The sequence below is a fragment of the Varroa destructor genome, unplaced genomic scaffold (assembly GCF_002443255.2).
Source record: "Varroa destructor unplaced genomic scaffold, Vdes_3.0 BEIS01000005.1, whole genome shotgun sequence".
NCBI lineage: Eukaryota > Metazoa > Arthropoda > Arachnida > Mesostigmata > Varroidae > Varroa > Varroa destructor.
In genome coordinates, this window is record NW_019211458.1 from 34,570,173 (window position 1) to 34,705,628 (window position 135,456).

At 40.4% G+C, this 135,456-nt stretch overlaps 8 protein-coding genes and 3 long non-coding RNA genes across 49 annotated transcripts in view; 6 read left to right on the forward strand and 5 right to left on the reverse strand.

Annotated features, from left to right (window-relative positions):
- Positions 1 to 4,950: 4,950 nt before the first annotated feature.
- LOC111251538 (uncharacterized) lies at positions 4,951 to 28,959 on the reverse strand. 8 transcript variants are annotated; one of them, XM_086990840.1, is made up of 6 exons: positions 25,623 to 28,959; positions 23,447 to 24,093; positions 22,913 to 23,081; positions 20,335 to 21,678; positions 15,027 to 15,078; positions 4,951 to 10,824 (listed from the first exon to the last, which is right to left on the reverse strand). In XM_086990840.1, exons 2-5 carry the CDS (start codon positions 24,074 to 24,076, stop codon positions 15,059 to 15,061), a joined length of 2,163 nt encoding a protein of 720 aa, XP_086846966.1. In that variant the 5' UTR covers positions 24,077 to 24,093; positions 25,623 to 28,959; the 3' UTR covers positions 4,951 to 10,824; positions 15,027 to 15,058. The 8 variants fall into 8 exon arrangements, with proteins under 8 accessions (XP_086846966.1, XP_086846965.1, XP_086846968.1 ...); XM_086990842.1 differs by lacking the exon at positions 4,951 to 10,824 and adding an exon at positions 13,366 to 14,243; XM_086990841.1 differs by lacking the exon at positions 4,951 to 10,824 and adding an exon at positions 13,366 to 14,321.
- Positions 28,960 to 29,111: 152 nt separating this feature from the next.
- LOC111251537 (uncharacterized) lies at positions 29,112 to 48,906 on the reverse strand. Of its 7 annotated transcripts, XM_086990834.1 has the most exons (14): positions 48,274 to 48,906; positions 47,330 to 47,418; positions 45,154 to 45,230; positions 44,410 to 44,467; positions 40,338 to 40,728; positions 39,895 to 40,015; positions 36,265 to 36,390; positions 35,517 to 35,595; positions 34,887 to 35,349; positions 34,523 to 34,634; positions 34,204 to 34,300; positions 33,725 to 33,982; positions 32,980 to 33,178; positions 29,112 to 30,597 (listed from the first exon to the last, which is right to left on the reverse strand). In XM_086990834.1, the coding sequence occupies exons 2-14, from the start codon at positions 47,389 to 47,391 to the stop codon at positions 30,166 to 30,168; spliced, it is 2,475 nt and encodes an 824-aa protein (XP_086846960.1). In that variant the 5' UTR covers positions 47,392 to 47,418; positions 48,274 to 48,906; the 3' UTR covers positions 29,112 to 30,165. The 7 variants fall into 7 exon arrangements, with proteins under 7 accessions (XP_086846960.1, XP_022663930.1, XP_086846959.1 ...); XM_022808195.2 differs by lacking the exon at positions 47,330 to 47,418 and having other exon boundaries at positions 48,274 to 48,905; XM_086990833.1 differs by lacking the exon at positions 48,274 to 48,906 and having other exon boundaries at positions 34,523 to 34,625; positions 47,330 to 47,408.
- Positions 48,907 to 53,440: 4,534 nt separating this feature from the next.
- LOC111251536 (uncharacterized) lies at positions 53,441 to 68,303 on the forward strand. Of its 8 annotated transcripts, none has more exons than XM_022808189.2 (21): positions 53,441 to 53,585; positions 54,467 to 54,644; positions 57,425 to 57,558; positions 57,719 to 57,829; positions 58,117 to 58,260; positions 59,449 to 59,553; positions 60,024 to 60,128; positions 60,314 to 60,498; positions 60,638 to 60,760; positions 61,926 to 62,161; positions 62,431 to 62,703; positions 62,969 to 63,218; positions 64,275 to 64,418; positions 64,678 to 64,740; positions 64,996 to 65,125; positions 65,564 to 65,657; positions 66,078 to 66,338; positions 66,509 to 66,612; positions 66,737 to 66,856; positions 67,149 to 67,271; positions 67,689 to 68,303. In XM_022808189.2, exons 2-21 carry the CDS (start codon positions 54,593 to 54,595, stop codon positions 67,800 to 67,802), a joined length of 2,871 nt encoding a protein of 956 aa, XP_022663924.1. In that variant the 5' UTR covers positions 53,441 to 53,585; positions 54,467 to 54,592; the 3' UTR covers positions 67,803 to 68,303. The 8 variants fall into 8 exon arrangements, with proteins under 8 accessions (XP_022663924.1, XP_022663927.1, XP_022663928.1 ...); XM_022808188.2 differs by having other exon boundaries at positions 53,578 to 53,889; XM_022808192.2 differs by having other exon boundaries at positions 53,576 to 54,644; positions 62,990 to 63,218.
- LOC147755599 (uncharacterized) lies at positions 63,368 to 69,546 on the reverse strand. Its single transcript, XR_015328976.1, has 3 exons — positions 68,433 to 69,546; positions 67,193 to 67,295; positions 63,368 to 65,161 (listed from the first exon to the last, which is right to left on the reverse strand). It is a non-coding gene; the product is annotated as an uncharacterized LOC147755599 (long non-coding RNA).
- Positions 69,547 to 69,564: 18 nt separating this feature from the next.
- On the forward strand, positions 69,565 to 76,336 carry LOC111251539 (F-box only protein 42-like). 2 transcript variants are annotated; one of them, XM_022808203.2, is made up of 12 exons: positions 69,567 to 70,040; positions 70,700 to 70,976; positions 71,074 to 71,203; positions 71,357 to 71,462; positions 71,773 to 71,926; positions 72,357 to 72,438; positions 72,850 to 72,961; positions 73,383 to 73,513; positions 73,647 to 73,696; positions 74,004 to 74,089; positions 74,295 to 74,692; positions 74,926 to 76,336. In XM_022808203.2, exons 2-12 carry the CDS (start codon positions 70,848 to 70,850, stop codon positions 75,048 to 75,050), a joined length of 1,503 nt encoding a protein of 500 aa, XP_022663938.1. In that variant the 5' UTR covers positions 69,567 to 70,040; positions 70,700 to 70,847; the 3' UTR covers positions 75,051 to 76,336. The 2 variants fall into 2 exon arrangements, with proteins under 2 accessions (XP_086846972.1, XP_022663938.1); XM_086990846.1 differs by lacking the exons at positions 70,700 to 70,976; positions 71,074 to 71,203 and having other exon boundaries at positions 69,565 to 70,040.
- LOC111251540 (uncharacterized) lies at positions 76,134 to 110,171 on the reverse strand. 4 transcript variants are annotated; one of them, XM_086990852.1, is made up of 3 exons: positions 110,037 to 110,171; positions 78,205 to 78,524; positions 76,134 to 77,706 (listed from the first exon to the last, which is right to left on the reverse strand). In XM_086990852.1, exons 2-3 carry the CDS (start codon positions 78,487 to 78,489, stop codon positions 77,500 to 77,502), a joined length of 492 nt encoding a protein of 163 aa, XP_086846978.1. In that variant the 5' UTR covers positions 78,490 to 78,524; positions 110,037 to 110,171; the 3' UTR covers positions 76,134 to 77,499. The 4 variants fall into 4 exon arrangements, with proteins under 4 accessions (XP_086846978.1, XP_022663939.1, XP_086846977.1 ...); XM_022808204.2 differs by lacking the exon at positions 110,037 to 110,171 and adding an exon at positions 80,266 to 81,069 and having other exon boundaries at positions 78,205 to 79,794; XM_086990851.1 differs by lacking the exon at positions 110,037 to 110,171 and adding an exon at positions 78,998 to 79,938.
- stv (BAG domain-containing protein starvin) lies at positions 97,217 to 104,883 on the forward strand. Of its 3 annotated transcripts, none has more exons than XM_022808311.2 (4): positions 97,217 to 97,615; positions 100,595 to 101,299; positions 101,872 to 102,128; positions 103,255 to 104,883. In XM_022808311.2, exons 1-4 carry the CDS (start codon positions 97,448 to 97,450, stop codon positions 103,823 to 103,825), a joined length of 1,701 nt encoding a protein of 566 aa, XP_022664046.1. In that variant the 5' UTR covers positions 97,217 to 97,447; the 3' UTR covers positions 103,826 to 104,883. The 3 variants fall into 3 exon arrangements, with proteins under 3 accessions (XP_022664046.1, XP_086846970.1, XP_086846971.1); XM_086990844.1 differs by lacking the exon at positions 97,217 to 97,615 and adding an exon at positions 99,137 to 99,187; XM_086990845.1 differs by lacking the exon at positions 97,217 to 97,615 and adding an exon at positions 99,137 to 99,157.
- On the forward strand, positions 102,135 to 103,195 carry LOC147755600 (uncharacterized). Its single transcript, XR_015328977.1, has 2 exons — positions 102,135 to 102,706; positions 102,938 to 103,195. It is a non-coding gene; the product is annotated as an uncharacterized LOC147755600 (long non-coding RNA).
- On the forward strand, positions 107,213 to 119,996 carry LOC147755601 (uncharacterized). Of its 9 annotated transcripts, XR_015328967.1 has the most exons (4): positions 111,058 to 111,785; positions 112,259 to 112,287; positions 118,493 to 118,638; positions 119,061 to 119,996. It is a non-coding gene; the product is annotated as an uncharacterized LOC147755601 (long non-coding RNA). The 9 variants fall into 9 exon arrangements; XR_015328974.1 differs by lacking the exons at positions 111,058 to 111,785; positions 119,061 to 119,996 and adding an exon at positions 108,613 to 109,735 and having other exon boundaries at positions 118,493 to 119,010; XR_015328973.1 differs by lacking the exons at positions 111,058 to 111,785; positions 118,493 to 118,638 and adding an exon at positions 110,911 to 111,051.
- A 7,740-nt stretch (positions 119,997 to 127,736) lies between these two features.
- On the reverse strand, positions 127,737 to 131,215 carry LOC111251818 (uncharacterized). The gene has a single exon (XM_022808847.2). The coding sequence runs from the start codon at positions 131,028 to 131,030 to the stop codon at positions 129,006 to 129,008; it is 2,025 nt and encodes a 674-aa protein (XP_022664582.1). The 5' UTR covers positions 131,031 to 131,215; the 3' UTR covers positions 127,737 to 129,005.
- A 172-nt stretch (positions 131,216 to 131,387) lies between these two features.
- LOC111251850 (uncharacterized) overlaps positions 131,388 to 135,456 on the forward strand; it is a 6,884-nt gene continuing 2,815 nt past the window's right edge. The window contains exons 1-5 of one of the 5 annotated variants that reach the window (XM_022808900.2): positions 131,388 to 131,529; positions 132,223 to 132,372; positions 132,740 to 133,011; positions 134,247 to 134,371; positions 134,776 to 134,998. In XM_022808900.2, coding sequence (XP_022664635.1) covers positions 132,829 to 133,011; positions 134,247 to 134,371; positions 134,776 to 134,998 — 531 coding nt within the window. In that variant the 5' untranslated portion in view covers positions 131,388 to 131,529; positions 132,223 to 132,372; positions 132,740 to 132,828. The other 4 variants (XM_022808899.2, XM_086990849.1, XM_086990847.1 and 1 more) reach the window with 4 other exon arrangements.

A 135,456-nucleotide genomic window follows, 5' to 3' on the forward strand; every position in this document is an offset into this window, starting at 1 on the left:
CACAACACATCGTTCCCCGAAGTCGTCCCGCTCCTCCCTATATGCTAAGCAAGAATGCTCTCTGCACACTTGCGACGGATACGCGAGACACAATTGGATATCACGTTGCTTGTCGCGACAATGATGCGGCGCACGGAAGAAGCGTGCCGCAGAAAGAAGAGTCTAACTTTACCGCTGTTTTTCGTAGAAGTGGAGAAGTTACATGCTTGGTCACGTTTCCTTACCTGCTCGAGGTAAAAAAAAAAAAAACAGGAACAGCAATAATATAGGCCCCTGGACTGCGTTGGCCTTTCCACAATAACGAGACGGTCACAATGCTCGCATCGACACGGATACGTGAACCGGACGGTTGCAATGCACGTGAGTCATCAAAAAAGACCGAGGCCATTCAAAGTACTAAAGTAAAAGGCCAAAGATCGCTACACCTGATCATCGTATGCCGATCAAATGCAAAATAATACGCTACAAGTATTATCGCGTTTAATTGATCTGCTAATCTTTCAGTCGACCTGTATCCCTTGCTAGATGTCAGCCTATTTATATTGCAAAAAGGCAAATATAGTATGCCGCCATTGCGAGCTAGCTTACTGTACAGTTCGATACGGATAGCAGTTTTGATGATCGCCCGTTGAACTCGCCTTAGGTCACAGACGTCTTCTTTAATCTGAGTCAGCCTAGGAGCCACTGTTGAGCCTATCTTATATATTACACACTGCTTCTCCTTGTATAAAGACGGTGACGAACTCTTTTTTGTTAGCACATGAAGCGTCTCGGTTCCTGTGCCAGGCAATACATTGCAATGAGACCTTGTCAATCGCGTCGTGTTTCTTTTGCTGCAACATGCTCGATTACCTGGTAAAGTCCTATTTGACAAGGACATGCCACCGACCTATAACAAGACGCGATTGGCAACAACGTTACTGGCCACGTGATTCCTAGTGGTTATAATGGTTATTACCCCCTGTTGCTTACTTTGTAGTAGTTTGAAGACCTAATACTTAGGGAAGACTAACAGCTACGTCAAATCCTTTGTTATCATTCGTATTATGACGCTTGCTATGGATTATTTTCCACATCTCCAGCTCCTACCGTGGTAAATTTTAAACATATTTTTTCGCTTTTCTAGGTCGTCCAGATGTTTGACGACAATCTCAATAGCGAAACTCTCAAATATCCTTATACTAACGATACATCAACTATAGGAACCCTACATCACATTGTGTTTGTTCACAGAGACTCAGACCCACTCATATCACAAACCGGTTCGCACATCTACAATGGTAACAAGTGTCTGCTATAGACTCTGTAAGCGCACGCGTACGAAATCATCTCCATTTATTTATATGAGCATTACAATCTTTTTTAGTATATAGTAGGGCATTTCTCTATTTTTTTTTGTTTGCCCAATGCCTCCTGTGGCATTCGGTCACATTATTAGCAGCAACTAAATCAAGATAAAGATCCCGAATTGGCTATTGTTGGCAGTTTATGTTGCTACAGTCGTGCTTCGAGCTCGGGAAGGCGAACCGCGAAGATGCGGGAAAGGAGGCTCTTTGAGTGTGAAACGCTTCCGATAGGCCAGCTACCGTGTGGACGTGGGATTCTCCGCTCGCCAGCAGGAACACGACTCGTTAACACGGGTCTCACGTCCAACAACAACAACAACAACATAAGAAAGATCCTATTCGTTCCGGTCACCAAAAACAAACCCCAAAGGAATCGAGAAGCTCGGCCAAAGAGCTGGGGACAGAACAAGCTAAAGCATCGGGCACTGGCACAGATCGACTCTCGTTAACCTTAATCGTTGATTATAGATCACTCGCGCCATTTCATTACTGTTAGTTGACTAAACATGGACAAATTGTTCGTTCTAAGAAACACGACTATCATTTGCTTCGGCAGAATAAAAAATTATTATGGGTATTGCAACACCGAGGCGAGATCGGCAGGTTGTTGACTTCTTCATGCCGTAGACAACTGTTACGTTTCGTTTCCAACAAACTATATGCGAGGAAAAGCTATCTGTCATCAAAAACAAGCCGGCGCTAATGATATGAATGTCGAAGAAATGATCCATCAAAGGATTAGGCATATGTTCAGACAAATGTAACATACCAAACGAGAACTTAAGTGTTCTTGTGGATTGGAGGACCCAACCCAGTAGCTAAATATTGCATAGAATCGAACTCCGAAAAGTTTATTTGCTCTTTGTTTTCGGTGTTCTGTGCCGCAGACAGATCTTCTGCATAAAGCAGCGCCCTAGTACCACCGGATGGAATCACTTGTTTGCTTGCAGAATTGCTTACCACTGAGGTCACCTTATGTCAATTAAATAAATACGATTCGTTGTGTGAAAGTTTAACTTACTTATTTGTAACCAATGTTTCGAGCGAAGCAGCTGATATGCGGGCTTGTATTTAAAGTGAGATCTAGAATTGAGCCGCATTATCACTGGCTTTTTTACAAAAAAAAAAAAATAAATAAACAACAATAGTATGACTTTTGATCGATCTAATAGATTAAACTGAGTCTTATGATGGTCAGCCACATTCTACCATATCGTCAGCCGAACCCGACTTACGGCCAGTGGCTCGTGCTGAGTTTTCGCCAGTGAAGTCTAATTTAAATGAATTTTTAGATAATAGTAATTCAAGTTCTGCTCAGGGTGCGTGGCCCACGGAAGCCACAGCCGGGGAGTTCACCGCCATTCAAGGAATACACATCCTACTGGTCCTTAGAAGTGGGCTCGCTGACTCCGTCTTTGTACCGAGAAGACTCGCTCTTTCGCGTTGTTGAAAGAGCAGCTTAGCAACCACTTTTGCAGCAAAAATCGGCCATTCTACGACTATTCTATGGTAATAAGACGTCTGTCTTTAAGAAACTGTTTAACTAGAGCACTAGTAAATGGCAATTACTTTCACAGGAAAATGAATCGCTGTTCATATCCCCGACGCTGGGTTAATAGTCCATCACATGGAACTCTTTCCAACAGAAACTCACAATTTAGTCGATGTCGTACAGGCTTTTCCACTTGTGTTTCTGCAGTTGAACGCTGACCACGTTACAGACAAAATCTGGTAGGTGGCGGGAAGAATGTACCTTCTCTTTTTCCACATAAGGCCATAGATATCGAAAACGTCAGCAGGTCAGTAACATGAGTCAACTGAAGGCAACCAGTATCGAGGAAAACGGGAGCTAGGCTTAGAACAACCCACCTGCGTTAGTCTAGATCATTGCACTGTAATTTATGTATATTTTAAAAAATTCAACAGGACAGGGAGCAGCCAGGCATATTTGTCCTTTCGACAGTTTCTAAGGTTTGTAATGGTTTGCATCGTGTTTACTACTGATTTACGCTAGAAAGATGGGCGTCGTCGACTGCTTCCGCCCGCCGACGCAGCTGAAGCAAATCTTTTTATAAAGATGCTCTTAGCTTTTTTTTTTAAATCACTTATTTATCTTAACTGATATAGTAACCTGGCTAATCTCTTGCAAGCTTCGCTTTCGTGCTAGCCAGGAAGGCATAGATATTTTACTAAGTTGGTAGGACGCGGGCTCCTGATAACTTATTGAATTTTACATCGCTGCACTTATAAGCTTCATAACAGTGTAACAAACGAGCGGCAAATAGGTAAAGACTTTTCACCATAGAGACGAAGTACGGCAAATCTCTCATCTGGGTCAAGATCTACTGCACTCTATATTCCAGTGTTATATAGCTTTACATTTGGAAGGCAAAGAAGTAATTTTTCATATGCTATTTCAATAAACATTCTATACACATATATATATATAGTTGTAAGTTGTTTTTCCTTAATGCGGCTCCCACTTTGCCAGATAACTAAGTCCTGTAGACTGAAACTGAAGCTGAAAAACACTACCACTTTAACGGCGTAATTTGACTGTAAAATTTCATATGAAAGATTTAATAAATTGACTATAGCGCCAATTTTACACGTTCAAAATCAAATAGGTCTTCTATAAGGCGCATTGGCTACTATATAACCTGTAAACCATCAGGTTGTTTCTCTGATTGTTTCCCGCCAGGTCGTTTTATTCAGTGTTTTTCAAAAGTGCCCTCGAATCTTGGCATCTATTTCGGTTCCTATGAGAACAATAATTATGGCTGTTAATAATAGATTAGATAGGCAATAGTACGTACAATACTGTAGTTTATAGTGGCTGATGGGTTGTGTCGCATCGGTATCGATCCTGATTATCTCGTACGTTTATGAGAAGCTTGTGTCCCTATCGGTCTGTGTCGGTCGGTATGTGTTTGTTCGGGTAGCGTCCATAGACAAAGCTATACTATCATAGCTACAATATCTGCGTTGAGCTGATATGGTACTCGTTACTGTTGTGCATATATTATATAGGCCGCGTTTGAGAGGTATGTTCCTCAGATTACAATTATTCCTGTTTAGATACTTTACCGGCTTGAAAAAGTAAATACCATTTCCGTGTAGAAAATGCATTATATTTAGTAACAATGGAACAGAAGTCCTCGTCTGATTAGGTTACCAATTGACGGTTGTATACGTGAACTATATTAGCCTAGCTAAAAAAAAAAAAGGAATACTGAGTTAGCTATTTTTGAAGAGGGACAGTCGATCGATGATATATATATATATGTATATATCAATTCAGAAAAAAACACACATATGTAGAAAAATAATAGCAAAGCATGATTTTCTCTTTTCGTACAACATATTAAGCAATTTTCTTTCTGCTCTATTTCCTGTTCGCTTTTGTTATAAATTTTTTTTCGCTATGCGGCGCGACGGACCCATCCAACGAAGGGATCAGTCACAGTACAAGAAGTGTTAAATCGGAGCACAAACTCTTCTTTGCCAATGATATATCTTCCTGGTTTTAAAATGGTACCCAATATTATATTATAAAACTGTTACAAGCAAATCCGGTCGACCTCGAAAATGAATAACCTTTAAACTGGTTGAGCTCTAACGATCTTTCTCATGTGTCAGAGATACTCCTTTATTTCTCATACGTCTGTCTCAGCACTCGGGCAGCTTCTTCGTACCTACCATTCGCGTTCCCACATGTAATTTCTATATGTGTTACTTGTCGAAGTGAATCGATAATAGGATACATTAACTCATCGATTGCTCTTTTGATGGCATGGAAAGCCCCGTAACCAGCGTATTTAGATCGAGACAATGAACAAGTTGAGGCCAATTTTGAATATTCCTTTGCTCAATCCAGGAAGTAATTGAGGCATGGCGATAAAACCTGGCGTTGTCATCGAGAAACCAAACTGGGTGCTTCCGATTGTCAACGGTCTTGGAGGGTTTTATTTTCAGCGAGTGTCTCATAGAAGCAGATATCTCTGATGTCCATTTCGAGTACTACCATCATTTCACATCCAAATTTACTTGATGCCACTGAATTCGACTTCGTTTGAAGGAGACGCCACTTTCTTGCCTGGTCCCTCTCCGACTGATGGCAGGGATCGAACCATTCCTCGTCTAAGGCGATCACATACTGCAAGGTTTTTGGTTCCGCTAATTGCACATGGAATATACTACCGTCTTCCAATTTATAGATGACTGATTTTTTTACTCCGTTTCTACATTTTCAGTTTTTGAGTTGCAATACTGCAACACATTACATGAGTTTTTGCTGACAGAGCCTTTAGACTCCGAGTTGCGAAAAGCGTTTTCGGCTGTGGCTATGCATTCCTGCCCTTCGGGACCCGAAGGTCGCTTTTTCGTTAATCTTCAATACTCCAGTTATTATTCTTGAAACGTTTGCATTAGTTAGATACTGTGTTTTCGCTCGCCTACCGAGTATCAACCTATCTCTGATGAATTTCCGCAGCGCCATGGTCTTCGAAAGATAAAAACTTGACCAGCGATTTCTGAGACGAAAGTCTGTTATTCCTTTTCAACTCATTCCTTTTCGAGTAACTTTAACCGATCTTCACTTACAGGTATTTATCAGCAAAGTTTCGTCTGCTAACAACAACTTATTTAATTTCAACTTTGGCGGATTGGCTTGAAACGGCCTAATATTATTTTCTCATTAACCATTCATATAGTAATATTAGTGAGTTGACTTTTGGTGCTTCGTTTTGTCTGGTAAGTTGTGCTGCTACAATATCTGGCAAAGATCAATTATAAGAAATTATGCAAGCTATTTAGAGGATCCGCACATATGACCAACACCATTTTCCTTACTCAAACAACCCTTTGACTTATAAGCGAGTACGAGACTCAAACGAGCCAAATCTCGTTCGTCTTAGTTATCACCTTTAGCTGCTTTTTGAATTCGCAGAGTAAACGTCATACCGCTTAGGTCAAAATAGTCAGTGGAGGTATTGCAGAGAAAGCTCGTTACAAAAAAGATCCACTGATATACGGTTGCATCTCTATAGATGAACGCTATTTGAAGTTTTAATTTCTGATAATGTAAACGTTCTTCTCGGTTACACAAAGCCGCTTGACTTCCAATTTAAAGCAACTCAGTTTCGTCTGGAAGTAGAGTTATTACTTATCAATAAAGGCTAAGCCTTTCATCTACAATAAACGTTCATCGTTCGGCTAAACGTACATTTACTTTTAAAGTAGGCAGTACTAATAAATGGGCACCTTTGAAATAATTAATTTCTCAATAATCTGGAGAGACCACAAGCACTATCGTTCTTTTCGAGTCCGTTAGCAGAGGATTATATAGCCATATTCGTAGTTGAATTAAGCCGCATCTGGCCAGTACATCTGCCTTTCTTAGCTTCGGCTATCCATCATCCGTTATACGGCAATCACTGTTTTTTAAGAAAAAATACAGCATTGACTTGTTCAGTAAAAGGCGTTGGATCTATTTAATGTCCGTCCACTCAATTATGGCAAGACTGACCTGTTGGCTACCAGGTCTTCAGGCTACGGTTCTTCTTAGTAGTTTTAAATGAAAACAACCGCTTAACAAAGCGGGACACTATTATAAATAGACTGTGAAAAAGCTAATTCGCGACTCGTAAAGTTGTTCCAACGCGTCATATCTATACTTAACACTGCTGACTTTTGCTTCTAATAGTATACCCAGATATGTTCGTGAGCTCTTTCGTGAAAGTTTTTACGATCACACGGATTATAATAGGAGAAATTGTATGCATAATGATTGTACGGACAACATTTGATTCGCGCTGCTAAGTTCGCTAATTAAGAGATATTTGGCCTATGACCCAGTGTTCCTACTTTAGTGGTTTTTCGGCATTGCTGTGATCTATATATATATGTACTGTACACGAGCATAAGCTCACCGCACATTTGCCCAGCTAGAAAGAAACAGCCCTGGTTCTTGCGAGCCCGATAAGGAGTTGGGTCCCTACGTTTAAATCAATCTATCTCGACTGTCCTGTAGTTGTACGTGCGTAGCATATACAAAAAATACATGGTAACTCCGGCAGCCCAAAAAAAGGTGACACCTGCTAGCTGAAGATCGTAATCAATGTAGAATGGTACCTTTCCGAGACAGAATATCGCGTGCAATCTGCTATTCGATCGTAAGAATTGTAAGAACGACTCCGGGTTTTAATTGACAAAAGCAGAGTATAATCCCATATGCGCTTCTTAAGGGAAGCTGTGTATCGACTAGACACATCGTTCTTACGTGTCCCAATCGTACGCGGGCAATCTCATCACAGGCTTCTGTTGTTATGGAAACACCGATCAAACCTGGAGAAACGAAAACTACACGGAAATGAGCGCCAGCCAACAACTAGACAACAACGTCAACTCTCAAAAGACGGATCTGGTTCTGTTGACTAAGTGCGGTAATTTCCCAGTGCAATGTGGGCACCAATCGACCGTGCAGTTGTTTTTCTCAGACTTACTTCGATGCGTTATTTGGGTAGCATCGACAGCTAGACTAGCTTGGAAGCTCTGAAGTTACAGGTGCGCTTAGCATGTATGGCTGCTACAACCTCAGCCAACTATCAGTGTAGAGCTTTGATGCGACCAAGGACTATACATTCGAAAGTATCGCAGCTATATTGTATTACTTATCGGCGACTTTTTTTGCCTTCGTTCAGCTTTAACGTAAGAAAATATGTCGCAGTTTGTATACCCGACCGGAGTAACAGGTCTGAAGCTGTGTTCGTAAAGAATAGCTGATTCCACGTTGATTTGTTAAACGGCTTTTGTACAGTCTGAACGCGGGCGGTAATGTCGCGACCCCTTTGGTGACAATTAATCCAGTCTAGAGTACATTAAAGCCGCTGATGTCGTGAGCATTCCGAGTACCGCTTCTTATTCCGAAAGACTGCGCTCGTTGCTTACAGACAATTTAGTCTCGAGCTGAAATAGCCATTAAGATGACTGTCTAGTACTCGATCAATTGCCCGCCTTTCACCATGAACTAATCTATGGCGACGTTATATTGACATATATTCTATCATTTTCAATAGTGATCAGGCAAACAAATATTTCCGTCATATTCTGACGTTATCAGTGACCACTAGCAGTAGAACGCTTCACGTGCTGAAAAACTTTACATACGATCGAGGTGCCTATTCTGTAAAGTCTAATAGCAATAGGAATACGTTTGCTTGACTACCGAAGTATCGTATAAAAACCAAAATTCTGCCTCTGAGAGCTGCATTAAACATTGTTCGCCTCATCGCACTGCCAACACTTCTTGACTTGTCCCCGTACGTTGAACTCAGCAACAAATCACTGAAGCGTTCTATAGGGGGGTCCTTTCCTTTGGAAGCCAAACGAGGTAAGCGTCTTGGTAACATTCTGTTGGTAGGTCGTATTCCTAGCTTGGCGGCTCTTGCGTTACAACGTGCAGTCCTCGGGGATCATATAAAAGGAAGGGGAATTCAGCCGAAACTTACTCGAGGATCGTTACTATCGTTTGTCGCAGTATATGCATTAAGAATGGAATAAAACACATGGCTTCGAACGGTCCCACTAAAAACCCTAGGTTTTGTCCACGCAAATTTACGCACCAATACATTGAGTAAATTGAATGAATGGACCTAATGGGATTGATTCGGCACATTGAAAAGGACTGATTTTAGACAGACAAAATGGTGCGTTCTATCGAATAGACCTGAGTTCTTGGGATTCTCTCAGTGGTTTAAATAGAATTTACCCCGTATTCGGCAGAGCGAGCTTCCGATAGATTACAAAAGCCAATACACTACAATAATTTGTATGTCAAATTAGCAAGAATCGTAGATACACTCACCGTGTAACTCACTATCTAGCTCATGTGTATATGCAGAAATATAGAAACTTCGTATCGTAAGAACCTGTTATCGCTGAAGAATCCTGAAGCTGCTTTGATGTCTTCAAATGCGCCGACTACAATGCGGCGCATGTTCACTTGCTTTCCGGGCTTCGTAATGCATCTATACAGTAGACCAATAAGTTAAGACTTTTTGTGAAGATAAAGCGACGTTTCATTATTGGACCTATCGAAAGGTCAAGCAAGTTTCATACTTAGTGCACGCTTGAGTCTGTCTGGCAAAAAGTTAATTAACACTATGAAAATGAATGTCTCTGTGTCAAGCTTCTCCCCTTTCTCCGTGTAAATTAGTCCTGTAGGACTGACTAATTACAATCTTACTCAAAAGGGGAACGAAGCTAAGCTGACACAATTGTATCGTGGTCTGAGCAGAGAGGTTAAGTTGGGACAAACTACGAAGTAAGCCACGGAGATCAACTTTCTGATCCGTTCGGGTCAGCGAGTCCACTCAACTCGCGGAGTGTAGGACGAGAAAAGTCTAGCACTCTGAGAAGGAACAGCGATGGAATAACATGGCAGAAGACCCCCGGGCAGGAAACGCGCAGTAGTATCACTGGAGGCGATCCGCCAAGTTGATTTTGTGGGTCCGATGAAGGCTCTTAAATTTCTGTTCCACCCCCAACTCTTCTCCTCCTGGTAATAAAAGTTGCGAGCCCCAGGAGAAATCAGGCGATACATTTAAAGGAATCTAGATACGGCATCATTTTGTTCATGGACAATGTTCGTTCGGTCGAAATAAAAAGGCCAAAGTTGTTGGGTCAACAAAGCTAACCTGAACACAGTGTGCAGAGATTAGCTTGTTGGAAAATTATGATAAGGACAAACACTGATTGATGGATATGCCGTATTTGCAATACCAACACAGATTCACATAAATTTTGCTTTTACAATACTCTATCACTATGGGTTAATCGTAGCGCAATCCGCTTCGTGCTTAGCCCATCATAATTTTATCTTGCTGTTATTGCTATTATGAGGGTGATAATGCCCTCCTAAGCATTGTCTACTATTATTGCGATAATATCAAATATAGAAATTAGCTTTCAGTATTTTAGCTTTGTATGTATGAGGACATTTTTGTTAGTTGGCAGTGCCATGAGTAATGTATAGCACGTTATTTTCTCATCCGTTGTTGTTCCTACTTTTTATCCATTGAAGGGGGACTCGGTTTATGCTAACGTTCCTCCTCGATTCGTAGCGACCGCTAAGTTTTTGACCGTCTATGCTCTCGATACTGCCGCAGTTCAATAAGAACGAATAACATATTCATTCTCAGAAACGCAGACGATTTTTGCAGCTCGACAAGTTGAAGGTTGTTCCCTACCAGCTGACACAACAGTCTGTTACACATGACCCACCATTGTGCGAGGTTAAGACATGGGTTGAAATTCACCGGCTTGGGCGGGAGGACACGATTGTATTCGTCATCCCAAAAGCTAACAGATACATCCACGTGCTTGTCCATCCCGAGGTTCATTCCTTTATCCATCCATCCACTTAATATCGTTAAACTTCACTTTTCGTGGTGGATTCGAACATCGATCATCAAACGTCCTGTCAAATGGATCATCAAAAACCGAACAGCAACAGGCACAACACCGTTAGATTTTTTCATATTATCGCAGGCCTGGGTTGTATTGAACGCGCTACAGAGGGAAGGCCTCCATGAGGGACCTATTCCGACAAGTAAATAACTCGTGCCTGATAAAGTAGCGTCGTTCTCAGCTTTGTGTCTCTCTCTTTTTGAGTCCATATTTAAAATGTGTTAATTGTACGTAATTCTCTCTACGAACTTGCCTCCTAACAATTATCTCGTGACAAACTACATTCGCTTATAAAGTAGCTGATTACCGTACATGACAATTGAGGGATATCTAATTTATTCTAAGACTACGCGCTCAACCATACTTAAAGAAGTCCCAACAAATTCGTAAAGCTAAGTATATAAAAACATATAATCTTGCGGCGTAATCGGAACAATAATAAGCGGAAATGTTGTTAATTGTTGACCATAAGTGTTTAAATCAATCGTTTCGCTGGGCGGCGAAAACCCACAATGCACAATCCCTATCCGACCCTATCAAACACGTAGTATCACCTTCTTTGGCGTCTGCAAGGGCTTTGCCTATCTGTGCCTATTTATTTGTAGTCAGCTGCCTCGAGAAACTGTTTGGTAATAATAGGGATATGCAGTTTTTTATGAAGTCATCACCGCTTTTGTCCAACTTTGGCAATAGTTCCATCGACTTTTTGCCTAATTGATCGACCACTGTGAGAAGGCTCTTTCACATTGGAATCTCCAAAACGAAAGCGACAGAAGCTTCTTTGAGCCATTTTTCTCCTATAACGCTTTTCGATCAGAAACAGCACATTTTTTTTAAGGTGTGGACCATACGTGCGTTGTTATTGTAATAAAATTAAGAGAACGATGAGTTTTCGCAAAAATGTTACTTCATGTTTTAGTTCTAAGCATTTTAGCACATTTACTATTGCAAAATCGGCATTGTATTTTTTAATAATTCATATTATGCTATTTTGGAACTTTCTGTGCTAATTTATTTTTTACTGGTATACTTTTCTGGAAATGCTTAGTTTCTTCTCGAGAGGAGTATTTAGCTAAATGGGTCTTATCGTGTATTACCTCAGACGTCTAAAGAAGTCTTTGCGAAGATAAGTAACAAGGTTTTCCTCCACTTCCGTCGCCAGGAAGCGGAATTAGGTTTATAGAAACTGAATCGTGCTTGAGATGGGTCGCTGTCACCGGCTTATAGCGAAGACTAGCTCTTTCTGAGTCCAAGAACCTAACCGTTTGTGCGGTCGGTGTAATCAGGGTGGGTACGCGAAGACTTCAATGGTAAACGCCAAACGCTCCCCTACAAACATTAATATGACTCCATCGAAATTTACCAATAAATTCGTTGACGCAAAGCTCGTAGTAAGTTTTAGGAGACAGATATGCTATTCGCTCCCCTGTTTCCCCCGGGGGCTCGAACACAAAGCAGCGATGCTTAACAAAGGCGAATCCTATAACACCATTCGATAAGTAAACGATATAGAGTCCTTGAACTTTTGATGTCAGCCGACATGTAATCAAGCAAAAGGTTAATGTAACTCTAGCGATGTTTAGTCCGATACCGCGTCAAATAGATAAATCTAGTTGGTAAGATTTTCTCAACAGTCAGCTCCATTACCAACTCAATTAAAGTAACAAAGTAAAAAGTTAGTTGTGTTCTTTTTTTAAATTAAGCGTTAATATCGACTGACTATGTAAACTGAATTGAAGCCTACTTAACATCAATTGTTCAGTTAAATAATTCTTATATAGCAACTTATGGATTAATTAATAAGACAAACAATACAATTGTGTTAAATTGACATAGTAATAAACATTGTCCAGTAAACGCTTAATAAACTGTATAATACCTATCCAACTTGGAAGAAATGCTATTATTTTTTAACATTTCAACATTGTATTATGCATATTTTAAACCAATTCCAGGTGGATAAAAAATATATTTTAGTAATTTAACCTGTGCGTGAAGGTGTACAGGTGTGACTAGGTTTGGAAGGACAACGTCAGGTTATATAGCCAGGCCCAGTATTCTTTTTGCAGCATGCACGCTGTTAGCGGGCAAATCTTAGAGCTTTCCTACATTATTCCGGCGTAGAGATTTATAATAAACATTGAGTTCTGAATAATCTTGTACTTCAGACTCTTGTTTCCCAATCTATCCCCACAATAGCGGCTATATTGAAAGAACCCGTTTTTCCTTGACGGTTAAGGGGAGGCAAAGCCCCTGCGTAGATCAGTTTTCGATGCTGCGAGTGCATTTATGTAGTTGAACGTTTCGAAAAGGAAAAAATATTGTATGTGTCGTTTACGTCGTGCCCAGCCCGATATTGCCTCTAAGCGAATAAAAGTAGATTTACGAAAATATGTTTACCATGCATCTATTAATGCTATTCATTGACTGGGCTTTGTCTCCTATGGGCTTATCTCATCACAAAAAAAGGGTCTGTTGGTTCTCGAGTAGTGCGCGCAACCCTTAAAATAACGGGCCAGAAAGACTTTTGGTCGAAGAACAAAATCAGATATATCCATCTAACTGTAGATGATGACCTCATTATGAATTTTATTGTTTCCTTGCCACAGAAGGGTTTCATAGATTGTTGCTTCCAATGTTTTTATCCCGAGAGGGAATCGGCTTCGAAAGTGGGCGCAAGTGCGTGACAGTGCTTTAGGTCTGAAGAAGATAGTGTTGCTTGGAGTTCAAAGGATTAAAACATGTAAACAGAGATGATAGTTTAACTTTTTATTTGTTTCCATATTTCTCCATCTTTTGCTTTCCCATTTATTTCTCACTCTCCTCCTGTCCCATGCTGTCCCGTGTTGGGTCCTTCAGTATATTCTCGATTCCATTCTTTTTTCCTGCTTCCTTTCGTGTCTTTTTATCTTCGAGCCGTCAGAATTCACCCTTGGGCTTATTCCAATTGCTTACCTTCATCTGACGGTGCGTAGTTTTTTGGGGCTCTTAAACTGGACAGAGCGACATCGTGGAGTTTATTAGCAATTTTTTTAAAAGAAAGTTCGGCTCAGAATAGTTGAGTGGGTCTGGTTATACCACTTGCCATGTCGCTATATAACCGCGGGTTCTCCATAAACGAGACGGGTGCATTGAATTGGCTCTCCATCAGCTCGAAGCTTTAGCGTCCGTCTCCTCTTCCACTCGGTCGAGTGGAACGATACAAAAGGATTTCCTGATTTTTTTCTCCGGACGCTGCGTTCGCACAAGCCGATAGTCAGTCCGTAGTCGTTACGATGCCAAGAGCTTACTCCAGACACTTTGCTGCTCTCACGAAGGCAAAAACCATACTGCCTTCTGGCTCTCTTTGTTTCTCCTGATTATAATGACCGGGAGAAATCAGTCTTGGCATCAAGCTTGTGTTACAGGTAGCGACGATTTCACACACCTCTAATCCATAAAATTTAGGCCAATTTTACATTCTGGTAAAGGTACGATTTTTGTTAAAAGGCCAGATTACAGGTAAGACTGTTGAAGTGATGAAAATATATGACGTTAGGATAATTTGTCGAATTGTATCACTCTCATAGGCATTGTTACACGTGACTTTCGATAATTTAAACTAATAACACACCACCTATTGAAAACGATTTCTTCTATTTTCAAAAAGCATAATATCTCAAGCATCAATTTCAGGCTATTTTTGCTCGGGTGTACCATTATTGATCTTATTTCTTCTATATACTAAGAGCGGTAGAAGTGAATTGCATAAAGTAAAGCCCACTAGTCGCTAATTCGCTGTCTAGTCGGCCATATCATTTAAAGACAATGTCGCTGCGCGGTTAATTTTATGCGCTACCGTAATATCGTACCGTTGCTTCACTTATCAAATTACCATGATTAGGCTCTGAGGTAATAAAGACATTGTGGCGATCGATCGTGACATTCATATCTTATGTTTTCATTTACCTCAAAGCTCTTTTACTGTTTTCTGTTACGGACTCTTAACAACGCTGTCGCTATTGCCAAATCCGAAGTAAGAATTCACAGAAATGGCCGGCATAGATGGCTAAGCATTGAGCCGCATACGCAACGAAAAGTTCTCACGGGTCTATTTTAGCGTATCAAAATTGTACGTGCATGTACATGTGTAAGCTGCTAAAAAATTGATGCATAACAATCCGATTGAGATTATGGACCAAATGATAAAATTAACGAAAAAGCAGGTTTTACCTTTTTTTCAAGTTGGGAATAGGCCGCATCAATCACGCCTTATTCAGAAATCCTGCAACATATAAAAACCATGGCAGCGTTCATTCTGTAGAGCTCATCATAGGCGCAACTGTGACATACGATCACCACACAGCTGTTTTGTTCCACCAGTATCTTAAAACAAGTATAGTACGAAATTTCGCTTTAGCCTAAAATACTAAAATATCTATAGATTTGTAGAACAGGTGATTTAGATTCCAAAACATTGTACTTAATAAAGAGAATTAATCAAATCGACACTCGCTGCCTAAACGTAATATGAGATTATTTCTTAATTTTCCTAAAACCCTTAACCTACGGAGCACTTCGAAAAAGCTTTTTACGTGTTGACCTGCGCACATGTCATTCTGTGAGTGAACACGCTCAATATTAAAGGTGTAAATATTTATCAGTAAGAAAACTGTTAATTAAATACTGTTGGATTAGATTTTTGTTCGCACATTTTATTTAATGAAATAAGAGCGGACTCTCTGCGACAGGATAAACTTCTGATTAGGCAGAGCAAAAATCTTACCCATTTTTCATGCTTTAAAATGTGGCAGTTTGTGAAATATGGGTTTATCACATTTCACACAATTCATTGATTGAGCACAATTCATTAATGTTTATTCAATCTGAAGTGCTGTGCATTAATGACGTGGCAAGATCCATTGTTTTTAGCGTGTCGGTGTCGCAAGTACAAGCTTCGTATGATTCGTCTGTCAGGTAGTTATGTATAAACGCATGAGACACGCACGTTCAACTTGACCATTATTTATGTTACGTTAAGGAAATAATTTACTAGATAACTGCAGCATGAAGTACAACCCCAGAATAATAACCCTATTCTAATTTAATCAGATCCAACGAGCGAAATAAACATTTGAAAAGATAATATCCCTCAGAGAACTTTTCAAGCGGTGTGCAAATCTGTATCTCAGAAATACTTGCTATGCCATCTTATTTGTCGTGAATGTGGACAAATATTCTAATCAAGTGGTTTCTAATGAAAGTTACTGATAAGCAACAGCCGCATATGATGGGGTATTTAATTAACGCACAGAAAAATTTTCAGGAATTGATAGCGCCGGCTGTTGTGTGGCCGTAAGATGTTTGTTCATATAAGGAGACAATTTTACATCGAAGTACTTATTGCATATATCATTGGTCTATACTACCGCGTTTTTCGTTCGAAAACCTATGGTTTGATCAGCGTGAATTATACATGATCATTTTCAGACAGTTTTCGATCCTTGTTGTTGGTTGTATATGAATGCTAACTCTACCGTATCCAGCATGGGAGAGTTTAGAATTAGTGGACGTAAACGCGGAGCGTTTTTTCCATATGAGCGAATGCACCTTTTTTCTTGCATGTAAAGGCTATAAATATAGAGATACTTCGATCTAGCCGTAAAACAAATAATAGGTACAATACAATTACGTTGCTTTCGAATGCAAAAGGTGCACTGGACAGGTGGTCCTTGAGAAAAGAGACGACTGCAAAAATCCACATGAGATTTATGACGAAAGTAGGCCGCATGTACAGCTGCAGCCGCCGTAACGCTCGTTTTCGAAGCCCGAACCTGTATGTGCATAGATCTTTGCTGTAGTATACATAAACAGTCTTTATCGTCTTACCGCAACGATTATGATTACTGAAAAGCGAAGGGCAGCTGAAATCCGTGGATACGTGCGCTGAACCAGCCACATCTCAGCCCCGTATAGAGGAGCAACCGGCCTATCGGGGCTAGAATGTCAATTGTCATCTTTCACAACAAAAGTATTGTAGTAGTATATCAAATTTCCCCGTATCGATTTTTGAGTTACGTCGTAAGCAAGACCTCCATAACGAACTCAAAGTGGAACGATGAGATACAGCAGAAATGTGTGGATATCGCGACCATCTTGCAGAGTAGAATCTCTGGCTCTACGCCGTCTCTGATCGAAAATGACAAGTGACTCAGAAAAAATCGATGTGCTTAAAAAAATGATAATTTTTCCTGATCGTGACTATCATGTCGATGGTATACAGAAGACACACGCATGAGTACACGCGAAAATTTTCTTATAGGTTATTATATTATAGGGTACAAAAAGCGGATACCTACTACACTATCAAATCAAGACCTCTGGTATAAGCAGCTCTGTTTCAAGCGATAGCAACGTTCATTTCTTCATGCTGACCACGTTAACGAAGAAAAATGTGGGTGTCAGCATAGGCATGAGAGATATCAGCGAGCAGAACCCCTAAATTCATTGATGAGCGTTGATGTTATGCAGGACAACTTTGTCTACGTCAATGTTGTTGGAAGAATATTGGGATGCTTCTTCTGCTAATTGTATTCGGAGCATCCTGTTTTAAAACTTGGCCCCTATGCAGAAGTACCAAGCAAGCAATAGTACTATGAGTATACACAAATTTGTCTAGGTAGAGAACACCTAGTTTGCGTGTGAATAAGCTTCACCTAGAAGATTGTTTCATTTTGTCAATTCACCTGTATAGAAATAGACAGTATGTAACTTGCACAATAGAGCTATGGGATCGCTTCGGTTCGAGCAGGACGATAGGACAAACGCGAGGCCATATAAATCTTCTCGTTAAATGTGAATTGTCGCAACCCCTCGACGGTGAACACATAAAGATGCTGGCCGAGCCGTCTAATCACACTCGTGTTGTTTTCACGCGAATGCTTTTTGAAGCTTAGTAAAATTAGACATAGAGCTGTTGGGTTAATGAAACATTTAGTAGATATTTGTTGTCCGTTGATACTCTTTCTTGTGGTACTTAGTCTTCTGCGTGCTGCACGTGGCATAGTATTATTTCTGTGCAACCAGATTCAAATGGCACGACCTTTGTAGCATCGTTTAGATATAATCTGTACCGGGCGAAAAAGAAGTGCCTCGTCGTGATAACTGTTAGTAACGGAAATTGTAAATCGATGCGTTCTAGGACTGATTGAACAATCCTTCCGCAAAGATTGGCCACCTCATTTGGATGCTCACCTGCCATACAGATAAACAATGAACCAATTAATTTTATAAGTTCACCTTGACTCATCTCCCTACGCACAGGCCTTTGCATCGCCTATATGCTTGTCTCTATTTAGGCACAGATGGGACAATGGTAGCACTACTAGGCTGAGATTGAAGACAATCGATGCTAACGAATAATATGGCATTAAGGGACGACTGAAACAGCTTGTAACTAAACATTACTCCTAAGTTCAGAGCAAACGGCCTATTTTTCGCTAGTACAATTACACCACCTACTAGTTGATCGGCCATCTGTAGTAGTCGTAGCCAAACACCGATTTTCGCTACTTTTATTACTTGAAGTGGACAACGGATGCAAACTGAACCATCAGATTAAAGTATATTTTACTTAAGCTGATACACGAAGCATGAGTATAGATCTGATTTAGATCTAGAGCAGTTTAGCCAGAATATACGTATATTATTTTTAATTAGTAACAAATAAAAAAAAATAGCTTCTGTAGAATTTAAATATGTGATTGGCTAGAATCTTAATTCAGTAGGCGAGATACAGTTGTACGTTGATGATCCGTTCGATTATGTTTTGTTTCTTATTTGAAAAGTAAGAGCGAAAAATTTCCGTCGTCAAGCGATCTCAGTTTGTACGAGCACTTGTATGCAAGTAACAAAAATATATCGAATTATCGCATTTTGTACCCCTTTGTCCTAATAAAACCGTCCTTGACTTGCTCGTCGATAATCTTATGGATTCAACAAGCCTAACATACGTATGGAGAAAATCCAGGGTCCTGTCGATTGAACTCGACTGTTTTATCGGTAGTGCACTGAAAAAATGGCCTATCGTCTACCTATTACTTTCTGGTTTTTCTAGTCTAGTAGTTCTCAATAATTTTCAACTACAGAAAAGAGCTCTATAATGAATTTCACTCAGCTTCATCCATTAATCCGGAAACATGCTTCACAATATTGCGCTGAAATTACCAGTCTACAATATCAATACGACGATACAAGATAATGAATTCTCTACAGGCAATTAGCATAGATTTGCTTATTTATTCTTAAATACAGCTATTTACATGCTTAAATGCGTTAATAAGATCAAAACTACCCCCCTCCCCCTCTCTCTCTCTATCTATCTCTCTCTCTCTATCTATCTATCTATCTATTTCTCCATCCCTCCCTCCCTCTCTCTCCATCCATCTTCCCCTCTCTCGCCTTCTCTCTCTCCTTCCCCCTCTCTCTCTTACCATCTCTCTCTCTCTCTCTCTCTATATATATATATATATATATATATATATATATATATATATATGCATTCGACGACAAAAAGATAGTAGACAAGCTTATTCCTCGTTTATAATATGAATGCGTTCAGTGTTTTTAAATCGATCGCGACGTCAGAAAATTACTATCGAGCTCGAAAATATGTCGGTAATAATATGTACAGTGGTAACTGTCTAACAACCTATCCTCTAAACTCCAGTATTGTGATTTTTTAGCTACGCTATATTGTACAGTGCATCGTATTGAGCCTCCTCTACTACTAAAGTTGTCATGTTAGCAAATGTTTAAATACGTATATTGTTCGAATATGTGAAAAGTTTAGTATCTTCGTAAGCTATTGGCTAAGTAAAGCCCAACAACGAATTAAGTGCGTTCGCCCAAAAAAAGGATATACCCGAATTTCCTTAATACTAAGCATACATGGCAATTGGAGACTGCGTAAATATAAGGGAAGCGCCAGACCGCGTTACGGGCTTCACACTAACCATTCAATCGATGTGAATCACTCGGAGCAGTGAAGATTTTCATAAATTGGATCTTATGCTTTGCCTATAAAAAAAACAATATCTTTGGAGTAGCGTGCTAACGAATATCTTTTCTAGGTTTAGAAGCGGCAGCTACATGAACAATGCTCTAGGGAACGGAGATCGTTCGGTGCCCTTTACTTTATGTTTGACAAACTACCGATCCTTGTTAGCCCGTTATGTACAAGATACAAGTAGCCTAGTGGTAATATAATCCTATTCTAAATGAACTGAGGTTTGACATACACGGAAGTTGTATCCTTAAAATGCTTATTCGTTGCTTATACTAGCTGATCTATTGTACAATAACTGTACAATGTATTAACAAAAAGAGCAACGACAAACGTCACTATCTTAGGGAACATCGAATTCCGATTTCATGCCAGACTACTTATATTTCTTGAATAGGACAAGAAAAAGGACGACGTTTTCTTACAGCTGTGTCTCTGTAAGTGTTTTTACTTCTAGAAGTGGTACGGTTCGCTTACGTTCCTCGGAAGTCGTGTTCGTTAAGCAGGTCTGTCGTCTCTCCAGACCACTTCGGCTAAACGATACCGGGTCCTTTTTGTCGAATACAAGTCGGCGTAGATCACCGATGATATTTGGTTTACACGTGAATCCGATGAATATAAATACACCTTGAATGAAGCCAAGTATTAAGAAGGGATATGTGAACGCAGAATGACCCAGTTCACTTTCAGTCACAAACGACGATATGCCAAACAGCCAGGTCAGCCCCACTATGATAGCAAGCCGAAGATAAAGTTTCATTCGGACCATCTCTCGTCTGTGATTCGATGAGGACGTCGTCGGCCCTGTCGGAACTCGGCCAACCCGACTCTGAGCCTGTCGGATGCGAACAGTCGTGTAGATAAACAGCGAAAAATTTGCACTAATAATAAGTAGTGTAGGAAGAGCGAAGAATATAAGAAAGCCACTTCGGTTACCAAACCAGCATACCTCGACGCCGTACGCCGGCGCGAAACGACTGGTAGGTGACAACCAGCCAACCAGGACCCCGCTCACAACTACACATAACGAGCCTGTTAATGCGAGAATCACGTAGCGTCGCAACAAATGATGTGGATCACTAAACATATTGTACGCGAGACACCTGCAAGAATCCACCGCCATGATAAGCATCCAGAAAAAGGACGAAATGTAGAAAAAATGTGCTCCAATAGCCACCAGCTCACAACTAAGATGGCCTGGCTCGACATCGTCCTTAATCAGAAATGTCATATGTCCGAGAAGGATACACGAACTAAGTATAATAATGATCCTGCCTGAACGTGAAGAACGAGTTGAAGGCAACGCGAGATAGACGACGATTTGCAGAGCCAGACAGACGCATGAACTAATCAAGCACACCTCCGAGACACGCTCGAGCGCCGGTGTGATAGGTTGAGTTACTGGGGTGGTGGTACAGACGCGAACGTGGGTTACAGTGCCCCACGTGTCCGTTATGTTGGTATAATCAGAGAAGACCCTTTCTACAGATTTCCACAGGATAAGGTGCGAATTCAAAAACCTGACCCATTCCACGTCTAACGTAAGGATGAAGCAACCGACTTGTCCGTTATCGGTAACGCACTGCGCTCCGTTCCAAATGAGGCCCACTTCGCAGAGTACAGGCTGACACACGACGCCCATGACAGCGACCTGCCCTGGAAGACATTCTAGTTCTGGAACGAGCAGGAAGTCTCCAATGATACGAGGACTTTCCAGTGCTGGCGATGGAGCCGGTAGGCCCACAGTGAGTTGTCCTAATGAAATTCCACTGCAAAGTGCACAGTGCACATTGCGATAGACGACTATATCCTTTGCAGAGCCTGGAATAATACCAAAAAGTGCAATAATGAAGGTTCCAGAAACTGTAGCATAAGATCACCAATCATAGCTTTGGAATCAATCGTCTTAATAACTGATTACTATCAATAACTACCAATTACAAGCAAAACATGATACGACCGTGTCTTCACTTTTCAAAATGAGATGTATCCTACCATATGCACCCACACTATTGACTTTGCAGAAATTACCAGAGGCAGGGGAAAGAAATCGGCCTCGAAAGTCAGACGCAAGTTTATTTTCTACTTTCTATATTCTGTGGGTGAGGACCTTCCTTGCAACCACATTTTGTCGAATGACTAACTTCATTTCTTAGGAGGTACCTTTCTGGGTATAACTAAACACAGTACTCAAATTTAGATACTTTTGTAAGTACAATTTTACTGCCAGTAATAAACGTAGGTGAGACTGACCCTGTCATCGAAATGTCCTTTGGAATTGTCATTTCGTTTATTTGTTTCTGATTATTAGGCCGAACTTGCTCGCAGACCGGGCAGAACTGCAGATTTCTTAGAAAGTCGAAATCGACTTGGTACTGTCTTAGAAAACAAAATACGATCCTGCTATCTTTCAGTTAATTTTTGGTTATGCACCCGCTAAAGTAAAAAAGTGGCTAGGTTCATCTTCTTTATGCTAGTATCACAAAGATGCCATTAAATGATTAGGGAACGGGGAAACGATTTAGCGACTTCTTCTCACTACCTGAGTACTTAAAATTTGACTTCAAATAATTATATTTAAAGAGTTACGACACTCGGCGCGATCTAAGAAAAAGATCCAGATCTACTTCCAACAGTTACAGAGCGCACTCGATAGCATTTCGAAACGCAAGACGCTATTGAGCTTTTGGAGCGGACACGACAGGCTGAGTCATTGGGATCAGCTTTCTTTTGGCCTGGATTACCTGTGTTTGACGCCTTTACTAAGGTTAAAGGCAACTTTTGAGAGCCTACGGAACAGGGTCGCTGAACATGTCCTGAACAAGCAGCATTTTAAAGGCGCAACCGAACTAACATCTCTACGGGGCGCCAAAGATACTTAATGCCAGCCTCATTATCAGCCAGAGAAACTGTAAGGAGCTCGAGTGCATGTGCGGGTTTCCACACTTGGTTTAATTGGCAATCCTTAGGTGGCGAGAGTATTCAGATCAAACTATCCGAAGCTCTATCGGAGTGAGGTTAAATCCGAAATAAACTGACAGCGACAGCAACGTACCTGTATACACGTATGCGGTGTACTGGCTGCATAGTTTCGAATCTGAAGTGTCTGCAGAGTCGTTACAAGCGTTGACCGTTGGAAAAGGTGGGCAAAGGCTTGTATTAAATACGTCAGTAAAATTCGTCCAATCAAATTCAACTACGTCCACAGCTAATGTGTATTCGTCCTAAAGCAAACGGGACCAGACATTGATATTTTTTTAATAACAAAATCCAACCATGGTATGTTATTTCTAAAATCAGATAGATTAATATTTGCCAGCTCAATTCTGCAAACCTGCTTCTCACTGGTGATTATATCATTATTAGGCAACGTTAGCGGAATAATGAACTTTGGTTTAACACTCTTAGTTTCCATTTTGCGTTAGTTATTTGCTCAAATCAAATAAAATCTCAAGAATTATGAATAGCACAAAGGTACCAGGTCATTTTTTGCGCGTATCGACCCTCTGCATCCACTACGAGTATTACCATGATTGACTAAAAAGTAGATTTGCTATACAATAAATGTCTGTTATAGTCGTATACCAACTTTCTCATAAAAGAGATGGTACTTCCTCGTCGTCTCATTGTAGTACCAATTGCGTTCTTGAAAAAGCTTCCTGATCCCACCGCGTACATCAACGTTTTTTAATGGCGGTACACTTGGCCACCAGCTAGCCCTTCTCTTCCATTTGTATCGACTGGTTTTTAGCACGCTTTCTGGTATATTGCATCTCGCGCAATACTCGTTACGAAATAATATTCCATGCACGAAAACAGGTTCGTGAATCAACGACGAAGGCTGGTCCACGTTGCCGTTGCAGCCGTCTAGCAGAGTGCCGTTGATGCATTTCGAGAATACATAGTAAAAACGTGAACTCGAGCCCGAGCGATAACAGTGATAGTTCTCGTTTCTTAAGGGCTTCTTTGCATTTGAGTAGTCCACACAACAGTCACCAAACTGTAGGCAAAACGCGTCGCAATAGCAGACATCGCCAGCCAGTGCAGTGATGTCCGGCTCACGGAGCGTGTCGCCTTGACAAAGGTGACGGTTCTGCCCGTAAAATCGAAGTTTATCGATTTCCCGTCGAACCGCATGAAGATCTACTTGAGACCGCGAGGTGACGTAGACAGCGATAATGAGGAGAACCAAAATGGAGGCTTCAGTATCTGCTGCCATATTACCTCACGAATTTGCTGAAAACGACGCATGGAAAATATAAAGGAAAAATCGCATTAGGCTTTTTTCAAACGAAAATGCCGCCATGAAGATCAAACTTGACGTATTTAAGCATTTGCAAAATATTTCAGCTCGACAACTTATTAATCTAAGAAGATTCCATTGATGCGTAAAATGGATTCGAAAACAGATTTGGAAATTATAGTTCTGACGCTCGCATCACCTAACCGACTCTGAGAAGGTCACTTTAAGTTTTACCACACTGTGATAGAAATGCAAAGGCCGGTTGTATGTAAAATAATTCCTAACAAAAACACACAGCTTGACATAATGTACTTGCTACTAGGATGAGCTGCCTGATATGCTAAAAAAAGAGCTAGTTTTTTATTTTTGCTTAATTATTTTGGGCAGAGACTTATTAGGTTTGTGGTATTGAAACATATGCTTTTAAGAAAACCTTCTGCCCATTCCGCGAAGTTCACATTCAGAAAACCGTCTGAGCCCTAAAATTTTGATTGTGATAACCAATTCTACTAAAAAATAACGATAACTTGTTAATTTAACCGGCGTCTCATATAAGTCCGATTAGAATGTTAACAAACTATATTTCGCTATTTGGCACCAAACGGCGATACTAATTTTTATTGATAGCGGTCATGGCCAGGCTGAACCATGTTGTGTCGGCTACTAATATACACAATATGTATATACGCCTTGTAATAGTCCGAAGCAGCTATCTTGAGCATATAGAAAATTTGAGAAAAATTTCATGGTGACACTGGGGGCGTAAACTGTACAACTTACGCTGATAGATAGCATGGGTATGTTCTGAAAGTACACTTAATTTACGCTATATGGTCTCAAAGCAAATTTATATATAAGTCGTGTTTTTCTGAGAAATCCTATTGTGAGATGCTCTCTCTTGATAAGATCTTCGTCACTCTATTCAAAAGGGAAATCGATCTCTTTTTAGATCCTAAGACGCTCATCCACGAGGTTACTACATTCTGTTAAATCCGATAAAATAAACATTAATAGATGTTTAATTTATGTTGAGTGTTAGAGGCACGGTCGTGCGGGACTGAGCTCGTTATGAAGCCTCTTTGTTTAGCGTCAAGAAGGAAAAAGACTAAGGTTTAAAAGCTGTGTATTTCAAGACTAAAAAAGACAGTGCTTGGAGCATTCCGTGAGGATCATCGACATGCTACTGAATGATATGTACATAACATTGCGTATATGAAGCCCAAACCGAGATTTCATGTTACGAGCTAAATGCAGTAGTTCATTTAAAGACAAATGTAACAAAAATTAACGAAAATCCCATACGTACGTTATTTAGATAAACCCGAATCAATCCAATGCCTGAATACAGAACCGGTACCATACTTGGCTTAGCTGATGGAAAATTTCGGCCAAATTTGCAAAACCTTTTTTCCACCAATACCCTTATGATCAAATACACCTAAAAGAAGGTTAGTTTTTTAGCTTTGAAGTCGGTTAGGGTAATAGCTGGCTCTCCGTTCTTATAAACAATTTCTTTCCATACCTTATATCAGGTCCTAGTCCACACGAGCGTGCATCCTTTGCAATTCATCTACCCACCAGTTTGCGGTAAGCCACTCATGTTCCGCGCGCGCCTTTTTCTTGTTTGAAAGCCACACCACGAATAACAACTTTTACAAGGTGTATTTTAATTTCCCTTTGCTTCCGATGAGTCAGCTAAAGCCTATCGTTTCGTTACTGCAACGTCTGCCAGCAGTGATGAATTGTTACCAGCGTCGACTACGGGTCGTCACAGGTAATGCGGCCGGCAATGACGCATAAGCCTCCTTCCGTCAGCTACCGACTGACGCGCCCTCTAGATAAACTCCCCGCTCGTTAACGACACCCAAGCCTCACCCCGTCTTCCACAACTGGCAGCAAAAGAGAGTATACAATCTGAGTTTGTCCTAGAAATTTATTTGGGCAGCGTAAGTCCAACACTGCGTAGACAACGCCCAATAGCATTCCTAAAGTTCAGCAAGTCTTAAACACTTCCTCTTGCTAAACGTACTCTAATAAACAAACAATACCGTGATTTCTGCGAAAAACGAAGTACCCGAAAATGAGGCCATACCCGAGTGTGTGGGTCACGGCATAAATGATTCTGATGGGTTTTTATGGCATACGTCACGGTCTTGGCGGGAGCGATATTGCGCAGTGGGCATGACTGGTAAAAGCAAGATGACAAGTTCTGTATGATCTGAGAATGATCTGGGTTGATAGTTCACTTTATCGTATTATACCTGTTGGGGACTTCAATTGTCCCAATTAGTTGCACCGAGTATGAGACATTAGTACAATTACGGACAAAGCTACGAATAGCTTTCAAATCATTTTCGAAATGGCGAAAACATATAATCTGATAGCGAGTATAATTTTGGTCTTATATAAGATAAACTCATTGTCGAACCATTGATAACATTGCTGGGAGTGAAACAAGCTGTCAGTTTTCTATCGAAACTACTACTCCATTGACGTATAGTTTTCGCAGGTTCTATCCTTTATCCCTCTGCAATGTGTGTGGATGTGGTGTTCAGTTAGTCTTTCTAATGACCATTCTCGATCATCCACCCATTTGTATCCCTTACGTCATAAAAATCTTAGCGTGAGCCGCACCGTGCGTGAAAGCCCACTTTCTCTCTGTTTCACTGTCGCCTAAACACACAGATATCGTGACCCATATGCAGTTAATCTTGTAATGCAGTCTAAGAATATCGGTCCTGGCCGAAGGACTCGAGTTCCTAGTTGGTAGAACTAATGACTTTTCTGTCAAGGCGAATAATAATATGACTATTTTATGGATTGTTTTTTAGGGTATTCATAAATCAAATGGGTATCAAGTGGGTAATAGCTTATTTTATGCTCGCTATCGTACGTTGAATTACAGATTACGTTGTACACAAAACATAATATGAAGCTAAGCATGCAGACCATTCCGTATTTTGTTGAAGCCCATGTTTAGATATCACAACAAAAAAAAAATACCCGACAGGACATGTTAATTAATTAAAAGTTTCTCATTTTCTCAAAAAAATCAAAGTTTACCGTTACTCTTAATAGCCCAATAACGGGAACATTGCGAGTGACAGTAAAATTCCATAAGGCAGCACATAACTAAGCCCGCCTAATGCTTCATATAAGACGTCAAAAAAGAATATGGTATATAGAAAATTCCGTAAAAGAAACACCGATATAGCTAGGCATCATATAGAATACTAAATTATTTCTTCTACAGCCATAGTATGCTACATGGTACACCTAGCTGGTGAGATTGGAAAAACTTCGGTCTTGATACAGCTCTGTGCTTTGATCTCCTATAAAATTTACTTATTCGTGTAACTGAAGGGTCTCAAAATTATTTCTCTTTTATGTTGTAGTTGGCTTATAAATACATATTGAATATATACTGACAATCAATACGACTGATGTGACTATTGTACAATTTATGTAAACATCAGCGTTTATAAAGCGTTATACCATACTGGCCATAAGAGTATGTCCTCTTATAGCCAGTATGGTGTTTAAGTAACGTTATCAAACTTGACAAGTTCTGTCGTTGTCTTTTATCAACTACTAAGCATTTTTTTTATTGAACATTTTAATGATGTGTGCTTCAGTCAGAAATTAAGGGGAGACCTCTTACCTTGACAAAATTGTGCACTCATATTCCTTTTTGCGCTCGTTGATTACGCAGGTATAAATGCTTTAACCATATCTTAATTTTACCCTAAGCAAAATGTTAGCATTTTCTCTCAACAATTTAACAAGCTTTTTTCCAGATTACTCCTTATCGGTTTGATTATTTTTTTAATTTTTTGAGAATTTTGAAACTATTTTCCCGTTGATATACTTCTGGCGCTATAGTGGAACCAGAAACGAAGATTGTGCTAACGTATGGTTCTATTTGTCAGGTAGTTTTTGCCGACGGAAACTTAAGCCATTAGGGCCAGTAGATGGTTGTTATTTCAGGCAAGCGATACCCTGCGAAGAAGGGCTTATAAAATTCAATGATGAGATCTTTTCCTCATGATGTAGCGAATTATCAATACATATTAAATATTAGACAAGAATTTATGTTTAAAGTAGAAACCTAGAAAGTAGTAAGCTAAGACTAATATTCGATCCAGCACTTGATATTAAAAAAAAAAATGTTTACACCAACATGTTAACTCTCTGTGTGTTTTGCCTTCTTGCATTAGACAGTCATAAGATTGCAAAGAAAAGAGTGTTTTAAATGTGTTGAGCATTACGCCTACAGCTACCGCTAAGCATTGCTTCAAATGCTAGTACAAGTAGAAGTGTGTCTACGCCCAATTTCAAACCCAGGTCACATCAGGTGACCCAACGTTAAGTGGGCTAACACATTACCATTACACCATCACGGGAACGTCGGGGTCGATCGGTGCAACGCGTGAAAAGACCCACGCCAGAAACGTGAATTTAGGTACCTCGTAAACTGCGTTACTTTCCGTTGTATTATATACCTATATCCGATACTTGTTTCGTTGCAAGTAAATTACCAGACACTTTGATTAGGCATAGCATTACTCTAATCAATCATTGACGCCCAAGGCAGTCAGTATTAACTATCACTACTACAGAATAGCTAGCTTCCTAGAAGTGTATGAGACTGTAATAAAAGATTCGAGTAGTGTTTTGCGATCGAGTAGTGATATTTTCTATGCACCTTTCAATACTACCTAATCCTGAGTGTTTAAAAACAGAACAAAAACATAGCAGGGCCAGAAAAAATACAAACAAGCCTACCAACTTACACACACGTCGAAGATTTTTAGTTGAATCGAAGGAAAAATGACCGCGATCCCGGGCGGTAAACATTGCCGGGATATAATAATCAGCAGCATCGGCTGGTCGTAAATGAAAAGACGTACAAGCTAACCGGATGATCACAAAGTAAAACCGATCTGACGGAAGAGATCAGTCAAAGAAACGGAGGCTTAAGGCCATAATAATTGTAAAAAAAAAAAACAGCTTAAACGAAGCACGCATTTTAATGGCTTTTCGGACGAGTTCAAATACCGCTGGTCAACTTAGTGTGAGTGCTTAACAGGTCCAGAATCTAGTGGCTTTTTTGTTGGTTTTTACAAGGCATACCAAGACTTGACGAATCTAGAGGTTGCCCGAAACAGCGTGGCAGCATCATAAACATTCACACTTTTAACGGCAAAAGGAACCCATAACTGCACCTCTTATCGGGTATGAAGGTGAAAGCTATGAAATAATTAGGCCTTCATCGTATTATTTGGTAAAGAAAAAGGACCGGGATCGATAGCAATTATCGTCGTGGGATGAAAATAACTTACGAAGTTCTTAGAAAAGTCCGATCAAAAACATCCGCGCTACACTGTGGTGAATTATTTAAGATTTTTCACAACCCAACCTTTTTGATCCAGCGGGTTAACACCTGCTAGACCAAAAAAACAGCCAGAACTTAGCGTTACATTTCGTTTTTATCCAACTAGTAGGCAGCCCGTATACAGGAAGTAGAATTTACGGCAGTTTAATTTTGAAGACAGTTCAGGCATTGTCTTCGTAGATACCACGAACTGTTTCTTCCAATATTAGAAATAAATGCTCTGGCAAGGATTATTACGGGTAGAGCACACACGTTTTTTTATCGTCAGCTGCTTACACTCACGCTAGCAATGAAAGCATCCTTCCAACAAAAACAGTGTTAATATTCCTTAATGAGCCATATAACCTACCTTCATGAGTAATGTGTAATGCCATATTAAAGAAACAACCCATTCACTATCGAGACGGATCAGCAAATCGTCTATCTTTCAGCAGAGTAACCATTCCGAATAACTTTACTATGTAGATATTTATCGTAATGAGAAACGTCTAGACCAATTGCCAGGCATACGTTAGTTTAAAATTATTTTTTTTTTTTTTATAAAATGACACACATTCTGTTTTTACATACAAAAAAAAGATCGTTTCTAGTTGGGTCTACTTTTGAAAAATAACTCACTCCTAATGAAGTTAAGTGCGTATTGGCTGCATTACTTTTTACGGGCAATATACTACATTCTTATAGATTGATAGGCCATATGATTCGTAAGCTCTCCATAATAAACGGTGGCAGTCTTGCATTTCCGGCCAATTAGGTTTAGTTCCAGTTCTATTGTCACTTGACGAGCATTTTCGATTTTCGGGTTGTGCAGGTCCTCGGCGATAGCTGCTAACTGATCAAGGCACACATTTCGCGGAAGAAGTATAGCCATATTCCTTGAAAACTGACAACAATGGCGAAGGATGGCGGCGTACGATGGTGTCATCTCACTAATATCGAAAATAGGCTTGCTCAGATATTCGGGACCGCCCCATGGAGGGCTAAACACCAAAGCGTCTATATCGCCAAAGTCCTCAGGACGCAGTTGAAATAGGTCTCCACAGCTGAAGGTCATTTTGTGTTCCACTCCATATAAAGCCGCCAGCTGCCGCGCGCTCGAAATCTGCAATTTCAAAGGGTTGAACGATGGACTACGGCATCCAAAAGAGTTATGCAGCAAATCACTATTTACATCCTTTTTTTACGACGTTTGCACGCGCTCTTAAAGCTATACTGCAATACAGACACGACTTGATCGAAACTAAAAAAAATATATCTGTAACTTCGAACGAATATATAGATTTACGCTTTTTGCTCTCGACACGTACCCCATAAGCGGGCAGATTTCTTGCATCAACTTTAAACTTCTATACTGATTTAAACTTACTTTACACTTACAAACGTAAAAACTAACTTGCATCAACTTTAAATCATTGGCTGAAATTTTTTGATCTGATCACTTCGAGATGTACTTTCAAAAAATTACGTAATTTTTGAATGAATCCGAATTAAACTTCACTCTGATTAATATTATCACATACGAAATATACTACAACAGACGTTATTAAATGGTGAGACAAGCAATATGATCACATCCTTAGTTTCGCCCGCGGACAAGTCAACTTTCGCCAGACAGAGCGTGCTTTTCAAACTGTAAACTGCACACTATACGACCATAGAAAAAGTTAACTTAAGGGCATTGTAGAGTTGAGTGAAAAAATGACTATACTAAATAAGAAATAGTATAGTCAAGATGGTTGACCGAACGATTGGCGAAATATGCGGGAAGATCAGGCTCAACAGGAATCCTAACACTTAATCTTCGTAGATGTTATAGATAATTGATCATCAGAGATGTGCTCATCGCTGCCCGAAGTAATGTATTGCATACTTAAGCCATATAAATATCCGAACGTTTGCTACCATATCATAGCATCCTGCAGTATTAGATGATCTGATGATTCACAGGGCTACAGACTATCTGTGTAGATTTTTTTGTGAAGTTGCGAAATTTAAGCGTAATGTCCTTTCGATCAGAAAATACAAAATATTTAGTTTTCTTCTTTTTTTTTACACTGTTAGTTATTTTGTTCTGTGGAAAAGCACTGGGAATCACTTCGTGATAGGTATAGTTTAAGGGCATCATCCCCACTAGAGTTTAACCGTATTTGGGATTCCGTATTCTAACGTATTTGGAATTTTTCCAACAGACATGTAAGGCGACATGGCAACCATACAAGCAGCTATTAACCAGTAATTTATTTTCGTTAATCATTTAGTTCTTTTATTAATCTATATTATAATTATAGTAATAATTATAATGGCTTAAGAGAGTTGATTTAGTTTAATAGTTTTAGGTAGATTATTAATCTTATGTATCTTGTTTACCACCTAATGAATACATTTACTGATATTGATTTATTTCCATAAATTAAAATATTAATATTTCGTAATAGTCTGGCCAATTTTGCAATTTGAACCAGCGCGGCATTACACTTGTTATTGTTATTATGGCAACGTACGCAGAAGGATGCGCATGAGCCACGCAGACCACATCTGTCCCTGTCTACTTTCTCGTTTTGAAGGTTTTTCTTCGTTCATGGCTTTCGGCGCTTAAGACTCCTAGGACACTGCTTCCAGAAGTGCAATGATGTACCAGCGCTCTGCCTCGTAACAGCCACGAGTGCTCTACTGAATGTGTTTCTCGCATTCATCTTCTTGTACGAAATATGTTTTTTTCCTCGTGATCTGCTAACGGCTTGACGACTGAGATAGCACGCCAAAGGGAATATTCTATTCCCTTGTGGAAAGGCTTTCACAGAGACATTTCGCGACGTTCGATCATCTTCAAATAGAACACCTTTTTCCTACCCAAGCAAACGAGCAGAGAAACCTTCTTTCCGTGGATATTTTGCTTTGGGCAAAGTCCTGCTAGTTGGTTGAGTTCAACCCATGATCATAGAAATGAAGTACGAAATCCATTTCTGGTCGCCGTTAATACTTTGATGCACCGGACATTTTTGGTAAAAGAAGTTAGGGATAACACAATACCAGCTCATTCGGTTTCTGAAGAAATCGAAACCACAATACAAAATCTAAATGGAAATTTTTTTTATAGCATTAGCTAAAGTTTTTGAGCTCTAAACGCTTCAAGACGCTCAAGCTGCGTATAGTGATCCAGCGGAAAATTCTTTTCGATAAGTTCGACCAGTCACGTTCTAGTAGCTGCAACTCATGCAGATCCATCATCTCGAGCTAAATGATCTCATTTTATTAGACGGGTGATGGTGATTGAGCACTAATTTTAAAATTTAATTTAAATGTCTGCTTCATTGCTATTAAAATGTGAACGATAAACCATCCAAATATTTCAACATATGCAAAGCGACACCTTGTCTCAGAGCGCGAATATTGAGACAGGTGAAGCTTCGACCGAAAATGTGTTTGCGAATTATATATTAAGACGTCGCATAAGGAAGAACATTTTGAAGTAAAAAAGCCGTACCTCATGTTCCTCGAGATCATTAGCATAGACATGTTCGATTTCGGGCATCGTGGCGCACTGAACCGCATTACCCCCTGCGCCACAGCAAGGATCGATAATTCGTAAAGGGCGACCGCCTCGCGCTTTAGCCAGACCAACCACGCGTCGAGCGATGTGTTTGCCGATCTCCTCCGGACAAATTGAAAACCACGCTTCCTCACTGCGGATAAGACATAGTGCGGTTAATTCAACTGCAATACTGGAGCCCTGCGATATGTTGCAATTGTAGATAAAAAAAAAAAAAAAAAAACTTTGCCAGATAGATTGTGCAATATGGGTCGTTGTTGGCATACTTTCAATTAGAGCCTCGGCTGTGCGAGTCTTCGCGGCGATCAAGCCATACTGTCTAATAATATAACCGTGGGTTTGCCGAACAGCCAGACACGTACAACACCCCTTCACCGATACAGCGTGCATTACAGGCGCTCAAAATATGCGTAATTTATGCACGTATTATACAGTTCCGTCACTGTCATAAGTTTATAAATACGTCGAGTTTCGGTGTGCTTTGTTTAGAAGTTACTTTTATTCGCTCTTAATACATAAGGCGAATCTAAAGAATTAACACTTTTTTTGAGATAGTGCATTCGTTCGACCGTGAGAGATTATCTAGGATTCGTGATTGACAAGACGAGTGAAGCTCCCAAATAACTTTTGTTATAGTTATCCTTTGTTACTATTTCCCGAGACGACAGGAGATGTTTACCTTAAGTGTAGGTCATTCCGGAATCGCGATATAAGACGATATCGCTGGTTGAAGTATTTGGCTACTTTAGGACTAGTGCCTATTGTCCTATCAGACGTATTGCCGGAACATGCAAAATTGGCCTCGACAGGTTTGCTTTCGTTACCAGCAAAGGACTGTTGCTTGGGGTATAGTATCGCCTTCCTCTGCGTGTCATTTAGAAGCGCTCGACTCGGCGCACACAGGCCACAGGTTCGTAGGTCAAACCTGACCAGGGCACTGTAATAGGCGAAAAAAAACAAGAATACTCTAGGGTCGAATAATCAAAACCGAAATATTCGCCAGCCATTTTAACTGCACATTTCTTCACCAGAAAAAAAAAACTGCCCTTATAAAGCTATAACAGCTGTGTGCTTTACATAGCTTATCATTCAAAGTTTATTAACGAAACTTTTAGCATCTTCAGCTTGTATATTGATAAGTTGAGCGTATCCATATACCTTTTGTCGTTAAGCAACACTGCCATTTCACGAAGCATCTTCAATGTTGGCTTCCTTTCCACGCAATTAAGCGCGCACTCTGCAGGCACCATTTCCGCTGCGTGGAAGAACAAACATTAATTTCAATTTTTACACCAGAACATTCACTCCTAAATACACGTATGTATACACATAATGAAAAAGTAATCAATAAAGGCTACGGATGCACTATAATTCTTAATATGGACGACATTTATGTTCGATATTGACTGCGGGAGAAAGCATTCCTTGTGGGAACGAAAGTAAAACATTTGTCGCTATTCAGATAGCATTTCCGTACTATTTAAACAGAAAGATTGAAGACGTTGTTTTAACACGTCTTCTTTCGGCAGCGTAGCGATATAGCGGCTTGGTGTATCGTTGTCGTAGGCTGACCTCGCGTTCTGCAATCCCTATTCGAACACTCAATATTACTAAAACAGATATATAAGTAAGCTTGATTGTTTAACAACAATTGTCAACACTTTATAGTAAGGACTTATTAATATAAAACAGATTACTTAAACGCTTATCCGGCTCGGTAATCTTTGCAAGTTGACTTCAGTACACTTGTCTGTTGCCCGCCTAAGTTCCTCAAAGTTATTATTGTATAAGGTATTAAGCTTCTTTTGAAGGGTAGTCGTTTTCAAGAGAAGCTGATTTACCTGCTGTATCTGCTCTTCCTTTTCATATATCCCTAGTTTACAAGGAAAAGGTTGTGGTTCCACCACATCGGAAGATCGCGAGACTGGAGTGAGCTGACCATCCGGACCAACATCACAGGCCAACAGAATTCTGCCGAGTCCTTTAACAGCGGTACTTTTAGTGGAAGCAGTGGCTTTCTCGCTAATGCAGGCTTGATTAGATGTGTTAGGGACAAGCATCCGCTCAGATGGGGACGTGTTGCTGGTGCTATCACCATTGTTATTAATAGCGCTATTGTTATTATCGCTGTGTTTTTTCTTAGAATAATAGTGAAAAAGTGGGAGTCGTGGACAGTCCCCAGCATGTGACCGACTAAGGACAAAGCGAGTTCGACCACACGAACCCGTTGCAACCACACGATATGGTGGCGTACCCGAGTCAAGTCCGCAAAGAAAATACGAAAAACCTGCTGCCAAACACCCTCTGGAAATAATGGAGGTCACTTTAAACGTACTTGTGTATTTTATGCATAACTTTAGCAATTTGTGGCCTTGCATGAAGGTCTTTTCGAACTAGGAATAAATTATTTGAAACGACAATGCATATCAGAAGCACTATACAACGATCGTCACGAAATTTCAAATTCTTACCTATGTCCAATATGTTCAGGTTGGAATGCAGAAATGAAAACCTCTGCATATTGTGTCCCCATGACAATTTTGTAAGCGCCTACAAAAAAACAAACAGGTCACAGAGCATATCGGACATTCAGACATATATTAAGGTTTTTTCGGCTCGTTGTATGAATGTTTTTACCTGTTAAGAAAGTATCAAACAAGTCTTTAAAATGTAATTTCTCTTAGAAATGTTACAATACATTTTGCTAGTAACTTATAGAGGAAAATTAGTCACTAACTTCTATCTTTCTTACGGTCAACGATAGAAATAGAAATTAACGAAGAACACAAAGTTTCAATGTTAAATTGCTACGAGCAAGACGTTTCTTGTTGAAATGATCTATCAAGTATAGCAGTGCCAAACATCGATTTAATTGTTTCCACTTCTCCCTATCCTAACTTTCTATCTATCAAAAAAAAGTTTTTTTTTTTTTGCATATAGTACAAAAAAAGTAAAATACGCTTTTACTATTCTTGTACTTTATTTGCCTTAAATCCTAAATACTACGATTTGTAAACGATCTAATTCAACTTTCTGTGTTTGATTGTTTTGCAATGGATGAACTTTTTCACATGTAGCTTACCGTAAAAAATGTTCTGTAAATTACCGATAGTAATAATTTTATGATACAATTAGCAACGGCAGTATTTTCGAATGAGGCTGACACGGCGATCCGTAGCTTAGTAAAACAATAAAACAAAAAAAAACCGAATAACTTACCAGCCTTAGCAGCAGCAGCTGGGAAAACAATCCCTGGTTGACCCTGATTACCTTGTAGAATCTTTGCATCTGTAATTATCTTGTAAATGCGCAAAACTGTCTCCATTGCGGCTAACGCTAGCCCACCTGCATTTTGTATTCGAAAAATATCTATATTAGAACTCACTCTATTGATCTTTGACTCCATGAGTGCAGTTTTCGGGGTAAAATTGTTTGGATCTTGTTCTGTAAAAAAGGTAGATTTCTGCTCTTGTTTTTATTGGCCAGGACGCATTTCACGTGAAAAGTCGGTGTCCCGCGCACACATAAACAAACACTCGTTTGTTGCAAATGCAATTAACAATCTCATTATTTTTTTAGACATTGCAGCACATATAGAGTACCCATTGTTTTGTACAACCCAGCATAAGCTTAACATAATAGCACACGGGAAGTTGTTACACGCTGCCGTACTTTACTTACACTAGGTCTGCAGTTATTTCTTTATTAACAGCACTGCAAAACTCAGGACGAATGTTTCGCAAGATTAGTATGTCGTCTGCCCGGTAATGGCAAAGTATTGCGCAAAATACATGACAAATACGCTCGTAAATTTATGGAGTTATCCAGTGATCTGAAGCACGAAAAACCTTAATAAACAGATTGAATTTTGAAACTGCAAAAACTTTGTGGCACTAGAGCGACCGCCGAAGTAAGTGGCTAGGCTGCATGATGCTGCACGCAGAACAAACATGGGGACCTTCATCCAGGCTCATATGATACTCATGCACGAACTCTAAGACGTGCGTTTGAGCCGAACGGCGGATTGTAGCTGCCATTTCCGAATAATACCTCGTTGTAGTGTATAGTCCTTGTCAAAGATCCTAGATCTCGAGAAAATTTAGCTTTCGATTTCTAGGTAACTCGCTTAACCATGTATTTTTAACCGTAAGATAAATGTTTCAAGTTTTACACCCTGAACGGCGTAAGCATTACAGCAGATGGTTGACCACCAACATGAAATATATATGACTGTTCCAAGATTTGCACAATATATTAACTTTACCCTAAGTTTTGTAGCCTGGCACGTTGCCGCTACAGTATCGCCTTGACCTATTTTCAAACAGCACAAGGTTTTCAGCTGACTCGTCAAGGTTTCCTTGTCCTATTTATGACTCAAATTATCAGAACTACTCGTGCAATGATTCGCTTTCGTCATATAGCCGCAACATTAACTTTCCAAAATGTTTATTAGTTTTTGTTTTTTTCTACCCGCAAATAGGCAATTGAGGACATTGACAAACTATAATAAGAAACTGATCCATACGCTTGTGTAACATGCCCCTATCCGAATGTTAACCTCAGCGTCTAGCTTGTCAGTAAATGCATTTGGCGGGCAACAATCTTACATGTTAGTTCTATCCTACATAAGTGTAGTGTGTAATAGTTGCCTATGTAAAAGGTTCTCCTCTTAGTCGGTTACCTTTTGTTTCATCATTCAGGTAACTATATCTGGGTGATCGATTATCTTTGGTAACAACTATATTTGTAGTGAATATATAAAGGACCGCCGCGCTAAACGTTGCAAGTCTGCCACTAGAGAAGTCTAGAAAATAGACTTCTGTAATAAAGAATAAATAATAGAATAAGCTAGTTTTTTTTTTCTGTTTCCCATTTTTTCTCGATTTTTTTAGAGTGATTAGGCCTTAAAGCTGAGACTGGCATGTTGCCAAATTATCGAAAACATCAAAAAAAAAAAAACTCAGAATGGGTCAATACGGGACATAGATATTAAAAGCAACTTCAGTTTTTTTTTTGCCGAAAAGGACTTTTATAATGTTTAGTGCAATTATCATTACCGAACATTCGTCGTATTACACGCCACCGTAATTAGCAACGTGTCGTACGTCATTGTTTTTGAATGGTATATATGGACCACTTTATTAGCGTAGTAGAGTTTAATAATATTGTCGATATATACAGCACACGACGAAAAAAATCACGATCGCAAACTTGTTATTTATACTAGGTATACATAGTTCCAATATTTTGACCGGTTCTAATGCGGTTAGAATGGTTTTAGATAATGATAGGCATATCGTTATTATTCCTTTTAGTTCTCGAGAAAAATTTACGCTGCACAGCAGGACTTCATGTGAGCCTACGGCAACCTAATTTTAATCCTTGATCTGTTTAGCTTGCCAGTAAGTAATCTCAGGCCGTTCTAGAAAGAAAGGCGTTTTCTCTTTGGTTTTATTAAATGACTGATTTCCTTGCCTGAAATCACTAATTGTCCATATGATCCCACCTCTGACGCATATATTCCCACCTTGTGGAACTGCGCGGGCCAACGACGATCCAATGGGCAGATTTTCAAAAATGAATGAATCTACCCATTTCTCACTACTTAGAACACATAATAGAAGAATCCTTGCTGAATGCACTGATCTACTTGTGGCACCGAATTTTTCAACAAACCCATTAGGAACGACAAGCCCCCTTTGCCTTACATTCGAATGTGTATGAGTAGTTCATACTTCGTGTACGGAAAACATTATTCTAGTTTACGATTGATTTCCTTTGCCACAACTTTACAGGATAGGTCCTCGATGTATGCTATCTGATCGTTGGGGGCATTAAAGGATTCAGAAATCATATGTGTACGGGGTGCGTAATGGAAGTTACCGGTCGATTTGGTATATGTTTTCGCTGGTAAACGATTAGAAATTATAGGCAATAAATATGGCGACAGTGTGCTCTGCAATAATGGAAAATTACGGTTCGAAACAACATTCCCATTGACGAAGGAGACACCAAAGCAACTGACCATTAAATCCGAATGTATTGACTTTTTAACAGATTAAGTGAAGCCAAAAAGATCTTGAACCGATGAATGAGCCACAACGTCGTTGTAGTACGGATCAGCACAGATGTTGATCCGACGACAGTAACACGACGTAATGCTAAGGACTCGAACAATTGAAAAGCACTCTGCGACTAATTTCGAATCAGAGGTTAGACCAAAACGAAGGTATTGGATGTAAACAACGTTTTCTGTTAACAGGACAGAGCGCCTGCTCTGTTGCGCAGGACATAATCAAGTTTCTTGAAGCTATGGCAGAGTTCACCGTTGTACGACGGTACCGATAAATGGTCTCCCCAATCTTATGAGTGGGCTTTCCTCAGTTTATTATGACAAGCGATCTAAAATACAAAGTACATATAACAACCCCCGAAAGCAATACACGACGTGAAACACTGCATTCGTGAAGTGATTGATGAAATGCACGTTAAACTATGCAAAATTACGCGAAAAAAAAGTATTGAAAAAAGGTGAGCCTTGGCAGGACGTTGAGTACAAACTAGACCCCCTGGGCTGGGCTAACAGGAATAAAAAGCACGCAGAGAAACTTGCCATTGTGCTTCATTACGGGAATATTGAAACTCAAAATCGAATTATACCCTTTCGTTCCAAAATTTTTCGTATATGCTCTGATAACTATAATACTTGAAACCGCTAGCTAATCCTAAAGCGCTTTGCGAAATCGAAGCACATCCACCTACACCCCACCAACGGGATCGATGAACCGCAGGAGTGGCTCATCTCATAGCATTGATGGCGTCAGACCATTACGCCTTTTTTTGACCAACCGGTCATGTTGAAGTAGACAACAAATTTCGGAGTGATTGCGCCAGTTTGATAATCAGGGTACACGAAAACCGGTGAACTGCGAACCGCCAAGTCATAGCCCGGCCCCTTCAAGTGAGTCACCTGTGGAATAATGTGATCATGCATTGCTTGTAACGATTCTGTGGAACTAGAACTTATATGAAGCTAGGTTTGACTTCACTAAGTGAGGATCAATATAGCGTCCATTGATAAGTTGTAGCGTAATTTTACTAGAATTTGGCATTTCTGCAGCAAAGCCTTTGAATATAGATTAAGTAAAATTTGGCCAGCTTGCAAAACGAACGATAAAATTTATTCCACATTATCACTAAAAGCTGTGACAATATGTATACCAATAGATTATTTAATAGATTACAAAAAAAGATTCTCGTTTATTCTCGTAAGAATTGAAGAATGAATTTACCTTCGCCATCCGAGTTTCCAAATATGGGTTTTGTATAATAGGTTGATTCCATAGAGTCGAGCTGAACCATAATGATGCATAGGGTGCAGCATCCTTGGGAGGTTTTACATTTTGCTGATTATCGCCATTTGCTTCAGTGAGCGTCCGCTGTTCTAATATGGTACGAATTTGAGTAGCTTGTGCCAGGTATCGACTACCTTTTAAAATATCCTTCACGCCACGGAAAAGTTGATTGTACTTGTTTTGAAGTCCATGCCTGCCTATTTCCACCACTTCATTAGTTTCGTCACCCTGTTTTTGTGCCGGCGACAAAATTGAAGGAACGAATGCATTGAGGTTTTTTTTAATCACAGGTCCAAATGCACAAGGTCTCCCAATAATATTCGGCACCCTGAAAAAAAAATACGATTGATCGACCTTACTAACATTTGTCGGTACGTATATTTAATAACCACATCGAGGTGCTGCAATGGCAGAGTGAGACCCAAACTCCATGCTTATTTAGAGATTTTCTAATTGTATATAAATAAATCAATAAAGTTCTTATTATCAGTCTATTGCAGTTTCGTTTGACGAATGTAAGCATCGTTTTAGTGCTTGCAAGTTGTAATTTATTCGAGACCGGCCCTCTGGCGCCATCGACGATACGCTCACCGAAGTCATATTAGTGCTGGTAGATTTAAGCAGTTGCAAACACTGAGATATTAAATGATTACCCCACGTGAAAGATCTTCTAAGCAACAGTACCGGTTATCTACCAATATTAGATCCCCTTAAAATCTGCAAGTTACTAGTTTACCGATGAGCATATAGAAATGTATAGCTGGATGATGAACCACGGTGTTTCCGAACGTTAAGTATTTCATAGGACCTTATCATTACCTTCCTTTAGATTTTCCTTTAGATTAGAAGGGCGATCCATGTTATCGTTCATATGTAGAGAAATTGCCCACAAATGGCTAAAGATGCAATTAGGCGTTAGGCGCATTTATTTTTTTTTAATTTTACGTGTAATACACACACACACACACACACACATTTCGTAATGAGCATGAAGAAGATCTGCACCTATCAAAAACGTTCTCACTCATATAGAATAGACCGGACATTTGGTGAAATCTATCTCTAATGTTTTTGTTTTTTATTTAACAAACCTGGTTTTTTCGCATTGCGATAGCTGGCAATAGCCAAAACCGCTAATAGCACACAGCAAAAAAGAAATAGATTGTGTACATTATCGCGCAATAGGCGAGAGGTCGACGGACGAGCAGTGATCGCGTTTAGCTACCATTGCTACTCTTCGCGGCCAAAAATGAAGCTCAAATTGCTGGTCATGTCCTGTCGATAGGCCTGTTGATCGTATTTAAAACGGATTTAGTTCATCAAAGTACTGATATATTTTGTTTCTTTCCGTTAACCAATGTCGTCAAATCGCCAGTATTGTTTAGAGTTCTCCTAAAGACCCATATTGTCTCTTTCGAAGTGGCGGAATCGTGACATAAAAATAACTTATAATCCTCAAAATGGTCCACTTTAAATAACTTACAGCAGGACTAGGTAGGTTATTTGAAAACGAATTGCAGTCGCGGAAAACTTGGACGACAGTCTCTATCTATAAAATCTATGAAGTTGTTTGCAAAATTGAGCGATATAATTAATGATGATAATCTATACAATTATCGGCGATTTAGATAAAGAACGACCTAGATGGTTACGCGCCCTAGTTTACAAAGATACAACTGCGTTATAGTGCGATCACTACAGATAGCTGATAAAACCTTTCAGATTCGATATTTGTAAGAGAATTTTCGTGCCACAAACTTACAGGTAGTAAAGTAACACATAGACGTTCGGTTTCTCCAATGTTTGTAGCGACATCGGGGGGGAGGATTGCAGGACTGAGAGATTTTTAATTACCGTGTTTCTATAGCTTGGTGAAGAAACACTAGGACATGATTGTCTTAAGCTCGCTGACAGGTTTACAAAGATTGGCATTCGGGATAAACACACGTACCAAGATAAAGGCCTTTTATCAGCTTCCTCAACGATCATAATGTGGTGTGCCGATACATATAGCCATATTACAAAAGCTATACGCAATTAAAATAGCTATAGAAATTTGCTTGTTTTACAGGACACGCATGAGCAGACGACAGGTATACGCCGAAGACTGTTTAAGTAACATACCGAGTCGATTCACATACGATAGATTAGTGCGGTCAGTAAGAACTCCAGCGGTACATTTCATCCGTATTCCGAAATACGAAATCACTGCTTGTCCTTTGTCCGAATAAATCCAGGGAGTGCTATGTCCACGAAAGCGTTGTTCCTTTGATGCTTATCTATTTAATTGACGCCCAGCATCGCATGAAACGATATCGTATGGACGGTAGCTATAACGCTGCAGAAGCACTGCAAAAAACAGGCGTTACCAATTGTTTACTTTTATCACCGTATTTTCATACGTATATTGAACCACACGGCTCAATAGGCGCTCTGTGTTCCGACTGGCTGGACAAAGTGTTTGTTAATATTATCCTTCAATAAAACAGTCAGTCTGTCCTTTAATTGAGACCTTATGCCTGGTCAGGTACACACAGAATAGCATTTGTTTCGAGTCGGCCCCACGGAACGCAATACAATACAGAGCAGAACAGCGAGCATACCGTCACGGACGGGCGTCATTTTGCCTGGTTAGCAAAAAAAACGGCCCAGGCCGTTTACCTGCTGTGCAGCTCTGCTTACCGGTGTGTTTATACCTAATAATTAGTAATAAAACAATAATCACGGCAGTCCTAGAAAATACATTGTCAAGTGATGAGATTAAACGAGAGAAACATAGATCTTCCTTGCCGCTCACGTCTATATTACGTAACTGCTGTGCGCAATACTTAATTTCTAGCGCAGGCAAAAATCATATCTGTTCATAATGCGAAACTGCTTTACGTGGCTCATTTCAAAAGAAAGACGACGTGCTGCGGTGTCCCGGATGACATATGTAGACGTATGGCTATTAAGCTCTTGAATAGAAAAGGATTTCTCTAACGAATCCTAAGATTTTTTTGTAACGGTCTTTTGCTATTTTAACAGAATAACAAAGAATGACCTCTATTACACTTCTCATAAGTTCGAGAATATAACCAATCTTTTATTGTTTATTTACTCTCACCTTGCCGCGACATAATGACTGCGAGCTTTTATCTAGTTATTATTACTTCTCCAAAATTGCTGGACTCGCGTGCAGGTGTTATCTAACAGATTCAGCTGAACTTAACTAGAATTATTATGACGAAAAATATAGAAAAAGATAAAGTAACCTAGAACAAAATGAGAACCTTTCAATTTGTTTATAAGTTAGTCTTTCTACTTTAGGGATTAGCAAAAGCTACTAGGCGACATGTCGCTTCGTACTGAGGTCTACTGCAGTATTTCGAAATTCTGCCTTCTCCTAGAAAAAGCGCGAACGAATGGCGACAGTAGTAATAATACATACATTCGAAAATTTGTAAGTAGTTCGTATTTTGAATACGGTTATATTTTATGATCTAACGAATTAGTTCATTGAATTCAGAAGATTATCAGATAAATTTGTCACAACAATTTGAGACGATCCGTGATTGGATTGATCGTGCCACTTGTACAGACTGTAGTAAAGTATTTAGCTTACATCGCATGAACCTTGCAGCTTTTCAGTAAAATGGTAATCAAACAGAAACTGCAGTTTAAATTACTACCCGAGCCAGTTACGAACGCTGACGGTTAGGAATCTTTGTTACTCGGTAGGTTGATTTTCGCCAAACACCAGTAAATCGTACCTGGATCGCATTTTGTTTTTTAAAATTTTAAAGTATGTTAGGTAATTCTGAATTAGGTACATTTTCAAACCGTAGTTTTATTATGAATAGCTATTATTTCCATAATATTTCTATAATGTTTGAATCTTGAAATTTGCGTTCATACCACTTCTACTTACCCCTTACCGGTGGACCGTACGTTGTAAAACGTTTATATCTTACTAAAACAAACTGAGCCGTTACAGAGTTGGTTGTAAGAACAGAGTCGTGGTACTTACGTACGCAAGCTGGGTTCAGCATTAGCTGAACGCTGAGTAATGCATTCCACTCCCAACGCTGAAAATATATTGTATGATGACCTGCTAATTTCTTAGCCTAAAAAGTGGAATGGCAATTTTCAAAAAGTGTGCATGATTATCAGGCGAGCATTTCAGGGCATCGGGATAGCCAGTTTGCTTCTCTGCTGTATAGCCCAAACCGTTATTTCTTTCAACACCGCAAAAAGGGTTTGTTTTTTTCTTTATTAGTATTTTTATAGCAGATAGTGTATATGGCTTATTTGTATAGGGAAAACTAGAACTGTGTTGCATAAACGTACGAACTTAAAAATTCTAACTAGTTAACATTTTGAAAAATGGTAGACATACTCTGTGAGATACAATCGTTAAGGTGGCTATGAAAGCGGTGAGCCTATAGGTAAATCTGATTGCCTCTACAACAATGTAAAACTATTTCTCTTATTTAAGTAAGTATTAAACTTGTGTATATACGCTTATGAAGAATGACGTGTACACATATTACATATTGATTAGATTCATCCTCTAGAATATGGGGGCCCTCGTTTTTCACGATGGCAAGCTTTTGGACGCGTAAATTTTATCCCGCTTACTTGCAGCCTCAATATGGTTTATTGTAAGCATCAGATAAAAGGGGGAAGAACTCCGATAATTAGTCGAACTGCGTATCTGCTTACCCATTCTGTTTTCAAGTAGTTATCATATGCAGGTTTATAATGTTCTTACCGGGATCAATGTGCCACGATAGATTACTGAGCGTATTCATGAGGTTTTCATATCGTAACACAACAAGGCCGACCCCCCTGCAAAACATCAGACAAACAAAAAGCAACTGTTAGGTACTCAGATGCTGTTGACAATTTGCTTATCAGCTGTAGCAAAATACGAAATGTATATGATATTTTATATCCCAATTCAATCGGCGCTCACTGCAATAAATTGCCAACCCCGAGACGTTTAGTTAGTCGTACGGTCCATGACTAATACAGTGTTATTAATTCTGTATTCTTGTAAAAAAAAATTATCGCTGGACACGCCCCAAGGTCGTATACATATATTTGGTTCCGCTCAACAGTAACGATTAAAGGTTTCTATCTTGCTCCTACATCAACGCTATCATTATAGCTCTGGTTTTTGAAGGCCCTAACGGCTATGCCCTCACCGTCATTATACTTTATGGTGTTTCTGAATAGCAAGGACCATTCAGAGTAATGAGCCCTGTCGATATCCGGAGTAAAATCGCTACATTATTGCAGATTGTTGGGTAATGTGAAATCTATACAGGCCTGTTTTTCTGGCCTTAAAGCTGATATTAGCAACCTGCCAAGGATAGTACCATCCTTGGCAGGTTGCTAATATCTAGATCTAATTCTTAGTGGACGTAGTTTAGACATAAGATTCACTTATATCTCGAAACAAGAATCGGAAACAAATACCTCTTTACAATCACGTCTTACATAGTAGAACAGAATCGATCTGATCAGCGCATGCGCGTCCTAAGTTAGCTTTATTTTAATCATAGCCGTTTGAATGAATGCGTATAGCTATTATAAGCCAGACGTATCGCCTTAGAATAATGAGTGTTCTTAGATCATCAGTAAGTTCCGCATTTAAAAAGTACGATCGTTACGTTTTTCCTTAGATCCATCGACCGTGCACTGCATACACTGCACTTCTTAAATTATATATATTGTCTCTTTCGTTCGTTATAGAAATGCAAAGGGCTTGTTGGTCCTTATGGTGAGTAGGAAAAGGCAAGGCGCAGGGTAAATAATGCTTGATAAGGCTGAACAGCCGAACAGACAGACAGGTCCCTTCCATACTGACCTGAAGTTTTACCTCAACCCTGAATGATTTGATTCTAAGTGGACGCTGTAATGAGGGTACAAATATATATGTATATTGGCTAACTTAGCGAAATTTTTTTTAGCGAAAAAACAAACAGATTTTATAGGGCCAATAGCAGCACATTCTATTTTACTGCTGACCAAGCGATACACTCACTGTTAGTTGTACAAGTATATTTCTGGCTCTGGATTTCTGGCTTATCACCTTACTATCAGCTCTCGTACGCCACATTCTATCAGCAGGCGTTCGTTTTACTCGTCATTCATTGAAAAATAATTGCAACGAAAATGACGACTTTAATTTTATGTTTATCGTTAATTAGTAACTAATAATTATCATTGATACTAACCTAATTTTCCTTTTAAAGGGGATGCAGGTTTCGGTATTAATCATTAAAGATCAAGCTCGTAGACGACCTAGCGATAGTGCCATTGAGGCAGTACTTCGAATTGTATGCAAATCAAAATGCTTGTCAGAATATTGCCTGCATAGACGACATATATGTGAGCAAGTCATCTGTTTTTTCTACCATATCATTATAAATGTATAGTATATCACTGTAGTTACATATACTTAAGCCTTTGCAGAACGTATGGCTAACTAAGTAATTAAATTATTATAGGCACTGCGGAACCAAGTAAGTCCTGCTCGAGATCATAGAACACATGCAAATTTGTTGGAACATAAAAATCACAGTCACAGATACGATAATTCTTGGATCGGTAGCGGTATAATGGTATGTTTATTATTGTTAGGACTATATTTTAAGACCAGTTTTTTTTGGCACAAGAATATTTTTCGTTTTCCTTTTTAGCAATATAAAGACTAAGGAGTAAATAGAAGATTAGCTGCATCAACGTATATCAGTACTTTAATATTTATAGACTGTTGTCAAAGGAAAGGGTCTACGCCTACTGAAAGGCCACAGCGTAGGCATGATGTTCAGGCTTAACGAAGAAGCCTAAGGCTTACAGAAGGTAAAATGGACAAATGTAAACGCTTTCCAGTTTCTTCTCGCTTTACGATTCACAAGAAAGGGTACGATTCGACATACCCTGACTGGCGATGAAGAACAGATTTCACTGCTACTGGGGATACGAACATGTCTCCGAACATTCCGACAGGCGTACTCAATGTCCTTAACTGTTCCACGCAAATTTTCAAAGATTCATTACAGTTATACATAAATCATATGGCCGTGCTCAACTCCAAACTAGATTTTAGAATTGTAAGCGTGTGAAACTGGTTATAGCTTATCGGCAGTTTCCTTGATTTTCATATAAGTACTTGCATGCCTCTGAAAACTTCTAAAGTGAGTTGTGCGAGACAAACAAAAAAAAGAATCAAGCTATACCATTATAAGCACCGACACACAGAAGTGCTATAACAGCACATATCGGGCAAGTGGCTGATAACGAGTTCTTATGCGTTGGTAATGCGGACGGCCTGCAGGCCGTTGTCGACATGTTCTCACCTTGAAAGTAATTGACCAATCTGGACCCTTCAACCAATATCAGATTTATTTTTTTAATATATGTGAAACAGTTTGTTCTATGCGAGTCGTTCAGGTTTTTAACCTACGTTCAATCTATTATAAATCCAGGAGGAAACTCCGAGAATTAGTGCACATAAGCGATAACTGTTGACTCTGATAGAAATAACCTTTTGATCTATAATCCTTACCATTCAGCAAAAGACTCTAGCTGATGGGAATGTAAAAAGTTTGGTTGTAGAATAAGATCGAAAAAGGAGTCTGTGCGCCGATTATAACTATTATTTCGGTCGGAAGAACGCGCAGTTTGTGACACACTTATTAACGGCAGGCGCCTATCTTACCACCGCAAAAAGAACAGCCTGTAAGTTTTGGAGCTAATTTCAATTTACAAAAAGAATGAATAGCGGAAATCTGCTGAGTGAATGTTATAATTTCGAAACTTTTCGATATACATTTGCGCTCCACTCCCTTCCCTAATTTACTGCTCTCTCGTCAAAACTTACGTTTTAAGCAGACTTGGTATAAGAAGGTAGCACATGCGATGACTGTATCATTGACAAAAGCTGCAGTAGCACTCGCCGGTCCATTGGCGGAAAAGTTTATCCGCATCTTTTCCCGTACAATTCTTTTGCACGATAACAGTGACAACCCTGACCCTGAGCGGTCTGCACGCTAGCTGCCAACCGTGTATTTAATAGCCTGTTCTACTTATTTTCGTCTGGTATTAATGTTCTGTTGTTTGTACGATATTTTCACAGATAAACTATTAATTCTTTTAGCAACATTGTAATGCACGCGCGTGCACACAAGACGACGACACTCGTTTCTCTACGACTGCTTCAGCTGTTGCTGCTACAGCTTCTGCTATTGTGATGACTGCGGACAGAATCACTCATTAACGTCACGTTTCTCGCGTCTGTACGGGATCGCAGCTGTGTTTCATGCGCAGACGAGCGACTCGAGTGTCCGCCCCTTCGTTTGCCGTCTGCGTCGGTTGTTGCAGCTAGCGGCGAACAGCAGCGACAATGATTCCGCAGTGGTTTGTATTGGCCTACACTGCTCTTGCGGCAGTTACTCGACGCGTCCATTGCGGCACCAAGGGCGGTTTCCAAAGTAGGTGGCTGCAGTAATCGTCGCCGCTGCTATTTGTGAGTGAGTGCAGGACCATTATGAAAGGGCGCAGCGCATGTCGTCTCTGTTAGTTGAAGACGGCACTGCCGCAGGGATTAGGAAATGCCCTGTGACAACCTTTCCACAAAACGCGCACACAGCCATACAGAACCATATTTCCTTTTATCCAAACAGTTATCTACCTGGCGTAATATATGAGCGTACGATACAGACTGGACGTTACCGCGCGTATATACACACAAATGCAATAACAACAACAACGTCACAGCAGCAGTAATCCGGGTTGGAATGTATATAAACTGGGCGGTATTCGCGCCTCCCCACCGTCGTCGTCGTCGTCGTTGTCGACGGTTAGTTATGTTAGCCATTTGATGGCGCTAAGGATTATGAAGGTACGCGGAACGTAAGGGTCGATGGAGTAGGATTGATCTGCACTTTTCTGTATTTTACTGTTTACATATAAAAGGCAAGATGGCCTAAACACAACGTCGAGTAAACGCTGTAAAAGAATTATTTCTTCGCGCCCATAGCCGGATGTCATTGAAGAGCCCTGAAGAGTCGCGAAGGGACACTGACTGAGCGCATTCATTTCGCCAATGTCGCAACATAGGCCATCTTAAAAAATCCGTATCTTATCTTTAATGAAAGACACCTGCGAGAATTACACAGTTGTATTACTAAAACTCTATATATAAAAAATGAAGGTATGTTGCATATTATATGATGACATTTGCTGTGTCTCTTGAAGCACAAATGTTAGTAGCTATCAAACGTGCAATAGAGAAAAAGGACTACCGGTGAAGTTTCTTAGAAGAAAAAAACGAGAATACAGCACTTCGTATAATACTAGAAAGGCCTACAAAATTTGATCATGATGGTTGCGGAACGAACCCTGAGACAAATAAAAAGTGCCAGGTTTACCGACCATTCAGAAATTGTGAAAGCAAGGAAGACGTGGGGTACGATTACTGCCCAAAAAGATCTACTGGACGAAACCGACATGTTATCGCTTAATCATCGCCGTATGGGCGAAACCATGCGAGAGAGAGAGAGAGAGAGAGAGAGAGAGAGAGAGAGAGAGGGAGGAGGCGTGGCCTTCGTTATCGCGACTCGTTCTTCTATTTTGATTCGTACACTCATCTACAGATGGTTGATATTCCAGAAGGTGAACAGACGCGTAATACTCCTGGCGTCCGTTGACATGCATAAATGTCATTGTCCTGCATTGGCAGATAGTGTGCGTCAGACACACTTCGCGCAACCTATTCGTAGACAGATAACTTCATCTATGCAGTTTTTCTGAACTGTGCTACCGACTGAGCTGCAAGAACCAAGAATCGATATCTCAATCTGTAACGCTCGTAAACGAGAACTGCTTCAGACTTGAGAGTTTGGGCTGGAAAAGAAAAAGGCTTTTGTACCGGTTACAGATGACAGGGGGCAACCGGGTGACACGCGCAAACATGAAAAACCTTTCTAAACACTTTCAACTCGGTAATTCTAAGCCATTCCTACGATTGCTAAATACAACTTGTTTATGAACACATTGTAAATTGGATATTAGTGATTTATATAATTATGTATATATGCACCGGTATTTTAGGGAGTGCAAGTAAACTCCGTTGGGCTTTTATTATAACTACACTGCGTAATCACTGAAGTGTAGGCGTAAACGTGAACAGCGCGAACAACATAGATAATGTATATGTCATTGGCTGATACACTAAAATTTCCTCTCGCCGGAACCTTCAAAATTTGTTTCCTCATACACAACTCACAATCGGGGCGCAAGTTGCTATACTGCCGGAAATCCGGTACTGCATTAAATGACTATTCAATCACAAACAACAAACGATAAAATTAAAAAATGGGTTAGTACTATATTCAAATTCAATCTCGAGCAATGGGTTGGGTTTAAATTCACAACGCTCATCATTCTTTACTTTCAGCATTTTCAGTTTTGCATATATATTTAGAAGTATAAATATTTAGCCCTTTATAAGCATTCATTTGTCTTCCAGGGGAAACTATTATACATTTTATAAATCGCAATGGTAGTTTTTCGGTAGGTATGGTTGTATGAATGCTCTCGGCCCATCGTAGGCGCCCGAGTGCCCTTTTTGAGACGTTTTATTTAGTTGCAGATTGTGCACGACAAATGAATCGTTTCGTTCGAAAAATGTTTATTTACGCGCCTTGCAGCTCAAACGAGACCTCCTGCTGAGTAAATGAGTCCCCAGTTAAGCGCTTGGCCTAGAGGATCTCAGCATTCTATTTATCCGAACGCAACAGGATATTTGCGCGTGCCTAATGCTCTGTGCCTATCCCCTTGAAGTATGGCCTTCTGCAGTGACGATATCAGCGCCCTAAATTGCTCTCCAAAACAGGCTCGCTCTGTAAACACACTAAGCGTTTCAGTAGTACGCACTTGGGCATCTATCGATAGGGCTCAAGTTGTATATGTTCGGAAATAAGCGAAATACTACATATCGTGAAGAGATAGCAGGACGTCAATGCGTATTGAAGTCGACGTTGAGTAAAGAAGATCTCAAAGCTACAGTTTTCCCTTGATTTCTATAAACAACTAAGAAACGAATATAGAATTAACTCAGCCCCAGCATATCTTCATAGGAACTTTTACGCGCGCGATAAAACAGCGAAGACACCTATCTCTACAACTGTGTCCGCACTATAAACTCATATCATACCAAACTCTTATTGGCCTATTGTTGCCAGCTGTGTACTAGAAGTTAATCAAATCTACTCTTCTCATATCTATGATTAATGTTCATTTTGTCTGTCCTAATCCGATGGCGTAAGATATTATGAAGATCATCGGATCAGTTTGATCAGAACATACAAATTAAATAGACAGACGATTTTTTGACAGTATTCGATCGTCTAACCTGTAAAGCGGTATTTTAACACAAACAACGTTTAGGTATTGCACAATCCGAGTTCACTAACTACACTCATTATTTGCTGGTGTTTCTAGGCGTAAACTTTGATGTGTTGTATATATTCCCTACGTCTAATATCATAGGCAGGAATAAGTCTTCTGCTCTCTATAATGTCCCATACGGAGATTTTCTCCTCGTTAAGCTCGTAGGTCTTGCATTATAATCGGAATTATTAAGTAATCTTTATTTCAATTTGAGAAATGATATAATAGTTATCTAATAAGGTATAATAATTTACGTCGTTAATACGTTTACAGCGTTAAGGTTGATATCAATCGGCGTGTGGCCAAGCAGAGTAGAAAGTCAAAAAAAACAAATGTGTTTTTTATACTAAATCTACTTCTAGCGAGTTTATAAGGAATCGCAGGTAAATGAGCAGGATCATTTCGCCTTCAATAGTAGCGTTAGTTCGCATAATATTCTCTGTCAGGTGATGAAAGATATAACTTCATGCAGATCTCAGCATTGAGCAACGCCTCAAGGTTAATAAAGGGAAAATCTTGTTTCCTGACTGAATTTTAAGGTTAGCAATTCTCATATATAGATTTTTCTAATGAAGCCACACTCGTCCCTAACGTTGTACGCGCTTAATCATAAATACAATATCAATATGAACTTCTCAGCTAGCTTTGTTTGTAGGCAATCATTTACTTATTTCTCACACTTTACGTAGCTAGATTTGGGCCGAAGTAATTAACTTGATGGAAGTTAATGCTTGCTGAATAAAGCTACGGCACTTCGAAACGCAGTTGAGTGCGCCTCTAACCATCTGAGCTGACGAGAGAGTCGTCGGTGGAAACATCTAAAAGCTTTATACAATGAAGTACTATATAAATGATTTTTTAACTAAAGGCATTTTAACTAAAACAGCTGGACGTTATGTCGTGACTACAGATTTCTATAGAGAGGTTAGATTAGGTTAAATCATGTCATTCTCATATTTTTGGCTTTCCCTAATAGGCTAAGAGGCATCAACGAAAATATAAATCTAAGCGAGTTCTAGCCAAAGGTACTGCACAAATATGCATGAAAAAAAATGAAAATGTAGCGAAATCATTCACACTATAGATTTAATGATAAGTTACATAACTTGAAAGCTCCCTGAAATCTGATAGTCGGTTTTTACATGCTGAGCGTCTATCAACGCTATCCGAAAGCATCCCGATACAAATTTTTCGTGACTTTATATGCAGCGGACGTAGGAATAACAACGAAATTTTCCAGACAGCTTTCTAGGTCACTGTTTCAAAACATGAATTAAATGCGAAGTTTCTTTTCCACAATTCTATATAATATACCTTTTAACAAAAGTATAAGTAGAAAAAAGACGAATATGTCATGAGCAGGACACGGGTGACGTCACGGCGCGCTTCCCTCACCTAACGCGGTCAGCAGCTAAATGTCACATAAGGCCAAGGTGAAGGAGCTCATGGATAGCGCGGATCCAATTGCCTGTACATTTTTCAGACTTCCTTTGTCAGCTTGCCGACGCTGATCAACACGCCTATTCATGGCTAGCGGCAATCGACGCTACGTTATATAGACGGCAGGGAGAGAGTCTTTATCAGGGTCTGCTTGTATCTTTGCCCATGCATCTGTTCCGGATAAATTTCGTTCGTTATTACCGCCACCAGCCTACTGTTGCCGGCCTGCTTGTTGTGAGAGTCATGGTTGGATACGAATCAGCTGATCACCCCATCCGCCAGCCGTCCGCTTCTCTTTCGGTTAGCGTAGTGTTGTTCGCTGCTTCGATCGAAAATTTGGTCAATAGAGGAGACCCCGTCTGTGTTGATGTTGCTGTTAATGTTGTGTTGCTTAGAGTTATGAAGAAGCTAAACGTTTTCCAATTAGATGTTGTTGTTACTGTCACCGGTAGAACGATCAAGCAAGCACAATGTCTTTCGAAGTTCCTGAAACAAACAATTAGCGTCTTGCCCTGTGACACTGCCGAAATTCCTTACGCCGCCTATTTTGACTAGTTCTTCCGATGAAAATGCAGTCTGATCAGTAATTATATACGGCCATAGCGTAAGTTACGTGCGCCGGCAATCAGTTATAGTATACTCTACGTTTTTAGCTGGATAGATATTTCCACGCCGTTCGTAAGCCAGTACCAGTATTAATAGGAGTAGCATTGAGCTCACCTCACCAAGAGGTATCGCTCGAAACGCCGAAATTAGTTCACTGATCAAAAAAAGAGTATTGTTTGCATTTACTACTGAATGCAATAACTTGTCCTCCACCCACGGTGGAGCTTGTCCGTATCATGGGGGTCACACGGTCAACACTGTCACCACATATTCGCTTGGATGACACCTCTGGGGGAGCTGTAATTGTTGGATGAACAAATCAACCTAAAAACTGATACAGGCGTCGCTCTCAGCTGACTACCCGCATTCAACCTTGCTATATTAACTACGGTCGTATATAACTTACTGACGGCTGGGAGAAGGAAATAGAGAACTTTGATTCGTTGCACAACTTGTACATCTTCAAGAGTATTACGCAGCGTCATTATTTTAGCGTTAGTTTGATTGTCACGTCAGTGAGACAGACGTGCCCACTGCGCTTTTTCCGATCGAGCGTACTATTTACTGCTTTCTAGATTGGATGTGCTGAGTCTCCTATTTGACGTATCGGAAGATTTCTACACCGCGTAATTCTGCTGCGTGCAGGCTTTTTCAGTCAACAGGGTAGTAAAGTGTTACCGATTTAATGTGACTATTGTACCATGATGAAGCATAACAGTTTCCATAAATTGGCGGACTTTCTCCGGTCATACGGTGAGTACAGGGTCGTCATAAAGATACACATAATGAACGTCGAACATTATTTTATTATACATTTTGTTATTTTGAAAACATATTTTACTGAAGGACTAGTTATTATAGTGTTTGAAGCCTTAGACGGCCTAAAAAAAAAAAGAAAATTACTGTCAGTTATTTATTTCTACAAAAAATATGTAATCCTGATAAAATGTCTCTTTCATACACCGAATGCATACAAAAAGCTCTCACATTGCTACCATACAAGTAGGGCAACTTATTGTAGGAAGAACCGTTATTACCATGAATATGATCGTTTCAGGGCGGCTGTGAGGCTATAATATCCTGTCCAGCTTTAGTTCTTCGTTTTCAGGCTAATCGTGGGAGTTTTTAGGCTGTTTAAAACAGCATTTATCTAGTGGGTCAAGAAAACCGCTGTACCGCCAACATCCACATACTATCGAGTGTATGGAAACTTTCCACAATTATATAGCAGCCCGACGTATCGTGTAAATAAAAAAATCAACATTGTTATTTATATTTGTTATTTACATACAAGCCGTGTAACTGTAGAACATATATTTGCTGCTCCTCGCGGCTGTGGCTATTGAAAAGATCATCTCTGTGTCCATTGTTATTGAAACTATGAAAGCCTTTCGAAAGAGAGCCCAATCTGGTCACAAATACTGACTTTTCGCATTTGAGCTGAGCGCTCATACTACGCGACATTTTTTCTTTCGAGAATTTTTTTTACATCAAAAGTTTTCCAAATAACTCGCTATCTTCCTATTATGAATCAAAGCTTCGTTTTTCGTGCGTCCCCCCGACCCATTTACGTGGGTCGAATAATAAGTACTGGAAGGAATTACATTTGGTTTTAGACAGGAAAGATCGCGTCATTTAAAAATGAACATATTATTAGTGAAGCCGTTATTTGTACCTTACGTCCGCGTTTCTCTCGTTTTATGAAACTTCGAATGGACTATTTTGATAGATTTTTGTCCTGCACAGTTTTCATGAGCTTCGCTTAGCGATGGTTCTGCTATGAAGTGTGTCATTGTTTATGTATGGGGGACACCTAAAGCTTCGCGTTATATAGAATTTGTTGTGTTGTAGACATAAGTCAACCCGATCAATGGCTGCTGATTGAAAAGAGAGGACCGAAATCATTATATAACCGATTACGAAAGCCGTTCGTCAGTAAATCCGTTCTGATTCATTTCGTCAGACTACACGTTATTCCATCTAAAGATCCTCTACGGATGAAAGTTGTTTTATCGTATATTTCAGTGTTATCAGACGATGGGCTCGGTTGGTCTTCCCTAGATAGAGGCCAATCAGGCCAGTTAGGATAAATTTAGGCTCGAGTAGACATACATTGGGTGAGTCCCTGTAAAGTGTAACTAGTTCTAACAAGATAACCATCACAGTGTTGCGGGATACGGTGACATGTGATAGGTAATAAGGCCGAGCATATGGTACCATTATACTTCTGGAATTCTGTATATTAAGGATCGATGCTTCCGATAGCGTTTCTGTAACACGGTGGTTTTCACGCTAGTGTTCGACTATCGCTACTCGAATACGACGCTGAATGATAAATGTTTGCACGAACAGCTTTTAAGGCCAACTGCTTCTGTAAGCAGGCATTTGCTCAGTCGAACTTGTGGCCGTTCTGACCTGTGTCCATGCCTTGACATTTAGATAGCGATTTACGACCACAGAGGTGACTAGTGGTAATATCATATTATGGCATTTTGCCAACCATCCATTTAACCGTATAAAATTTTAGGTCGGCTGACCCCAAACATTTTTACATAGACAATTTGTAAGAGTAGTATCAATTCATAACCTTCTACCATGAGGCCATTTCATATATGAAAACGACCTTGTTGGTTAATTATGGTCGAATCAAAGAAGGACGGGAAGTGATTTGTTTAACAAAGCAATCTGTGACATTTTACAGTCGCTGTTTTTCTGTAGCTTATGAACGATTGACAGTCCTTATAAGTCCCATGTATTTCATTATTTGTTTATTCTCATATTTTTTTCTAGGTTATAGGAAGAGCAAACTGGTCTAGAATCTATACGCTTCTGCTCTAAAAAACATTGACCAGACGAGCAACTCCATTAGAATGAAATAAGTGCATTTCATAGAGCTTGCCACGCCGCTTTTACCACTAGTAAAGGTAGTAGCTAGGAAAATTAGGCGTTTCGAGGACAACGAAGTTTTTGCATCTCTCCTATAGAACTTATCACAACGAGCCGGTAGCATTTCCTTCAAAAGAGGCTTCATGAACGAGCTGCCACGCCATTTCATAGCGCAAATAATTTTTGTTTTTCATTTTAATTTAGAAAGGCCTCACTTAACAATGGCGTTGAGATGATTCAGATTGCGGAGTTTTTCAACGTTAGGTACTTGAGGCATTCGGCAGTACTTTAGACGGGTTTAACTGGGCCTATCCGGGGTTTCTCCGACGGACACATAAAGCAGTACGACAACAATCCGCCATAAAAACCGTTTGCAAACGCCAAAATTTGAATGAAACCCTCGATGGCCCCGTCTTTGCGATTATTAAGGCTACGCATTCAAGGAGATACGCATTACATTGTCAGATTCTGTCGCCCCTCGACTTTTAATTGGGATATCTTTTCTATATCTAGTTATCATTATTATTCTTATTAATTATTGTTAAACAGGAAACTGTTATATATAATAAGAACTGCTGCTCATCGCCAACGATGCTGCACTAAAACGGATTATTAACTATTACTTTTTCTAATTATACTGTTTTCAGGTGATTCTTTATTTAACAGCAATGGCTCCTCCATAGAATGCAAACTCTGTCTAACTACGCGAGCTTTAGTTGAACTTTCTAAACACCTATCGATGGTGTTACAAAATGAGCACTTTGAATCAAACTCGTTCTCGGTATGATATTTTCATTATTCCGTTTACTTCTTCTTAGGCGTGTTTTTTTTTCACATGTAGGATGTTTTATACATGTAATCACATCCCACCGAATCGTAAATTAAAATTTAAAAAAAATTAATATAAATTTAAAAGAACCGTGACTTGCTTGATTTTGCAGGTTTTAGGCTGTGACGCTAATTCATTGTATATGAGGGACCTCCTTTTCATTCACGACATCTTCCAAAAAGTGACCAAACTCAAGTTGGTTACCTCCTCAACGACCGTCGAAGTAAGCGCCAAATGCACCTTATATAGAATTGCTTGGTGAACAAATTCGAACGCCATAGGTTCAAAAGGTTAAGTAAGTTCATCTTACCATACCTTTAGCATTTCCATTTACATATCGATTGCCCTTCTAATTTCTTGAAGCGTATCGAGCCTTTTGTACACGGTGCTGCACGCCGCATTTCAATACGCTATGCTGAGAACAATACACAGGAAAATCTTGATTGAAGAACGTTCCCATTTCTCATTCCATAAATTTGTTGTGGTGCGGTCGTAATCTGCTGCATTTAGAGCGAGATGTCCCTTTCACGGTTTGGCGCTCTCCGGCAGCTCGATCTTCAGCGGGTGCCACCACACCTTTTCGTGCCTATGTGTCCGACGCAGGCCGGACAACTTGAGGTCCTCGAAGCTCACCGTTGCCTCACTGAAGCCAAGGTTCGTATTAACGAAATAGACAACAAGATCATGGCTAGAAGCAGCTAGTGTACTTCACGGGCTTTTCATAGATATCCGTAATCGCTTATACCCTGTCGCATCTCGCGAAAGATATTGACAACCAAGCTTCGTAACGTATACGTAAACGAATGCGAACTGTCTTCATTGAAAAATAGTTGCGGTTTCCCCTGTGTGTTCGTATCCTAATTATGCAGAAGTACATGTAAAACGGTATACATAGATTAATGATGATGACGATAAGTTACAACTCTTTGTAAGTCACTATTGCTAGTAAGTGCAAAAGTCACAGGTAGAAAAACAGGGTAAGTGCTAAGTATTGGACTTGTTGGTTGCCTGGTTTGGGCCTTCAATGATATTGTTAATTTTGGTGATTATAAGCCCTACGATGTAAACGGCGTTAATTCGTAAATACTTAAGTATCAACATGATGATTAATAAAAAAAAGTCGTTGTTAAATAAACATAATTGAATGAACACATTGAAATTATGTGTTTGGCTACTAAATATTGGTTTCTGAAATACGCAGGCAGCTAAGAACTTTACCATTTTATTAAGTTTCTGATAGAGGAAAATATTTTTTTCATTTATTTTGGAAAGCTTAAATAGAATATCATATACGTTTTACGCTCCTATGAAACCTATGATAGGCGATCTCAGGCCAATAGGCTAACATTGTTCCTCTAAACTACGAGGGTAGCAGCTACTGCAGCACAATATACTCCGTACCAAACCATTACTTATAAGTACAATATACAATTGATTTTCGTTTTTGGATTATTATGTCTTTGAAGTACGTTAAATTAAACTTTTTCATTCTTTTTGTTATTATATACTTTTCCATTTAATATAAAAGTGCCCCTATTTATAGCTGTAAACATCGTAATGACCTTTTACTGAAGAAAATGAATACCCTTTTCGTGTTAATTTTTCTATAAAGATGAGAAACGAACAACTGGTTTGTGGTAGGCTGTAGATTTAGGGTGTGTAGTGCTATCTTTATTTGAAAAATGGGTTGCTGAGGATCATCAATCAAGTTATAGGGCAAGCCCATTTGTTCTTATAAATGTTTTAAGATTCCATTTGTTTATAATAGAAGTGGCACGGAAATTACTAACGCCTGTGTTGATTAACAATCGTAATTAGTAGAATTGTCGTTTGTTGTTGTAGGCCGTGCTGAAATTGTCGGGTGGAGCTCCGTGGAGCAGACTGGAAACCCTCAGATTGTCTCACAATATGCTCATTTCATTTGGCCTTGAGCATCAAACAATTACTGTGAGTTCTATTTTTTCATATCATAGCAGCTTTAGCCTTTGCATAATGGCCTATTCTTCAAACACTCAGCAATGCCTAACGCGTACTTAGGGAGCGATCAGCAAGAAAAGACGCCGGTAGATCGAAAAGAAAACGGAACGAATGTAACCGGAAATAAATCTCGTTCCAACGCATCTAAGCAATCGATTTATGCGGCGGCGATCTATAATTTCAGGCTAAACTACCTTAAGCCATTACTGAAACAACCTGTGTTTGTATTGAATAATATAGGTCTGGCTATACTGCGTATTGCATAATGTGTCAAGTAGGCTATAGTGTCTGGTAGTCGACACAAGTCAACATTAAAGAAGGCGTGGGTCCTGCACATGCTGTCACACTCGTGCTACACAGAAATGTACCGTAGTCGTTTGCTCTTCATAGGTTGCACAATCCTCTGCTCCGTACTAAATGTTCATTTCCTGATTCTATAGGAAACGGATGTCGACAGGGACAAGAAGAATGAGCACTCGTTGCATATGTCACACCTACTCCCCAATCTTCGTAATCTTGACCTGTCTCATAATCAGCTCCGAGAGGTGGGTCGGCTAATAGAAGTTAATCAGAGTGAAAAAAAAAACGGATATTTCGGCAATCCCGAATAAGTGCGGTATAGTTGCTGTGTATTGATTCTTGCAAGTTAGTTCCTAATACATAATCTTCAAACTCGAATTGAAGAACTTCTCGTTTTTCTTTGTTACGGCTTGTGTTTCTACGTGAATAGCTCGATCTCTGCGGATTGGAGTACTTGTCGTGTGTCGATCTCTCATTCAACTTCATTTCGCGGATACCTCAGTTGCATTGCCGCTCAAGCCTTCTTCATTTGGCGCATCTGTGTCTTCGCAACAATCTTCTCGAAGATCTTTGGGGCCTGGAGGCACTGACAGCCCTCAGAGTATTAGACCTCGGGTAGGTTTGCAAAGGAATTTTGGATACACATAAACTGTTATAATGGTCACCAAGTCATGCTCAAAAGATTTTCTTGAACCCTTACAAGTTAAAAAAAAATAACGAACTTCATGTTTTCTTCGTTAACTTATATTGACAGGCACAATATGATGAGCGAATTCAGCGTTCTGCAACCGTTGGCCAACTTGTTGCAATTAGACCGGCTGGCATTGGAAGGCAACCCGTTTGCTCTCCATGTTGACTATCGAAAAAAAGTGGCTGCGTATGTAGCTGAAGTTACTTTATGAACATCAACTGAGCATCTAGTATTTAGATGAACATAGATGGTCTAGTCCCAATCATTGGAAGACTATCGATTGCTAATGATATCGATCTCAAAATGAATTGTCTAACTTGGTAAAATATAGAGATACTTTGAGCTTGCTTATATTAGGTTGGAAAGAGAGTTCTCGCGTCGACTCTTTCCCACATTCTCTCGCTCGTCGTCTACTCGTTGCCTACGGTATCTATCAACTTCTCTCATTTGACAACAGACCTAAGAGATCCTCCTCTCCTCGCCGACCTTTTGAGTTTGATGACGCCCATCTGAGGCCACTTTTGAAAAAAGAGGGCTGAACAACAACTTGGAAATCGGCCGAAAACATAAGCGGTGGCCAAATAATCGTTTTCAAGTGTTTTGAGTCCCGCTGATTTACAGAAAAACTCAGAGCTCGGATGCCTCATGAACTCTCTGAATCCAACAAGAAAATATGGCTTGATGCTGTGTCTCAGCGTCTCGTCGCGTGTGAGACGTCTCGTGATTGATTAGTGACGGATTTTTGCGCACGATTGTCGCCGGTAATAAGAAGTAGTGTCAATACGTCAACATGACTCATGTATTGGAATAGGTGATTTCAGCAAAGGATCTCAAACCCAGGATCTAACCAAATCTTGATTCGAAAAAAACTATGAGGACCTGATTCATTGCGAATGGCTTCCTCCGAACCAGGCAATTGATCGGCGCGTTTTTTAAGCCAGTTTAATTCAAAATGAGAAGTTTTATTGTACTTGCGCAAATAGATCTTCGCTTTTTCCGCTCACTGGATAATCAGCTCTGTGGTCTTGCCTTCGATATTGATCAACAATTGAGAATCGACACGTGGTTAGAAAGTTTGTTTGAGACAAAATGTGCGTCTTTTTTAACAAAATGGCGTATGCCATTTGGTCGAAAGATGGGAGAAACAGAACAATGAAACATATTGATTTATTCTCATAGCAGTAGAAAATTTCGTGCTTTCTATTCAGCGAAAAAACGTGGGAACTTTCTTTCTGACCTGATATTAATGAATACGTTCTACTTGTAATTTTCAGCACCTTGAATTTTAGGAGTGCCGTCCTCCTGAGTAGATTAATTACTCTTTTCTAATCGAGTTTACTTGAAATAACAGACACATCGCCAAAACAGTCATTCTGGATGGCCAATACGAGGTTTACAGCGAACGAACGTTAATCCTAAGCACTTTAGAGCCAATACATATATATCCCGTCGGCCGCGGACGGACCGAAGCCGTGGACCAGCATATATATGTAGGCGAAACTGAGAATTGCCCCTCGTTGTCCGGCGCTCACCCTAGCAGTTCCGCATCCTCGGTCAAGACAGGCAAAACCCGACAGTCTATAATAGGTTCGTATATTATAAGACAAAGCCATCAATACTGTTGACAAACATTTTTGCACGAGCACTTCATTTCATACAAATTTGCTTGCGCAAAGTAACATGATCATTTCCCAGATGCTTTGTCTCGACTGCGAAAAGGCTAACCAAGTAAACCATATTCTGTGATTGCAATAAAACAAAATAATTATTGTTGTTCGATTGATCCTCACTGAATGTGATAATGTTCCCATAGACAGCATTGTAAATCTGAGTCCTGTTTCCATTTCTCCCTTCAGAGAACCCGGCAGAATGTGATACGGAATCACAAGAGAGACTCTCTCTTATGAGCAATTCACAAAATGTATCCAATTTGAAGCAAGTTGTTCAGGAACACTGCAGGGAAAATGGCCACGCCTGGCTGTTGACTGCCGCTCATGTCCTTCAACTTCCGATGGCGCAGAGTACACCCCTGCCGCCCCTGAGTAGTTCCCAGGATACTAACATTACGAGTGAAGTAAACGGAAGGCAAAAAGAACTCGGCTGTGGGCGAAAGGAAAGCCATCAGAGTGGTGGGTTACAGTCTGCCTTTTCCATGTCACGGACTCTCATTATATCGAAAGGACTTTTTCCCGATAAACAAACGTGATCTCTATTGAGCGAAAAACGATATACGCTTATTTAAAACGTCAGTCAACTTCTATTAGAAAGACCGTATAAATTGCTGATGCAGTATCCTTATATCACCACTAAGGCTAGAATCGTCATGACAAATCTGTTCGTACGTGGAAAACGAAATCGGTTCGTTTCATTAATTAAATTTGTTATACCTCTCAGACGACTGTTTGATCGTAACAGGCGAGGATGTGCCTTCTTCTATAGATCTGGCGTCATTGAACGACAACAAAGAACAAGCTTTACTAGGACAACCTCGAGGCGCCTCTCCTAACGCTTCGTTGTGCGCTGCCGTATTGATGACGACGTCGCAAGTGGAAAGTATCGATGAAACGTCTGTGCGGGCAACTCCTGAACTAGAAGACGATGCACTAGGAGCGTCGGCGTTCGGGCATAGCGAAAGTGACAAAGAGTATGCTTATTGGTCTATGAAGAGTTAGCTCGTTTTTTTTTACCATATGAGCATCATAGCGCTATAATAAATAAGATTTGAAGCTGTTTACAGTTGTTGAATCATTTCAACAATATAGCTATTCTACACCGAGCAGAGAACACAACCTATCATTTGAATAACACTGATAAGTTCATTTATTTTGCATGTTTGCTACCACTCTGTACGACCCTTTTCCTTCTTCCGATTATCTTATTCCGTCCCGCTAGGAATACTTAACTCTTATATTAAAGAAGCGATACGTCCTGTTCTTGATCGTTATTGTCCTTGTCGAAAGCACTGCTGACAGTTTCATTTGCCAGTGGGCGGAGAAGGTTTATGGTGGAAAGTATGCCTGTCGGGCCGTTTATGCTCAATAGCTTTACTTTCGTAACGTAATTCGGCCATATACAGATTTTTTCTCGAGCATTTGGCAGCGTACAAGGACTTTCGGGTTCGCCCAAACGGAAATCGTCATTCTTGTCAAACGATCTAGCTTAACATTAGGTTTGAGCATATCTTTCTAAACTAGCCACTCATACTCCAGATTAAAAATGCCAGCTTTGAACTTAGCAAGCTAGTTTCGAATAGCGTCCTTATTTTTAGACTTCTCACTATACACAGCATAAATGCCCTCATGCTGCATCAAGTAGCTTTGTGATTCCATAAAAAAACTAGGTGTCATGAATATTTTGGTGTAAAAAAGTGACAGAATCGGGTTCGTCACACTCTGTCATTGCGATTGAGAAAATAGCATGATTTCGAATGGTATATGCTAACAAAGAAACATTACGTCTGAAGCCACTCTATTTAATGGCACCATTTACTGTTTGAATAACGTATACGCTTTCTTCAATTGTAAGCGTATATTCTCCTTTGTAGTGCGTTTAGTTTTCCTCTCATTGACAGTACCTTGAAAATACGTGGGCGTAGACATATTTTCAACTTTTTTTATGTTACTTTTCCGACCTGTAAAGCTCCATAAATGATGGCTTCTCGAATAATTTTGCATGCCCTCTGATTTAACGTATTGTATAGAGAATCACCCGCAATCGGTGTGATCGACGCGGAGCCACCTGAGATAAATGATGAAGACATCGAGGCTCTAGCGGATACCACATCAGATGGAACGTTCCTATCAGCTGCCGCGACACCTACAGGCGATGCCGCCGGTTTTAACGTGTAAGCTATATATTATTATATTAACTTAGTGTACCCTGTTTTGAAGATTGCAACCAGCGCATCCGTAAAGTGGAAATATATGAACGAAGCTTATAATAAAAAAAAAATTGTTATTTTGCTTTCTACAGTAATGGTCGCCGAAATTTTAGCTAAAATCGTCATTTCTCAACGGTAGAGCCTAAGATTGTACATTAGTAATGCTTCTGGTAGTATAATCTCCATAAACAATTGTTTTTCCAAAAATTTCACCCTTCTACAGCTTGAACAACACATTGGAGGAACCAGGGTCAGCGATCAAACAAACGGACCCATCACCTCGAAAGTAACAATGCTTTTCCTGTTTCTCATTAGATACAACTAATTAGAGCTAGTTCTATACTATTGCTAAATTACAGTTTTACATTCTTTCCACGAATTTGAGAGGTCCTTTTCGTCTATTGTTTGTAACGTGGCTTTTATAGGCAGTAAACTGCTGGCTTGTTCCTATGTTCTTGTCGCGCTAATTTACCCGAGTAGCATGAGCCCAAAATAACTATTAGCACATAAAGATAATATAATGCGTTTTGACGTTACGAAGTAGGAGTATTACGAGCTTGGACGATTCAGATCGCTTGGAAGAAGATGGTAAGGTATGGGCCAGATTACGAGAACTCCGTCGGAACAACTTGGAGTATGACGCCGAACATTCGATGCCTGCTGAAGAAAAGGTACGGCAAATAACCGATCGACCCACATTTTTATGCCTGCAATAACCAAAATTGAGAACCACAATTTCATCTTATCCTACTAGCATGTAATGTACTTTAATATCGTGCATGATAATTAAAGATTCGTCATTCATCATTCAAACCTTGGTCTTGAATGGGGAATATACTGTATGTATGTGTATATACAAGACGTGTAGCTACATTTATACACAAATTAACTGTAGCAGATGTCTCCTATGGGGTTCCAATGCACTATTTACTACCTCATATAGGTTTAGAGGCACGGAACCGAGCTAAACTATTGCCGAGGGCAAGATTCATGGATGTGTCTATTTGCTACTCCACATGTGCAGTAAAACATACTATGCTTAATAAAAATCAAGTTCAGAAACTGTTCTGAGGGTTTTGCTCCGATGAGTATTTAATGCTTCCTTTCAGGTGTATCTGGAATTGCAGGTGTTCACGAAGGAGGAAAATTTCCGAGCAGCTTTTCGAGCTTATATTGTTCTGACCCATGATTGGGCCTTGGAGGGTTGGTGCACAGAATCTACTTTACCTATACTTAACTTCCAATAAAAAGAATACATTTCACTTCTGGGCTGAAGATAGGTTTATGACTTTTAAAGATGTGTTATAACAAGTCCAGGTTTACTAGGTTTCCAAACAAAGAAGTTGTAGGATAGAAATTGAATTGGAGCTTTTTATTATGAGGCTTTTGATAAGCGTCACTCGTTTTCTGGCGTAACTATGAATCCATTACCAATGCAACATGCAGCTTAATAATAAGCTGATTGAAGTAGTTCACTTCAAGTTGATAATGCGTCATCTTATCTTGATTAAGTAGCATATCTTTATTAAGTAAAAAATACTCTTTTGGTGAGGTTGTCTATACGAACCCATTTACTACTTCGAGAGCGAGTACTACCTAACTATGACGAGTCTTTTAAAAAAGGTTTTGTAATCCTCTCCGAGCATCGGATGTACGTGTCTAAGCCGCGAGTTTCAACCTCGGAGTGCGGCGTTCTCTGGTCCGTACCATTGTGTCGACTTCGTCGCACCACTGTTCAGCTGGGAGCACAGACACTCGTAATTGAAGTTGATAAAAACACAGCCGAATGGGGGCCGTGTGGGGGACCCGGTGCCGCGCCCGATTGGCTACTTCTGTACATAGGCGATACAGGCTGGTGTGCACAGCTTTCTCAGCTAATCAACCGTAAGTCGGCACGAATCCTAATTTAAAAAAAATTTCGTCATAACATTTATATTGATTTGTATCAGCGTTCTGACCCTGTCTAGCTGAAGCGATTAGCAAATATTCCACGACGGTTTTCTTTACGCACACAGATACAATAGGTATTTATATTTACTATATACAAATTGCAGTTTACATGCCGGAAAAAGCTCGAACACTGCGGTCGGAGGTTGGAAGTGGGGATTTGCTAGCATCGCTCCATCTCGAAAGCGAAAGTCTTCGAGCCTACTCGCAGGTAAACTTATCTTAAATCATTAGGAAAACATGCCTTCTTAATATTTATTTGATTTTCGTCTAAAATTGCAGTATTTTGTATCCATATATAGATTTAAGGCATTTATTCGTCTTATTATTTGTAGGGTTACTGGAGAATTTTGGACGATGGAGGCGCGACACCGCCAGAAAAAAGCCACGTTTGTATCGCAGTTGCTTCGCAGGACGTCGTCGTCGTACGAGAACGTCACGTTGAACCCGAGAAGGTCGTCGCCGTGTTATTATAGCTTGCACGTCACAGTCACGTGTACTTTGTCTAGATAGATGATAGAAACTAAATTTACTGAAACCGAAGTATAACCGAATCGATAATTTCTATAAAGGACATAATATTGTCCTATAAGTCCCACCCTTATATAAATCTATTATAAACCATTCGCCCGACGGAAATGTTTACCCCCCCCCCCCTCCCCCGGTTATATTTACAAAGCTGTTTTTAGAGCTTAGGAGCTTGAACAAAGCATTTTATCCTAGAACAGTTAACGTAATTGTTTGCAGGTAAAGTTTACTGAGGTATGTACTCAGTCGATCATCGCACTTACCTCGTTAGCGCTTGAAGAGAGTGATCCACGAATTGCGAACGTCACGTTTGCCCTGGATGAAACCGGCACCAGGGAACAGGTAAAGGAGATGACATTTTTCACACTAAATTGAAATAGAATTACTTAGCGATCTCTCAACCACTTAATAGTAATGCTAGTAGCACTTAATTAATACTTGATTATTATTATTAATTATATATTTGTTCATAGAAACATACGTAAAAAGTTCGTGTTGCGAGTGCAGTTAATTTAGGTTCGCTATTTCTTTGTAGGTCATAGTGGTTATGTTCTTCTCGAGAGCATCTGCCTTACGTCTAGTCGAATCTTTAAAAGAAAGCATTTTGTTCAAAAAACCTTACGTTCGCCATATCTAGGTACTAATGACAGCACACGCAGGCTGCCCAAACATGTACGACCATTGTATTTTACAGCTGAACTCTTATTCAAATAAGAATATTCGGTCTCACGGTTCTGATCGCGGATATATTTATTCCAGGTGTGGTACTTTGAAACTGCGTCCGTAGCATCAATGTTTGTGTTCATTGAGAGCCTCCGTCAACCCTGGCAGGAAGTCTTCGACATCGAACTACCACTCAGTTATATACAGTGAATCTAATCTTTTCTCAATACAAATTATAGCGATAGGACTCTAGCGTTAAAGAACTTCGCCGCTTAATACGAATCATCTGGACGCGATCAAACGCACCCATTAAGAACGACAAATGCTGCTACTATTCGCACACATATATATATATATTTATCTATTGATTCAAATGTATTGATCTTATGTCAGATTATTTGAAGCGTTTTATGACCGACCTTCGCTAAATGGCTGTGTGATTCCGCTTAATTGACTTAAAGCGTTCTCCAGAAAAACAACTTTATTGTTTCTAACACTGTACAAACAGTATGTTATCGATGAAACAATTGAAGCCAACCAAGTGTTAGTTGCAGGCTATATTACAATAAATATATAATTATATAACTTCCTGTAAAGTAATTTGTAGCTGACCCGAAATTAGTGATGGATGAGTTTTTCATTCTATTTTGTCGCAATGAAAAATAAAAAAAAAAAACGAAATGTTATATACCTGTAAATAATTACTAGCTATATGATAGTTTTTTTCTTTTTATTGCAATATTTCGATAGATATATTAGGCCAACATACACAATCGCCTATGTAAAGCAATATTTATATTTACATAGTTGTTTTTAATGCCGAAACGAAGAAACACCTACTTTTGTATATATGTACGATTTGGTATCCACAAACGCTCAACGATTGGAAGAGGCGGAACCTCCGATTTCTTCTCTAGCCACAGTCTTGTCAAGCTAGCTTGAAGGACAGTTGATTTAAATGAAATTAAATCAAAATTTCAACTAGACGATATTTAGATCGTCCCTACCGTTTAGTTCCTACTGAAGTGTCAAAAAGCATCACTAACACTTCAGGAAATTTTTATAAGTATGAGCTAATAAATGCAAGGTTGTGGCAGGCAATGTGGGTACTATCATGAGCTACCCGTCTGCAAAAAGGAGGCCTTTTTGATATTGTTTTTGCCAATAGATATTGATTTAGCACATCGTTTCTGGGCAGGGTGCGATTGCGTATATCACAATAACGGCCTCACTATTCTACCACTAACTGATGATTGATACTATCCAATGAGTAGAATCGAGGCTTTAAATTTAACTAAATAAAGATAAAAGTATTTCAGAGATTATTTTCGAAATTTTGTTTAATTTTATATTCATTTTATGAAAGGCCATAGCTAAACGAACGGCAGTACGTTCTCGAAACCTACTTCTTTACGCATTTACATGCATAAATATAGATAAAAAAAAAACTTCATTTATTTTAAGTACTGCCAATAGCTGTCGGTTGGCTTTAGCTGTACGCGTGAAAATGATGTGAGACGTTTTTGTGAAACAACGAGCAGTTTCCGTATTATATAAACGAATAATATATCGAGAAGAGGATTTCGAAAACAATCATTTGTCCTGCTGAGATGAGTCGCCTTCGTATAATGATTAGAATGTTCTTGTCCCCGCTGTTCTGTTTTTTAACTGGTAAAAAATGTGATTAAATCGATAAATATTGCATTAGTAGTATTTAAATATAACGAACGTGTCTCATTTTTTAGTCTTCTGAGACCCTAATGGGCAAAAACGCCGCTTTTCCAACACAGCAGCATTTCTTTAAACAACTTCCCGTTAGAGATTTTTTTAAAAAAATGTTTACTAAAGCTAACTAAACAATGTATATGGGAAATGATAGCAGACAAAAATCATACATCTATCACACTTAAAAATTTCCATGTTTCGAACTTCCGATATAACTAGTGCACCAAAAGAAAATACCGATGAATGAATAAAGTTCCAAGCGTTCAAATTCAATTTGTCTTAATGACAGTTTCTTTGCAAAATCTTACTCGACAACTGGTTCAAATAAAAATGGCACGATTATAGTTGTTTCTTCACCAACAGTGGCAGACAATTTTCTCATAAGACACAATTCGGTGGTAGCTAGTCTCAGATGAGGTCGTATGATGATCGGGTACACTCGAAAATACATATGCACAGTGTGACACCGCCAAAACAGCCTTAATATAACTGCAGTGACATTTCAACTAAATCAACTTAAATCTCTGTGGAAACGCATCTGTTCGGAAACATGCAACAACGATTTTGCCGCCACTAAGACATTTTCTGAATGATGATGACGCCATTTTGGTTTTTGGCAGGACTGCGCTTGTTTATATTTGAGCTCCCAGCTGTGTACCGTTCTATTTTATCCACACCTGAGAAGTTTTTGAGTAAGATGGCATTGGTATAACATACGATCACGTAGGTATTCGGTGAAGAAGTTCGCCGCCTCAACTTTTTTTTTTTTCTATCTTTTTACGTTTCGAAGAACGAAGAAGAAGTGAAAGGATAGGCTTCTTTTATCTAGTAGGCAAAAATAGCTAGCTAGAATAAGAAGTGCATTAATAAAGCCTGTAATCGCTGCATAGAGTTTAAACGAAAAATTTCGATATTTTCGTGTGAGATTTTCAAACCATGTGTGTTTCTTTACTGATACGTTTAGAGGTCATCGAATTGTACTGTGAAAGGTTTCTGCTTGTGTAATTTGTCCCGGTAGAGATTAATAAACACAGAAATATCTGGATGATTCTAAAAACTGTATATGCCATATACGTTAGAGCATTCGAATTTCTAGTCGTTAAATAACCGTATGTGAATCTGCGTAACTAAGTACGGTTAAAACGATTTCTTTGGGATTTATAACTGTATATTGTGTCTCTGTGACGTATAGCGTTATATTCTCCTTGCAAGACTTTATTTAAACCAATAGAGTTTCTACTAACACATTGGATCCTGCATCTTACGAGCTGTGATTTGTTCACTTTTTACTACGGTGAATTGTCAAGATATAAAGTTCCCTTTATCTATTTAAGACTACTACATCATTTGTGTTTTTACTACTGAATCTGACTGGTTGCCAGGTCTAAATCACGTTGCAGCTTGGCTATTGTTGTAGCGGTAAGACCATTTTGTTGATTTAGTAGCCGTGCCCAGCAGATATTGTGGGTCATAGGGCCGAAGGCCATATAGTACGCTGGAGCTGGCTGGAAACGCGGGGCTCCTTGAAATATGGAGGAGAAGCCGCCGAGGAAAGTGGCAGCAGGAATTGGCGCTTCGATCAATGATTTGCCCGAGGTTGTGCTCGAGTACATACTATTGCAGCTTTCACCCTACTCTGATTTACACGCATGTTCGCAGGTACGTGATAATTCGACTGGGTGTATATAGTCTACCGAGTGTTGCCTTTAGACTGACAAAGGAACTTACGTGATAACGGGAAAATATTTTACCTCAGGTAAACAGACTATGGAACTTGTTGGCAAAGAGGGCAATGGTGAAGATTCGCCGAAACCTCGAACAGGCGGTACAGAATCAGCAGCTTCAGTGGTTCACCAGGCCTATCGAAGAAGGGGAGATTGGCGCCTGTAGGTATTTCTAGTACAGTTCGCCTTAGATACAAGTGACCTATAGAAAATCTTCATATTTTGTTATTGTTCTGAGCGCTGAATATTACTGCTTTTATTGGCGAGTTGAGAAGTTCACCGCACTATAGCACGTCGTCTTTTTGTCCGTTTCAGCCTATATACAAAAGCGTCACTCACACTCCTGTGTTGTCCTAGGGCGACGCATGTACGTGTTCGGGGGCTGCACGTCGAACACCTCCACTACCTACAACGATCTATGGTTAGCACCTGTTCAATATCGTTCGTTCGTTCGTCAGCAAATGACAGCTTGTAAAATGTGCATGACTTTTAACTGAAGTATTGGTTTAAGAACCTCAGGTAGCAAGTCCTTGATCCTTCAATTGCGATTTTTGATATCACTAAGTATTTGTCAGAATGTATTACGCTATACTATACCGGCAGCATAGAAAATGATGAAGAGTTGCTTTCTCTCTAACACACGCTTTTGTCCAACGCCGTTCAGTCCATAATATAAGTGTTTACATCTCGGATTATTTCTAACGATTTAGATAATGTCACGATGCTAACAGGTCATACGATCTTGCGCGTCGTGTATGGGTAAAACCACTGTCGTACGGGACGTATCCTCCACCGAAGGCATGCGCTTCATTGATTACGCACCAGAATAAACTCATTTTGTTTGGAGGTTGGGCACACACCTCCCCGTATTATCCACTTTACAACGTGAGTATATGCGCTACCTCATATAAACGCCTCGCATTGAATCAGTCTCTTCACACACGAACACAATTATCTAATACGTCATTAGGAATGTTGCAACAAATCTAAAGAAATCGACCCTGCTTCCTAAAAGATCCATGCTAAGGGCATCGTGGATCGGAAGCCTTTCCGAAAGATTAAATACGACTAAAAACGTTTACGCAATGCAATATTAGAACTTCATTTAACTTGTTATTTAGTAGCGGAAAAATCGATCGAGGCGATGCCGGGCACCTTAGTATAAAAACGACTGGTAACAATATGCGATAACTGAGGTATCGGGCAATGTTTAGCCTCATTTGTGTAGGATTTTTTTAAAAAGCAGTAGGCGAATTATATCACATATGTGAAAATAAGAAAAGTTATCGAACATTGCATGGTGAAAAATTTTCAGTCTTGGCGTATCTTTGACCACATCCATACCTATGATCCCGCTATGAATTGCTGGACAGAAGTTAATCGTATGGCCACTTCAGGTAAGTGTGAAGTACTGCAGATAGTAGTAGGTTATCGAAGTTATTGAATCTATCAATTTAGCTGTATTTGACTTGTTCGATTAGTGTTAGTGACGTGGCCAATTTGAAATCTCACTGTTATATGATCATGCAGGTGATAGATTTGGCCCCAACAGACATGTTATACTTGTTATTGTTCGAGTTATTATCGGGACATACCCCTGACAGATTCGTAATGGACCATGAGCTACCAAATCGAATGTGGGTATTAACGTCAATACATTTATCCAAAACATTTGCTCGAAACCCATTTTCGGTATAATGACACTGCTGTGACACGAACACCTTTAGCATCCAGACTATTAGCAGAAAACCAATGTAACTTGTAATAAGTGCAATGGAAAGCCGCCTCTGTTGATCATATTGTTTTAGGTTGTTGCCCAGCGACAGCAGGTCACACCGCGTCCCTCTTTCGGGAGGACAAAATGCTGCTTTTTGGGGGACTCCAGGCTCTTGACGACGGCCGTGGACCGCCGTACAACATGTACGTAAACGTCTGCATGACAGTTTATAGCAATTTCGCTCACATTATCAGGCCGTAAATGTCTTCTGTTTCATTATTTATTCGTTTAGTGATACTAGTTTATGTTCGTGATAGAAGTTTATGTTGGGAAAGCATCAGCTCTATTTTATTATATGTATTATTTTGATTGTTTTATTTCTGTCTACACTCCCCTCCTCGAGCACCATCACGAGAAAGAACAGTTTCAATAAACTACGACTGAACTATACCATGTGATTAGAGTATCTTGCTTTATTGACCCATGTTAATATTATTTATTTAATGCTAGACTGCCCAGACTGTTAAAATTTAAGCAATGCTTCGTAGTCTTGCGTAAAGAGGTCAAGACAAAATAAAGCGCATATTTTGTGCAGCCTATGACTTTTGTCTTTATCTGGTACAGGTCGAATGACGTCTGGCTCCTGAACCTAAAAAGTTGGATGTGGTCAAAGCAAAAAATTCAAGGCGCAAAACCAAAGCCTCGATATGGGCACTCACAAATCGCTCTTGATGAGGATCACATTCTAATTATCGGTGAGTGTTACAATATGTCTACTTGGACAACGATAGAGATCTTACCACAGTCCGTAGTATATAGAGCAAGCTAAAGTTAGCGACTTTAGTTGTTAGCCATAAGCGTAAAGTGGCTATTTAATTTTGATTGCAGGTGGTTGTAGCGGTCCCGATGAGATGTTGTATGATTTGTGGCTGTTGGAAGTAAGTAAACATGTATCATTTCTACCATCACTATTTCTATACCTTTTCCCTTTATGGTCGTCGTTATCCAAGTGTCGGTTAAAAGAATTATTTCTTTTTCCTCTTCTGAACTGTTATGGAGTTACTCAAAAAGGACAAGGCCGAACGAAAGTGAGAGAATATAAGCGCATAAAGCCTAGTGCAAAGACCTACTCATTTAAGAGACACTGGTAAAACCGCTTCACCTTGAATGTCACTCCGCCAGCCAGTGGGACTCTGAGCGAAGATCTAACTTCAGAATGGTTTTCATATATGCTGAATTTATAAGGCGTGTTCAAGGAATCGAACATCAGATAATCTCGAATGGAAATGGTACCCGATCGAGGTAGCGAACCAAAAAGATGGGGCACCAAGGTTAGTAACTAAAAATCTTTGCCTATCGCACATATAGTTGAAGACCTTCTAGTTTGTTATTAGAGACGCAGACCAAAATGACTGCGGCGTTTTTTTTTCTCTTTTTATTAGAACAGTAGGGCGTACATTTGTTAGAGGTTATCTCAGTAGCACGTGTCGGCTAAGTTATACTGAACAACGTGCTTTGTTTTTTCGGCGTCTACAGGCTAAGTTTTCACCCAGCTTGCCGTGTAGGCGACTGGGTCGTTATGCTTGGTCGTAGTCGATATGGCGCAAAAAGTGTTCCACAGGCTTCGGTTCGAGTATCACATGCATCGCCTCTACGAGCTCGTCCAGCTAATGGCGATTTTATGCCTGGGCCGTCTCGACTCGACAGAGGTCCGCCAGGTGGAGCCGTCGCTGCTCAAGGAGGGGCAGCAGCTGGCGCAGTGGCTTCCCCCACACACGCCGCTGGCTGGAAATCAACAATGAGTGTCTATGCTCTTGATATCTCTGAGTCGGTAGTGAAGAAACGAGCCTGCTGGGTGGAGCGGGCTGAAGCAGCAGGACGTGTCCATCAGCCGCCCGAGCATCTTGTTCTATATACACTCGTCAAAGGACAGGGTAAGAAAAAAATTCTGTGCGTTGACAACCACATGAGAGAGGAAACGGACGGATCTATTATTAAAATTACGATAGTTAGAACGGCGGTAGAATGAAAAGGATTTTCGCTGGCACAGAAGTCATAAGCTAGTTGCGTATACCACCTAGCTAGGATCTGTTTTGTGATTGATAAAAGCTATCTGTTTTGATGTCCTTGCTAGTAACTGTCCCTCCTGTGTAATGTCCCTTTTCAGGTGAATTATTGATGTTTGGAGGTATTCGACGCGAGAGCTGTGCTGGCAATTCTGAGGTTCCGGCCAATTCCGACAACGCTTCCAATGATCTTTACTCGCTGTCCTTTACCCAAGAGGTCATATGATCTAACTAAATGGAAGTACAGAGCGCCAAAAATAGGACGACTACTCGTTGCTTTGCTGTCGCTACGTTTTTCGGCCTACAAGTTGATGCTGGATTTACGGGATTTTAAGACGAATTTGATCTCGAAGCTGATAATAGGTGATGTCGGTACCCTAACGAAATCCAGCGGCATTTCCTCTCTTCAAATTTGAGCGGGCGATAGAAAATTGAGTTAGCTACGTCCATTCAACTTGTGCGTCTGTGCAGATGGCTTTCCCCGCGGCTGTTTCTGTAATTTGTATATTTCTCCCACTTTGTCTCGATTCAGCATGTGTTCGCGCGTAGGTGCTTTCTAATGTCAGCTTTTCCGTAAGTAAGGTACGTAAGCGAAGCTACTATTGAGTAGAATGGCCCATTTGTACACAGGTATAACGGCGGTCATGCCAAAGCACAATGATTCGAGTTATGAACAAAAACGCACGCAAGTGGACAACGAAAGGCAGCAGTCGAAGCGTGCCGAACAAACTCCTCGAAGTCACGGCTGTCCGTGACTGAGTATGGTGTTGAAGAGTGACGCTGGATGCAGACGCGTCCTGTCGTATCAAGCACTAACCCGCAACTGGTTTCAAATGTAATTTTCAGTACTGATTAAGTTGAACCCTGGATGTGTAGGTGGAATTCCTCATGTATAAACTGTTCTATATGACGAAGATGTGGGAGCGAATCTGAGAAGCAGTATGTTCGGCAACCACATGGCAAAAATGACAATTGTAATGAAGCAAAGCAAAAGCTCGATCACATATTGTATAGTACTAGACAAACAAATCAGTGTGACAAATGCAAACAAAGGATCGTATGATAATTATTTGAAAGGCATTGCGAGCTTCCGGTCTATAGGGAAGTAACGCACTCTTAATAACTAGTTGTTTACTAGTAGTTATTTTCAATTAGCGTTATTATGCGACTGCGTTACGTTGTTTCGTATGAACTATGCACCATCTGAGTTTCATTTCGAGCAACACTTAGCAACCGAACGAATGCCGAACGAAGTTCTCCTTGATTCGTCTGAGTGACTTGGAAACGGTAGATCCCGCTTTATGATGAAGTTCATGCATGTTTGTATACTGTCTATTCTATTCTATGTAAAACACAATGTTATTTACCCGAGTGGAAATACATACAGTTACGTCTATTTATTCAACAACTTGATACATACACGTACGCACACACGAGCATACACAAAACATACCGAGACTGAAAAGGTTGTTAATAAAGCCGATACACTGTATATTTATGGTAAATGAAAAAGTCACTTTGCTAGTTCGATATCTGTTTATATTTAAAATCGTAGAACCGGTTTTTACTTTTGGTTATGTGAGTATGATGCTTTCGCCGACGACAGTTTCTTCAGTGCAGCCAGAAACACGTTCCGTTGGGGCTTCGTCCATGTTTAAGGTACGCTACGCAAAAAACAACGTGAAGCTTTTGCCCAGTGTGTAAGCTGCCGTCATCGTTGCCAGGTGAGAAATTCGGCGGACAAAATGTCAAAACAGAATAATCCTAATATGAACCATAAACGGGCCGGGATGTCCTACCTATTTCAGACGCCATGCCTTTCAATGCGAAAAGGCTATACGACGATTTCGGCCTAAATTAATCTAAAGTAAACGATTTCTGCTTTCTCAAAACTAAAAATTGCTTCGATTCGGCTGAAGCCTGAGGGTACAGGGCCCGGGTCGTCGCTGCAGACCTCGTTGTCGCAAGTAAAAAGCTTGCCATTTCTAAAAATATAACAGTTTATTCAATACTTAAAAAATCTAAAGGGTGATGTTAGCTTCGTTGCGTTTGCAAAAAATTATGTCTAATTAGCTGTTGTATGGCCTTTGCGCAATCGTCGCCGAAAATGAAACCGTCGCAGTTACAGAAGTATTAAATACTTGACCGCGTATCTGAGAAAAGTAAGTTCACTCATAAATGAAGAACGCAATACATCAAGTCTTAGCTGTTCACTAGAGAGTTAGGTTTTCAATCACTAGTTACTGAGCTACGAAAAAAATAATAGAAAATATTACATCTCTCGCACATAGCCTATTCTCCATGCTTAGAGTTATCGAACCGGAAAACATCTGGGGAAGGATGTTTTCCAGTACGATTAGTACCTAAATACGACTATACGCTTCATCCGGTGAGGGAAACAAATTGACCATGTCCTAATACTGCGACAATAGTTATGTTGCTTCTAAAAATAAATCGTTTATGTATATGTAGTTCTACAGGGCATAAGGTGCTTGTTTGCGAATAATTCGTATCAATGATATGATTTGTTGGATTAAAATGCGCATTATGTAAAATGTGCCAGCGTTAACCATCTGGACGTTCACAGCAGTCTGACGAAAGCGTTGGCTGTTGAAGGAGACCCACGTCATGTATATATCGTAGCTGGTCCTCGCTGGGTCGATGAGATTCGCTTCCTAATCATTTGCTATGATACCAGGAGGTATAACTTTGATGGAAAGAGGTTTGGTCATCTTTGTGGAATTGATTGGCGCTACCGGGGTAAAACTACCCGAGCCGTGTACGGACCTCTCATGAGCTTCAACCCGAACGGCAAGCAGTGACGAAAAAGCACATTGACTACAACGGTGGACGTTGTGCGCTCTCTGATGAACTCGTAACGCCTACGTATTTTATTCACAAATAACGTTTTCTGTTATAGTGTTTGCTAGTTTCGAAACAAGGTAGACGTACTCTAAACTTCGTAAAAGTCTTATCGAATAGTACTTTCGCAAGTGGATTCTGTCGCGCTAGATAAACTTAATTTGCATGAAGCAAGTAGTAAGTGCGACAACGATTTGCCTTGGCTATCAGGATCGATTTGTGAATAGCTGACGTATCCAATCAGTGGAGATCAGATATGAGACAGTAAGAATTTATAGAATCACAAATGTCGGCGACATATTTTACGTATCTGTAATGAAGTAGTCACATGTACTTCTCTCGATGTATCACCGTGTTGAAGCTTAGGATTATTACTAGTCAATTACTTCTGCTGAAATAGACTGTTGTTAGCACGTTTCCCTTTGTGTGCAAAAAAAATTGCACTATCTCCCGCATCCCGAATATCTTATACTGATTCTATATATTCTGATATATAAGATCAATATTTTATCGCATACCTTGAACGTGGGCGCTACCAGGTCGCAGTTTTGACATGCGTAATGATGAAGTTTAAGGTGCGCCTTGAGAGCTTCAGCATTGCTCGCAGCGAACGCGCAAACGCCACAGGCAAGCGGGTCGTGTTTGGCATGACTCCGTCGATGAGCCTGTAGGGCATCCAGACGTGCCGAGGTAAACGGGCACCTTTCACAGGAAAACGGTTTTTCACCTGAATGTGTTAACCTGTGCCGCTTAAGATGGTGAAGGCGATAGCTCGAGTACGAACAGCTATCACAACGGAACATCTGAGGACCGATCACGCCACCGCCAAGTTTGACAGCTATGAAATATAGATAACACACGTGGTCAACACTCAGCCGACAACTATGAAGAACCAGTTATATACATGATGTGGTACAGGAAGAGTACGAGCAACCGCACAAATAATATTTACCATCTCATTGAAATGCGCTATTTAAAATCGGCACCTTTAGCGGTTTCATCGGAAATTTCGTAGCAAGCAAGCAAGCAAGCATCTACAAGCAACGTACGGCCACCCCACGTGCTGAACAAATTTATAGGTAGAAAAAGGCAAATTGGCTTTCTCTGGCTACATGTGACATTCTCTCAGAATCGACTGTATGCGCGCATTCTCAGATACGCCATCAGGAGCGAGCGTAGAACTGAAGTGTTGATGCACATATCTGAAATATTCAAATCCGTAAGATAGTGGCAGTCTTATCACAAGCAGTTATTTATTCTCATGCGGTAATTTCGAGATTCAGCGAGAAGCAAGATACGCGACGGCCCTACCGACACTTCGACAGCTGCCGGATTTCTCGAAAAGAAAACAGTCTCACGTTCCGTGATTAAATGCATTGCTTCTGTTTGAATCAAATCGGCGGCGGCTGCTGCTGCTGCTGATGATCTTCACTTCAGATCTAATCACTCTCATACGCCATTCGCGTTCGAGGTCCTGTGCGCTTTGCTTTTTCCATTCTCTCTATTTCGGACTTTTTAGCTGTGCCGGTCTCCTCGTATTGCCATCGAACTGCCACTGTCGCATGTCCTTCGAGCAATATTCCTAGAAGCAACCTGGCCAACATCGACGGCTGCAACTTATGCTGCCTCATTCAGGACAACATCGCGCCTGCAGAGAGTCTTAGCTCTTGACTTTTTTTTCGGTTTCTACAAGGACCGGCGACCGTCTAACGGAGTGCCGAGTGAACGACTAACCAACTATCAGCTATTTCTGTTTAAAGTGGCAATAGTTGTTGTCGTCTTGAATAGAAACAGGCGATGCGTTAAAAGCAACGATTCAGTGGCCTGCTCCGAACTTCGTTCGATTCGAGGTTACTTAGAACGACGGCAATTGCCGCTCAGCCGTTGACTAAGCAGTGAAGTTGCTGTAACAAATAACAACCTATCATCATTGAGGCGCTGCGGCCACCATCAACGCATCCATGAGCGCAACAAAAAGAGAACAAAGGGAGAAAAAATAGAAATAGGGGTGTCTATGCGTGTGTGTGTCTGCGTGTGTACTATCTAGGTGCCGTCTAAACGCTGCCGAGCGAAGGTGTCGCCTGTTCTTGGATGGGGCCGTGAAGTTCCTAGAAAATTGAAGACGACACAAAAAGAAAACATCGGCAGAGTCATCGTTGAGAACCTAGAACACTCAGAGAGACTTTGTAATTGTCAGAACAAGCCAAAGCAGATAGCAAGAGGTTGGGGAACGTTGACTGCAGAGATGTTTTAACTGGTATGGGTGTATAAGTATATGAGTGTAATTAGTGAAACGCGATATAGTGTTTTTTATGATGATGATTTCCAATGCGCGCTATCAAAGCAACGATGTCCGACGCTCATTAACGTAGGGGGCCGTGGCTAGCTAAAAAGTATAGTTCATAATGGTTAGAAGTTGTTTAGGACTAAACGATATTATAGGAACGATAACTATAGATAGAATAAGTACTGTATTTGCTTTGTTTGTTTTTTTTTGTTTGTTTGTTAAGAAAAAATGTTAACGAACAAAAATTGTTTCTATTAAGATATATAGCAAAATTATTTCATTGAGCACTCACCAGCGAATGGCCCCTGAAAACATTACAATTACGACAACACGAAGACACTTTTTAAAGGGGAAAGTCGATCGAAACGATATGATTAAATTATTACTACTCTTTATACGCGCCTACGGTAAAAACGTAATCGAGAGATTCGAGCAGTAAGGGACCACTTTAATTAGTTTTACTTATTTACTTAAAAAAATTACATCATGTATGGCTGTCAGTAACTACAAAGGTCTTGTTCTAATACAGAAAATATTTTCGAAAGTAATGCACAGAGACAGTTAGTCTGAGGATGTCGTCTGCACTTCGAAAAGACGCACTTCCTTGATACGTTCAGAAAAATCTGGCCGAACCATATCTGCTAAAGCCGTCTATAGAACTTGCGCTTGTGCTAGTATGTTGCAACTTACAAAAGTGAGTCCTTAGCTCGTGCAACGTTTCTATGATGTTAAAGACAAGGTTAATTGCTTAGATCGTATACTAATGTACGCTAACAAATAAATAAGTAAGCACTTTACCACATATACTTTTGTCCATCTAGAAGGCCGGTCATCGAACGATTGTTTAACCGAAGTTCGCAATGAAAACTTGCAGTAATGCCAAATTATGGGTTGAGATTCTTTGAGATTTTTGTAAATCGTTCTCGTCGCAATAGATATTAGGCCGAAATCCTGTTTTCGACTGCCTCTTGTCTCTTAATTAACTTCGACATTTTTGTTACCTGTACATCTCGTCGTACAAAAAATATATCCAACTAACGCGGCTAACTATTTCAGTATCTGCTTTCGTACACGGCTAGACACACATACAAACGGGCTTGCGCACACGTTCCGTTGATGAGCCAATCTCGCCTTCACTTTCTTCTAGCTGTACATGTTTGGCTAATAAAGTGAATTACACAATAAATTCAACAGGTGATAGAGTCACCAAAGAAGTAAGTGGCTAACGAACTGTTAACATTCTTCACGAGGTTCAGTAAAACCGTGCATGAACACAAGTGCGGAAGGTCACAAATCTTGTGGAACCCCCTACATCGAAGTAAACCTTGAAGTTATTGGATTGGCAGCGACATGTGAGCTACAATGGCGTCAAAAGGCAACGGGTAGGACGGTGCCGTCCTGGCCACGGGTTGTAATGAATATGCTTTTCTTTTTTTACCACAGCTTAAGGCAGCCATGTTCAGGCAACTACGGCTTTAAGTATTAGAGTTGGAGAGGGTCCAACAGACTCCTCGAGCGAGAGAAGGAAGTTCAGCCTCGTTTATCCTCTCTCGTAACCCCCGTTATACCTCAATATCGCTTTCGGTGCTGTTTCGAATCGTTGCTTCGTATGGCACAACTGAATTTCAAAGTTGGATCGCGGTAACGTCGTGCCAAACATATCAATACTAAACTGTGATAAAATTACAAAACCTTTTTCTAAATAATTTATACGTTTCCAGCGTGCAATAATAGGTAGCACTGTCTTGATGGAACCGTCGATTGTCCAAGTCAAGTTAATTTAGTTTCGGCTACAGAAATACGCACATTGTGTCTCCATAGCATAGACCATTACCAGAAAGGTAAAAAAATAATCGGTTGACACCTTCTATATGGAGCTTCCGTCGCGCAGTTAGTCTAGCTCCATAAGCGGATTGTAAGTGCATGTTGTGAAGGGTCTGCTGGCCTACGCGCAGCGGTTTTGCTCATTTCAAGATCCAGTCAGGTAGGGCTGTAGAATTGAATTTCTGGGTTAAGTAGATCGTATAAAACAGAACGCCAGGACCTTCGTACAACACGCACATACACGTCACGACACAATGCTGTAGATTCGAGTGTTTCAACCGGCAAGAAACCGACGTGTTTGGGTTATTTTTCTTGACACGTTCTCAGCCGTTGAATTAACGACTTCTTCTTCTTATAAGTACTTTAGGCTAGGGGGCAACATGTGCAGACCCAGTCGCCTTGCACCTTTACGCAAGACTGTGCAACAAAAACCTAGCAGATGCGCCATGCGACCGCGAGGTGCACGATACCGTCGTAAGCACTTGACTCTAAAACGGTCGTATTTGTAGAAAAGTTGATGACCTGAAATCAAATTTATCTCCACGACAAAACGGTAGTCTCCGACGGTTCTTGCAAAACACTAGTGTTTAACATCCAGAACTTTATTGCAATGCAAACATTTTAATGGAGTTGAGGCATTAGAAATAGGTAGCCCCGCAGATATCCATGACGTTGTCAAAAAGACTGCCGTATATTTATTACCGGTAAATTATATAATTATTATTATATTTTTACTATATATATTAATATTATTATATGTTGCGATTATAAATTGGGGCAAAAAACTAATGATTAACCATGTTTAATTTCATAATCATTTAATAATTATATTATACTATGAAAAATAAACTGGGAGCTTAATTGTCTATTATGATAACATTATAAGAGTAGATAAACACTTGCGGTCTCCCTATCATCAGTGTTTAACAACGAATGAAACACACCTAAATCAATACCTTTCTCAAATATTCCTAAACTAGTCTCCTAAGTCTCAACGTTTGCTACCACTCAATTTTCATCAAATAAAGTATAGGGTTGATGCTTCTATTTATTGAAATATACTATTTCTAATAGTAAATATAATATAATAAATAATAAAAATAAATAAGAGTTCACGGCCTGTGTGTTGTAGTCCTTTTAGTTTGGCGCCAGTGTCGCTAAGCTTCTAGAATTTTTCATCGACAGACTTATTGATGTCATTTTTCCACTACGAAGCCCACCGGAGCCCACCGGAGCCAACGATTTGCAACGGTTGTGGACGAATAAAAGTGGCTTTGGAAAGCGAAAGGACTATTTGGCGCGCTCCTACGCAAATAACTCGCTGCCACTTGTGAAGCGTATCGTTTTGGCAAAACCTCAAAGTTTCGCACAGGTCATCACCAACGTATATGACCTATGTAGGTAAAAGAAGTTTATCATATAACAAAATAGTAATATTGAAAAAAAAAACTGAGAGCAAAGCGCAATAGGATATTAGCAATTATTTTATAAAAACCACGCCTTGAGCATCTTTCATTTACGCCGCTGAATATAGCTGGTAACTGAATTGGCTTGGCCAACTCTAACGTGTTGACATTGTGAGTAGGGCTCTGTTAGCGGATAGCGGTCGGCTGTGTTTAAAGCAGCCGACGTACTCTTGCTGTACGAAAATTGATGCACGTGACGTGCAGCCAATTCCATTGGCTATTACCGTGCATGTGTCACTTTTCAAGAAGACCTTCTCGCAACACACGTCACCTTAATGGTAACGTATTCTGTTGTTTCCGACGCTCGACTTCGATCAAATGTCGTTGAGCACGCGAACGTTTTTGCATTTTTCTGTTACGACTCATAATGATGACGTAGAGGACTGCTAAAGTGTGTATGATGCGCTTTACATTCCCTTTCTTTACAGTGGCGTATGCAGAGCTTTGGAATACTCCTTTGGCTTGACGGCCCGGCCCAACTGCATGCGCCAATTTGCATAGCCTACGCCAGCATCTACCGGCGTTCAGCGTTGTAGCAATAGACCTCGAGTGGTGACAAGCATCATTGCCGTGCATCAGGGAAGCCGGACACGAACGAGTTTACGGGCCTAATCTATGGACATTATTCAAACGAGAAATGCACAATATCCGATATTGAGCTTACATATGGTCAAGTGATTTTTTGTGTGAGGTTATTTTGTAGAATGATCAATAGTCCTGATCGATTTGAGCTACGCCGACACCGTATATTCCTTTTATTGGTTCCATCACTAAAAATAGATAAGATTATATTGAATTTTGTCTTTATGTTGATGCGCATATGAGTAGACTTTGAAAAGCACCTAAATAGCCTCCTAATGACAAGCTGCGGTTCGTCTGCAGTCGCTGTTATGTTTTTACTAAAAATAGTAGTTTTGATAGATGCTACATATGCATAAGGCCTCTATGTATGCAATACTGTTATCCATGCCAACGAAACCCGCATTATAATTGCCTTACTACTACAGTTACGACATTGTTATTACAATATGATCTTTGATCAATTTTCCTTCAAACTGGAAAAGTATTTTTATGCGAAGAACGTAAAAAGGATCGTGCGCGTATTTTTCTAACTGCGTAACCAACTTCAGTAAGTTATATTAACAGGTACGTACTTGTGCGTGGTAACTCCTTGACTGCATAAGCACATTGGAACAAATGTAACAATCTGATCTATTTGGACTCGTTTCATGTTTCTACCTTATTTTAGCATTGCTTATTGGTGGAAGCAATTGCCGAGAGAATGTCCGATTTCTCCTGTTTTAATTGTTCTGAACATTAGGTTTCCGATACGCATGTCTACGATTATAAAACAACCTATTCGTACAAGCGGTAATTGGCGTCAAACACGCGCTGCGTCCTAGTGATCTAATAAAAATGTATTCCCTAATGGACCCTTTTCAGAAGTCTTATAAAGTCGTTTGCATTCTACTCATTAAAGTATATCTATTTAGTCGTTTGTCGATGGTCAGCAAATTGAGCGATAAACCTCACGGATTCGTCGACCCAGTGCTTAGTAATTTATATACCGCTGTTAATGGGGCAAACAAGTATTTATAATTCCTGTTTCGACCCGGTCGTCTCAAACGACGTAAATGGCACACTTACACAAACCTTCGCTCCCACATCGATTTTCACTGCTGGCAGCGCTGCAGAGCACGTGATGCCAACTCAATGTCTCAAACTGCAATATCTGCATCTGAATGACGATTGTCTATATATATATATATATATATATATATATATATATATATATATAAATGGAGCTATATATAAATCGATTACGAGGGTACCGTTATAATGACTGAAGGAACATGACCACAATGATGGTTAGGTAATTAATAAATTACTATTGCTATTAAAGCGAGAACAGTGTATGGAAAACCAACGGTTTGCTGGCGTCACTAAACGTTGATTATATACCTTCACTAGCAACTCTATTAGTGCTATTTCCTCATGAAGTACAGTTTCCATCATACACCTCGAAGGACCGGTGCCACTAAGAATGCTCCGCTTCTAAAAAAGTTTGTATGTAGGCTTAAGAAATATGAAAGTATACTTGTAAGGTCTGTGCATTCGAAAAGCTTTTTTAAATTTAAAAAAAAATGCATGTTTGTGGCAAATTAAGTTAGAGGAAATAGAAAGGTCCGGATATCACATCTGTGTAATGGAGTATTCATTATATTTTATTGAGTCGCAGCTACGTACAATTCATCTGATGACCTTCTAGATGATGAACGTCAACTATGTATATATCCATACGTAAGCTTATTGAAGTTACATTTGTTTATTGGAAACGAATTGTTTTTTACATCGTAGTTTGTGCTGTGCTTTAATAATTGCCGAAATAAAGCGTCACGCCGTCTAAGCACGAAAAATCACCTTCAATATTTTCTTCAAAGGCAAAATGGTAAGGACTTTGATTGAACAAAAGTATCTTCACGGAGCCTCAAAAAACCAAATGCGACAGATAGCACCACCATGTTAAGAATTAACACGCAATCTAGGTTTTTAGGTTGCCTAGGATAGTAGCGTAGTTGGATAGAAATGTATGAAATTGTATCAAAAAATAATGCTTATTGAAAGCATCAGCCAAACAAAACATCTTTTCTAAGGGTTTGGCGTATGCGCTGGCCAAAGTCCTGGTAATGGAGTTGGTACATTCAAATGCACGATCGTAACAAATGATGATAAAGACAGTGGCGTCATGGTCTTTAGTCTGTTATCAATTAACGAAACACCAAACGTTTCAAAAATTCATCAAGGTGTCCTGATAGAATGTCCTGATCATAAAAACAAACGAGGTAAAAATAACCTTGAGAAGAGGGCACTCGAGGAAATATCGGTTGCCAGAAACACGCTTGCCAATGGTCCTATCGACACGTATTTAGAACTAGAAGCAAATTATTGCCCGCTCGTAGCGTATGTCGCCATAGTTTGCTTGTATTAAATACAAAATCACTATTGCTTTACATTGAGACAGGACAAATGCAGGTCCCAGATATGAGTGAGGTGGCGACAAGAGACGTGTTTTTGGGTTCATTAAATTTCGAAATAGGGAAAAATAATATACTTTTCATACTCTTTTAACGATGTTAGTTCTACATAATTGCACATGAATCAGATTTGTATTTGCTAACAACTCGACAAAAATTGTCGTACCATCATCGTGCTAAATGCTTTTTTTTATCTAAAAACAGAATTTCGTAAGTTGGACATGTGAAGTGATCCGAAGGGGTATCACCGAAGGCTTCCAGAACCAGGTCTTCCGACGAGCGCGTACGGACGCAACCGGTCCAACACTTTTCATTTATATAATAATTAGTTAGTTTTTTTTCTTTATTCTTATACTCTTAACTAGCGTCTCAATAGTTTTGTCTTTTAAATGCTGCCTAGAAGAAAGTCGGAATTAAGGTTAGGTGCTGAATGAAGGTCTACACATTTCCTAATGATAACTTAACGATTATTTAAGCTGTTGGATATTGCTCTTCATTAGTAGCTAGATAATAGTACGTTCGGTATGTATGTGACCGAACATGCCAATAAGGCTTCCGTGCGCTTTCAAAAGCAAAAATTTGACCAGAACTTACGTCGGATTAGTATTGTACCCAACGCGATAATCACATAAATAAAGTACACTGCTATATAACGTTCTTAAACATTGTTGTGTATACTAGTAGAAAGCGCTGGATCAACTGTTCAGAAGCAGATCAAGGTACCTGTGAGGCTGGAGGCAAAATTGGGTTGCCTACCATGTTTGTTCCGGCCTTCGAGGATTTGTGTGAACTGTTGCAATTAGTCAAGCGATAACTTACGTAAAGAACTCACATATTTACTGCAAACAGTCCAGCACGTTACATATACATCTTTTTTGTCTTGTGATCTCATTTATGCCATCTGCGCCCTCGCTAGTTCGCTAGATAAAAGCATGCGGCTCCTGACTATGAAAAAGTTTGTGATAATCATCGTCACCTTACTTCTAGACGAACAAAAGATCATTTAAAAGCCTTGCTCGATTCTGAACAGGTGTTTCTGGAAATTTTCGTAGCTTATGAAAGCCATTGTTGCAATTGCGTAAGTTATAGGATGAATGTTTATGTGTGTCTTCATCCACCTGCCGGTATTCTGTGCCACTAGACCTGTCAGAGCGCCTTTGTTGGATAAGGCGGTTTTCTTGTTCGGACATTCAGTGCGAAATCTGCGATGAGCTAATAAAGTTTTGATCCAGAGTAACCCAGAGGTACGTACCTGGCTTGCTTTTTCATACCTGAAATATAACTGTCTGCGTACCTTTTTTGCTTCTATGGCGCCGATTCGATCGTTAGCCATGGAAAGCTGTCAAAAACATTATGCTCAAAGATGCGTCACTATTGTCTGTGAATTCGTCTATCGTTTCCTTTATTAGGCTTTCATTGCCTTTGTCTAGAGGTAGTTCAGAGAAGAGACCAAGCGCGAATCCGGTACTCCGTTTCGGCTCTTTTTAGGCGTGGGTCGCCGGACCAGATTCGCACTTGGGAACTGTTCAGGAGATTTTTCCGTAGTAGTAAAGTACCACTGTGTTTGACCATATACCGGCAGGAAAGGTTCAAGTATTGGGAAATAGTTTCTTATTAGACGTTTGCTTGAACGTGTATGATTAACCGCACCAATAGTATAGTTGCTTGTAGGAGCGACAGCAAATTGTCGTATATTTTAATGTGTTAACCGAAGGCCTAAACAGTTTCCTTCAATATTTTGAAAGCTTGCAATGTCAAATTAAGACGTTGTTTTTTTTTTAACTAAATTAAAGGCGGTAAACGTATTTTGTAAGAAATTTCCGTAAAAAAATGATTCAAATGAATAAACTCTCGTAAGCGCTTCAGATCTTCTTCAGTGAACCCTTGGTACATTTTGGTAAAGTTGTCTAGCAGATTTAGCAATGCCGAATAACTGTCCTTCGGTTAGATCTCGGCTACGATCCTTACCTTATAATGGAAGTCAGCTATCCTTTAGCATAGTGCTTCTGACTTTTCATCGTGTTTTTCAAAATTGGGCCTTGTGATAATAAGGACATACAACTATGTGTATATAAAGCCTACTGTTAAGATGTTCATTATCTACTAGAAATTTGCAGAAGCTAAACTCACTCGATTGAATAGGTACAACCTTTCTATCGTGAATACCACTAGGAAACATTTAAGTAGCTCTTTTGTTATGAGGTATACTTAATTCGGATAAGCTTGCAGAACGTACCTATTGCATAGATGAATACATCATTTAAACCGACCGTGTGCTCAGTCCAATTGTTAATAGTACCTAACAGAACTTCTTCTAAAGTATCGTTGAGGCATCAGCGTAACGTGTTGTTACTAGTCCAAGATTCACAACATTTCAGATCTTCCTCGTGCTTTACCCCCCGACTTTCACAGTTATTGCCTATATCTATGCTTAACTTCGATATAAGGCTCACAGACCCCATCTCTTGAACTAACATTTACTTATTTTTAGTTGGTGCAATATTTTTTCATGTAACTGCATATTCAACTGATCTACAAATGGATACCTTAATCTGCCCAGCGTAGACATATTGCAAGTCATATTTTGGGTGGTCAAACACATGCATCTTGCTTGATTGACGCATGCAATCCCGCAGATGAGGCATGATTATTATCATTTGGAAGTAGTGACTTCATTGCCCATTGAAGACGACACACGTCACTTTGATAATACGAACAGAGGCAATACAGGATCATTTTTATTACTATATACAATATACCTAGTTCCATCTCCTTAGACTCGAAGTGATCGACGTGTCGACAATATTGCACACTATATTGAAACAGACATTTGGACTTCCATCGAAACCTAACTGCTATACCTATCTAAAGAGAACAGCCACGCAGTCCAAATTCATGCCTCTCTGGGTGTAACACAAGCTTGTCTAGGGCTCGCATTGTCTTTCTGATATATATCTATATAGGTTATATAGCGTAGGTTTTCTGAGACAGGTCGGCATATAGGATAGGGTTGACGTAGATAGAAAAATAACTGTGGCTGCTGCGATGCTAAGCCTGTAGTCCTCTCATTATGCAGACCAAGCAGTCAACTGTGAACGGCAAGCCTAAAGAAAGGTCGAAGATGCAGTGCTACACTACGGGAGGTCTGACTCCCCTGTGAGTCTTTATCGTTTACATCGTCTACTTCGGCTTGAAGTAAGCAAAGCTCCAATAGAACTGTTAACACGACACTAAACTCACACCCAAAACTTCAGCCGTACAGATATCTTTAAGTTCCGCGCAAAACCCGCAATCAAATCTCGTATTATATGTTGATTATTAGTTTTTTTGATTGATTGGTCAGGTAGCCTACTTGCCCCTTTCCACAGCTGCTAAATGATGAATAGGGCGTTTGTTTAAAAGATTAATCTGCATAGAATTATAAAACTGTGTGATATACAGCAATGTTCCGCGACACAACTTGGTATAGATATTATATGAGTTGCCTTTGTCAAAATTGCATATATATATATATATATATATATATATAGACATAAGTTTATGTCGTACTACTAAGCATTTTAATTTAATGAACTTGAATGACGGCGGATCAGAGAAAATACTTCAAAGCAAAACCAGCAGTAGCTGACTCGACATGCCCACATCAGTCGTACGCTCTACCTGGGGCATGCACGACGAACGTTGAAACGGAGTCGACGCACTGTTCTTCCCCTTCTATAAGGCAATCCCCTACAATATTCTAGTTGTCTAACTAGCAGCCTGTGCTAAGTAAAGGTCCGCAGTAGCACTATCAGGTCTGTGCGGATATGAGGACATATTGTAATGTACATACTTAGAACAGACAAAGCGCAAACTAGATATGATGTAGCACGCGCGATTGGTTGAAAGGTCACGCGTATATGACTGATGACGGTGATTTATTTGCACTTAGTCCATTCGTATCAACATTCGTTCCATTAAAATCAATTCGGCCAACAAATCCAGTACAATATTGATTTTCAACACTTTACAGAGTCGCCATTTCTCTAGACGACAAGGCAGGCCTAGGACAGGGCTTCTATTCCACTATATAGAGTGCCGTTTCACCCTTCGCTTACCCTATATCCCTGTACCCGCGTTTTGCAGTAAAAGGTAAATTGTGTCCCGTTGCCTGTAGCGGGCAGATGGCATGTCTGCCTAAAGTGGATTAAGACAACCAAGGTTTAATTTTATGCATGTTTACCATTGTATAATGATATGACCCTTTGCATCGTATTGACAGACCTATGGCTGCCGGTGTCAGCAGCAGCTGAACTCTCCAGAAGATCGGCTGGTCAGCCCTTGAATATACACAACTACCACACTCGATTATTCGGACGTTTCCAGCTCCATACTAAGCAACCCTGCACTGTCACATTTTTGAATTTTCAACCTACTTTTTATTACGACTACAAACATTCGCTCGTCCGGGGTATTTGCGTGAAGTTGCTTCGTACCTCCATTGACACCTGTGCATAGTTATAACTTATCAAACTTGTCTATATATAAACTACGTCTCGTAAGGCTTTGTATTTTTTGTCATACGCCAACAAAATATCAGGTTTGCCTGTATTCAACCACACTAGCTATAACAATAATCTAGGACTTTAAATAAGGTATGAGACCTACAGATGAACGTAATTGATTGAGATATGTAAGGACTGTGATAAAGTACCTGACATGAGCAGGTCATATTTTTTTTTTCTATAATATTAAAAAGAAACTCGTTCACGCACCAATAATGCACGCACCAGAAACGTGATTTACAAAAATAGATATGCAGCCAAGCACCACTTAGAAATAACAAAAAAAAAGACATTAGTTTAGGGAAGTTAGTTGTAGTAGTTAGTAGAATGTAATTGTAAGGTAGTTAGCGGAAGAGGCAATTAGAAGCGTTCATGGTCAAGCGTGATAAAATTCATTAATATCTGAGATCATTCGATAGATCCATTTATAAATAAACATAGCAATTTCAACAAGCAACACCGCAGAGCTAACGTAGACAATCATCGTCCGGCAAATAAAATGAGGTTCATCTGTAAAGTGCGCGAAACTTGTCGGTTGCGTAACGAATTGTTGCCCTAAACGCTGGGGCGAGTTCAGGGTGGCTTCTTGATACTGATGGTAAAGGCACTCATCCTGCCCTCAGGGTCAATGATTTCTCTAAATTTGATATTTGTGTTAGCTTGGTGGTGTTTGACCGTATCAAGACTAAAGTATTACTTGAGATATTTCGTGAAGCCTAGAAATACATCCTCTGTATGTTCCCATTACATGTTCAAAATGCAATGCTTGAACCTATCTTTAGAGTTGGCGCAGCGAGTAATCGGATGGCTTGGAAAATCAAATACTACCAATTAGTATTTTTTTTCCTAGTGCACCTCCATTTAATGGGACATGTTATCATAAGTATAGCAAAAATGCTTACTCATATTATCTAACATAATCGCTTATTATGTTTTATATTAACGGAGAATATATGCGTGCACTGGTATTAGATAGGGGTCGCTATTGTGCAGATATCATGGTAAACAACCAGTGGCCGCATCTTCATTCATAAACCTTGATGAATCTTTTTTTTTTTTTTGTATTTTCAACCATCTTTAGAAAAGCGTAATGTGAATTATGGTCCTCGTATGAAATTTATATATGCGTGTCTATTGTATAGTCAGCTGAGATATGTACCCGGGCCGGTAATGGCTTCGAACAGGTTTACGTCGACAAACGACGACCATTCGACTATGTGAGAACGTAGGAAGAGCTATTGAACACCTAAAGCAAGATTTTTCTTTACTATTTTCATTTTAACCAAGGAAATCTGGCTGTGATAGAGTACCGAGTAGAGAACGGAACATGGCAAGCAAATGGGATTTATATGTGACATAATACATACATTTCATATAGAACACAAGGCGTTATTTATATAATTTACATAACCATGTATTATATCTATTTTTTTTACTAGAGAAGGACACGTGAATGACCAGGCGACGGATATGCACGACGGAAATGGCCTGCTACATCAACGTATGATGAACATAAGTAGACGAAGGCAGCCTTGACCTATGATGAAGAACTTCGTTTTGCTGCTATACTTAGCCAGATTACGATGTAAAGGAGGCCCCAAACAGCTAGCGAAACTATAATGAGTAAGATGTTCAAAATCAGGAACCCGTTCCGATGGCTAGACGTTGTTACACAGACGTGGAACTATAAGGATGTATCGACTAGATACAACTATCTTCTCGAGTTCGATTAAGCCCTAGTTATAGTTTTTACGGATTTGAACCAAAGGCCTATATACACACTTCATTCAAGGAGTGTTCCATTGATGGAATGTAAACCTACCTTGATCAAACCGCACCCAGTTACCACTTATCAAACCTACTTTTCACCCTAAAAACTGACAGTCGTCGTATTTTTTTATCTTCGCCCTAAATCATAGGTATTTTGTAGGAAACGTGAGGATAACTCGACAGTCACAAATGACATAGGTTTTGCATTTAACAGAGATAAGCTACCTGACTTGTTACGTTAGGCTAGTCAACTATTAAGTTAGTCGTGTGTTGACCAGTTGATTGATGGCAAGCTATATATATATTTCAGTGCATTACATTGGGTTTCTCTCACACTGCGGATGCACAGATTCGAATGTCAAGGTTAACGAAGGCCATCTGCGTGTGGCGATATCCGGCGTCTGATATGCACATGATACTTATTCGTACCATATATGCATATATTATTTTGATTTCTCCTCTTATTTTCTGAAGACACCCTTACCATCTATCTAGGTGACAGGACGGTACGCATCAGGACAATAATAAAATGGCGATGAATATATGAAAACAGGCGTCAAGGTGAGCCGTGAGCGACGAATAGGTAATGTGCAGATTCCTGAGATGCCTTCGGCGCGGTATGCCATAGCAAATGCCGTAAAAGCGTCACCTATACTAGTTTCTACTAGCCGTTGTCTTAAAAGCTGTGTGAGAGCGACGTGATCGCAATGGCGAACTACAGAGAGCGAACGACCGGCCAAGTACTTTTAGGCCTTGCAGCCGGTCAGGAGGCCCGTCGCGAACTGAATCGACTTCTCGAGCCGCATCGTATCCGACCCAGTATTCTAGCTGGGTCGCTCAGTTGTGGCATCATAGGTTGGCGCTCTTGTCGAAGGCACACATCATCATTTTTCGCGCGTCGTGGCGCTTCAATATGTCTCAGTCTCTACGTTAGTGCGCCTCTGTATTAATCAACAAGCATGTGTCATTCTGCAAGCCCAAACAGAAAATTGCAGATGACTCCGAGTGACTCATCCTGTTGTTTGTCCGCTGAACGCGGCTGGTCCATGCTGGCAGAAGCCAGCCGTCCCATGGAATGCTTAGCGGCGATACTGAACGTAAAAAATCGAAACACGGAAGCATTAGGGTGAGGCTGGGAACCCAGCGGCAAAACTGCAGCGGCGGTGGCTACTGTTGTCCCTGGTGCAGTGGAGGATATCGGTTGATGTAGGCAGCCGTGGCGCCGTCTGCGTCAGCCGTAACGATAACTGACTCCAAGGCCGACAAGCGCTGCTGGCGACAAACACATCATCTACTGCTGCAACTTCTAATTAAACAAGCAAGCATCCCTGCTTCTATTACGTTACTGCTGTTTAAGCAACAACTGACCGCAACAGCAAGCGAAATCCTTACATCATAGTCGATGATAATTGCATGGAAACAGTCGCCGAACTCGTGAATTTCGCTGGTAACGCAGTACCTGTTTACTGCCAAACTGAACTCAGTGAGCAACAATGAGAAAGATTAAGACGTAGAAAGAGTCGGTGAACAAAAATGGCAACTTGAATTATCATAGCAAGCCCCTTTTATATACATATATATATATATATATATACATATTATTGAAGTACAGGTAATCAGGCGAGTACGAAGAAGACACTTGCATGAAAATCACGTGTGCGTTTATAAGTGCATCTCTACGGTCACTTTTGGTTACATGGCTCAGTTTCGAGGTTCAACTTTGGAGAGATTTTAAAATAATTAGTCGAAATTTGGCCTTGATGTTTTAAGTTGAGACATTTAAAACGTTTACTTTTGAATTGAACGTAAAACAGCCGGAAGCGGAGTCGCTCTGAAGGAACGTCGCAGCCGTTGACGACACGTGGTTGCTGCAACTGACAGGCTATCACAGCAGCCGCGCGAACAATCAAGTTAAGTTCCTAATCCCGTAACTTCCGTTTCGATTCAGACAGAAAGTAGAAACGCCAAACTTTGATCGGCCAATTCTCTAACTAACGGTGTATTCTTGGACAAATAACGCTCCAGCAGCGTCGGTTTACGAACCCTTCGATGCTTTTAGATGTAGAGTAGACCGATAGCAGACGCAATCACAGCTGTTATGACAGTGACCTCATAGGAGGGCGACATACCGATCGAACTAGGCCGTCGGCTATTTTAGGCTCATGTGACGAAACCCGTCTAGTAGTCGGCTAATGTATAACTAGTTAGTCAGTACTGAACCAGTCTTCTTTTTGTTGTTTTCGGTTAAAATTACGTTACTAATACCATAAACTATATATCTACTCTGTCGGTACAAAATAAAAACCACTTAATCCACTCCGTGTTTAAATTGTACTGCAACATATCACCAACAGTATACACGATCATATCAGAGTTGTATGCCATCTTGGGACCGATGGTGACGTTCTGATCTAATGTGGGGTAAATGCATTATGAGAAATATTTGGCCTAACCAATTAGAGTCAATAAACTTTATAGACAGAACAGAGGGTACGTTATTCTCTTCTCAGTAAATTTGTATATTTACAATATACAACTACAAATGGCGAATATTTGCTCTGGTTAGGGAACGTTCTGATGAGGGCTTTAACGTCGATTATAAATGCTACAAGTTTAAATGCTACAATACGTTTTTCTAACTTTCATATTCCATTATATCCGTAGATAAAGGTAAAACATTACTTACTAAATTATGATGATGCGACGTTTATAAATAGTTGTCAAGTTATAGTCGACAAATATGCAAAGATCAATAGTCAAATGGATTTACAGGAGCATTTGGAGCCAGCTGTTCTTCGATTACCATTTTATAAAGAATCTGGTAGCTAAAGAATATATCAACTTGTAGACTACTAACTTTAGTCTCTCTGCTCCATAATAGTAATAATAAAGATATTTATTTGCGTCTTTTTGGTCCGTTTCAAGTGCCAGTATAGGTTTTCGCATCTCAGATCCGTAAACTTTACTTAATGATGTACCAATTATGGCTAAACGAAGTTAGTGAGTTCATATCTTTTGGGGTATGATCACTGCCACTAAACTTCGCCGTTGTAGCATCAGTTAGAGCAATTTAGGATCTTGAAGGTTGTTTAATTGTTATAGGTGTGTATGTGTAGTCTTTCTTAAAAGTCATCTTTTTTTCCAAGAAATATTCCGAAGCCTCTATCGTCCGTTTAGTTCTATTAGCTTGGTTCGAATGGTATTAGGAATAAAAAAACCCTACTGGGACACGAGATCGTGCCGTTGGCAACCGAAGACACGCCCATTCTAACAGTCCCCGTTTGCGACACTGGTTATCATTATTTTGAGGCGGCCGAGAGATAGGAAATTGGAAATTTTTCGTCTAATTTGTATATTTTGACTACAAAGCTGAAAAATGCACGCTTGACCTTGTAATCGCACAACCTCCGTATACCTTTCTGGCATTATTGGCGTTTTGACACAAAGCGTATTGGCGAACAAAGATCAGCCGGGGCTTAGGTTAAAGCTAGCGTCAAGCAATCTCAATAAACATTTACGCATCGATTGCAACTGTGACCTCGCATTAAGATGGCGCATTTTTTTGTAATGTACTGCAATAAACAAGTTAATTAATCGATAAGCTCGCCGCAGTGATTGGCGGATCCAGCGCAGAGCAATGACTTTCATTTCGATGCAGTTCCTCTGATTAAATACTTAAAATACATAGTGCCTCCTTGTCATTCAGGTTTACGGTCGGAGGGAGTCATTCACTAATTTGGATCGTCATTCTTGTTCTTAATACGTATCTATTCGTAACTGGCTAACCTTGTTTATTATCTGGAACGCTCAGGCTTTAGTCTATCGTCGTATCAGAATACTCGAAGCGCCGAAAATGTATATATTTTGCAACCGACGCCAACCTAACCACCTGAGGTACTAAGCTTATTATTCGACTATGGCATGCAGACTAGTCGAATACTCCTTCTCAAATATATATGCCTATGCAATAAAACTTATAAAGATTTGTAAAAGTCCCGAGAGCTAAAATTACATCGAAGTGTAGATCTCCGATATTTACCAACATCTTATTACCCAGGCACCCATGCCCCGCAGAAACATCAAAAAAAGCGAACACCTTTATTTGTCATGCCATTGGTTTTGTTGTAGTTGCGCCATTATACATAATTTGGTTGTGGTGTCGAGCTGGGAGGAACCCTAATCTAATCGAACTAAAGACAAGGCTAGGCAATGTCCATCATGCCGAAAGAACAAATCAGGAGCTGTTCATACTGCACGGTTTTTCTGAGGACGGTCAAATCCTTATAAAACTTCAGCTTTGATAGTGGATGTTTATATTGATGACAGATTGGAACAAATTAAGACTTCATTTATTTGAACAGAGATGCCGTGTTTGTCTGCATTGTTACGCGACTTGCGTACGAACTGTTCGACCAGATTCCAGATTCGCAGGGCCAGTTCTAGCAATCGCCAGGGGGAGCCACTTGAGCGCCACCACTCGCGCGCTGTGACGTCATAGTACAGTCGAGAAGGTTGGCGGGTTGAGAGAAAGGGCCTGGCTGACCTAGCGGAAAGTACAGGCATTTTTCTTATGATAGACTTTAATTTTATCTCTAACCAATCCTTTGATCAACTAAGCAAGAAGCCATATGAGTGATAAGTTACAAAAGTAGCTATTTATGCGGTGTCATTCTTGACACTGTTGAAACCGCAAGACACTAAAATGAGCAAGATTCGTCTGGAAGAGTCGCCATCTGATCGAATAACCCGTCAAATTGACGGGTTGCGCCAGCTGATGGTGGGAGCACTGTGTGAAGCTGTACGTGCACAGGCTGGGTTTGCAGCTAGCAACAAAAATGAACTTCAACCGAAGACCGTTTCAGTTTTCGCCAGACTTTGGCTTTGAGCACGCTTCTAGTTCATTTCGTGACCATTTTGACGAGTCGTCGGAAGTGAACGATATGTTCAGTGCGGGAGCACCGCCGGGACGGTGGGATGCGGCCGACCTGCCCAGGTTTCACGTTGTACGTAAATTGCCGAATCTGTATTATTACTATATATATGTATTACGTATTGCGCAGTGTTTTTTGGATCTTCGTTGCAACAGGGCGCAGTCCGATGAAAAATACGTCATCCCGTATTGCTATCCATAAGTTAAGGATTACCTCAAATAAGTGATTGCGCAGCAAATTGCGATGTATTGATTTACATAGTGTATTACACTGACCATAAATATGTGGTGTTTGTGCGTGTGGTGTGTCTCGTGGATATATTCATAGTAGTCGATCGAAAATTCTTGCTGCGATTCCATTGATCATCGGCATCATCAGTTGTCATTTTTCATCAAGCAAATAAGCAATGCTTATGTTCCGCCAGCGTTCTGAGTTCTCTCTCTCACACATGCTCTTTCTCACTCACTCACTCTCTCACCTCCCTCTCATTCTCTCCTTGTAGCGGTTTTCCTTTTACATCCGAGCATCGACTTGTGCTACCGAAACCGCATAATGAATCTTCTGGGAGTGTGTGATGCCGCCGCGTTTCCTACTCAATCGGCAGCGCGGCCACACAATGCTTAAGCATCAACGCAAGATCAAGCATAACTTACTTTTTACAGAAAAATTACCACCCCAGACGGCTATATTGGTTTTCAGAAGAGAATCACATGTTTGCTCAGGCTGTACAATTGAAAGCCGCAAAAAATAAACAGTAAGGTTTCGGCTCGGTCGATAACTAGGGAACAACCACATATTGCTTTAAACTGCCGATGGTGGAAAGAACCGAATATAATGCATGATGTTTTAAAAACGTATACGTCAACGGCGACTTGAATGCAGCAGGAGTGGCTATATAGCCCTCGTTGCATTATGCCGACAAAGAGGTCTGTATATATGAAGAAGTCTCTATATAGAGTGAAGTACACCGATAAGGTTGTAACAAATCAACGAAAACATCTAATTACAATGGGCGCCTTTCATTCAACAGGCACGTGGGTAACTGAAAACTGCAGTTATATGGCGACTGTATTTGTACGAGTACCCATAGGTGTGGTTTTATTATATTTAGTTTGTTACTAATAGCAATTATTGCTCTTCGCTTTAAATGCGTGACACGGCGCGCTATTTAACGCGTTCTCCATTTTCTTAAGGTGATAATATGCAAGCTTTTGCTGGTCTTTCCAGTCCGGTACAACGATATGTTGAATTGTAAAGGTAACCTAATCGAATGTACTAGTATAGGGGGCGCACTGCGCGAACTTCGTGTAAGGTCGAGCTTTTAATTGCGTGAAGCACTCCCGATTACGGAGGCCGTGAAGGTCGTTGCGTTTCTATGCGCAGACAATGAGTTCCAACAGCCTTTTTTGATAAGAGTAATATTTGGCGGGTACTTGGTGGTTGTCTTTTTTGGTTTTACTGTGCAGCCTTAACAATTCTCCCGCCTCCTTCATCTGTTATTGCTGCCGTGGGCCTTTGGGGATAGTTTTATCAGTGTCAGCAGCGTAGGGCCACGACGGTGACGATTATGACTGTAACAACGGCAGTAGCATCACTGTCATCGACAAAATGAATGTTCGTAAACGAGTCGGAAGTTCGTGTTCGGTTAGTCTCGGTGTGCCGATACAAGCAGCAGTCGGTCACTGGCGACTTGTATACCCAAATATATATATATAGCAACAGTAGGCACCTCTGAGAGTGCATAGCGCTAACGGCACGCCACCATTATTGCCTGTGCTGTGTGTGACCTCCGTCAGTGTTATCTGCGTAGTAGAGTGCTTAGAGTGGAGTACGCTTATTTTTTTTGTCGGTGTGTCCCCTTGCCTGTGTGTCTATTGCTAGATCGGCGGGTCGCTGTTCGAATCTGTGTGATTACGTAGTGCCCGATGTTTGTGTGCGTGTGGGTGTGTGTTTGTGTGATCTTCTGGGGAACTTCCCACGCTTAGGCCGCTCTTGCCTTGGGCAGTGCGATGTTACTGTTTACGCTAGGGATCATTTTGACCAATGTGTTTCACGTACCGCATTAATATTGCATCATCAACAACATCGCTAGTAGCAGCAGCGCCAGCCATTGCTGCCGCACATACCGCTGCAGCGTACGGCTACCGTCGCGTTTTCCAAAGTGATCATGTCAATTTCGTAAACGACCGATATAAAGCCCTGCGTAAATGTATGTTACTGTTTTTAAACCGTTGACGACTGCTGATTATATAGAATCAGCAGCCGTGAATGGTTCGATATGTTTTTTGTCTTTGATTTGGCCTGGTCATTTTCGTCGCTACGCAGGCCCAGCACAATCATCGTCATACCGAGGAACCTTAAGAATTATCGAATTCCAGTTGATATTAACTGGCATATTGTAGATTCCCCAGCAAATTCTTCGAACTTCGTTGCCATATGATCATACTCTATACACTTCGTGCACGGCCTTGCACGACAATGTATAGCCTTTAAAATTTTAACATCAAACGCTACCGATGTTTATATATATATATGCCAGGAAGTTTAAGGAAACTACTTGTTAATCCCTGACCCCAGTGTCATGATTGCGCTTGCTGCCTCTTATAAGTTTGCGATCTCACCTTTCACTAAGTTGATAATCGACGGGAACGGGTGTTTCCCGAACTATGAACACAACTGTTGACAAAACTGGCAGAAACGACAGGACATATATGCGTTAGCATAAAGGACTAGTGCAGTTTTTTTTACGATTCTTCGTTTTGCACGACTTTACTGAGCACTACGCGGCTTTGTTATATAGCGAAAGCATCTCCGGGGCGCAGAGCTACGCTGCAGCGAACGTGCCACCGTCAAGAACGTTCGTTCCACCCCATCTATGCGAGTCACTAGTTTGCGTTTTGGCTTCTGGTTAGTCGGCCTTGAGTTAGTCACTTTTGTAAAACGAAGAAGAAACGCTAACCCCCTTCACGAGTTTTGTTACCCGTTCTGCTGACTCCGAACCTATTCATGAGTATCGTTGATAATGCTATGTTTTTCTACTTTTGCTTCCAGCCGGGATTTGGTCACGACTTCAATAACGATCCATTCAGTCTTTCGTCTGGCCAATCATTTTTTAGCAATCCTCGTGGCGTATCGAGAGAGGTACCAATTAAGGTATCCCATTACAAGTCCGGTCCGGCTTCGGATGATTTATCACGCGCAAAGGGTGCCACCAGTAGCTCAACGGGTACGACTGGCTCTGGCGAAGTATATATCCCCATCCATGTAGAAGGTGAAGTCAGAAAAAATAATCAGGCACGCCCGGAATCTTCAGGAGCGCAGCATCAAGAATTCCATCACCGGCAACAACAATCCCCAGTGGGTAAAACCCAGACAGATGCCCAACATGGACAGGAGGAAGTCGTTTCCGAGAAGCAGCAGCCTCAGCAACAGCATACATATTCATATAGATCAAGCCTGGGCGAGGATAGTCCTCATCGTTTTTCAACAATGCCGCCTCGCGGGAGAACCTTCGCTGGCTATATGACTCCAGGAAAGGCAGGAGGTGGCATACCAATCCCCGTGCATGTGGAACGCTCCGACTCAAGCCCGGTGATTGGCGATGACCGCTTCGGGCAGCAAAAATCGCCGGAACGAGGATCAGAGGCGCAGAGTAATACTGGGACATTCCCTCGCACCAAAAGCAACGAAGCGCCTTTACGATGGATACAAGGGATGTTTAGGGGACCGCGTGTTGCGGAACAACCTGGTGATCCGGTACGTATACAGCTAGTGCTTCTTTCCACTATTAGCACTAGCAACTATTAATACTAGCTCTGCTGTCTCTGTATAGCCCAGTCTCAGTATTAGTTTTTATATCTCGCACTGCAGCCCAAATGATTACCACCATGATTAAATCTTACAGTTAGCGTCTACTAGCTAACCTAATACAAACGTTCTCCTAAACGTTCACGTTGATATTATTGGTATGTTTCTTTTTTCGAATTTATTGGTGAAAACTCCTACCTGCTTACGAGAGATACAAGAGCCAGCTTTTGTCTGTAATGGCTGTTATGCTATGCTTCCAAACGATAGATCCGTGTCCTTGAGAGCTTTGATGATTTGTATATCTGATGACTCGACTACCGCCAGCTTTTTGCAGACGACTCAGCTTCGGCTAAGCTGAAGCTGCTCATTTTCTTTCGTTGATCGATTGCCAAGCAGTCCGATCGGTCATACCGTAGAAGTGTCGTATGTTTTCTGGCATAATAGGAACGTTGTGTACGCCGGTTCGCTTTGGTGGCATTTGTAATAGCATCGTGGTCCCTATGATTGTTTGATTTACGTAGCATGCAGCATCTCCACCGCCATCAAATCCCGAGCCGGCACCGCCGCAACAGCCGGTTCAGAAAGCACCCGTCTCGCCACAGGAACGCATTGACAAAGTCTTGTTGGATCTCGCCGATCTCAACGGTAAAGTTAACGCGTTCAAGGGTACTGACCAAAAGGCAAAGGAATACCGTTTCCTCGACGAGATGCTCACGCGTCTTATGCTTAGCCTTGACGACGTCATCACAGATGGAAACGAGACCTTGAGGGCTCATAGGTGGGTATGACAGAAATAGGTAAGCCTGCAAATTACATCTGTAAAGTCTAACTACTACAGTTTTACTATAATTATTCGAATATCATATTGATGACACATTATAATGGTCGCGGATTGAACGAATTCTCACCCGGTTGATCAGCGCTCGATGTTTACGGGGTAAGGGTTTAAGGGATACGCGTGTTTACAACAGCGCGCTTTTTGATCGGCGATCGAAAGCTACTGTCAATAGTAGAAACTTCATAAAGCTTGGTTTCAGCGGCTCGGTTGCAAAACTGCTTTTGAAATAGGGCTCATAGTAACGTATTATGTCATTCTGCGTGGGTTTCTCTTCGAGTAGTTGTTTTGCCTCTAGATAGGTAAAGCCTTCTCTAATAATGCTTTCGGCAAAGTTTTGGATTATGAATCTCCGTTGAGACAGCTTATCTGCAAAAATGTTGCTAGTCACTTGAAGAAAGGAGACGAAAGATTCGAAAAACGATACGAGACCCACCACCCTACTAAGCCTGACAGGCGCGCACTGTTTAGAGTGACAGAACATGGCTTCGTGGTTCAAAAATAGGTCGCCGTCCCCTCTTGTGAGTCTAATTATGTCATTTGCTTGTTATTGAGGAACAAACCTCTTAAGTGAAAGTCCACTAAAAGAATTTAATTTCATACAAATCTAGCAATCTTACGTATTTATTTAGCATGTTAACAAAGACTAAGAAAATACAGGGTAATTTAATCGCAGCATTATCAATTCAATATATCTATATTTTAATCTGAAACGTGTTTCATTTGCGGAGCATGACGGGTGGCTGAATCAGCTGTCTATACGGTTTTACAGAAGGGGCCTACGCTGTTTTAACTACCCACAGCTTCTATTAAGTGTGCTAGCATTTGAGTACGTTACAACTTTATCATTGGTGAGTTCCCATATCATCGCAATGCGTTTAAACTAGGTTCCTATGAACTGGGGAAGTTGAAAAACAGATTATACTTCCGTTCCTTTAAGAAAGCAATAACGATCTCACTGTATCCACGCAATAAATTTAGATTTGGTGTTTTTTTTTTAAAGATCGTTACTGTGACGTCTTCTCATTGATTAACATTGTTCGTATTGTTTCCACACTCTGCTCAATAGAAAGTCCGCAATCAAAGAAGTGCAACGTGTCATTGACAAGTTGGAGAAAACCGTTCAGACCAATGCGGAGGCAGCCCAGAAAAAAAATCAGCAGAAGCGGGCGCCAGCGCTTAAAGCACAGAAAGAAGAGCCCGCTGTTCACGCTCCTGTTGACAAGGCGCCTTCCTGTGACATTACCGTAACTGCTAGCTCTCCTAAAGAGGCCTCCCCGCCAAGACGAGATAAGTCTCCTATGAAAAAGCGGCAGGCTTCTCCCATCAAAAAGGACAAGCGCTCCCCTTCGCCGAAAAAAGAAGTTGGGTTAATTGGAAGGCAATGCGTCTCTTCGTGCACCAAGGAGTCGCAAACACCGTCCACTATCACCAACGATAGCAGCGCAACGTGTGACGGGGTATCTGTCACCGTAAACGGAACGCCGGTTTCATTGACTTCCCCTGTGGATTCCGCTGCAGCAGATTCGTCGAACACCGACCCTATGGAAAAAATGAAATTCGCTGACGATAGTCAGACTGACGAACCCACCACCCCGGAGCCTATTGTGTCCACCGCAAGCATTGAACTAAAGAAATAGATGCTATCTAAGTGCACTGCTAGTGGATATATATATATATATATACAAAAAAGTAATAATCTGATGTTATCTAATGACATCAATGCATTATTAAGTTATACTTATATATACTATAATTTCTGCTGATACATGTTTCTGCTTCTTGGAATTGAGAAGAGGGATTATCATAAGTGCAGCAGGGAAAGAGAAGCTAGGAGAGCCAGCTGGCCGAATATGATTGTTGCCTTATAGCCTGATTTAATCAGTGGCATGGATGCAGTGACGAAAGCCGCTAAGACAGAGTACGTGGTATGTTAGTTTGACATGGTGAAGGCCGTAATAGCTCGCTAACCAGATGATGATTACTTGCCAACATTGCCATGGTTTTGGATGGTAAGTGTGCACCTTAAGGTTTTGAGGCATGGTGTTTGGTGCCGGACAGACATAAAAGCACGTAAATCAAGTAAGATTCGATAGTTATGGTGGTAATGACAACTTGAAGGTGAATATTATGGGAAGTTGTAGCTGTCGTTTGCAACGACAAATAGCTCCTTTCTTCGAGTGCTAGTCAGATGAAGATAGATGAAGTGTCTCAATTCCAAGTCGTCAGGCTTTCGAGGTTGTTCGTTCGAGATCTGTCTGAAGATTGCTCATTGCAGTACGTCTGCTAGCCGCCCAACGGGAACTAGCTGAAATATTAAACTTGGGTGAGCATCTCCTTGACATAACTCTCCAGTGAGCTCATGTATATATGCAGCGTAAGTGAAAGACCGAGGAGAAGGCTGGGGTAAGTCGAACGAGCTGCTGGATCCGCACCTCACGGGTCAAGAGGCTGCCAGTCAGTTGTGCTGGCGCAATTTCGTCGCAGAGAGAGCAACTTCATGGAACGAGGAAACCGCGCCAACAGTCGTCGAGTCTTCAAGCTAAATACCCCTTGCTAAGGTATTCCCTGTGAATACTAGCGGCGCCCTCGGCCAACGTTGACACAATGTACTTCATGATCTATAATGGTGATGATGATTTAAAGTGCGGTTATGTAAATAAAATATTTATCTATCTATCATATGGCACATATATAATGCGCACAGTCATTGTTTTAGTTAGTTTTTACTGTAATAACTATCCTTAGTGTAGAATCATTTCGATTAGATAGTGACGAATAGGAATGGATTGCAGACAGCTTTGTAATATTTTCCTCAGGTATGATTGTCAAATTGCACCAGATGTTTACAGATAAAGAGTTTCGCTATCAAAGAAAATCACACTGACGTCTTATTGGGACCGCTAACATGCGCTAACATTAACTATGTGAAAATCTTGGAAAAAACAGCAGAAACGTAAACGCCGGCTTTGTGGAACATTGTCATACAAAACCGCTGCAAAATAACATCCCCCCCTTTTCTGTTGAAACACTGATGGATGCTTTTCATTGGGATCGCCTTACCTTAGTGCGTTCTTGTTTCATCCTATAGTCTCAGCATTGAAACAGCAAAATTTATTACCTCCAGAAGTTTCGCTACACCTAATTTGTCGCGAACAACAATAGCCTGCTTCTGGCCGTAAAGTAACGCCAGTATTTTCAGGACAAAAATAGGCCAGCGTAGCCTTAAGGTTAATTTATTAATTTTAAATTATGCCAGAATTGTGGTAACTCGAACACGAGCTGATTCTGTCAGTAGGAGAACAACGCACCTAAAGATTTAAGAGGATCTATGTGCTTGGAGATAATGTCCAAAAACTTTCCGATTAACTTAACGTTCATCAATGTGTTAGCTTATTCTTAGTCCAATAAGAAGCACGGGGTTTTTGTTTTCGGGTCAAGTGGTTGTATTTCTTATATTCAAGAAACTGAAGTGCGTGAAACACGGACGTTTCAGACAGATACATTGTTGTTCAAGGCAAGTCCGTGTTTCGTATGTATAGCTTTCAGATAAACATAGTTGGTCCTATTTTTTGTAGCGTCATGACGATTCTTCATCAGCAACGTTTTTTCGAGTTTTGAATGTTCTAGTTTGGCCTAATCACCATTTAAAGTGCACGCACGTTTTTCAAGCCATTTTGCGTCGATTTTTTGCAACATGATATTACAGCAGCTGATATAGCTACCAACGAAACAAAGGGGCGCACTTCATTCATCGCTATTTTTTTCTGTCGTAGCATATGTAGGGATTATTTAATAGACATATATACTGCTAGGTCCCATGTCCTTCTTCTTCTAATTGATTCAGCATTCATAAGCACAAATCCAACTTCCTATATAGGTACACATATTAGGCCTAAGTATATATTTTTTCTTGCCGTTTTAAGTGATTCTTTTGAATCTTACTGCCCATACTTGAACTTGACGTAAGGATGCAGAGAAATCGATTTTCGGTATTCCCGTTTTGTTACGAGTTGAAGTTTCCAAATCGAAATGTTTTGCTTTATTTTTTCATAATACCTCGATTTTAACCGTAATACAGAAACAGACGCTTGTATTTTTGCCCACTTACCCTTCCTGAGAAGTGGTCAGGAAACTAAATAGTGTAAGCTGGCTACGGATAACTATCCTGAAAAATTTGCTGTGTTTGTGAATTACTTCACCGCTTTGTGCCAGACTTTGTGCAAGTATAACAGTATGGTAACTTCAGCAGCGTTGAGATATACCGTTTGAAATCCTACTACGGAGTAGGACCAGACGTTGTATTCCCGATAATAATAATACTAGGATTAACAATTCGATTTTGCTGATTCACATTCAACTTGCATTGTCGCGTGTTACTAATTTTTAAGCCAGAGATACTAATTCTCCGTACTTAACATAGAATTTTTCCCTGATTTATTTCTCCTGTTATTAATTAATGCGCAGTTAACAAACACACATACGAATTCTGTAGAATATATGAAAAATGACATCACTGGCATCTGTAGCGTTGCTTCGGAATAAACGGTAGTCAATCGTTTCGAGAATTGTGGTCTATCTGCCGATTTCTCGGTTCGTTTATAAAACTCGAGCCTATCTTTTTCCTATGTGCTCTGCTGCAAACACAACCACTAATATGCGAACTCAAACGGCATCTACATTTATAGGTGCTATGCATAGATTCAAGCTACATTTTCCAAGGCATCTCGCTAGTAAATTAGCCAGGTGGTTAGGGTAGCACCAAAAACGCTGGTTTGTTGCTTGCTTCGTTCAAGTTTTAGCTTCTCTAAGAACGCGCTTTTGTGCGTCTGTGCACGTCTATCCGTACCTGTATGTTTTTGTTTTATCTTCTATATAGTATCTGTATACGTCAGCTAGCAGTAAACCAGTGTAGTAAGCCTTATCCTCATGCTTATTCGTGGTGACGGTGGCGATGGGGCCTACTGTTCAAGGAGATTCAATTCTACTTTTCGCTGACTATGTAAGTAGACATATACGATTGAGAAGTCTAGAAAGAGCACGATCGCTAGGTCAGAGATTTCTTACTCTCTTCGTTCCCGGCATGGCGCCTGTTTGTCCGTATCTAGGCTTAGCTAGCCTAGACGCTTTTTTTGCCAGTCGCTAAGCCACAATTTCAGGGTTAGGATGGGGATGTGTTTATTTACAAGTATGTAAGTAAATAATCTATCGCGCGTTCACTACGTACACATCATAGGCAAAAAGCATTGAAGTCACTTTTGAAGTAACAACGACTCTCGCTTTCTCTGAAATAATAAATGCACCGCCGTCGATGTATTTTTGTTATAGAAGTCGTATTATGAAACAAAAATGTTTATACAGAACAGTGTGGATCTCTTTACTTGTAAGAATTATGAGTCAGACTAGCATGACCTTCTGTAGAACTCTTTTCCGGTAAAAGCCGTAACGGTAACAAATGTAAGGCTGGGGTCAAAACATCACGCAAAAAATGTCAGGGAAAAATGAACAATTTTTCAAATAGATGCAAAAGAAGGTATGATCAAGTAGATTAAGATTAATTGGTTTCACATAGGTATACATCTACAATCAAGGTTAGGTCTGTTTTCCTTTGCTGCTCTTTTAGGTATGGACCAGTTAAGAAGTTTTGAGAGCATATCACTTGCGGAAATCCTGCAAAACTAGTCAAAAACAACTCACAATGGTGCTGAAATCAGAATATAGAATCATAGTATGCAGATTGTCATCTTATAATTTAAATTGTTAATATGGCAGTCAGGTGTGCGCACTGCGGTGTAAGGCTATTGCAGGCAAAGTGCTACATAGCCCTTTAAACGATCAGACAATGCTTGTTGATGTTCATTGCCGATGGGATGTTACCGAATTTTTTTTATTTGGAAAGGCTTCAAACGCTGTAGTGCGCTGAAAGAGAAAAGGAGAGTTGTATTGAGAGTCGCTTTGTTATCGTTGGCAGTGGTGACTGAGCGATCCTCTGGGGCCTATCTCGCATCGTCCGCTGCTACGGCCTGGTCTTTTGCTCATTACAGTGGCGCCACCTTGATCACGTGAATGTGACCAGAAATGCGCTCGTATAAAAACTAGAAGCTCATTCACTAGTCCTTGGGTTGACCATGTCATCGACGAAGAATAATCTCTATTGCCATAATGGTGTGCCGATTAATACGACGCGGCCGGACTTTTTACAGAAATAGCAATAGGGTTTTGAGAGTTACGAAGTTAAAACATGATAATTGTTATCGCAGACAATTAAAAACGATTTCTGTTCAACTATCTAGAATCTCATGTTTTGCACAAACGTGTCGCTTGCAGGTAAATCGCCTACCTACTTCTAAAGCTGTAGCGGAAACGGCGCAGTTCACAATGAGTAGACAATCTTCTGGCGCTCTCGTACAGAGCCTATCGTAATAATAACTACACCTCATTGTTAATAACTGAGTGGTATAACTCTTTTATTTCATATAACGTTTATGCAGAATCTACAGTTCCTTGGGTACAAACGTCTCCTTTCAGCTGCTTACTGAACACGCTCGCCTTGGGGCGTTGCTTGTCTTTTCATTCTATTGTATTGTCTGAATCTTACAATATATTACAGCATACTCGTGCGTATAATGTGTCTGTTTTCCTATCAATGACTTTGGTATTATATGATACATTCAAAATAACCAAAAGTACGCTTCATAGTCACCCATGCGCTCTGTACACACAGCCGCTCGGACACCCGCACAGCGCCCGTATGCCGTGTCTTGAATTAATAACACCGAGTGCTACGACTGGTCGTCGTCGTCGTCGCCGCCGCCGCCGCCGCCGCCGCCTTGTACTACCGCTGCTGTTGACTACAGTTGAGCTGGCTGCCAGCTGACTGTTGCAATGGGTAACAGCAAAAGCATTGTTACTGGAACTGTAGCAGCAACGGTGGCACTAAATTAGTGTGCAGAACGTACGCGTTACACTATGCCCTGATGACCCGCGGCGACGCTGTGAAGAACCAGCCGAGAGAATGGCCCGTCGTTGCTGCCGAAGCAGTAACAGCAACGCAAGTGGCCGTATTGAAGAGACCCTGCGCTTGTCGGTTGGGGTATCAGACTCAGTGATGATCGACAAGAGAACGGCGCCAGCCGGTCCGCAGCACCATCCATATGAACGCTCCGAAGCGGCCAACATGGTTGTTGTATTATAAGGAACCCACAAATATGTTAACTTATGGAATATATATATGTAGCTATGCACTCTCTTACATGAAGCACCATTAGTATTACTACTGCGATTAAAACTCGCAACGAAAGCAACTCATAAAACTAAACCGCGGGCCAATACCCGCCGCGATGTTCAGGGAGAGAGACGTGTTACGCCGTATCGTCCGTGTCTATAACGGTACGCCGCAAATCGACTTCGACCCTGCCGGCCAGGGAAAACCCAGCCAGGTCGAAAAGTGTCGATTCGCAGTGGCTTGCCTCGACCGCCTAGCTGCACGTATCTGACAATGAAACTTCCTTCTTTCTATTAGCTATTCCAACAGCATCTCTGGCGACACCGTTAGTGTTTCTGCTCTCGTAGCTACAAGCTTTGTTACCGATACCGCTGCTACTGCTGTTGTTTGTATGAGTGGTTGTGTGTTATTGCGCGTTGTTTCTATGTAGGATAGCTGTCTGCCTGCTGTTTGCATGTCCAGCATCAAACATTGACACGTAGGAACAAACTGGGCTGACTAAACCACCTCGTATACTCCGCTGACAATAGACATACAAGATTTGTGCCACCGAACACTTGTGACTGCTCGGCGCATAGTTGGTGGTTCCACCAGACGGCTAAAAATTAAGACGGTTCATGGCTTACCATCTCACCGACGACCTCCTCTTCCTTCAAAGAGAGGCGTGCAGACGATGACTGTTGAGGATAGAAATCTCACTTAACCTAAGCAGTCTATGTAGCCATGCATTCCATCGATATTTAATTAAAAGACAGTTAGGCGCCAGCCATTGAGACGGATCTATTCAAATGTAACGAGTAGATATTCGCGTTTTGCCTGTTTGAGCAGCGAATGTGTTCATATACGTATCCACTAACGTCCACAAATGCGTCCTGTTCCTAACGCGGCACTGAAGGGTTTAGATGACTTTTACACAGCAATGCTAGCTCATCTACTCACTCCACCAGTGAAGCCCACCATACTACCTAGGACGGCTCGATGAGCCTGATTCGGCAGTAGGCCTGTGACACTGTTACTGTCAGCAAGATACGGCGCACCGTTCTCTAAACGATACGCCTTTTGTAACGTGTTAGCGTCGAACGTCAATGAACACGCACCGATTAAGGAAGCCAGGGAAGGCTGGCTCTAGGAACACACACGGAAAGGCGTCGTTATTACTGTCGTTACGCACGTTAACACTGCAGTCAGTCCTGAGTTCATAGTTCTGAGCTAAGGCGAAGACTGCACACGTCAGGCAGGAAACATTTCCCTTTCTGCTTGCATATCAAGAGCAGTTACTGCCCAGAAGTTCAGTCCGGAAATTTATCTGAAAGGGCGAAGTTGTGCATGGACTGAATGAATTGGACAACTTTTTTACGCGCTGCTATATATTGCGGAAAAAATGTCCGGAAAAACGTGGTGGAACACTGCTCTCTAACGGCGCGGACGTTGCGTTAGGTTTAGATTTACAAGCCAGTTTGTGATATTTAACACGTCGATATGAATTCACGAAACCATTACAAAGACTTCAAAAAAATGTAGTTATTTCCAGAAAGTGCCGTTTCTCAAGAACACAAGGACGACCATCGGATGGCTTCGAATCCGTGATGACCAGTTTAATTTTTTTTAATCCGAAAAGTATTGCTACTAATTTTCCATCAAGTAAGGCTGTATGATACAAACAAGCACATATATATTTATATATAACTGTGCACGTTGATGTTATATAGTATTATTATTATTGAACAGGCAATTAGATGATTTCTGCTGGTTTGTTACTAAATTCTTAACCGGCCAGTCAAAATATGGACGTGACTAGGCGTGGAATAAAGGCTCGGATCTTCTTTCGGAGCTGGTGCCCACGATTTTTTCAGATCAATGAGGGATATTGCAAAATAATAATAACCCGTGGGTAAGATTCAGTTCGGTCTACTTGGTCGTACGAACTCTCACGATGAAGATGCCCATTAACAATCGTTGAATTCGTTAATCCAGAAACTGTCCTATTAACAGAGTTGAAAAAAAATATAGATATAAAAAGCACTTTCCATTAATGTTCGTGTTAGCGGCTGTGTTTAATAGCTTAGAAGAGAGCCATTTGTTCACTGATTGTAACAGAAATCAAGATTAGTGGAAAAACTGACAGAATTTACAAAGGGTGAACATAGGCACATGAAACACGATGGCGCGTTCGGTGAGGCAGGGCTACTAAACGGAGGCCTATGTTCCAAGGCCAGCCGTAATACAGATATCTAGTCAATTAATAATATGAATCAACACATGACAATTACCCACACGTGTCCTTAACTAAATATCGTAGTCCATGCATATATATATCCTCCAGTTATACGATGTGGACTCTAGGAAACGAAAAGCGTTCGAATAGAATATTACAGGTATTTGTTCACTACTACTTTTTATTGTTGAATCAACTGACCAAAGCAGCCGTACATTTATTTAATAATAGTTACTTTTCCGTTGGCTATTAGTTCATCCTTCCGTAATTAAGTCGTCATTATAGTAGCTTGCCTCCTGTTTCGGTATCGAAATATGGGCACACCTACCTATTCGGAATTTTCGTTATACTGGGTTCTGGCATTACGGCAAACGACCCGGCCTAAGGCTAAGCCAATGCAACATGTACGCGTTAGGTATTAGGCATAGCAGATGTGAAAGGCCATTTAGCATTATCACTGACGATTAGGGCTCCTGTTTGGTGCCAATAATATACGTGCAACGGCTTATAGTACGTAGTTGGGTAAGTGCCCTAAAAGAATAGAGCTTTATTGTACAACGCATTAAAAGACTCTATAAGCTGTCATTTGCACGAGGGCATGTTATAATAATGATGCTAATATTTCTGTTTCAGGTGACCAGACCCGATTGTCCCATGAAGGAGTAAGTATTTTTCAAAACAAGTATTCACCAAGCGATGCATACTTTGCCAAGTGAGGGCAATGCACGTCTCAGCGAGACGACGCGCTCCAGAAGGGAGAAACTTTGGAGTTTTGGTGAGCATATGATGAGGTACATTGCCGTAAACAACTCGTATGTGAGACCATTCGAAAAACAGATTTAAGGTTCACTGAAGAAAAAATATTTAACGTCAAATCAACACACAGAACAAACGTGTTGGGGATTTTCATTATTGTTTATATTGTGTTGTGTTTAGTGTCCTAACCGGACGAACTTCAAAAATTAAAGCCTAAGGCCAAAGCTTGAGCAGACGTTAAGTGGAACATTAGCTTTAGATCCAATATTATGGATGCAAAGGTGAAATGCGCTGACGATTCGATGGGCCATGTTCAACTCGAGAATCATTATTTCTGAAAAGAACTGCATGGGCATAATCACGAGATGACAGTTAACAAAGCAGGCCGACCGATGTCTCCTCGGCATTATAACGGCAACTTCGATAATGGTAATCAACAAAGTTTACTTCGTTGAAAAAATATAGCGGGTAAAGTGACGTATGAATGACGAAAAGATCAGATATACTAGAAGTATCATCATCTTTTGCATTTTGATAACCATGTTAATTTTTGCCAAAAAAGGCTGCGGTAAATAAATCTTCGTTAAGGCCTAGACGAACATCCAAAAATTGGTTATCTTTAGATGTTTCTCCTATAGGGTGTTGTGAACAATCACTTACTGTAAACGGAATTTTACAGCTGGCGACAGAAAGATTAGCTTTAAGGACATATTCTTCTTCGACTGAAATACATGATCCTGGATTGATCAGTTCTTCCTATTACGATACCGGGTTTTCATCTTTTGAACCACTCCACTATCCTAGTGGAAATTATGGGTTTTGGGGGCAAATGTTGTCAACAAATTGCACAAACATTACACAGGAATCGATCAAAGATGGAATCAATATCTTTAACTTTAACCTCTAGGTGGAACGAAGCGTTCGGATTATGATGGCTTGACATATCAGAATGGTCTCTAAGACCTCATTTTCCTCAAATACGTTTACAATAAAAAAGTTTACATAATTAATGAATTTTTCTTCATTAAACTATAAGAATGAACAGGAGTGGGTGGATTGAACCGGTATAGGCTTAGTAGATCATGCTACAACGCGTTATGATATGCTCTTCCGCGTAACAGTTAACCGCCGTGGCAATGTATAACGGCATACATCTCTAACATAGTTTTCTTAAGCCTCCTAACGTAGACACACTTCGTTTCGTGTTGGGAGCCATCCGTCTGATAGAATATACAATGGCGGTGCCGGACGCGAGACTTGAAACGTTTGGTCTTCTTACTCTTCAGCATTGCAGTTATTATCGTAAGCCATTACAGATAAGGCTGCAATATAATGCATAAACATGGTAATCGCCAAAGCTCCCCAGTGAAAATGAACGAACGATTGGAAACGGTTTTGGATTATAGTGACTTTTCATCTTCTTAAAGGTCAAATTCTACTTGTCCTCCTAGACAAATCAGGACAAGGCGAATATGTAAATACGTACAATGGGATGTCCTCAACGGAGAGGTACAGAACACGAGGTGTCGATACGGAGGACCCCATGTGACAGCACCGACGTGAAACGGCATTTTAGTCAAGCCAATGGTCGCAATATATTCCCATAAACAACAACAACAACAACAACAATTCCAGTATTCGGAAACAGTCGTTCCGCTAAAATAGCGCATTGACATTAGAAGCATCGAAGGTAGTGAATCTCGAGTTAGTCATAGTTACAAAATGTTAGGAACATTGGCGTTCTTATCAGTCTCTGTGCTATGATTAATGTTATGCACTTAGTGCATGATGAATATTTTGATCTGTCCTAACTCGAGTAATAGTCTTTCTTTACTGGTCACATGATTATTATTATAACTATTGTGACCGGCAAGCGCTATTTTTTGATAGTTCTTTTTTGCTGCAAATACGTGTAACTGTTGGATTATGCTAGTGTCTGTCGTTGAATTCTGAAAGGACTGAATTGTAGGGTACAGCGTTGTTGGTTGAAACGCTGTTCACTTGGCTATGACTAACGCCAAACAATTTTGTCGCGTTGACAACACTAATCAGGTATATTACGGCCGTCGGTTTCCGTTTCCTCCAAATGTCGTGGCACTCACTCACGGAACAGGGTGTAATATGTGCTTGATTTCTAACGAAAACCGTTGCAGTATATGTAGCGAAGACAAGGTGGATAACGCCGCAGGGTAGAACGCTTGCCCAGTCGAAGTATCATTTTTCGGTGGACAACGGGATAGTATGACATGATGCAGGACAGCCATTTGCTAATGAGGACAGTGTTGAATAATAAACGGAAACGTTTAACAAAACGAGGTCAGTGATGAAATAATAATGGTATGGCATAGAAGGCTGACACAAATTGTTAATTAATCGAATGGCAACTTCCCAGATTTGTGACAGTCGTCCTCAAAGGAGTTCTGACCGAGATTGTTGTATTTTGCCTTGATTTTCCCATGTCTATATTTTGGTAGAAGAATAAATTCGCGCCACGCTACATGCGGTAAATGCACATGTCTATAGACAAATGCAGGACTATACCGAGAGTACAACATGAATATTTCGTTTGTTCGTACTTCTGCACGACTCTAACTGGCTGTACAGATCGCTTATGACGAATGATCAGTCGAGTTTGGCTTTACGCTGGTGGGACAGCTTATTAACGCCATCGCTAGGGCATAATCCTGTCGATTGTCAACAGTATTTGTTGCTGACTTGACGCCCCCTTTAACAGTCAAACAAGTGTGCAAGATGCAGCTAAACGTAGTAAGTTCAACTATTCCGTTTAAAATCACCTTACTGACTATTGTCTCGGTATTTATCACAGTCTAGATAAGCACCGAGGAAGATGTTCGTGTCTTGCAGCGATGGCTGATGGCCAAAAACCTTACAAGCCTGGGCACAAAATGGCTTAGATCTAGACTTTGCGTTTCCTCATTTTAAATTTAGCATATCGCCTTCCGACCGGCAAAAGTATGTTGGTGACATAGTGTATAGTGGAAACACATCTCTAAACGAATATTTGATGTCCGCAAATAAACACGGATAGAACAAATTCATTATGAAATATATACAGACGTCCCGATTCGATGACCCTGAATTCAGCACGGGTGAAAGATGGCATTCTGTCCAGCAAAGTTTAGATCTAATGAACAAAAACTCAAGCTCGAACACTCGTGCTAACGCAGAGGAAATATATGTTTACAGGCGTGACACCTTCGACGTCGATATCAGTTGAGATTAGATCGCCATTGTCTGCTCAGTGTCTGTCTATTAGATATTAGGACTATTATATATTTTGATATTTTAGGATTGTACGTGCTCGGATTCGAGATGTATCATTGATTTTCTTTGTTGAAAATAGCTGGAAAACACGTTCCTCAACTTTCAATAATCCGCTTATTAGGAAGACTAAATAATGCAGTATTGTTTTGCGTAGTATACCCGAAGGACCGTGTGTGTGCTTACTCCACAACTGAAGAATTAACCGCCTATTTGGTATATATATATATATATATATATATATATATATATATATGCATATGTATATATATACATACACAAAAAGGCAGTTCCAAACAGTGGTACGTTTAGGGGATTAGGAAGGAAAACAGAATCACTCTCGCGTGGAATTCCACGAGGATTTGACACACGAAGATTTCCTATCTTAGTTACTTACATCACTTACTATTGATTTCGTTTCGTGCTGGAAGCCAGCTGCCTGTCCGATGGAACGCCTAACGGCGATAGTGGACGTAAAACTCGAGACATAGAGGTCACTTACTCTTCGTGTAGGATTCGTTTCTGTCTCTGTGACGGCTTAGTAGGTAACGTATTTACCTGCTTATCTTCGGGACACGATGTGGCCTAAGTTTGAACCCGGGCATACGGCGATACTTAACGTAAAAGCCGAAACGTGGAGGATATTGTTATTGCAGTCTCCGGTGGTAGTACGTATTTATGACTAGGTCGGTATTGACGTTAGAACAATCACAAATGGCAAACAGCGAATTCATTAATGCATGTGGTACGTTAAGAGAAATAAATGTATTCTCGAGCAAAATTTTCAATGAAATAAGTGCGTTAAGTATGAATGAGCCTCGATATCTGCGCAAAAAATGCCGCTGAATCTTAGAATTGTTCTACCTAACATCGTTAGTAGAAAAAGAATTGATCGTCTGTTTGTTCGGAGGTCGTATTCAACCCTCGGATCGAAATGTTTTATGGTTCGTCTTATCGTTATTTCTATCTCACTGTTATTGACATCAGTAAGACTTTTTTGAAGCGTCAGAATTCGAAACGGGATCTTCTTACAGGAACTTTTGTCAAATTTGATTAAGTTTAATTTATCGTCATAACGAAAATAGGAAAAATAGTCACGTTTCACTATTACCGTCGTTACGGGTAGCTGATTAAAGCTTTGCGGCCCTATGCATACACGTTTTATGTGTAAGATAAAGTACTTTATGAGTACAAAAGATGATGGGAAACATATATTTAGCTACACATGTTAATTACTTAATTATATGTACGCAAGTCTCAAGAACATGTTTCAGGCGTATTATACTGCGCCTTACCACATAGTAGCCGCCTTAATCCGCTCAAGGTTGCACTTTCTCGTACATCTCATTGAAATGATTGTCAGTATATACCTGTTTACTGCAGCTTTTTAGCAAATAAGTTCGAATCAATGTCTGCATTGATGAAAATAAAACAAGTATTTATTTTACCCTAAAATAGCGCATCTCTTATTTTAGAACTTAAACAGGGTAACCTTTTTATTGTATTTAAAGGATCTGATTCTGTAGTAAATGTTTGATATTATTACCCCGGAAGATGTATGGGAACAATGATGTCGAACATTGGTGATGCAAAGCTAACTTCGAATCGCCAAACTCGCTGGCCGCCTTTACCGCTGCTTTGCAGGTGAAATTCTGTCTATGTGATAAGACAGGTATAACAAAAACCAGTAGGCTCGTTCATTTTTAGGGTCGGCCCGCCGTTATCATCTCTGTACCGTTGTACTATATACATACGATGTCGACTGTGCAAAAAGTATATATAATACAATATTAATAATAATGATTTGGGAAGGCGATTCATTCGTTGCAATTGTTGGCCCGCTTTAATTGTTGAAACACTGTTGAACTATGCGTCCTAAAAAGCATTGAAATAAAAAGTTGTGGATAGTCTCCCTTGACGTCTAGGCCGATGTGTTATATGCTAGATGGGCCTTAAAAACACTAAAGAATTTTGTTTTACAAAGATTATCATTAGATTACAAACATAATTATACATTATACTAAATATAATATTGACTAATTAAGTTATCCGAATATTTTAGTATTGCATGAAAGCATATACGAATCTCACTCGGATAATTTTTTCTCGAACGAGTTAAAAAACTTAGCTTTCACTTTACATAGACAGCAACGTTTATTAGATCTTAGACTATATTCAAGAATATTGAGTACCTTTGAATATAAAGATAAAAATGCGACATCAGCACAAATTCCGTTAAGCAGTTGTATTTGCGAAAGTCTCCTTTGATACTGTGTTATAACTAAAAGACTTTCGATCTTTTTATTCTTATTAAAGTGATCGGAAATATCAAAGTACTCTGCTTGCCGGTCTTTGTAGCCAACTCCATTCGGAGAACTGAGCACCAAACCTTTGAAAATTCCCAGTGTTCCTAGCTTTAAGTTCCGATTCATACCATCGCATGGCCTTCACTGCAACTGACAAGGCTAGTTTTGATAAGTCTTACTAAATCTAGCAAATGCGCTGAACGAACTACCTCAGTTTATTTGTGACTTCCAATTGCAAAAACGGCTCCTTTTTAGCACAGTGCCATTTGCGTGACTTAACCTTCTTCGGACATAAATACACGTGCACGTCTCTAGCATTATTTCCATTTCAGAGACATATATCATCTACTACTTCGTAGTTCTCGGAACATCTTTTAGTGTAGGCCTACTGCTGTATTGTATGTGGCCGCTTATAACAGTAACAACCGCAAAATACAACAATTGATTTCTTATCGATTCCCAGATTTTCTTGAGTCTTTTGATGGGTTTCCTAGAATAACTTTCGTATATTTCTGAAACCCAGGTTCACCAGCTCGTCATTGTTAATGTGCACTATACAGGTGCGACGTGCTTCTCTTAAAATGGCCTTAACGGAGTTTCACGGGACCATTCTTGAAGATTCCTGCAGAGTCAACTTCAGATTTCATAGCGGAGCACCTCATATGTTATGTTAGATGTTCTGACCACAATAGTTAAATATATAATGTGCATTTATGTATTTATCAATATAATTATATGACACGAAAACAACCAGCAACGGAGACTTAAAGTAGAACGTCTCCGATTCAACATTACCGTACGCGATGTCTAAAATTAAGGCTGACGTTCTTTACTTAAAGCTATATATGATTATTAGTAGCTTTATTTATAAATACTGAGTATTCTTTATTTGAGAATATGTACTTATATTGAGGCTATTTTTTGCATCTTCATTTAGTATATGTGTTGAAAATATGACTTGAATATGTAAATAAGTTAATCCATTTATAACAATAAAAAAGAACTAAATAAGAAGCGCCGAGTACCCGCTTCAATTATATACTGCACGACAATAATGGTAAGTAGAATAATTATTACATTTGTTTTTACAGAGATGGCTGAGACAATCCAGCATTTGGACGATGTGCTGGATTTCCCGAAAACCCTCGAAGAACACAAACCTTAGCATTGTAGTTACTTATCAATTTTGGGCAATATTAAGTACAAGTACGATAACAGCGTAGGTAAACGTTGCTCAGGTATTGGTCTTATGGGAGCCCTCTTGCCAGTGTTGCTTATGGGTCTGACCAGTTTACAGCAGGCTTCTTGTGGGTGGATTTGGTCAGTCCTCGCTAAGCACTTAAATTGTCACATGATGACGAGTGGTTCGAACTTTGATTCAAGTATTCATACCAGGTTCCTTTGTTTGGTTTAGTGGTGAATGAAATAAGCTGACGATAAAGAGTTTTCTCGAATGACACAACAGCACTGAAGATACGTTCAAATTTTTTTAAGCGCAACAGATGGCTTGCTATACAACGTAGCAAGAGGTGTTTACTCTTAGAACATTCGACTAATTGCATCTGGTTTTGAATTTAGTGAAGTTCCAGTGTAATTCTATGGCGTTCCGAATCTTGTATATGCTACTATTTATATATAGTTACTAATAAAGAATAGTACATAGAGTAGAATATAGGGTTTGTATAACTGCGCAATAATAGTTGCCGCGAGCATAAAAAGTAGTGCGGGAAGCGGATACGTGGAACCCAGTATAGAAATGATCTTATGAAGTGGGAATCTATACGAAGTCTGTTGCTTTAAACAAAACAATGTAGTTGGTTGTCAAATTTATCGAAACAGGACATAAAGTACACGAGTTCAACTTTGTTTTTATTGGGGATTACTTTATGAATTTGTAGTTAGTTGAAAAACGTTGTAGAATGAGAAACTCTTTCTATTAGCTGGCCTACTTTTTCCCTGTGTCTGTATAAATAAACTTACCGCGATGCTTTGGAGCCATTTCAAAGAATTTTACATTGGAAATCCAATTAACTCTACTTATTATTTACTTACTTTATTTTTATAATAGATAGACGCAGGTGTCATTTCTCAAAGTTCTGTGCTACAGAAATCAGTTTCCTGTAATCCCTATTCTTAGACGGGTAGCACCTCGGTTCGACTCTGATTCGTAACAATTTGAGTACAGAATATTGCTTACAGGTTCTGTACGGCTGTTGTTGATTGTCTAATTATTTCCGCTAATCATACGATGGCAAGGACATGACCTCAATTATCAATCAGGGTTTACGTACACGAACTTTTGCTGAATAACATTTCGCTGAGTTCCAAAAATGAAGTTCAAAAAAATATGACGCTGCAATCTGACTGATCCTCTCTTTGCTTTTCTCTGTCCTTCCTATTTGCCGTGTATCATTTTCGTTAAAATCATTAATTTTTTCATTAAGCCTATTCGAAGGCAATCTATGTGTTGCAGTGTAATGTTGTCTACCGTCAGCCGTCTAAGTTGTAACTACCTGCAGCGCCCGAGTCATAAAGGTGTACAGTATGTTAAATAGGTATATTTTTTAATATGCAAAAGGATCATTGACATTGTTTATTATGTATAGTAATAACAACACCGTTCGATGCTAATTTCCTTTGAAATAAACAAGATTATTAACTGAATTATTTAATTATCAGTGACAAATAGAATTTCGGGGATACAAATGCTCTAGCTGGTCTTTCGTCCCTCTGATATTACTCTATTCTATAACCTATAACCGTACGCGCTTCTGATTTTTCGATGTTATTTAAAATCGCGCTTCCTTCTGTATATCGTAGCATGATGTCACATACAACTCAGAAGTGGATGCTGTGAGCTTTAATATCGAATAGCGAGCATAACAAAACGAAGGAGTGCAACACCTTGGGCGTGTTATGTAACTTTTCATCGAACAGGTAATACATAAAGTGTTAACGGTCGGATACTCACTCCGGTATACTACCACGATAATTGCAACATCCTTTATTTTGATCATTATTACTATCCGGTCTCGAGCCAAAACAACAGAGCAGCACAGTACGTCTGTTCTGATAGCCTCAGTCGACAACGACGGCCGCATACGTTTACAGTCATAGCAGCGTCTAGTGAATGACGCACACACGCATTGTCATCAATCTACCAATTGAACAACGTTTTTCCAACTTTGGCCACCATCTATTCGAAGAACGTCGCTCAAAATAGTTTTGTCAGAGATACTATTGCTTTCATTTATCGATAGTTTGAAATTGGGTTCCGAGCACCAGCTTCAACAGGTCGCCTGGGGGATCGAGCCGAACTGATAGGCGACACAAGCAGTTCGTAAAATGGCTTGAAAATTACATAGATCTACACTGACAATACAGATCTACTTGGACGTTGATATACATATCTGGATTATAGTTGGCAGCTAGCTAGGTAGAAATTGGATGGTGACAGGCCACGTGACGACAATAATTATGATGCTGATTACCATAGTTTGGGTGACTGTCGATTTTGGTTTATTCAACGGCCGAAAAACTGTTACTACTTTGTCGTGGTATCTTGCCTTTGCGCAAACTGCAACCAGAGAACCTATCTAATAGTTTAAACAACGTTTAACTAATTATATTATTTGTGTACGGTATTTTCAGAAGGGTTTAGTTACTTAACAGCAACAAGCACGTCGTCATTACGTGAAAAGGGCTTCGCACCACCACGAAACATCCTCTGTCTTCATCAGCAGTCAAAATCAGACCAACAGTGATCCAACGTATATTCATTCAGCCGATCCACAACTGAAACATAACATGGTCGGAGTTCGGAGGCCGGTATCTTGTCGTTTGCTGGCTGGGTCGAGGATAAGTGGTCAAAAGTGGGTACCAGATTAAGCTCTCTTAGCCATGGAGGGACAGCACGCCGGTGAGCTACATTGTGCGCCAGCTACCCGACAATAGAAAACTATTGCTACTGTAGCAACTCCGAGGACGGCGCTCAGGCTCAACGACAGGCTCAATGTAATCCGAATCTGGTTCAAGCCTTGCAGCAAATATAGTTCAGAAGACTTGACCTTGAAAACCGAAAATGGGTGATGTGAAAGTATTGTTCAGATATTACAAGCGCACACGGTACAAAGTGTTCTCCTTTTCTAAATCACTTTATATAAATCCTTATTAATTTAGAACTACTAAATAAGTAAGTTTCAACTGCCTTTGTGAAGTGAATGCAATAATAATTAATAATTATTCACTAATAAGTCATAGGAACAAAAATATAATTGTACTTAATAGATCTGTGAAGTTAATATTTTAAAAGTGATGCGTCCGCTCAAAGACACTGTTCAGCGAAGTACTTCAACGTACGACGTCGCATAATACCTCAGGCATATTTCACCACATCTTGTATAGACACACGCAGCATCCGTAGGATGAGAACCCATTGTACCATATGGTGTAGTGAAACCCATATACTGCCAAATGCATAACTACATGTCGACTAATTGGGTTCGCTCCTTTCCAAGTTTCATTAGTTATTAATCTGTGTTATGAGAAATGGGGCCCGATCTCAGCCATATTTTTCTCTTATACACTCATGGACTCCAAATAAATATAGGCAGTGGCAAGTTTGAATCTGTGTTTCAGCCTATTTACAAGTAGCAGTGTGTCGCCTAAGAGTGAGCGATGCGACCCGATGCCGCGTTTTAGGGACGCGGTTTTAACTCGGTCGAGTTCCTCAACCTGCTCCTGGACTTCGTAAAAAGCTATCGGGACCGCCTTAATTTCGAACAGAACCGGCAGCGTTCATAAATAAAATCTAGATGAAGTACATTTGCTCACACTCGCCACCATTGCTCTTCGTATCCTGTTTGTGATGTGCCTTGCAAAATGTCAACCTTAAACTTTGTTTAAGGAGAGTTGAGGTTTAAATGAAACGGGTATTTGTAGTTAGGCACGTACTTCGAAACCGTTCTGCCTATACGGAGCATATCAATAGCAGTGAAGCGACTTCTATGGCGGAACATCATGGCCTCCATCTCGTTTACCTTGAGCGATAGTTCCACGTTTCTCACATAGAACGAGGACTTGCTAGGCGCGAAACCGACCCTGGTCAACAATGGCAAGATCGTCGGTGTAAAATAGCATTTCTACGTGCCCCGCTTGCTATTGAATATAAAAAAGCAGATCATTCAACGGCAAAGGAGAAAGGGATAGGCTTTGGCCCGTATCAACGATACGAGCTGAATTGTCCACCTTTGGTAATCTAGCTTTCCAACAGAGTCGCCTTGGTCATATACAGCGTACTGTGAGGGACTCTACATTGTGCAGTCTTTATTAGAGTTCTGTGTCGGGGTGCCATATCGAATGCCGATTAAATATCTACAAACAAAGCTTAGAGTACCTGTTTTAGCCGATGATAGGTAAAGTGCGTTTCCTGACGTAGTGTGTGGCACATTGTAGGGGTCGAGTGTCCTGCACGGAACCTGTCCTATTCAGTCGGGATACGAGCGTCTGAAGACACACCCGGATGCCCGTCTCTCATTGCGCAATTAGTTGTGTAACTTTCTTCCCGCTTTATTACAAAGTTGTCCTTCTGTAGCTCAAGATACTGCTGACGAGCCGACTCGAGTAATCACCTATATCAACTTCTTTAGGAAGTTACAGAGCGGCCGCATATGCGAGTGACGTTTGGTCAACGAGTCTGTCTTGCGCGGTGCACCAGAAGAGAGACTGCAAATCGAGTCAAACCACGGTCGTTGCTGTACAACTTCGAATAGGTTACAGATAATTTCAGCACTTTAATCAAAATCTCGATGAAAGTGTCTGTGTTTAGGTGGTGCAAAATCGGAAGCAAGGTTTTCAGCTCAGGGCCGAGTTTGGTTGGATTCGGTTGGCATTTTCTTTCTACGAGGTTTTTCTTCGCTGGAGAAACAGTTCCACTTCGACCGGTATAAGCTACCTCCAAATGATCCCGTCTTTTAGTGGATTGTTTCTTTTTATGGACTAAACTCTTTCCGTTCTAATGTTTGACGCGAATATATCGACGATCATTCTTCCTATTTAACCCGTAAACATACGTGTGTTCATATTGAAGAATATACGGCACCCGAAACTGATTAAATAAGGTGCGTGCGCATGCAAGGGTCGCTCAATTTGTCGATCTTCGTTTGCGATTTGCCAGAAATAACACGGGTGGTTCTGTCCAACCATTTCGTTATATTTTCGCTGTTCGGAGACAGCACGTATGCTGCTATAATACCACATCGACTGCTCCTTGGAATTATTATATCATCTTTGACAAGTGCCACACTGACCCTTTCCTCGTTTTGAGTTGTAAAGCGCTAATACTTTGCAACTAGGGCGGACTTGCTTGACGCAAAAGCGCCCGAGTAAGTAAACACCGTGAAAACTAGGCAGCTGTAAGGACTTTCACTTTCAAATTTCAGTAAGTAGGATGGCATCGATATCCGTAAACGCGGAAGGTGGTAGTAGCAGAGTTAAAGTTCGGGTCGTTTCCTTTGCATTTCTTTACACAATAGTCGTTTTTTTAAGCGATCCTGAGTCGTTTCGACGTCTTCAATCGCTGCCTTTGTTATGCGACTGGCCGCGACTGTCTCGGACATGCGGTTTGTTGCTACAGGGCGCCTCTTAATCCTGTAGCGAGACGTCTTCTCAATCAGCCAGTGTTTGGGAGAGGAAAACTTCTAGGTTTAAGAATACTGCAGATAAGTACCATGCCTGTCTCAATGGCGTTTTGTTGCTGTCTAGCGCAGCAATCCTGCTACCGGGCTGAAGACTAACGGTGATCGAACCAGATCTTCGCAAAGTTCACACAAGTTAACCTTGACTTGTTGGTCTCACGCTGGCCGATTCTCGTGCTTGTGCAGTTTCTCGATAGAACATGCGTTGATTCGTAATGTGCAAGATTCTCCCCGTTCAAGGTTTCAATCTAAAAATTGTTATACTCGTGTTTATGTAGTGGGTTTGGGTTGGGAGTAAAGTAAGAAATGAATCAGTTTACTTTTGTTCGTTTGTAAGTGAAACAACTAAAAACTAATTAAATGTTTCTCTCATAAAATATAGCATATTACAGGCAGTACTAACATGCTCGGGCAGCTCAACCGCTTTTGTTACAGCGGACACTTCAGGAAGCCCAGGCAGCTAAAGTAGCTCGAAGTTATGTGTATTTACCGCATAAAGTGCCAAAAATCATATTTGATTTGACGGTTGAACTGCGTGGAGCATGCAACCAGCTGCTAAGTTGAGCTGCTTTAGTTTTTCTTGGCTGACCGTTCGGGGCCACGAACGAAAAAAGATAAGCATTCTTATATATGAGTAGGTAGAAAGTTCACCAAGCCTCCGCAAGGTGCTTGTACTTACTGTGTTATCTTGTATTAGCTGCTTTGTCGTTTAGGCAGATTCAAAACTCAACATAAATCCATGTCTTTTTTTTCATACACTGGATTTATTACACGAGATATGCTACTGTTCCCATCGGTAATAGAACATGATACGTTTTGCCAGAATTACTTTTTTTCCCATATATCATTGAAAAAATTGATCTTCATTTCGATTCAGACAGTTGCACGAAAAGCGATTCATAGAGATAATATCTCATGAACTTTAGTGCAAGGAAGCGGATAACAAGATCTTAACTGGTACGTAACAGCGTGCTTACAACGTATACCGATAAATAAACACTGTCAAATAAGCATTTGTGTATATTGTGAACCACATGGATGTATCCATGTCTTTCTTTAATGTGTCTTGCAAAGGATTGGCGGCAAAAGTAAAAAAAAAAAAGACAAAATGAAAAGCTTGTTTTGATTATACTTGTGATTTCTAACTAAAATACTTAATAGATTTTTTTTTAATCTCGATTATATATGCTTGGTTACTTGGGTTATGCTTGGGTCGGCTGCCAGGGGTTGACAGTCGCTTTACGTGAAACAGATTTGAGTAGAATTCACAGGCGAAATTTATGGCCACTAAAGTCGGGCACCAAAAGCAGAAACTACGAACCAATATCTTTCTATCTGAGTATGCCTGGAACAGTTATAAATTAAAAAATATAACGTGTTTTTTGTGTTGAGCCTTTTCGCTATATTGCAATTGTGTAGGTTATTTATTGGTTGTCCCAGTGTTGAGTAAGAAAAATCATATCAAGAAAAGTGGGAAGTAGAAAATATTATTAAAGAAAGACGACGCTTAATTCAATTGCAGTTGTCCAAATTGTTTCGGCCTTGAATAATGTAATCTTCAAGACAGAGGTATATGAAAGAAAGACAGTGCTCGTTTTTTGTATAATATAATTAGTATAATATAATAATATAGTTAGTCAAGGGCATGACAGATTTAAATATTGCCAAGCCTGGCTACCAACCCATTCCAATATTTTCTTTACTAACCTTGACCTAATCAATCGCAAGCTAAATACAATCTTTTTGTTTAATTAATGATTAACGCATCATCGCGACTGCTAAACGCATCATTCAACGTTGGGAATATGGTCGAGACGCGATCATTTTTTCCAATAGACATCTGAGTCATTCGGCAGTATAATTTAAAGCGGAAATTTTTTACACTTATTGTAACGTCTTTAAAAATTGTGGTGACAAAGTTGAAAAAACTATTAAAAATATAAAAAGGCCCACAAACTTTTTGGGTGACTCAGTTAACTCAAATGCACTTATGGACGCCGATACGATCTTCTTCTAACTACACCGCTGTATTAGCATTTGTAAAAATAATCCCTAATAGTAGCGCAAATGTATTACGCATATGTGTAATACTAAGAGGTTAGACTAAAGAAAAACAACTGAGTAGGAAAAATAGTAGATTTGATGAAAACTTGGATTTCAAAATTCGAATAGGGAATACGGGATAACCGGAATTTAATACTTGATAATCAAGATCTCGTGTCTCAGAATTACGTCTTTATACATCTAGAGCATTTGCTAGAGCATAAAGGCTTTTGAATCTCTTACCGCTCGATCGAGTTTTCGAGAAAACGTATTATTATAAGGGAACCAATTATCATTTTGCATACACGACGAGCTTAACGTACATACCTATAGATATAGATATACATATGGACAATGGATTACAAAATGAATGAACTTTGGTTTGCTAATAACAAATTGCAAAAAAAAAACTGGGTAAACAATGAATTTGGATTTGGTAAGCGAAGTCACGATCCAACACCCTTGCGAACGCGGAATTAATTGACCTTCGGAAGCAAAAATGGACGCGCTCTTCCCGAATATGAGCGATATCAACTTTCAATTGGTCCGCTTGAACCAAATACTGGTCTAATAAGTTTGTTGGTTACTGACGTTAGTACTGAAGCCGGCGTGCATCGCAAATGCCCGTAGCACATTTAGCTACCGGTACACACGTATTTAACATGACGCACGTTGCTTACTTATCCTTCACAGCTTTAAAGATTACGTCTATATTTATCATATTCTCTTTAGTATCATTTGTTTGATAGACCTATCTTTGATCCCCATATGTATTTATTAACTATCAGTTGAACATTCTAAGGCTTTTAAAAAATATTCTTCACAGGTGTCAATTGTACAGCTTGTATGACAGATCTTTAAATTCTATTGTTCTCTTAGTATTATCTTTTCGTACTAAATTCCACTATGACATCTGTTAAAATAATAATTATCGTCAAGGACTTTTACTTACTGATATCCATCATACACGTAAATGCAAACATATTTCCTAACAGAAAACTAATAAATAGAATAGAAAACGCCTGTACGTTGACGATGATTAAGATTTTTACTAGAGGTCATTTACAAATGTGAACCACACCACGACCTCGACTTCGGCGACGTCATGGCGGGCCTGTCGCGTGTTTATGTACAATATGCTTTTCATTTTTCTTCCTCGACATTATATTTCTCGTCTTCTCCTTAGATAGTTAATTTCTTTTTCAATAATTCTTTTTCTATATATTTTACTCTCAACTTTCGCTCCTCCATGGGCAACAATCGTCATCTGTATGAACTCCATAGGCTGGCGACTGTTTCCACCACACCATAACATTACAGGAAGGGAAAGCTCATTCGTACAATCTGTATAACGTCTTCATTCTTTGTTTGACGTCATCCTCATCGCATTTTTTTGTATTTCTCTGTTTATGAAATAATCTGTGTATGTGTCTGTTTGCGTGAGGGTGTGTATGTATATATATGTGTATCTTTGTGAATGTCAATTTGTGACGTGTATATGTGTGTTATAAATTTTCGTAGACTTTCACCATAATTTCCACTGAACAATCGTATTTTCTCCTCAAATAAGCGTAACATTATGAACAGCCTTTACACAAAATGGAGAAGTGGTCCACTCACAATGTTATTCCTATGTCGGTGAAGGCCTGCAAGCTATTTAGGTCTAGATATAAGTAGATGTTACGTTGCTATGGATATTACATTGTTTTTGAATTTCTTTCGTCACGTGTGTCTCTCTAAATAGGTTCATATGGCTATGTTTGCACGAATGTGGGTGTGAGGTATTTGTTCACTATTGTTATAATCGCTAACCAGTTTCGTTCAACTCTAAAGAACAAGTGACCACTTCGTAGGCCTTATAAGACTTATTTTTGATATTGCCGATCTAACTAGTACGTCTTCGAATGTTGTGACGGTGTGAAATTTTCAGTTTTCGCACGCATTCATTCGTGCAAAATGAGTGTTTTGTGATCTCAAAAATTCGTGGCTTTGTAATTGTCGTTCTTCATTTTTTTTTTTCACTAAGAAACATCCTTTCTCCCCTTTCGTTTGTCTAATTTGTTGTTGCTGTTGTTGTAATTGTTGCATCTATTTGTTGTAATAAAAAGCGACAACGGCCTCAGCATATCCTCGGTTACCGCCCCGAGATCTGTCTACAATTCTTCATTTGTCAATGATGAGCCTTTTTCCCGAGTACGAGTAGTTGTCCGCAATCCCGAATGCAGCATGAACTGCCACTCTCACGTTCTGACCGCCTGTCTACAACTTCTTTTATGAAAGCTGGCGTTCCCTGACGTTTTAGGGTATCTGACAGGTGTTGAGATTTGAGTCAGGGCTGAATAGTGAGCCCTGCAACGCGTTGGCGTAACATTTAAGCGCGTCGGCAGGCTGTTTAACAGCTTCGTAGAGTACGCCAAGATTGAGCCAAGCGGGCGAGTGTAGCTTGTCCAACTGGACGGCGCAGATGTACGCCTGTAACGCGTCCATTGGCTGTGACTGTTGTTGGTAGAGCACGCCAATACTACACCATGTGTCGGCGTTAGCTTCCGCCTTGTCAACCGAACTTCGGTACGAGATGAACGCGTCGTGCACTTTTCCTGCGGCAGCAAAGCACCGCCCGAGGAAGTACAAACTTTGTCCGCTCGTCGGGTCGCACTCGATGCTCTTCTGAAGGCACTGAATCGCGAGCGTCTGTCGCTGCTGGTGCGGCGGCAACGGCAACGAAGGCAGAGGCGGCAGCCCGATACCTCGTAGTGGTCCGAGAGCATCCATCGGTTGTGAATGATACATCCAACCGAGTTGGCGTAATACCTCGGCCTTCACGCTCCTCGGCAATGCTGGATTTTCCAGCAGGGCCTCGTACTGCTCCTTAGCCTGACGTAACTTTCCTTGCACTTCGCACAGGTGGGCCTGATGGAACTGAAGCTCAAATAATGATATCGACAATTTCTCACTGCTCTGAATCGCTCTAGCGACGTGTTCAAAACAACGCTGAGCCTCAGCAAAGTCACCGCGAACTTTGTACATAAGGCCAAGACGGGCATGCACCTCTGCGGCGCGACAGAATGCCGGCTCAAGATAGAGAATTTCACGAAACGCCCGGATAGCCCATTCAAACTGCGAATAATGGTAGTAGACCATTGCCAAGCCATACATGAATGCTATGTTATTCCATGAATCCTCTCGCCGTTGAAAGTATTGCTGGTAGGCTGATAATGCCTTCTCGTAGTCTTCCAGCAGCAGATTCAAATGGCCTAACTTGGCCCACAGCTCGACCGGTATTTCGGTTAGGTATTCGTCCTCACATTCATCAGCAAGTTCAGGTCGCGGCTCCGACTGGTCAGTTACCCCATCTCGTCCCGACGGTCCTGGACACCCGCTTCGATTTCTACAATCGGCAGTCGCGTCGTTAGTAATATTACTGTCGCCTGCGGTCTCCGGTGAACAGCTACCATTGGCACGAATCTCGGTCAGCTGCGCTACCTCTTCATCCGCTTGACGCTGACCCTCATTAATGGCATCGCTATGTCCAGCTTCAGCGACATCGTGGCCGTTCACTCGAGGTATACTCTCATCCACATCAATATCCATAGGCTCTTCCTTCACTCCAAGCACTGCGGGATCGTCTTTAACAGAAGTTCTATCATCAGTCGAAGAGTTCACTTCGGCGTCGTTGACACCCGTCCGTCCTGGGGGCACAGTTCGTTTTGCCGATGGCGCCGCCGCGTTAAATTCGTTTGCAGTTGTTGAGATGGTACTAGCAGCGGTAGTCGTCATTGTTGCACTAGTGGTACTAGAAGTATTATTAATGGTTCCATTAGTTCCATCGTTCGTAGTTAGGCTAGTACTAGTCGCTGCAGCCGCCGCCGTTGTCGACGACAGTATCTCATCATCAGCATCATGCTCATATCGCCGTTTCCGTTTTCGGCGGGCCTTGCCTTTGCGCACATCGATGATGACCTGTTCGAGGGCGCGGACACCCTTCTCTAGAAGAGCCTTTTTTTCCTGGTTTTCTGGCAGCTGCATTCTGACAACCCCAAACAGAAGGCTGTCGACTCGTGCCAGTAGTGCTATTTCGCGGGGGGTCAGCTCTTCGCGCGGGGGCCGTTCGCTCGTCGAGCCCAGAAGTCCGGACAGCCTGGAGGGTCCAGGTAAGCCGACCTGCGAGCCTGACGGGGCCGATCCCGCGGCTGTCGCCGCATGCGCTGCTGTCGAAAACTGCTGTTCAGGTGGGGGTTGTACTGATGCTGTTGGCTGTTGTTGTGACTGTTGTTGATGTTGTTGTGCCGGCGGGGCTGCTTGGTTTGCCGTCGCCTCGCACATTGCGGCGGCTGGGCGAGTCGGACGTGCATCACATCCTCACGGCCAGCACACCGCCAACCTCCGCGTCCCAACCGACGGACCCACTGCACTGCGAACAGGGGCAACGGTACGGTACGGCCACACTCCACTCCGTCGGCCAATTCGCACTTCACTACTACACCGCCGTTTCAAATCACGTACAAATAAACTGCCACTGTGTTTACATCGCCAAAATCGAAACCACTCGCCACCGAGATGAAACGAGTTGTTGTTGTAATTTTGTGTGGTGGTGCTGCTGCTGCTGCTGCAGCTGATAGCGTAGACAGACTACTAGTTATCTCGGATCTTCGCTGTCTATGATTTGCCGCTGTTGCGGTATTGTCCGATGACTTGGCGCTCCAGTAATGCTCGGAACGACGACATATGCCTATCTGCAAGTCGCGCTGCTTCGACCAGGGTGGGCGGCAAATATAAATAATCTGTTGACAAACAAATTCGATGGAAAAAACCCAGGTAGTCGGTAAGTAGATAGGTTGATAGTTTGATCCAAGCAGAGCGGAAACTTCAGAGTTTAGAGTTTAGCTAGGAAGGGTCTTCGTCACTGTGGAATTGTGTTTTTTTTTTCGTTGTTGCTGCTTGTGTTTGCATCGATATGTGAGAAATGTTTTGTGGAAATGAAAATTTGACTTGCTATTTCGTAACACACAAGTTATTAATAGTGAGTGGTGGTATCGTTATTATTGGAAAAATATGTGTAGGCTTTATGCTGAAGTTGCCAATTTTTTTACATTTCTGATCTGATAAAGCCTTTAGGATGTTCAGAGATCTAGGCGGCGTTAAACGTAAGCTGGCGTCTCTATAGTAAGAAGGTAATGAGACGAAGCAGAAAAGATGCATAAAAGTTGCGTGGCTCCGGGGCCGAACTTGCACTTCTCGGACTCGAGAGCTGAAAGTTGTAAGGCACTTTTGGGCAAAGGTCGCCCGAGGAAAATATTTCCAAGTTAATCCCCTGCGCAATTTACTATCATTATTTTTTTGGTAAATACATATTTAAATAGTCGCATCTATTTTACAACTAAAAATAACAGAAAGCAGCGCAGAAGCATGTGTCTTAGTGAAAGTTCGACGTTACCGAAAATATTTTTTTCAGCGGTTTGTACCTTTGTCCCTTTTAACGTTAAACAAATGTGTTTTTTTGGATACGTATTTACAGAACCAGGAGTGAAAGTAAATTGTATTGAAGGTTGCCTTTGTAAACGTCACACTTTGAAGCAACTCTCTGCAAACTGTTAGAAACCAGACAAAACATTCTTCCTATAGGTTATTTCATTGAAATAACACTTCAATAATTTCCAAAATAAAGGTAGCATTTAATTACTCATACGTATTATTTTTAATGTCATATTTTAATTTTTTAAATAGTATACGTAAAGGTAGACAGTAAACTGGCAGGCCTATTTTTTTAGATTCAATTTTTACATAAACAATTGCATTTTTGTCATAATAGATGTTTTAGTTAGTAACAGCATCAATTTTAATAAACTGCTGAACGAGTTCATATATATGTCTATATGTATTTTACAGATGTGCGCGTATGATCCATACTTTTAGTAGCATATCTTTTTCGACGAGGTGGATTGCTATGACCTCAATTTAGTGCAGATTATAAAAAATCGGGTTTTAATCGCAAATTTGTTTGTTTTTAACCCCGTTTCCTCTTCCAATGATAGCCGACACTGTGATTGTTCAATGCCCATCTGATTATACGTTGTTCAAAGTACAGACACTGTCAATACACAACACTGAGATAAAACACAGAATGAGCGATCTTGACGCAGACAGCGCCGCAAAACGGCCCAGACTCAACGACTCGGATGATTCTGATGACGAAATTTGGTCGCACGCCATCGAGCAAGACGAAGCAATCCAAACACAAAGATTAACTCAACAGCTGCTTCATCCGGTTTCATCTCAGGCCACATTACTAAGTCAACAAAAGCAGGTAAGAACTGCGAAATCGTATCCAAACTCCCAATATGATAAATTTTGATTCTAATTTGTAATCTAATCTAATAATAATATGATTTGAAGTTAAAAAGAATGACCATACACGTCAGTTAGGCAAAATAAGAAAAAACGGTAGACGCTTCGAGGCGAAATATCAATATAGTGCAAAACAGAGAAGATATGTGGAAATACAGATATTCAATGTAACCATCTTTATTTGGTAGATTCTATTTATATGGGCACGTTTTTATTTCACTAAAGGGAAGACACATCGTTACTAGCACTTTACTCGAGTATATTTTAAATGATCATTATATATATACATTGGGCATCATTGTTCGGACCTTTTTCTACTGCTTAACCAATCTAATTAACCTCCATGGTAAAAGGAGCTGAACGAGAGATTATGGCATAACGATAACCCAACTCTTATTGTTGCATTCAGCCAATGCGCAAAGTATCCCACATAGTCTTTTTTTATGTATATCCTGTTAGTTGTAAGTTACCGCAATTTTCCTCTCGCAGTCTATCCGTCGAGCAAATTCGCTACTCGGTTGATGACCCTCAGTATCTTGAGATGATTCCCGTTAAACTCGTCTACACCAAAGTGGATCCTCCACGCTTAAACAACCATAGTGAACATTTTATAAACTAATATTTGGCAGTTCCCTTTGACACGAACTCCTTTTTGTACACAATGCAAATCTTTCCAGCTCTTCAACTTCGGACGGCGTTTGATCTTGCTAAATGCTAAGTGTTTCTTCACCTAAAATATCCATCTTTGGGGCCTTAATCAAAGGTTCAAATAAAGGTTGCACTGTGTCTTAACGCAAACAGTACGGGAAAAACGCCAAGACTTACTGCCTACTTAATTTTCTAGCTTACAATAAGCAGAAATCCATTTTGTCAATTTAAAAAATCGAGCTTCGTAAAGACGCTCAAGCAAGGTTGGGATTTATCAGATTTTCGATATGTATCCAATGTTGTGCCAATAACTATATAAAATCTAATATTAATTTCATAGTTCAATTCATTTTATTTAGTAAATCGTTAATAATGCAGCAAATAAAAATTATCTAATTAACTTAAAAAACCTAGGCCATGCTTGGCGTTATACCGGCTAGGTATCGAATATTGGCGCCATGCTGACACTTCTGGAAAGGAAATTAGCATAGATAAACAATCATCTTTTATAAACGTATTTGCGATCGATTCGTTCTCTTTTCAAAGGGCAATAGGCTTTGCGGTGGGGAAGCGTTCAATACACAGGCAACGCTAATGGGTACCCAAGTGGCGCCTTCTCGTTCAACTCAAGCAACAGCTCAAGCGAAAGTACTCGCTTTGCCTACAGCAAAGTGAGTTGATTTTTATTTATAATAACTAACTATAATTTATGGATAACTTCGTAGCACTTTCCATTTGAAAATATGGGTTTCCGTGTGTGTTACTAAATATAGGGTTCGAAAAGCCCTGCTGGGATGAAACTAAACATAATGCATACGACGTCCATCGAAATTTAGAATTTATAGGCTACAATGCATATTTGTACGTCGATCTGTCAGCACTTTATGAGAAATACACGGCTCTTTGCAGCTACAAACTGTGCATTGTATACTAGTAAAATAAAGAACACAAATAGTGACAATTCTAATACTAAAATAGAGTAAGCTGAGAGTCGATAAGAAGCAGAATACGGAGCAATTGGTTGCCTTGTGAAAATATGCAGTACTAACTAAATTGCCTGTATCTCATATTTTAGCCTCCAAGTGTTATCAGGCCGCACTGACATGAATCAGCAAATGAAAAATTTGCTTACAGAGTTACGGAAAAGGTCCACTGAGAAACTGTCGTTGCAAAGGGAGCTCAGCGTCCTCAAGTCGAAGAACGCTAACTTTTGCGCAAACAATTGTAAAAAACGATTAGACATTCTATGCGACGACCTACGCTTCAAGCAAAGAGAAATCGAAGCCCAACGTAGACGGGTGAGATAGATTACAACGCAATTTACGATTAGGGAGGGAAGTTTACAGTGGTAGAAGACGTGGTACACACAACAAGGACAGATTGACTCATCTCCTGGGTCACTGAAACCAGTGCTTATAAGATCAGCCGAAACAACACTTTTATGCAGCCATCTGTATAATCTCCATTCATAAACATTACTTATAACTTTAGCTTAAGTTAGTGCTGCCTTAAACTCAATGAAACGGCAACTTCACAAATAGCAACTGTTTGCTCAATTTGACAAAAAAAGTGATTTTCGAAATTGAATTTGCTCACGTGCACGTTGCTGCTGCAAGGATTCAGGTTATATATAGCAAACACACATTATATCTTTCGAGTGACTAATATATACTTCTTGGCTATAACATGCTCTACGCCTTCAATTCGAGGCGTTTTACTTCAATACCTTCTACCTAACAAGAACCTTATCATATAT

What these genes read in the sequence shown, in the direction of transcription:
- LOC111251538 (XM_086990838.1), bottom strand. Translation starts at nt 24,076, where the DNA reads ATGGCAGCAGATACTGAAGCCTCCATTTTGGTTCTCCTCATTATCGCT. An exon ending in CACCGCATACGTGTATACAG is followed by an intron (nt 21,679 to 22,912) that starts GTACGTTGCTGT and finishes GTATTATTCCAG; the next exon opens with GCTCTGCAAAGGATATAGTC. An exon ending in GAACACGACTTCCGAGGAAC is followed by an intron (nt 15,180 to 20,334) that starts GTAAGCGAACCG and finishes ACTTGTTTTAAG; the next exon opens with ATACTGGTGGAACAAAACAG.
- LOC111251537 (XM_086990834.1), bottom strand. Translation starts at nt 47,391, where the DNA reads ATGTTCGGAGACATGTTCGTATCCCCAGTAGCAGTGAAATCTGTTCTT. An exon ending in TCAATCTTTCTGTTTAAATA is followed by an intron (nt 34,301 to 34,522) that starts GTACGGAAATGC and finishes TCTTCCACGCAG; the next exon opens with CGGAAATGGTGCCTGCAGAG. An exon ending in ATGATCTCGAGGAACATGAG is followed by an intron (nt 30,598 to 32,979) that starts GTACGGCTTTTT and finishes TTGAAATTGCAG; the next exon opens with ATTTCGAGCGCGCGGCAGCT.
- LOC111251536 (XM_022808189.2), top strand. Translation starts at nt 54,593, where the DNA reads ATGATGAAGCATAACAGTTTCCATAAATTGGCGGACTTTCTCCGGTCA. An exon ending in GTTGCCTCACTGAAGCCAAG is followed by an intron (nt 58,261 to 59,448) that starts GTTCGTATTAAC and finishes TTGTTGTTGTAG; the next exon opens with GCCGTGCTGAAATTGTCGGG. An exon ending in GTCTTCGAGCCTACTCGCAG is followed by an intron (nt 66,613 to 66,736) that starts GTAAACTTATCT and finishes TATTATTTGTAG; the next exon opens with GGTTACTGGAGAATTTTGGA.
- LOC111251539 (XM_022808203.2), top strand. Translation starts at nt 70,848, where the DNA reads ATGGAGGAGAAGCCGCCGAGGAAAGTGGCAGCAGGAATTGGCGCTTCG. An exon ending in ACTACCTACAACGATCTATG is followed by an intron (nt 71,463 to 71,772) that starts GTTAGCACCTGT and finishes CGATGCTAACAG; the next exon opens with GTCATACGATCTTGCGCGTC. An exon ending in GGATCACATTCTAATTATCG is followed by an intron (nt 73,514 to 73,646) that starts GTGAGTGTTACA and finishes TTTTGATTGCAG; the next exon opens with GTGGTTGTAGCGGTCCCGAT.
- LOC111251540 (XM_086990852.1), bottom strand. Translation starts at nt 78,489, where the DNA reads ATGTTCCGTTGTGATAGCTGTTCGTACTCGAGCTATCGCCTTCACCAT. An exon ending in TGGTAGCGCCCACGTTCAAG is followed by an intron (nt 77,707 to 78,204) that starts GTATGCGATAAA and finishes TAAAATACGTAG; the next exon opens with GCGTTACGAGTTCATCAGAG.
- stv (XM_022808311.2), top strand. Translation starts at nt 97,448, where the DNA reads ATGAACTTCAACCGAAGACCGTTTCAGTTTTCGCCAGACTTTGGCTTT. An exon ending in ACCTGCCCAGGTTTCACGTT is followed by an intron (nt 97,616 to 100,594) that starts GTACGTAAATTG and finishes TTTTGCTTCCAG; the next exon opens with CCGGGATTTGGTCACGACTT. An exon ending in GAGACCTTGAGGGCTCATAG is followed by an intron (nt 102,129 to 103,254) that starts GTGGGTATGACA and finishes TCTGCTCAATAG; the next exon opens with AAAGTCCGCAATCAAAGAAG.
- LOC111251818 (XM_022808847.2), bottom strand. Translation starts at nt 131,030, where the DNA reads ATGTGCGAGGCGACGGCAAACCAAGCAGCCCCGCCGGCACAACAACAT.